Source organism: Staurois parvus, unplaced genomic scaffold, assembly GCF_062004578.1.
Source record: "Staurois parvus isolate SC_StPar_1 unplaced genomic scaffold, SC_StPar_1.0 ptg000538l, whole genome shotgun sequence".
Lineage (NCBI taxonomy): Eukaryota > Metazoa > Chordata > Amphibia > Anura > Ranidae > Staurois > Staurois parvus.
In genome coordinates this window covers 6637949-6782127 of record NW_028318334.1, presented here as the reverse complement: position 1 = coordinate 6782127, position 144179 = coordinate 6637949, and the positions used below count along the sequence as shown (strand labels likewise).

Below are 144179 nucleotides of genomic sequence, written 5' to 3'. Positions count from 1 at the left end.
GATGAGTTCCAGTGCGTTGCGGTTTGTTTTTGCTGCGTTTTCCCGTGTTCCAGTGCAGTTCTCTGCAGGAAAAATGCAGCATGGTCTACTACCGGAATGCACTGGAACTGCAAGCACTGGTGTGAACGGGCTGGTTCACAGTACATGCATTCCAGTTTGTTTTTTTCTGCATCCAAAATGCACAGAAAGTAGGTTACATGGTTGTCAATGGCATGGTTTACACCAGTGCGTGCAGTTCCAGTGCGTTCCAGTTCCAGAAAAAAAAAATAAAACATGCTGCATTTTTCCTGCACAGAACTGTACTGGAATGTAGTAAAATGCTACAAAAATACACAGGATTGCACTGGAACACATCAAAAATGGAGATGAAAAAAAGCATCTGGAAAACATAAAAAAACTCCTAAACAATGCTACCGGAACGCATCAAAAACACATAAAAAATGCGCGTGCAGAAATGCATCCTTACTGCGTTTGAACCAGCCCTAAGGCTGTAGAAACAACAGTGATGATGTGCAAAGTATAATCATTTTTAGGGATGGGCTGCATGCTCGAGTCGAACATATGTTTCGACTCGAACATGGGTCGTTCGAATGTTCGCCCGCCACGCCCTACAGTGCACTGCGCCCTAACAGTGCATTGTGATTGGTTAAAGCAGTGCACCTGACCCAGGTGTAATGCTTTGGCCAATCACAGCATAGGATGATGTCACAAGGGGGCATGGTGAACCTCGCCCTCTTGTGACATCATGGCAGTATATAAGAACTGTCATTGTAGGCGCAGCGAGCGGAGCAGGGTTTTTTTTTTTTTTTCTTTTTTCGGGTGGCGGCAGCAGGCATCATGATTGACATTGGATCTACTTTGGGGACATTTTTAACATTTTTATTTGTAGTAAAGGAGACTGTCTCCTGTCATTTTTTACTGCACTTTTTTTTTGGTGAATGAGTACTGGTACCATGTACCCCATACTCGTTCACATTGGGGGGGGTTGGGATTTGGGGCTTCCACATTCAGATAAGTCCCCTGCCCGCAGTCCCCCACAAACACAGGCTAGGGGTTGCAGAGAAGAGACCCTTGTCCCCATCAACATGGGGACAAGGTGCTTTGGGGGGGAGCCCCCTGCTTTAAAGCACCCCCCATATTTAGGGCATGTAGCCTGGTATAGTTGAGGAGGGGGGCACTCGCTCATACCCTCCTCTCCTGACCTGCCGTGCTGCATGCTTGGATAAGGGTCTTGTATGAAATTTGGGGGGACCCCCACGTCGTTTATTTTAAACATTTTTTAATTGTCAGGCAATGCTGACAATTCTTTTTACATTCAGCTGAAACAATAATGAATATTTCAATACTAAAATACCGCATGCCTTAATAATATACAGTGAGGAACAGAAGTATTTGAACACCCTGCGATTTTGCAAGTTCTCCCACTTAGAAATCATGGAGGGGTCTGAAATTCACATTGTAGGTGCATTCCCACTCTGAGAGACAGAATTTAAAAAAAAATTCAGGAAATCACATTGTATGATTTTTAAAGAATTTATTTGTCTTGCACTGCTGAACATAAGTATTTGAACACCTAAGAAACAGCAAGAATTCCGGCTCTCACTGGCCTGTTACTGTGCCTTTAAAAAGTCCACCTCTACTCTGCTCATTAATCTAACTTAGTAGCACCTGTCCAAGCTCTTTAAAGACACCTGTCCACCCCACAGTCAGTCAGATGCCAACTACTACCATGGGCAAGACCAAAGAGCTGCCAAAAGACACCAGAGACAAAATTGTGGACCTCCACAAGGCTGGAAAGGGCTACGGGGCAATTGCCAAGCAGCTTGGTGAAAATAGATCAACTGCTGGAGCAATTGTTAGAAAATGGAAGAGGCTAAAGAAGACTGTCAGTCTCCCTCGGACTGGGGCTCCATGCAAGATCTCACCTCGTGGGGTATCACTGATGATAAGAAAGGTGAGGAATCAGCCCAGAACTACAAGGGAGGAGCTGGTCAATGACATGAAGAGAGCTGGGACCACAGTTTCAAAGGTCACTGTCGGTAGAACACTACGCCGTCATGGTTTCAAATCATGCATTGTACGGAAGGTTCCCCTGCTCAAGTCATCACATGTCTAGGCCCGTCTGAAGTTTGCCAATAACCATCTGGATGATCTAGAGAAGGCATGGGAGAAAGTCATGTGGTCAGATGAGACCAAAGTAGAACTTTTTGGTCTAAACTTCACTCGTTGTGTTTGGAGGAAAAAGAAGGATGAGTTGTATCCCAAGAACACCATCCCTACTGTGAAGCATGGGGGTGGTAACATCATGCTTTGGGGGTGCTTTTCTGCAAAGGGGACAGGACAACTGCACTGTATTAAGGAGAGGATGAATGGGGCCATTTATTGTGAGATTTTGAGCAACAACCTCCTTCCCTCAGTCACAGCATTGAAGATGGGTCATGGCTGGGTCTTCCAACATGACAACGACCCGAAGCACACAGCCAGGATAACCAAGGAGTGGCTCCGTAAGAAGCATATCAAGGTTCTGGAGTGGCCTAGCCAGTCTCCAGGCATAAATCCAATAGAACATCTTTGGAGGGAGCTGAAACTCCGTGTTGCTCAGCGAGAGCCCCGAAACCTGACAGATCTAGAGGAGATCTGTGTGGAGGAGTGGGCCAAAATCCCTGTTGCAGTGTGTGCAAACCTGGTCAAGAACTACAGGAAACGTTTGACCTCTGTAATTGCAAACAAATATTAACACTGATTTTCTCAGGTTTTCAAATACTTATGTTCAGCAGTGCAAGACAAATTTATTCTTTAAAAATCATACAATGTGATTTCCTGAATTTTTCTTTTAAATTCTGTCTCTCAGAGTGGGAATGCACCTACAATGTGAATTTCAGACCCCTCCATGATTTCTAAGTGGGAGAACTTGCAAAATCGCAGGTTGTTCAAATACTTCTGTTCCTCACTGTAACTCATGCGATATTTTAGTAACTGAGCGGTATCTTACCACATACTTAGATGCAGTAAGATACTGCTCATTTGTTTGGTTCGTGTTCAAAGTTCGCTGACGAACATTCTGTAGGTTTGGATGTTTGACCGCAAACCAAACAGAGGGGTGTTCAGACCATCACTAATCATTTCTAACCAGTCTTCATTTTACTGTATATATATCTGTTAGCGACCCATTCTGTAGCACTAGAATTGCCATCTGACCAGGTATTTTCTGTCCTAGTTGGTAAAGCTAGTAACGATGGAATGGACATATAAGGTGTGACAATTTAATTCCTGGAATGCCAGCGACGTAGCACTATGGCAGTGAGTCAAACCGCCATTCGCACTCATGCGTATTCAGACATGTTCTGAATGCACTTGCCTGGATCGCAGACCAGTTGACTAAGTCTTTACAGAGTAGTAGAAGAAATAACACGTGCGTTTGTTGCGCTGTGAAACTTTAGCTCTGTCACAAAGGTTTATGGAGAACATTCCATGAAGAAATCAACTGTTTTTGAATAGCATAGGCGGAATAAAGAGGGGCAGGAAGATGTCCATGATGGCAAGCAGTGGGCAGCCAAATACACAAAATACAGATGCAAATAAGAACAGAGAAACTGGAGGAAAAAATTAAACTCTGGCCTGACAAGGGGATTCTCCACCACGACAATGCTCCTGCACATTATGTTTGAGAGTTCCTGGCCGAGAAATCCATTTCAAAACTGGACCAACCACCATATTCCCCTGACTTAGCACTTTGGGCTGTTTCCTTAAAAGGACATAAATTTGATGACATTCCAGACATCCAGCGCATCACTGCAAAGATACTGCACAGTGTTCCAGAAAACAACTTCCAGAAATGTTTCTGACAGTGGCACATTCATCTAGAGAAGTGTGTTGCTTCACAAGAGGACTACTTTGAATGTGACAACAGCTACTATTCTAGGTAACAGTCCATTCCAGGAAATAAATTGTCACACCTTGTATGTAGGAATGTTTGAACAAAAATTCAAGGATTTGAGGAATGTCATTCAAAAGTACCCCAAAATGTCTTTGCTTTTAATATTCAGTTTTGTCCAATACACTTTTCTGATACAGTGATTAAGCACAGAAATGGTGATGGGGTCTCCTAAAGTGGACCTTCACCCAATACCCAATTCTCAGTATATTCAATGACTGAATAATGTTGTTTGAAGTACATCAAAATCTCTTTTTCTTTTAACATTGAATTTAGTGTAAATGGACAAATGAAAATGACATTCTCTGTTACAAATTCATTCAAGAAAAATATTCTTCTGTTTGACCCCACCAATGAGCTGGTGTATGGCCAGCTTAAAAATGGGAATTCTTGCCAATGTTTTTAATAACAAATCATAAGGTTGGAATAATTTTCCAGAAAAAGCATCAATTTTAAATTATATCTACAGCCAAAACTTTCTTTTTTTCAGTTTTGGATGCCAGGTTCTTTTGCTTGTCTTGCTTGTTACGTCCTTTCTGGAACTCCAAAGTGAGTTGTCTGCAGTACAGATGTCCCCGTTGAAAGATTTCCCTTCACTGCATTTTCTGGTGCCAACTGTATGGCTAGGTTCACACTAGCCAGTGCTCTGAACAGCCATCCAAGGTGAATAGCTTTTCAGAGTGCAGCTAAGCAGCCACTGTCAGGTGTTCAGGAGGCAATCCTATTTTTTTTTTTTTTTGTAGCTTGCTGTTGTGGCACAGGCTGCCAGCCAGCCAGGTGGTGCTGCCTGTCAACTTGACATGTCATGTTAAATTTGTCATGGTTACAGCATGTGAACAGCCTCCTCCAGCTGTTGTTCACCCTTTAAGTGTGTGGCCAGGGGGTGTTAAAACTTCTGCTCATCCCCCTGTTTTTGCCACCCAACGACACTTCCGCTGCCTATGCCAAAGAGGCCTAACTGTTTGGATTTCCTCCCAGCTTTTGACACAGTGACAACCTTTTCCTTAGTCACCAAGACTAAGGAAAAGATAAATCTTCCTTGTGGTAACAAAGACAGCTATTAAAAGCTTGGGGCAGTGGACTGAACGGTGCTGGGACCTAGCTGGATTTTGCTTGGTACCTATAACTGGTAAAGTCATAATAATTTATTGCTGTTATCCCAATGGGGCATCTGGATGATGTGCAGTCTGCTGCCATACACCGAGGGATCGCTGCGGATAACCTTGGGCAATCAAAATAACGATTGGATCAAAAATTTGGAGCACCGCACTTCACGCTTGCTACACTCACCAGCTCGTGAAGAAGATGGAACCTCTAAGTATACAATTATCCTGATCCCATCTCAAGCTCAAGGCCTGCAACAGCTATTTTCTTCAGCCCTGATGAAGAGGGTGGAGTAAAGCCCCCGAAACATGCTGACTATTGAGTTCACTAAAAGTTTTGGAAAATTTTCCATTCAGATTTTAACATGGTGCCGCGCTCCAAATTTTTGATCCAAAGGAATAAAAAGCTGACAGAGGTTTTCACCAGATTCAAAAACATTTAAAATAAATTAGATATACAATAACAAGTTCCCGCCTGGCCTAAAGCCAGATGGCGGCCGGGCGAGAAGCTCATCCCTCCGGTTTGCCTGCCCGCAGAGCCGCGCAGCTGGGCGATCTGTCACCAGCCGTGTACCTCGGACAGGGCCGATCACAGCAGGTCACATGACAGTTGTATACAATGGATGGCTTCCTTTCATGCCATCCATTGTATACTAGTGTGTCTAGCTGTGAATAGTCACAGTGGTCACATGCACAAGCTGGGCCAATCACAGCCCAGCTGTGTCATGTGATTAGCTGTGGCCAAATCACAGCTAAGCACAAAAAAAAAACCTGAATGAATTGATTTCATTCAGGTAAATGCTTGCTTATAGCAAAGAACTTCGTGTAAAAAAAAAAAAAAACTGATCACTTCCCAAAGTAGTACAATGTTACTATGGCAAAATTATACTACTTTGGTCATAGTGAAATATAAAAAAAAAATCTTAAAAAAGAGAAAAATTGTAATAAAAAATAATATAAAAATTAAAAACAAATTATCAATTTTTTTTTTCCGTACTGTCACCAGTCAGTGTCCCTGATCACCGCCATGCCAGTTATATGATGACGCTGTACTGCACTGGTGACAGTATTTAAAAAAAAAAAATAGTGAAAATCTTTTTTTTATTTCTTCATTTCGAAAAATTATGACAAAAAAATTACAACTTCAAAAAACTCACCATGCCTCTTATGAAATACATTGGACTGTCTACTTTGCAAAAAGGGGTCATTTGGGGGATATCTGTACTGTTCTGACATTCTTGGACCTCAAGAAATTAGATTGGCTGTCAGTACTTCAGGATTGATCAATATTCAGATCTATACCATAGTTTGTGAACTCTATAACTTTCCTACACACTAAATAATACATCCTAATTTGGGTTATTTTCACCAAAGACATGTAGCAGAATACATTTTGGCCTAAATTTATGAAGAACAATTATTTATTTGCAAAATTTTGTAACAGAAACAAAGAAAAACTTTTTTTTTTTTTCAAAATTTTTGGTCTTTTTTTGTTAATTTAGCAAAAATTAAAAACCCCATTAAATAATTAAATACCACCAAAAGAAAGCTCTAGTTGTGTGAAGAAAATGATAAAATCTTATTTTGGGTACAATGTTGTATGACCGCGCAATTGTCATTCAAAGTGTGAGAGCGCTGAAACCTGAAAATTGGCCTGGGCAGGAAGGGGGTAAAAGTGCCCTGTATGGAAGCGGTTAAATCAGATTACATTAATCAGATGCGGGTTTTCCAGCATGCCCACTCAGCAGAAGCTGGTTGTGAAAGACAGGTCTTGGACAGACAACTGTACACACAGGCCGAAGGTTGGCCAGTTCCTGCTCAACTGACCGATTTCGGCCAATGTGTAAAAGGCTTAATTCTCTTATTTCTCATTCTTGAAAGTCCTTGCAAAACAACGGAATAGCCCTGTCTAACAATTTACATTAAAACAGAGGGTTTTGTTTGCACATATTTGCAAATATGTGTATAAGCCGCAGGGCCCACGTCAAAGGACCTCTGTATGTACTGCAGTCCTAACTCGATCATTTTCAGAGCCTTCGTAGTAGGAGCACAAATAATAATGGATAGGTTGAGAGCAAGTGTGCTTGGAGGGAGCCCATCCCTCCTTAACCCTTTGACAACGATGTCAACACAAATATGCGTCCTCACAGAACTGGGCTTTTTTCCGTGGGGCCGCATATTTGCATACTTGTCTTTCTGCTGAGAGCGCGTCGCACAGCGCACTCCGAGTACAAAGACCGCTGAGAGCCCCGGGTCTTGTTCTAATGATCAGATTTCGAGTCACATGATCGCTGTGATCACAGTGATCAGTCACTGTACAGCCCCCCTTGTTTTTTTCTCTCTCTATGAATGGAGAAGAGAGATACATTGTATCTCTCTAACTCCTGGCATAGAGGGAAAAAAAGTATGTTAAAATAAATAAATAAATAAATATTACAAAATAAAATTAAAAATAAAGAAAAAATACCTAGACAAGGTTTGATTTAGTTCAGTGCCAGGGTGAGCGTTTGGGTCAAAGGTCAGGATTTTTTTTTTAAAATTGGTATTAGTGTCAGTTAGTGTCAGTGTGTTTTAGGTAAACAAAATGCGCACTATTGTTTCTGGGCTGTACTACGGGTACAAACAACAAATGACATACACATATATGGTACCGCTGCAATCCGTCAAGAGCTGGAATTATTTTGGGTTGTTCTTTGGTGGTAGGTTATGGTAGTAACAAGAAACACACAGCTACATTAAAAAAAAATATTTTTTTATCACTATTCTGTGCCAGTTTTCCTTTGATAATAAAAAAAAAAACAGGAGATATCCATTATCATTACCACCAAATGAAAGCCCAATTTTTCCTGAAAAAAACACGGTATAATTCACCTGGAAGTACAAAGTAGTTGTGATGATATGTACGGTTTTACTAACACATGTCAATGTTGCAAAATTGTGCTTAGGCATTAATATTTGTTTTACCCTTAGGCGTGAAGGGGTTAAAGGCACAGGGACACACATGATGCGCAGCAATAGCACAATGGCATTGAAGACATCCAGTGCGTCCCCGCAACAATTCAACCAACTGTATAAAAAATGGCAACCACCCCAACCTACAACTAGCCTTTACAGCAAGGTGCACATCAAGGGGAAAGGCACATCGCAAACAAATAAAAGATTTCCCAGCACACTTTCCAACCAGCCTATAGGTTGAATTGGGTGCATGGACGCACTGGATGCCTTTGCTGCCATTGTGCTATTGCTGGGCATCATGTGAGTCCCTGTGCTTTTAAACAGGGGTGAACTCCCACTAGGAACACCTCTCCTTTGTTATATGTGTTCCTACTATGCAGGCTCTGAAAATGATAGAGTAAAGACCACAGTATATACAGAGGTTGCTAGACATGGGCACTGGGGCTTACGCATATATTTGCAAATGTGTGCAAAGAAAACCCTCTTGTTTTTAATGCAAACCGTTGGACAAGACAATTTGGTTGTTTTGCAGGCTGGCTGGTAAGTGTGCTGGGAAATCTTTTGTTTGTTTGCAATGTGCGTTGCCCTTCCATGTGCACCTTGCTGTAAAGGCTAGTTATAGGTTGGGGTGGTTGCCATTTTTCTGTATAGAGCTCAGAAAACACCTATAAAGGCTTAAAAGCAAACATGTATTTTCTTTCATTAGGTTATACTGTATCTGTTATTAGGAGTCTACAGGATACATGGACTGCCACTGATTTTAAGGACTGAGCTATCTAGGTATTTGAGAATAATATTAAAATTAGGGTAAAGAAACGACACTGAGATATCGGTAGGTTAAACCTGATATGTAGGAGTCTTCAATGGACTTCTAAATGCTGGAAAAGTGAGCTATGGTGTTTACATGTTCCCTGTTCTTGAAAAAGCCAGCGCCATGTAAATTTCTACTGTGATAGTGCCTGTTGTGCAATCCAGCATAGAACATGTCAGCCCATTCATTTCAGTATAGTCATGGCCTGCTTGTGAGCTTATGTATGCTGAGGAAGGTAAAGTGTTTCCCCTAGCATGCCGAGTTCAGTTCCTTAACATCATCTTAAAGATGCAGAGAATGATCCAAGCCATAGACATGAATATAGAGAATGCCGTAATGTTTGTTACCAAAGGAAACATCACATATGCAAGTTGCAAACTTCAATCTATTAATTAATAAAGTTATACGACAGTGGCATTATAGTTTCTCTTTAATAAAACTGGGGAATGTTAAGCTACTAGGTAAATTTAGTTTTTTGGCTCCATTATAATGAATAGAGCAGTGATTGATAGTGGTGCGCTGAAATGAAAATCCTGGTGCCCAAACCAAAGATGAAAATTTAAAATGCACTTGGCCGAAACCAAAACCAAAATGCGCAGTTTTTAAAAATGAATATATATTTTTTGGAAAAAAATGCACTTTTATTAAAATACAACAATATATACACCAATTTTTTTGTAAAATATGAAAGAGGATGTTATGGCGAGTAGATAGATACCCAACATGTCACACTTTACAATTGTGCACACTCGTGGAATGGCATGAAACTGCGGTACTTAAAAATCTCCATGGGTGATGCTTTAAAAATTTCTACAGGTTAGCAGTGTAACGTTACACAGGAGGTCTAGTGTGAGAATTATTGCTCTTGCAATAGGTAATCATGGTGATACCTCACTTGTGTGGTTTGAACACCATTTACATATATGTGCATGGCTTTCGTATGCGTTCACCACTATATGCGAGCATGGGGGGACAGGGGCACTTTAAATATTTTTTAAAAAAAGTATTTAATTTTTTGGGGGATTTTTTTTTGCACTGTTCCTTTATAAAAAATTGTATTCACTTTTATTCTTATTACAAGAAATGCATGCATCACTTGTGATAGAAATAATTAGTGACAGGTCCTCTTTATGGAGAGATATGGGGTCAATAAGACCCCATATCTCTCCTCTGCAATGTAAATCATTAGATGAAAAAAAAGCATTGATCAAGTGCTTTATAAAAAAAAAAGAAAAAAAAGGGGCCGGAACGGGAAGTGACATTGCTCCGGTCCTCCAAGGGCATAGAGATCTGTGGCGGCCATCTTTCCTTCACTCATCTCTATGCCCAGCGCCGGGATTGATGGTTTCTCAGGTAAGGCTGAATTGCTGAGTGGCAGGTGGGCGGCGGCGAGGGGCGGGGTTTTTTTGGCACCTGTATTGGTGCTTTTTTTCATTTCAGCCTAAGGCCAAAAGGGGTGTATTTGGCCGTAATGTTTCGGCCACCGAAATTTCGGTGCATCCCTAGTGATTGATTGTATTGGTCTGCAGGGTTTCTTGAACTGAGGGTTTGATTACTCCCACATGGCTCTGAAAGAAATTTTCAGGGAGATTCAAATGATCAGTTGAATATTTATCACGCCCCTGCCAATCCCTTCGAGGTAGAGTCCAGAAGGTGGCTGGGGAGGTGATAAATGTGCAGGAGGCCTGAACAGAGTGTTCTTTCCCCTGCGGAGAGTTCTAGATTCCTTTGGGATAGCTGCCACTGGAGAAAGCTCCACTAAAGACAACAAGCTGCAGTCTAGGCTTCAGCAGCTGCTGGGCTGAGTGCCTGGAGCAGATTGTCTGAAGAATACATTTTGCTAGAGGGTACTGCAGTGAGGGTGCTTGTTATCTCTCTCACTAAGGATCTACCGGCGGATGTTGGGTGGCACACAGCTCCTAGGACACTGTGAGTAAAAACCATGCTGGGGACTGTTAGTTGTGCAAGTGCCAGAACGAAACTAAGAGCCAGAGGTTGCTATATATACTGGGAATGGGTCCTCGAAGTACTGGCTATTCCTCGTTAAAGGTGGCTATAATGAAGCTTGCCCTCCTTTATTGCTTTTTATTTGCTTAGAGTATCATGTAACCCTAAATCCCTCTCCTGTTAAAGCTCTTCAGCAAAAAATACTAAAAAGCTAAAAAGACATCCTCTAGACTGAGTCTGAATTGTTGTGTATGGGACTGAACATATCTAACTGGCAGCCTCTGTTCTACTTTGGGAGAACCTGTCTATTTCCAGTGGCTCCTCAGGGGTAAGCGCTAAAATAGTTACTGAAATATCAAGAATCCAAACCCTTTACTTGACGTTGAGTGCCCTGTGAAAAGTCCTACTACAGTTATACACCTGCATCGCCTGTCTTTTATTCAGTTCAGCTTCAGCGATGTACCTGTATGTTGCTGGAGTTTGAGCCATTATACCGAGATGATGCTGGCAGCTGTAGGCATCATCCCGCTACCATTTTATAGAGCCAAAAGTTAGGTCTCTTGTAAAAGTAATGGGAGATGCTAACTAGCTGCTCAATTGCTATTACAAGCAGAGGGAGGGGACACTTTTGATCACATTGAACCTGGTGCAGAAGAGGGATTTGAGGTCTTTTTGATGCCAGATTTATTCGTAAAGAGTACCTGTCAGATGCAAGGGATGTTTACATTTCTTGTGGCAGCAATAAAAGTGATCAAAATTTTTTTTAAAGCGACAGTGTAAAAAAAAAAAAAAAAAAATGTAAGTGCCCTGGTCCCCCATGCTTGCTCTCAAAGGTGAATGTGTCGGTCATGAGAGGCAGCACTGATGGGCACTAAGAGCCTTCATTGATGAGGCGGCACTGGTGGATATTGATGAGGAGGCACTGATTAGGCTGCACTGATATGCAGCTCTGATGGGCACTGATAGGCGGCAATGATGGGTACTAATAGGCAGCACTGAAGGGTGCTGACTGGCGGCACTTACGGGCACAGATTGGCAGCACTGATGGGCAGCACTGTTGGGCACTTTTGGGGCTGAACTGATAATTAAGGCACTGGTAATTAGTGCCCTGATTATCAGTGCAGATGTCTCCTTTGACAGTTGCCAGTTATTGGCAGTACTTTCCTCACACTGTGACAGCGTAAGGAAAGTACTGCCAATAAACGGCAACTGTATTTACATGGTGATCAGCTGTGATTGGCCTTTTACCATGTCATGTGATCAGCTTTGTCCAAAGGACACAGCGATCACAGACAGCACCCGATGCGCTGGGGGCACGCGGGGGGCGTGTTCTGGGAGGATGTCATATGGCTATAGCATGGTCAAGAAGTGGTTAACCACTTGCCTGCCGGGCACTTTCACCCCCTTCCTGCCCAGGCCAATTTTCAGCTTTTAGTGCTGTCGCATTTTGAATGACAATTGCGCGGTCAAAACAGTACACAAACAAAATTTGTATAATTTTTTTGAGACAGATCTTTCTTTTGGTGGTATTTAATCACCACTGAGGGTTTTATTTTTTGCTAAACAAAGTAAGAACAGAATTTAAAAAAAAAATGTTAGTTTCTGTTATAAAATGTTGTAAATTAGTAATTTTTCTGTGTGCTAATGAAGCTGCACTGATGGGCGGCACTGATAGACAGCACTGATGGGCACTGACAGGTATCATTGATGGGCACTGAAAGGCGACACTGACGGGCACTGATATGTGACACTGACTGGCACTGATAGGCAGCACTGACTGGCACTGATAGGTGGCACTGATGGGTACTGATAGACTGCACTGATAAGGAGGCACTGATAGGTAGCACTGATGGGCACTGACAGGCATCATTGATGGGCATTGATATGTGGCACTGATAGGCAGCACTGACTGGCACTGATAAGTGGCACTGATAGGCGGCAGTGATGGGCATTGATAGGTGGCAGTGATGGACACTGTTAGGCAGCACTAGCTGGCACTGATAGCTGGTGGGTACTGATAGACTACAATGATGAGGAGGCACTGATAGGCATTGACTGGCACTGATATGTGGCATTGATGGACACTGATATTTGGTACTTAAAATATTAAGTGCAATCCGCCCGTGCTTGTGTGCAAAGGTGAATGCACGCGTCAGTCACGCATGCACACAAACAGTGATCGTCCCACACATGTGAGGTATCGCCATGAACATCAGATCATGGGCACCAGACCTGCTCTGTAAATCTAAAGTAGTAACCTGTAAAGGCTCTTAAAGTGTCAACTATGGATAGTAAAATTTACGTTATTTGTTGCCATTGCACGGGTGTGCGCAATTTTAAAGCGTGACATGTTTAGCATATATTTCCTTTCATCGTTTATATTTTACAAATGAAAAATTGGGTTATGTATTGTGTTTTGCATTAAAATTCTAAAAGTGTATTTTTTTCCCAAACAATTGCTTTTAAAAAAACGCTGCGCAAATACCATGTGACATAAAAAAAATTGCACAACCCACCAATGTATTCTCTGGGGCCTCTGCTTTAAAAAATATATATAATGTTTGGGGTTCTAAGAAAGTTTCTAGCAAAAAATACTGATTGTTACATGAAAACAAAAAGTGCCAGAAAAGGCCTGAATTTATAGAGCAAAATTACAACTGCTGGCCTTTTAGAAACAGCTATAAAATACAGTGCTAGAGATTGTATCAAAATAATGTATCATTTAGAAGTTAGAAAAGTTAGGTTTTTGTATCATAAACACATCAGCCTCTAGGCAGAGACCATAGTTCTGTTTTTCTGAACAGGTCTGTCTACATTCTCCAAAAACAAGAAGAATGAAGGCCCATTGAGTCTTTGACAAAGTGAGCCCTGACTGATGGCATCATGGCTCTTTAGGTGCTTTCTATGGAAAAATGCAAATATGACTGCTTGATCCAAACACAGGCGGGACTGGCTGTTACAATATGGAGTCATAGGAGTTTGGCCAGAACTCCACTTAAGGTGGCACATACTGATGCCGTCCATGCTGTAGAATTCATTATGCCTATCATCAATAACAATCCTGTGGTGTTCTACCCCCTCTGACACTTTTAGGAGTAGTAGGTGCTATACTCATACCTAGAAACATTTGGAAGTGGCTGAGTCTGAGATTTGGATGGGGTCCAATCTTGTTGCAGTTTGTCAACATTATCAACAGATTTTTTTATATATATATATATATATATATATATATATATATATATATATACAGTTGCAAGAAAAAGTATGTGAACCCCTTGGGATTACGTGGAGTTTTGCATGAATTGGCCATAAAATGTGCTCTGAACGTCATCTAAGTCACAACAATAGAAGAACACAGTCTGCTGAACATAATACTACACAAACATTAGATGTTGCCATGGTTTAATTGCACATAACATGCAAACATTCACAGTGCAGGGAGGAAAAAGTATGTGAGGCCCTAGCTTAATGACTTCTCCCAGAGCTAATTGGAGCCAGGAGTGAGCCAACCTTGACTCCAATCAGTGTGATGATATTGGATATGTTGCTGACAGCTGTTCTGCCCTTAAAAAACACACACCTGTTTTGGGTTTACTGGTTTCAAGAAGCACTGTCTGATGTGAACCATGCCTCGCAGAAAAGAGCTCTCAGAAGACCTACGATCAAGAATTGTTGACTTGCATTAAGCTGGAAAGGGTTACAAAAGTATCTCCAAAAGCCTTGATGTTCATGTGTCCACGGTAAGACAGACTGTCTACAAATGGAGAAAGTTTAACACTGTTGCTACTCTCCCTAGGCGTGGTCGTCCTGTAAAAATGACTGCAAGAGCACAGCGCAGAATGCTGCATGAGGTAAAGAAGAATCCCAGAGTGTCAGCTAAAGACCTACAGAAATCTCTGGCACATGCTAACATTTTTGTTGATACATCTACAATACGGAAAACATTAAACAAGAATGGAGTACATGGGAGGACACCAAGGAGGAAGCCATTGCTGTCCAAAAAGAATATTGCAGCACGTTTGAAGTTTGCAAAAAACCACCTGGATGTTCCACAGCACTACTGGCAAAATATACTGTGGACAGATGAAACCAAGACTGAGTTGTTTGGGAAGAACACACAACACTATGTGTGGAGAAAAAAAGGCACAGAACACCAACATCAAAACCTCATCCCCACTGTAAAACATGGCGGAGGGAGCATCATGGTTTGGGGCTGCTTTGCTGCCTCAGGGCCTGGACAGATTGTTGTCATTGATGGGAAAATGAATTCCAGAGTTTATCAAGACATTTTGCAGGAAAACGTACGACCATCTGTCCGCCAACTGAAGCTCTGCAGAGGATGGGTGATGCAACAGGACAATGACCCAAAGCATACAAGTAATTCAACAAAACAATGGCTGCAACAGCACAGAATACGCCTTCTGGAGTGGCCCAGTCAGAGTCCTGACCTCAACCCGATTGAAATGCTGTGGCATGACCTTAAGAGAGCGATTCACACCAGACATCCCAAGAATATTGCTACACTGAAACAGTTTTGTGAAGAGGAGTGGTCCAAAAATTACTCCAGATCGTTGTGCAGGTCTGATCTGCAACTACAGGAAATGTTTGGTTGAGGTTATTTCTGCCAAAGGAGGGTCAACCAGTTATTAAGTCTAAAGGTTCACATACTTTTTCCTCCCTGCACTGTGAATGTTTACATGTTATGTGCAATTAAACCATGGCAACGTCTAATGTTTGTGTAGTATTAGGTTCAGCAGACTGTGTTCTTCTATTGTTGTGACTTAGATGACGTTCAGAGCACATTTTATGCCCAATTCATGCAAAACTCCACGTAATCCCAAGGGGTTCACATACTTTTTCTTGCAACTGTATATATATAGTGTGTGTGTGTGTGTGTGTGTGTATATACACACACACACACACACACACACACACACACAGTTAGGCCCATATATATTTGGACACAGGTGCAATTTTAGATTTTTTTAGGTATTTCCCAAAACATATTCAAGCTATAGTTATATAATGGATATGGTCTGAAAGTGCACACTCTCAGGTATAATTTGAGGGTATGTACATCCAAATTGGAGGAAGGGTTTAGGAATTACAGCTCTTAAGAGTAACCATCCCCCCAGTAATTGGACAGTTGAATATAATCATAAATAAAATGTTCATTTTTAATATTTTGTAGAGAATTCTTTACTGGCAATAACTGCCTGAAGTCTGGAACCCATGGACATTACCAAAGACTGGGTTTCTTCCTTTCTGATGCTTTGCCAGGCTTTGACTACAGCTGCCTTCAGTTGTTCTTTGTTTGTGGGTCTTTCTGCCTTTAGTTTTACCTTCAGCAAGTGAAATGCATGCTCTATTGGGTTGAAATCAGGTGATTGACTCGGCCATTGCAGAATATTCCACTTCTTTTCCTTCAAAAGCTCCTGGGTTGCTTTTGCAATGTGATTTGGATCATTGTCCATCTGTACTGTGAAGCGCCGTCCAACCAACTTTGCTGTATTTGGCTGAATCTGGGCTGACAGTATATCTCTAAACACTGCAGAGTTCATCCGGCTGCTTCTGTCTTCTGTCACATCATCAATAAACACCAATGACCCAGTGTCACTGGAAGCCATGCATGCCCATGCCATCACACTGCCTCCACCATGTTTTACAGATGACGTTGTGTGCTTTGGATCATGAGCTGTTCCAAGCCTTCTCCACACTTTTTTCTTCCCCTCATTCTGGTACAAATTAATCTTAGTTTCATCCATCCAAAGAATGCTTTTCCAGGACTGGTCTGGCTTTTTTACATGTCCAATCCAATCTGGCTTTTCTATTCTTTAGCCGTATGAATGGTTTGTGCCTTGTGGTGAACCCTCTGTATTTTCACTCGTGAAGTCTTCTCTTGATTGTAGACTTTGACAATGATACGCCCTCCTCCTGGAGAGTGTCCTTCACTTGTTTGGATGTTGTGGGTTTTTCTTTACCGTAGGGGATCCTGCAATCATCCACCACTGTTGTCTTCCGTGGACGTCCATGCCTTTTTATGTTGCTGAGCTCACCAGTGCTTTCTTCTTTCCTCAGAATGTACCAAACTGTTGATTTGGCCACTCCTAATGTTGCTGCTATCTCTTTGATGGATTTGTTTAGTTTTTGAAGCCTTACAATGGCCTGTTTCACTTGCATGCACAGCTCCTTTGAACGCATGATGTAGGTTCACAGTAATAGATTCCAAATGCAAATACCACACTTAGAATCAACTCCAGACCTTTTACCTGCTTAACTGATGAAGAAATAACAAAGGAGTAGCCCACACCTGGCCATTAAACAGCTTTTGATTCAATTGTCCAATTACTTTTGGTCCCTTGAAAAAGGCTACTCTTCAGAGCTGTAATTCCTAAACCCTTCCTCCAATGTGGATGTACATACCCTCACATTAAACCTGAGAGTGTGCACTTCCAGCCTATATCCATTATATAACTATAGCTTGAATACGTTTTGGTAAATACCTGAAAAAATCTAAAATTGTGCCTGTGTCCAAATATATATGGACCTTAACTTATATTTATGTATTACACTCAGCGGTCACTTTATTAGGTACACCTGGCTAGTACTGGGTTGGACCCCCTTTTGCCTTCAGAACTGCCTTAATTCTTTGTGGCATGGATTCAACAAGGAGTTGGAAACATTACTCAGGGATTGTAGTCCATATTGACATGAGTTACTGTTCCCTTTCTATCATCTCGAACTAGTCTGCCCATTCTCCTCTGACATCAACAAGGCATTTTCATCCACACAACTGCCACTCACTGAATATTTTCTTTTTTTGGACCATTCTCTGTAAACCCTAGAGATGTTTGTGTGTGAAAATCCCAGTAGATCAGCAGATTTTGAAATACACAGACCATCCCGTCTGGCACCAACAACCATGCCACGTTCAAACTCACTTAAATCCCCTTTCTTCCCCATTCTGATGCTCGGTTTGAACTTCAGCAAGTCATCTTCAGCACATCTAGATACCTAAATGTATTGAGTTGCTGCCATGTGATTGGCTGATTAGCAATTTATGTTACCAAGCAATTGAACAGGTGGACCTAATAAAGCGGTTGGTGAGTATTTATATATATATATATATATATATATATATATATATATACCGATACTCACACACACAATAAGCACAACAAAGCACCGAATATGTATTTTGTAACCACTTGCCCTCGTGAGGATTTACCCCCCTTTCTGACCAGGCCATGTTTTGCGTTACGGCGCTGCATTTGGTGCCGCAGGTAGGGCGCACGCGCCCCCTATCTGGGAATGCAAAATCACATATATACATAATCTCATATATACGTGATTTTGCGCATTCGTGCTGCCCTGTAGCAGTATTTCTGCTATAGGGCAGTCGGGAAGAGGTTAAAGTGGAACAACTTGATAAACAATAATGTTCTTTCCACATTAATAATTATGCTACCAAAATTAGTGTGTGCTGTAAATTGCCTCCAGCATTGTTTCTGTTGCTCCTTGCTGGAGGCTGCCATTTTGCTGAAGTCCAGAGCCCCAAGCAGCAGTAAATCTTTAGACAGTGTATTGCTGGATTTTAAATATTATAGGCACTTATTTTTAATATTTTGCATAGCTTTACCTGAAAACGGAGTGATTTAGCAGGACTTTTTTAGTTTTCTGACTAAAGTTCCATTTTGATGATGCATAGACAACACTGTTTGAAACTACAGTGACATGTGACCTATCCGTGCATCATCAAAATGGTAATTGGCATCAAACTTAAAAAATATTTTGCAGCCTATCAAGCAGTATGTAGTACTATAGCAGCATCTATTAACAGTGTATTTTTAGGTCCCATATGCAAAAGTCCTAGAACTGGCCACAGGAATTTTCACTCGTGTATATCACCAGGTGACAAATAAATGGCCCAGCGTTTGATTCACATTAGAGTAACATAAAAATCTAAATGTCATGCCTTTTGAAATCAACATAAAGATAATCATTTCCTATGTGAGGTTTTAGCAATTAAAAGCCAAACTTGGGTTTAGAATTACTTCACTTTCTTTGAAAGGGACCCTGACAAATTCCCATAAAATCCAGCTGAAAGTCACTGCAATAGATTTGCTCTTACACTTACCTCTCTATGGCCTGTCTCTCCTACCTTCCTTCCATTCCACACGTCAATGGAATGTTTTTCGAAATGTTTTTAGCAGATGTATGGAAATTTAATTGCCCAGTGAAGTAAAATGTGTGACCATACAGAGATGAATGAAGCCATTGATGAAAGAGTAACACAAGATTTAGCTTTGCCGCAAGAGGATAAGGAGTCCATTAAGAAGACAGCAAAAAAAAAATGTAACCTGAAACTTAAAAAACAGAGCCTCAGGTATTTGATATAAAAAAGCTGCCAAATATGCTCACTGGTTACTAAGAATACTTTGTAGAGTCTTCCAGAAGTGATTTTGGACTGCTTGTATGTTGGTGACATCATATCTATGCACCTATAGTACCGAACACTGCTAATGCAATGTTAATATAATATGAAGATAAGAGCTACTCTTATGCAGGCCATAAATGGGTCGAAAATCGGCCGATTTGTCGGCCGAAAATAAAATTGGCCGATTTTCGGATCGTTAGTGGGCGATTTGGTCGGCCGTTTTTCGGCAATTTGGCCGTTTTTGTTTTTCGGTAAAGTTGGAAAAAAATCGGCCGATTTTGCCGATCGGCCGATTTTCGCGGCAATTAGTGGGCAAATTGGCCGATTTTTTACCGATAAAAAATCTGCGCATGAGCAGTGACCTGCAAGAGGAAGACAAAAAGAAGAAAAAGAAGAAGAGGAAGAGGATGAAGAAGAGGATGAAGAAGAAGAAGAGGAAGAAGAGGATGAAGAAGAAGAAGAGGATGAGGATGAAGAAGAAGAAGAGGATGAGGATGAAGAAGAGGATGAAGAAGAAGAAGATGAGGATGAAGAAGAAGAGGATGATGATGAAGAAGAAGAGGATGAGGATTATGAAGAAGAAGAGGATGAGGAAGAAGAAGAGGATGAGGATGAAGAAGAGGAAGAAGAGGATGAGGATGAAGAAGAAGAAGAGGATGAGGATGATGAAGAAGATGAAGAAGAAGAAGAGGATGAGGATGAAGAAGAAGATGAAGAAGAAGAGGATGAGGATGAAGAAGAAGAAGAAGAGGATGAGGATGATGAAGAAGAAGAGGATGAGGATGAAGAAGAAGAAGAAGAAGTAGGATGAAAATAAGAAGAATTCCAGTCCAGCAAAAAGTATCTCTGCAGAGAGCTCCGCTATTTCTGATAGTTCTCTGACAGTTCTTTGACATTTACAGCGGTTGAAACATTGTATCTATTTGTTTCCGAATAAAAACATCTGTATCCTAAATGGAAACAAATAGATACAATGTTTCAACCGCTGTAAATGTGAAGGAACTGTCAGAGAACTGTCAGAAATAGCGGAGCTCTCTGCAGGGACACTTTTTGCCAGCTGTAGAAGGGATGAAAATCGGCCGATTTTTTTTACCATTGATGGTAACGTCGGCCGCTTGAACGACCGAATTTTCGTTTTTTAAAAGAAAAATCTGCCGTTTTTTCTCCCCATCTATGGCCTGCATTACAATCCATATCATCTAAGGAAAGAAAAAAGTTAACATATGACATGGCAAGATTTGAATTTGTAAGGAGAAGAAATACATAACAATATCAGGTTGTGGTTACTTGTTATAATTTATGTAAACAAGATATTGGCCAAATTGTTCTCTCTGCTGCTCCCAGGACATCTTGCTCCGTAGCTCCCTTGTTACCACCTCCCATGCTCACCTCTTGGACTTCTCCAGAACCTCTCCCATTCTCTGGAACTACCCCAGTATGTCTGGTCAGCTCCTACCCTGTCTGCCTTTAGGCCAGTGTTTCTCAACCTTTTTTTAGTCAAGGCACCCTTTAAAATAATGGACAGTCCCGAGGCACCCTTTAAAATTATGGACAGTCTTTAGGCACCCCATTCTAAAATGTGAAAAACTATTCTAATAGTTTTATACAACGCAGCAACATCCACACACGTAGGACACCCAACATCAGAGGTGATTTATTCTTCTAAAGCAAATACACTTTTACACACTGGTACTGACAAGTATTTCAGTGTTTCTCTTCTCCCTCAGTTTTTCTCCATCACTGAGCTAATGTGATCCCAGGACTGATGGAGAGGGGCGGAGGAGGGTCAAACTAGGATGCTGTGCACGCCACCGACTTCCTCCTTATCAACTGATGAAGTCATTGGTTATCAGGACGCCAGCGGCTAGAAAGTCGTAATGGTGCACAATGAAAACTAAAAGGCAGGCTTGTTCCACCCATTGGCTTGTATACAAGTTTTGGGCATTTTTTAGAAATTTTGCCAAGGCACCCCTGAAGAAACCTCAAGGCACCCTGGTTGAGAAAGGCTGCTTTAGGCGACCCTTTAAAACTAATTTATTCAGCGAATCCTACCCCACCTCCACCTAAAAACTGTACTTGAGTCACCTCCATCAGATCCCCTGCAGCTATTACCTTTTGTACCACCTCCCTCTCTCCTTAGATTGTAAGCTCCATGAGCAGGGCACTCCTATTCTTTCTGTATTGTAACTATACTGTCTCCCTTTATATTGTAAAATGCTGCTCAAATGTTTGGCGCAATATAACACCCCGGTCACATCAAACCCGACTTTGAAATTGTGCAACTTACAGTGAAGTCGTACGATTTCAAAGTTGGGTGAGATGCTGATTTTAGGTGCGATTTGCAAAACATCTGACACAGATGTCTATGCAAATTGCATTAAAAATAGTGCATGTTCCACTTTAGAAATCGGTGCGGCTCCGACCAAGTCAGAACTGCACAGATATGACCGCTCTAATTGCAGACAGTAGGGTGCGACTTGATGAGCAATTTGCAAGTTACATGGCATGCAAATCACATGCCAAATTGCATCCAATGTGACCAAACACAAAATTGTGTATGACAATAATAGTAATAAACAATACTAAATGCGCAGAAGGCTGCCATAATACACAGAACAAGCTATCTAGATTCATATGGCTGTACACATGTAAGTTGGTTTGAAAATGATTGATAGACTAAAAGTGTTACTAAACCCAGGACCCTGCATTCACTATATCTGGTCTCCCAGGACCCTGCATTCACTATATTTGGTCTCCCACAGTACACACTACATGGAAATGCAATTATTTTAGTAAATATAAACTGCTAAATACCTTTTCTCATCAGCAGTTACAGCAGTCTTGTGACTTCTATCAGTGTCCAGCAGAGCTCTGGTTACAGCTTGTAGGAGGAGTTTTCTTTCTGTTCTAGGAGGATGAAAAACCCCTGACCTGTCTGGACAGTGCTTATTGGCCCTGTGCTGATCACATGCACTCTCCCAAGAAAAAAAAAACCTCTCTAGCAATACACTCTAAACTGAGCATGTGCAGAATGGCTACGGGTTCAGTCTGTCTTATCAGGAGATAAGACGTTGACATTTGAACAAGAGGAGGAGCAGAGAAGTCAGGATCAAACGGCCTTTTTACACAATGCAGAGGATTAACCCCTTAGGTTCCACAGTGAGTATAACAAGCATGCTTTACTGCATATACCCACATTGCTGGGACCCACATTATGGCTGTGTGGAATGGTTGCTTTACCAATTCCTGAGAATTAATGAACCTGTTACTGAGCATTCTTGAACCTGTTACTGAGAGTTACTGGACCTGTTACTGAGAATTACTGAACTTATTACTTAGAACTACTTGACCTGTTACTGAGTATTAGTGAACCTGTTACTAAGAGTTACTGAACCTATTACTGAGAATTACTGAATCTGTTACTAAGAATTACTGAACCTGTTACTGAGAATTACTGAACCTGTTACTGAGAATTACTGAATCTGTTACTGAGAATTACTGAACCTGTTACTGAGAATTACTGAATCTGTTATTGAGAATTACTGAACCTGTTACTGTGAATTACTGAACTTGTTACTGAGAAGTACTGGACCTGTTACTGAGCATTACTGAACTGAACCTGTTACTGAGAATTACTGTACCTGTTACTGAGTATTACTGAACCTGTTACTGAGAATTACTGAACCTGTTACTGAGGGTTACTAAACCTGTTACTAAGAATTACTGAACTGAACCTGTTACTGAAAATTACTGAACCTGTTACTGAGTATTACTGAACCTGTTACTGAGAATTACTGAACCTGTAACTAAGAGTTACTGAACCTGTTACTGAGAATTTCTGAACCTGTTACTGAGAACTACTGGACCTGTTACTGAGTATTACTGAACCTATTACTATTTCTGAACCGATTACTGAGAATTACTGGACCTTTACTGAGAATTACTAGACCTGTTACTGGGAATCACTGGACCTGTTACTGGAAATCACTGAACCTGTTACTGAGAAGTACTGGACCTGTTACTGAGTATTACTGAACTTGTTACTGAGTATTATTAAACCTGTTACTGAGAGTTACTGAACCTATTATTGAGACTTACTGAACTTATTACTGAGTGCTGCTTAGCTTGTTACCACAAGTTTGGGTACAGTGTTGACTGACCACACAATTGTCATTCCCTACACATTGTGCAGCCACATTGATTTTTGGTGCTTTGGTATGTCTTTGTGGATGTGGTTAACAGGGTGCATGGTCAGTAGAGTGTTCCTGGATTTCATTTATTAAATCTGGTAACCTTAGTCTATAGTCTGTTATGATGGAGAAAGATTTTTTTTTTTGTACTCACTGTAAAATTCTTTTCTTCAATGTTCCTGCTCCTGTCCATCTTGAGTGTTGTTTTCTTTTTGTTTGTTGCCATGTTTGAGCAGTTTTGAAATTTCTATTCCTTTTTGTACTGCTTTACTCTTACTGAGGCTCTAGAGCAAATGAGTCATAGAGCTACAGCGTCCAGATCTCCTGTAGGTAGCAGTATACCTGCTCATACTCTATCTACGGTGTCCCTCAACCACACAAAGGAGTGTAGCAAATCAGAAAGGAAACATAGAAACTTAGAAAAGTCTCGGCAGAAAAAAGACTGAGCGTTCCATCAACTCTGCCTGGTTTTTTTTTTAATACAGGTTTTGTATTTTTTTTGTTTGGTTTGGCCAAAATACAAGGCAGTGAATAGTCTCTGCGGATGAAATGCTTGTGTTCATACCAGGAGAGAAAGGATTTCTAGGTACGCTAGTAGATTTTGTTCAAAGTGGCTTTTCTGGCCTTGAGTATTGTGGGAATGGCAGAGTCAGATATACCCTTGTCCTTCAAGAGCTGTGTTTCTATAGCCAATGATGTTAAAGCCAGTGACAGAGAAGCAGAATAGTATAGGGGGCCTTGGGACAGTAGGTCTGGCCTGTTTGAGAGAGGCCAGGGGTCATTGATGGAGAGCTTTGCTTTCCTTGGTAGCCAGGTTCCCTGAACTGAGAGAGAGTGAACAACTCTCTGAGACTGATATTTGTTGTTATTACTTTTTATGAATTCAGGAGGAAATACTTTCCCATTTCCATTGCTGGATTGGTATTCCACCAAGCTAAGAGAGTTCCTTGCTTGGCTGGAGAGAAACATATGGAAGTCAAAGAGTATTTATTCTATGCAAACAGGATGGGGAAACTGAACAAAAGGAACAGCTTTGAATGAGGCACACATGAGACCTAAGACTTTCATGAAGAATCACACAGAGGTGCCTTTTTTATCCTGAGATCTGAGCAAGAGACCTTCGAGAGAGAAGCTTGTTTGGCAGATGGAAAAGCTTTGCCTGGGCAGTGTTTATGATGAGGCCTAAATATTCCAGTTGCAAGGAAAGCTGGAGGGTAAACTCCCGACCATTACCTGACCAAAAGTATAAAGAATATGAATAGTTCCTTGGCAATCAGTTGTGAGGGCGATCAGTCCTTCAGAAGAGAGTCATCTGGGTCTCCAATAACCTGGATGCCCTGCGTTCTTAAGAGAGCAAGAAGAGATGCAAGCACCTTTGTGAATATTGTAGGTGTGGAGGATTGGCAGAACAGCAGTGCAATAAATTGGAAGTATTTGTCTCCTCTCGCAAAGCTCAGAATCTGCTGAAGAGGTGGGTAAATGGGAATATGGAGGTAGACATCTTGAATGTCTACTGGTGCCAGGTATTCCCCTTGTTTCAGAATGACAATAACTGGCCTTGCAGATTCCATGTGAAACTTGTGAATGTAAATTTACTTGTTCATGTCCAGCATAGTATTAATACCTCCATTGTACTTTGGTAAGGTTTGAACAGAATCTTTGAACCTGTTCTCCAGAGGGACAAGAACAACTGCTCCCTGGAATCAGGGCAGTGTGTAAATCTGACTGTCGTTGAGCAGATTTCTATTGCCTTGAGAGAACAGAATGATGATGGAATAGAATTTGAAACTCTATTTTGTACCCCTTTGAAGCTACTGGTTGTCTGGGATATCTGTGACCCAGAGGAATGCAAACTGTAACAGGTGTCCCCCACTCCTAGAAGGGTGCCCCTTCATTGTGATGGAAGCTTTGCATTAGACTTGGTGAGCTTCGTGTTCCAAGCCTTGTGGCAAAATGCGGCAAAAGGCGAGTTTGAATCTTGGCTTTGAAGATAAATCCTGATAAGAGCAGTGGGGCACACATAATTTTGAGTAGGTAAAGGCCCGGGGGGGGGGGGGTGAGCCTTGCACTGTGACACCGTGTTTCCCCAAAAATAAGACACTGTCTTATATTTTTTTTTGGCTCAAAAAAACACACTAGGTCTTATTTTCGGGGTAGGTCTTATTTTTTAAATGTCCAGGTGTGGACAGGGGGTGCGGAGGTGAGCTGCAGGCAGTTGTGGATAAGGGTTACTGTGGAGAGGGCCGGTTTATGACAGTTGTGAGCTGCAGTCAGGTGTTTCAGGGGTGACTTGACATGTGAGTTTCAGACAGGGTGCAGATATGAGCCACAGACAGGGTGAAGGGGTGAGTTGCAGATGGGGAATGCAGAGGTGAGCTGTGGCCAGGGGGTGCAGAGCTGAGCTGTGGCTGGGGGGTGCAAAGGTGGGTTGCAACTCAGTTCACCTTTGCACCCCCCCAGCCGCAGCTCACCTATGCACCCTGTCTGCAACTCACCTGGCTCAATTTACCTCTGAAACACCTGATTGCAGCTCACCTTTGCACATCCATCCCCTCCCCCTCCACTGCCCTCATATGGTTAGCTAGTTTTGCAAAACACAGCTGTCAGCAGCCAGCCCCTCTCTATGTCCCATTTCAGGTCCTATCTTCCCACACAGTGCACCAAGCGCACTCACTCACTGCTCCGCCTCTTCCTCACTGGCCGGTGATCACCCCTGGGGCATTGGCTTCCATGCATTAGGCTGCAGGAGGAGATGCCCCGCCCCTAAACACACTGCATACTGCACCCCCAGATATCTGTTCCTTCCCTGTCCCACAGTGAGTACAGAGGTAGGGAGGTTCTGTGGGAGCGGATGGTGCTGTCACTTCAGCCGCACTTCTGTGTTTATAAGAGACAGTAGATATGGGTGTGCGCAAGGCAAGTGGCGGAATGGCGTTCCGCCATGTACGGCTGAAAAAAAGCCCTGATCACAACTAGGTCTTATTTTCGGGGTAGGTCTTATACTTTAGCAATACCCAAAAATAGCACTAGGTCATATTTTCGGGGTAGGTTTTATTTTAGGGGAAACAAGGTAGAAGGATCTTTTCTCCCTTTTAAAAGTCATATCTGTGAGGTGCCTTTTACAAGCAGCTTCAGCTGACCAGACTTAGAGCGATACGATTCTGCACATATGGATAGAAGAGAGTCATTCTGAAACTATGTGTCATGACTTGTTCTAGGGCAGTGGTCAATAAATGGAACGGCCCGAGCAGCTCTCTCTTCTGGACCTCCAGCCCGCCAGATTGGAATGACAGGTCCGACGCTCAGCAGGGTGGTCGTCACAGCAACTGATGACATCACGTGTGCGCCCTTCCCCTTGCAGCTCACTGTCTGTCCAGCTCCCGCTCCCTACCTGTACACAAGCACACAGCTGATTCTTCAGCAAGGATCCCGGCAAGCTCCTGTCTTCCCTCAAGGTAGGGTGTGGTCTTATGGGGCAGTCTTATAGGCACATTTATATTAAGGAGCTCTCTGATGGGCACATTTTATGTTAAAGGGTAATGCTCATGGGCACATTTAATGTTAAGGTGCACTCTGATGGACACAACATAGAATGTGCCCATCAGAGTGCTGCTTAGCATAAAATGTACCCATCAGAGTGCCCCTTAACATAAAATGTACCCATCAGAGTGTCCCTTAATATAAATGTGCCCATCAGCATGCCCCTTATTGTATGTTAAGGGGCATTCTGACAGGCCCATTTTATGTTGAGGGGCACTCTGACAGGCATCTTTTATGTTAAGGAGGCACTCTGATGGGCACTTGTTATGTTAAGGGGGCACAAATTAGCACATACTGTGGAAATGGGCACTCTGACAGGTACATTTGATGGAAAGGGGCAGTCTGATGGGGAATATGATGTAAAGGGGTACTTTGAGTGTAAGGGGGCACTCTGATGGGAATACCTGATGTAAGGTGGCACTGTAATGGTGATACCTGATGTAAAGGGGCAATCTGATGGGGACAACTGCTGTAAAGGAGCACTCTGATGGGTACACTTGATGTGATGGTAATACATGATGGCGACACCTAATGTAAGGGGGCACACTGATGGGCACACCCTATTCGAACCTTGGCCAGAAGAAAATTTTAGTGACAGAACCTCCTTGAATTTTAATTCAATACCTCTGTTCTAGGGCATCAACAGATAAAAGAAAGGCAAGAGGTGGTGTTTGTATGTGTTCCACCAGAGTTTGTTCCTTAAAGACAGGATCCTGTTGAGTGTTTATTGCCTTGTTCAAATAGCTGTGGTTTTAAAACCTTTTCAGGAGAAACCCAATTGTCATAAATTGCCAATTCTATTTTTTCTTGCATGGGAAATGTCTTTTATGACTTTTCAGGACTCTTATTACACATAGCAAGCCTGGCGAGACGATGGAGAATCAAGTACAGGGTCCATCACCTACAGGACACTAGCAAAAATATGAGGTCTTTCAGGGCTGAGTAGGGTTATAGGGGGTGCCCAAGGAGGCACCAATCACCTGAAAATTGCAGCCTATAACTCAGAGTCTATTACATGCAAACAGACAAGATATTGTAACTGTATCTTTAAGAAGCTAGCTCTGAAATCAAGCTTTTTCTTGTAAATTGACCCTCTGGTGCACAAATGTGTCTGTTGGAAATCACTTCTCACAAAGTAACTTAAGATATAATAAAGGGAACATTTGAGTATTGGCTTTGAATGTAACATTTAAATATCTTTGTGCTAGGGCCTATTCATAGTTCGTGCCCTCTGGCTAGACTCTTTTCACCTTTTAACCAATGTGGTTATGAGTCTCATTTCCCATAAGATACTGTATAAGGTAATTAAAATGTAGTATTCAGCAGTAGTGCTATCCAAGTGAATTTCTGGAGGGCACTTATGAAATGTACCATGTTATAATTAGGGTTTTGAGGTCTAACTGTATTGTGGAAGCAGCCTAGTTCTTAGTTCACATTATCTCCTGCAGTATCCTTTGGGTTCTATGGTGCATGTGCTTGGTATTGCACATACATACGTGGCACCTCACGTGACCTAAAGAAATGTAACTTATGAAGGTTATAGGTGATGGAATGACTATATATGCTAATAGTTCACATTTGTATCATTATGTCAATTTAACAATGTATATTGTCTGAGGAAGCAGAGTGAGGTCTGAGAAACGTGTAAAATTGTACCAACATCCTTCTAACAGCCATTGGTGCAAAATTTTGCAAATAGCAGAACGCTCAACCTATTGAAGTAGGTGGGACAAAGCACACATATGGAGAGAACGTATAATGGCTGGCTATACGCGCATTTCGGATTTCTGGACATTTTATATGTTTTATGAAATATAGTTTTAGAGGAAATTGTTCATGAATATTTTTATTATATACATCCATAGTATGTAACCCTGATATCCTAAAAGTCCTGGTATTTTGTCTTGTATTTATTACAGGAATTTTTAAAGCACTGACAACTTATGCAGTGTTTTACAAACTGTACATTCACATCAGTCCCTACCCCCAAGGAACTTACAATCTAAGATCCCTATTTCACATGCACTAGGGCTAATTTGGATAGGTGCCAACTGAAAATGGGAGTAAAGGAAAAAATCCACAGAAGAAGTACAGGGAAAACATGGAAACTACATGACGACAGAATTTTTAACTGAGAGCCCAGTGCTGTAAGGTAGAAGTGCTGACCACTAAGCCACTGTGATGCCAGTGCTACCCTCTACTCAAAGGTGAACCTAACATGGAGGTCAGATGCGGACCTTCAATTGCCTTTACCTGGCCTTTGGGGCACTATTTCTTCAACTGACACCAACAATGTGGACATTTATGCATTCCACTGACACCACCTATGTGGTAATTTCCCCCCCATGGCACCAACGGTGGGACACAGTTTCCCTCAAAGATGAGGCACTATCCCTTCCACTGACACCAATGAAGGGGCAAAATTTCTCTCACTGACATCAATGATGTGGCACAGTTTTCCTACCAATATCAACCATGCAACATGTTTTCCTCTCATTGAGACCAATCATAGGACACTATTCCTCCCACTAACACCAACAGTGGGGTACAATTACTCTCATTGACACCAATGATAGGGCGCTATTCCTACTAATAACACCATCGATGGGGCAGTGTTCCTCCCACTGACACCAATCATAGAGCACTATTCTTCTCTGTAACAACAATGGTGGTGCACTATTCCTCTCACTGACACCAAGAATTGAATACTATTCCTCACACTGACACCAAGAATGGAATACTATTCCCCCTATTGACACCAGCATTGGGACATGACTCTTTCCACTGAAAATAAGGATGGGTCACTTCTCTTCCCACTGACGGGGCAATATTGCTCCTCAGACAGAAATGATGGGGCACTATTGCTCGCTATGAACACAGGAGCTAGGTCATATTTTACTCCCAATGACCACCTAGATTGAGGCATTTACTACTATCACTAGCCAAAATCTGGCCCTGCTAAAGACTGATGGACAGTGACCTTGCTCTTTGCTTAAAAAGTTAAAGTACCTCTGCTCTACTCTATCCACATCACACTTTAGCTACCAGTGTCAACAATCTCTCCCTCTGTTCCCTTCTTCCTCAATCAGTGAAGAGTGAGGAAATCTATGAGGATGCTTTCCTTTATACTATAGACAAAGGGACACTTTTCAAATCCTATTGAGTTCACGTGGTTCCTAGAAGCCTTTTTTAAACCTAAACCATGCAAAAGAAAAAAAAAATTAAACTTTAAACATTTGAATTCAACTTCACCCAAGTTGGGCATCAACTTTTAATTTCTTTATACCTTGGTTTGCACTATAAGGCAGGAATTGCATTTATCTATTGTCACTTGGTAGGAAACATCAAAGCTACAAAGTTATGTTAAGCTATTTTCTGCAAGTTTATCAACAGAAATAATTATCTGGTAAGGCAAAACTGGGTACCAAAGGTGACAGAATGCAAAAAAATGCCTTATTAATTCAGATCAAGTGTCCGTCTGTCCATCCTCCTCTCCTGTAGTATGTTTGGAGAGGGAAAGGGAATCTACCTTTTTGGGACCACCTCTAGCTCACAATATCCTCTCCCCTTATTGTATGTCCTACATGAGAGCAGAAAAACATACTCAGAAGTGGTGGGAACTTTTATACTTGCAAGTGTAGTCAGATGAAGAAAAACTCAATAGTTCTGGCGAGGTGGCTCCCACAATAGCTAGGCTTCCCTCGATGGACACCCAACAGGGGTAATGAATAAGCGCCATCTTTAGCGTGAAACGCATTTACCTGCCAGTCCCCCACTGTATTTCCACTGTTTGTATTGGTTTTATCCTGGTTCAATAAAGTGGATCGTTTGGAGTGCAGCCGATCGGATATCCTTTGTTCTCATCTATGCAACACACCAGCTGGGCTAGTACCTACAGGAGTTGTGCTCGGAGATTGGGAGTCTCTCTACCTTGAGCAGTTGTGTTGCTCTCGAAAAGCATTTGATGTTTTTGTATTCCTTTTTTATACCATCAATAAAATTATCTTGGACCTCTTCATCCAGTTTTAGTCTGATGCTCCTTTCTGCATTTCTATGGTTTGAGCTACACAGATGGCAGACCATCAGGCATTCTGATGTTTCTTATATAATTTATTAATACATTTTGATATTGAGAAATGATTTGACACCCTCAAGCTGTTATGAACTTACTACATTTTAGCCTGGTCCCTATTTAAGACCTTTGAGATATTTGTTATACTTTATTGATGGTTTTCTATGCCATTGTTTAGTTTACCACAAAAATTGTTTAGTTGGTCACGAAAATTCTAAAAGTGCCTTCACTTTAAGTTTCCTCTCACTAATGTCTCTTTTGATTGATTATAATGTTGATGATTTGATTCTCCTTTCATTGCCTTGTACCCTAAGAGGGTGATGCGTCAGTGGCTGTTTTCTTCAGAGGTTAAATGCTCTGGTCTTCCATAAGAGATTCCCCAGCAGCTTTATAATTTGTGTGTAGTCTGTGCATTTATAGCTGTCCACTTATAGCCTGAACTATGCTTAAAGGATCTTGCTTGGCTAATGCACTTACATATAATCTAATTGTGTATGTTCAGCAATTGCTCAATTTATAAATGATTCTCAGAATAGTTGTGCATTCACCAGGAAATTCTTTTAACTCTTTTTATCAGCACAACACAATGGCCTGTTATTGGTTTTAACTTAAATAGCATGTGTTGGAAAAATGTTTTTTTATTAATATTAGATAAAGATGTATGTTTTGCCAAAAAGAAAGGGTTTGCCTTGATACACTTAGTTTCCAGTTCTTGAGGAGGGAATTCCCCACTTTAACAGAGCATGTGCCCCTATTTGAAGGTTAACCCTAATTTTTTGTTCTGGTGTGAATTTTGGAATTTTCATCATATTTTGTCTAGGTAACAATAGTTACTGAGAAAAATGGAGGATATTAAAGCCCCCCAGTGTGGACACAGGCAGCAATAAAATTGGACAGGGGTTTTAATTAGAGATGTGCACAACAGAAAATTTTATTTTGTTTCAGATACATCCGCTGAGTTAATCATTCCATTTCATCATATTTATTATGTTAGAATGATTCGTTTTCAGAATTTGTTATGTAAATTCAAATGTATTTTGTATATTTGGATTAGTTTTGTATATTCAGATTTTTTTTAGTAAATTTAGATTCATTAAGTATATTTGTTTTTCTAAATCGATTCGTATTTTCTTGATGGCCTTAAAGAAAATCTGTCATTACAATTTTTAAGTTGTTTTTTTACTCCACTATGAAACTAAGTACATAAAGCATTTGGACTCGTTTAAATCCATTCCTTAGTTCTAAGCAGTGTGGTCAGTCCGGTCTGCCTCCTTCCCTCATCCAACAGCGCTGATAGGAAGGAGAGATATTTGCAAGTGAAGGCACTGATTTCTGGCAGCAGGAGGAGGCGCTCTGGAGACCAGTGCTGCCATTCGCAAAAACAGATTATCCTGCCTTTGGCACTGTGACTGGAGTCGTGTTCTAAGCAAGTACTGCCTTTTCACTTGTTGACTGCATTGGTCTAACAACACATACATTTGCAGATCTTCTTGCAGAGGAGGGGTTGTCCCTCCTCCAACTCAATCAGTGAGCTGAATATATTTATGGCAACAACCTCCTGGGGGCACAAAATGTTGAATTTAATTTGGCGATTTACTTTTGTTTTTAAAATTATTGGGCCAAGTGCCCTCTTGCCCTCCCCACCCCATACAGTATATGAAGCTCAATACATATATAAAACACACTCTAGATCTCAGATTAGGGGGGACCTCCTCCACTTTCCCAACTTATGCCAGCTCAGGTGGCAATTCCACCCTGCCTACTAAGTCAGCAGAATGTGGTGTACTGTGCATGTGCAGCCATTTTTCCTTAGACCCTGATGGAGAAGCTGTCTATTTGTAGGCTCACAAGCAGAGAGTTGCTCCATTACAGCCTATGGGGAAAAGCTCACACAGGTAACTGTAGCTTGCAAGCTCAGATGAAAACATAGAACAGCCATGTATGTCATCATAGGCTGCCATTGTGGAGGAGGTTGCCTACTTTACCAAGATCAATAGCGAGCTTTGATTGGGGACAGCAGTTTTTTTTACCACAAGACTTCAAGACAGCTTTGTTATAGTCTAAATCAGTGGTCTCCAAACTTTCTCAGCAAAGATTTAGTTTACTGTCCTATGAACTTTGGGTGGATCAGACTTTGATCAGTGGGATCAATCAATGCGCAATCATTAGTTTTAATGGGAGGAATACAGTAGTGCCCCTTGATGGTATCAGTGCAAGCAATAGTGCCCCATTGATGGTGTTAGTGAGAGGAATGGTGCCCCATCATTGGTATCAGTTGGAGGAGTGGTGCCCCAAGGGCCAGATATAGGGAAGCAAAGAGCCACATCCTACCTCCAAGCCACAGTTTTGAGACCAATGGTTTAAATGCTTGCTTTAATGGATGCTCTTCAGACAATGTTTACAAGCTTAAAGTATATGTAAGCCCATTTATTAAATCTCGTAAACACTTTACCCAGAGAGAGAGATATAATTTTACTCCTGTACAAATCATTAGTAATACCTCATCTGGAATATGCAGTTCAGTTTTTGGCACCAATTCACAAAAAGAACATTGGGGAACTGGAGAAAGTACAGAGAAGGGCAACGAAACTGATAAGAGGCATGGAGGAGATCAGCTATGAGGAAAGATTAGAGGAACTGAATTTATTGAGAAGAGGAGATTAAGGGGGGGATATGATCAACATGTATAAATAGATCAGTGGTTCATATAGTGAACTCGGTGTAGAGCTCTTCACCCTGAGGTCATCACAGAGGACAAGGGGGCACTCTTTACGTCTGGAGGAAAAGAAATTTAATCTCCAAACACGGAAAGGTTTCTTCACAGTGAGAGCTGTGAAAATGTGGAATAGACTCCCTCAAGAGTTGGTTCTGGCCAGCTCAGTGGATTGCTTTAAAAAAAGCCTGGATTCCTTCCTAGATGAACAGAATATAACTGGATACTAACATTTATAGGTAAAGTTGATCCAGGGAATATCTGATTGCCTTTCAGGGGGTCAGGAAGGAATTTTTTTCCTGCAGGAGCAAATTGGATCATGCTTTGCTGTGTTTTTTTGCCTTCCTCTGGATCAACTGTGGGTATAGGATTATAACTTTTTTTTTTTTCTTTTTAATGGTTGAACTGGACGGACTTTTGTCTTTTCTCAGCCAGACTAACTATGTAAGGTGATTACTAAAATGTACAGTACATTGGCCAAGTGTTTTAGAATAAAAAAAAAAATCATCTCTCCCTCTCCAGTACTCACGTTCTCCTTGTCTCTGTCCACCATTATCGGTCCTCTTCCAGGTTGAATGATGCCCAGCCTCGTTAAACTCGTTTCTGTGAGCTTAGGTCATCATGGACACATTGGGGTTGATTATTATTTATTAAAACTGGAGAGTGCAAAATCTGGTGCAGCTCTGCATAGAAACCAATCAGCTTCCAGGTTTTATTGTCAAAGCTTAATTGAACAAGCTGAAGATAGAAGTTGATGGCTGCCAGGTACACCTGCACCAGATTTTGTACTCTTCAGTTTTAGGAAATCAACCCCATTATGTCATTACGACAGGACTCACCGGAGAATCCTGAAGAGAATAGCACTCATGTCACTAGATAAGTGCCATTGTCTGATCCCTCACCCCCAGAGTAGTGAAGAAGAGGGCCCAATCTTTCAATTGACTGGACAGAAGGTAGATTGAAAAAAATATATAAATAAAAATGCAGTGGGGGGAAGCGGGTTTACAAGGGGAATAGGGCCTACAAGACTGAGTGTTACCAAACTGGAGTAGGACTTTAATAGCTATTAAAGAAGATATGAAGGCTTCATGTACAACCCAAGCCTGGGGGCCAAAGGTGATTCACAAGGATTGATGTGAAGGCTAACAAGGGTAAAAACCACACAGTAACTTCATTTTAGCACAACCATTATCCTAGAAATATGTTAGACCAGGTTCTTTTCATTTTAATTTTGTGCACATTAACGAGTGCCAACTTTTTCAGGCTTTCAGCAAAATCACATTATACAAATGCCAGTTGTGTAATGAGTATACGAGGTGGGGTTAGGCACGTACCAGAATTTTTAGCTTCAGGTGATTTCACTTTAACAAATAGTTTAAGGAAAGCATGTTTAAGGTTAGCACATTTCTTCTCAGATATGATTTCTAATACAGCAGCGTAGGAAAACTGTGTTAAAAGAAGACTTCTACCCAAAGCTACTCTTCTTTTTGGGGTGGTGGTAATGGAGTTAGCACTTGATTAGATGCAATGTATAGGTGTTTTATACATTTTTTGTATCAGTTTTTGCACTCTGCATGAAGGTGTTAATCGCTTCCGCACCGCCCCATAGCAGAAATAGAGGGTGGCATGGGTGCGCAAAATCACACATATATATATATATATATATATATATACATGATTTTGCAGTTTCGGGTTGCAGTGTGCTTACAGTTTTTTCTTAGTTTCTGTTATAAAATTTTGTAAATAAAAGATTTTTCTCCTTCAGTGATGTGCACTAATGAGGCTGCAGTGATGGGCACTGATAGGACGCACTGATGAGGAGGCACTGGTAGATGGCACTGAAGGTCATTGACAGGCATCACTGATGGGCACTGAAAGGCAGCACTCATATAGGGCACTGATAGGAGGCACTGACTGGCACTGATAGGCGGCACTGACTGGCATTGTTAGGTGGCACTGACTGGCATTGTTAGGCGGCACTGATAGGCAGCACTGGTGGGCACTGATAGGTGGCACTGACTGGCTCTGATAGGTGGTACTGATTGGCAGCACTGATAGGAAGCACTGACTGGCATTGATAGGTGGCACTGACTGGCACTGATAGGTGGCACTGAAAGGCAGCTCAGAAAGGCACTGATATGTGCCATTGATGTGCTCTGGTAGGCACTGATATGTGGCATTGATGTGGCACTGATGGGCACTGGCAGGTGGCCTTGATGGGCACTGACAGGTGGCACTGATGGGGCTACACTGATCATTAGTGCCCTGATGATCAGTGTACATGTCCCTCTGAGTAATGCTGGCTCTCCTCTGCTCATGAGCTGTCAGTGTGACAGCTCGTGAAGAGAGAAATGCCGATAACCGGCATTTTCTTATTTACATGCGATCAGCTGTGATTGGACACAGCTGATCAAATGTCAACCAACGTCTTCAGATCTTTCCATTGATCAGTGATCTGCTGTGTCCCAGGGACACAGCGCACCACTGATCGCCGCACTGCGCACCCCCAGACGCGCTCACGTGCGGTTAGAGTGGGAGGACGTCATATGACGTCCTCCCAGAACGAGAGAACCGCCTTGTGCCCGCCATTTCCTTATGTGGCGGGCGGGAGGCGATTAAAGGCTAGGTTCAAGCTTCGCTATGTACCAGTGTACCATTAATATACCCCTTTTGCAGAAAAAAAAAGTTTTCTATACTATCCTACGCACAATCTCCCAAAAACTCTCTAATAATCCTCAAAGAAAAGTCAACCTTTCACCCTTGAAAGTACAAACATCAAAAACTTTTTCTCCAATACCTTATAACCCAATACCCTAATGTTCTTACTGAAATTAATGTCCAAAACAAAGTCCCAAATGTCCAAAAAGTTAATCTTTCCAATGTTGAGTGAAATATCCAATTAGATTCACCGCTCCAGATCCAGGATACCTCAAAAATATAAAACTGAATATAGTGCGTTATCCTTAATCAATCAGTGGTATGTGATTTCATGCAAAAACCACTAGTGAGGGAAACAAAAAAAAAACTATATGATGAATAGACACAGCACTCTGTGAACCTCTAATTCAATCCGTGAATTTCAAAACTTCAGAAAATATAAAAATAAGTGAATTTCAAATTGGATTAAATAGAAGTGAACAATCCGTGGCTCCCCACACTCGTGGGGTTAAATTCACAGCAAACTAAACAACATGTGATAATGTGCTACATTCAATGATGCCACACAATAGTGGGATTCAATGCAATTACCCTCTCTCAGCATACATCAGCATAAACCAGCACTTCAGGGTATTAGCAGCTTCCACCATGCAGGTACGCCCAATTCAATCTCCCCCGCTCCTCGTAAGAGCAGAGAATGCAATCATCAGTGGAGTGTAAAGGGTAATATAACAACTTTAATAAAATCTTACATTTAAATACAGGAAAAACTGTCCATCCTTCCCAGCAATTCTTAGAGCCGAATTCCAATATCAAAGATGGCCGCGCCGCTCCTTCCGGTTTTGCATCTGACGTCACGTTACTGACGCGTTTCGTCACTTCCGACTTCTTTTCGAGGGATTACTGTTTCGACATTTGGGAGCGATTTACTTTTTGGACATGTGGTACTTTGTTTTGGACATTAATTTCAGTAAGAACATTAGGGTATTGGGTTATAAGGTATTGGTGAAAAGGTTTTTGATATCCTACGCACAGCCTCCAGATTGTAGTATGATAAACTTCTCTATTACTTCCTGGGCAGACCTTAGGTCTTAAACTGTTAAGACACAGGAAGGAGTTCATCATCTGGTCTCATTAGCACACACCCTGCACCTGCCCTCCCCCTTCCAGGAGATTGCTCCTACCCCCCACCTCTGTGCACACATCCAATCAAGGAACAACATTCTCACTGAATACACAGCCTTAGATCTACCATCAACTATGTAGCGCAAGAGCCTGTCTGATTGGATACAGAGTAATTGATAGATGATGTCTCCTACTATGATATAGTTTTGGTAAATATAAAGGAGATCACACAGAGATTGTACATTCACATCAGTATAGTGTATATATACACCTCAAAATGAACTAGTTGCACACCAAACACAGAAACAAACACATTTTGCGACATGAAAAAAAACGCAGTAAAAGAGTGCAAATTGCAACACGTCAAAATGTCCCAGGAGCTACTTTGCCACATGTAGGACAGCACATTGAAATCAATGGGAGAAAACAAGACAAGAAACGTGGGTTCCCACTTTGCTTTGCATTCAAAAAAAAGTTCTGGAGCATCTTTGGGGTGATTGTTGCACGTAGAGCAGCTCATTCAATTGATCAGGCTGCCCTATGCGTGATGAGTGAAAACACTCTAAAACGCCCCAGAAAAATGCATGTGGGAATGTGAGTTCCTACTACATGGAGATGTGAATGGGGCCTGATAGGCGAGTGTCTCTGTCCATGCTGTCCTCCTATGTACCTTATAAAGCTGGTTATACACTATGCAATCTGATTGTACAATCTGTACAATTTTCTTTAGATTTACCAGAATTATGGAATAGGAGGACCCACCAGCAGCTGTCCACACAGCCAGTAATTTCCTGCATCCAGAAGTGATCAGGTAACTGCTCACTATGCGGACAGCTGCGAAAACCTGTGGCTGCTGGCGACTTGCCATTATAGCGATCGGAAAATTCCTGATGCTGCAGTTCGCACTGGCCTAAATCCCCAGTGTGAATGTAGCCTTAGTCTGTCCTGACTTATGCAGTTGCATGTGCATATTTCATATACATCTAGTTAGCTCTGTAAACAGGCCTTTTCCGGTAAAGCAGGTAAGAGAGATCTAGAAAACATGTATAAAAGAGCCTAGAGCTCCAACTCCTGGCTGAAATTGAAATTACAGACAATCATATGCAACAAATCGCCAGCAATGTAAGTTGACAAAAAATACATTTTAAAAAAATTCACTTTAGATGTGCACATCACAAATGAAATGGAGAAAAAATAATATATCGAAACGCTAAGAGCCTGATTAATCCCTTTGCACTGGCGCCTCCTAGCCCTTTAACCACATGCCGCCCAGCCACCGCATATAAACGGTGGCAGGGCGGCGCTCGTAGGCAAAAGCACGTTTTAAAACGGCTGCCTTCAAAACAGGTAGGGGTCCCGCGGGTGTCAGCAGCGGGTCTCCGCCGCCGGGTCACGGCCGGTTTTTACCGGCCGTTTTCCCGCGATGAGCGGTAATCACTGACACAGAGCAGGGCTGCATTGTTTGCACACAGCCTGCTCTGTGACAGTTCGCCGACAAGCTGCAGAGGGAGAGAAGAGTTTCTCTCCCTCGATCAGCTCCCCCCTCCCTCCCCCCCCCCCCCCCCCCCCGTCCAGTACACACCCCCTCCCCCTAGTAAAACACTCCCCTTACACAGCAAATTCTAAAAATGTTAACCCCTTCCTCCCCAGTGACATTAGTACAGTTTCAGTGGTTTTTTTTCACTGATCACTGTATTGGTGTCACTGGGGATGTCAGTGACCCCAAGTCAGTTCCCTCCCCCCAGTGTCAAAATGTCCGCCGCAGTCCCGCCGTAAGTCGCTGGTCGCCGCCATATGTCGCTGATTGCCGCTATATGTCGCTGATCGGCGCCATTATTAGTATAAATAAAAATTAAAAATCCCAGTATCTTTCCCGCCATTTGTAAACGCTATAACTTTCACGTTAACCAATTAATTTACACGTATTGGGTTTTTTTTTAGCAAAGACATGTCGCAGAATGCATTGTGGCAGAAATTTATGACTAAATTTGATTTTTGCATTTTTTTTTACTGGACATGTTTTATAGCAAAAGTCCAAAATATTGTTTTTTTTTCCTCAAAATTGTCAGCCTTTTTTTTTATAGCACAAAAAATAAAAACCGCACAGGCGATCAAATACCACCGAAAGAAAGCTCAATTTGTGGGAAAAAAAGGATGTAAATTTCATTTATGTACCGTATTGCATGACCGCGCAATTGTCCGTTAAACTAGCGCAGTGCTGTATAGCAGAAAAATGGCGTAAATTGCAGTATTTATACCATAGATTGTAGACGCTATAACTTCCACACAAAGCAATCAATATACACTTATTGGGATTTTTTTTACCAAAAAAATGGAGCAGAATACATTTTGGCCAAAATTTATAACCAACTTTGAGTTTACTATATATTTTTTATAGCAGAAAGTAAAAAATATTGTTTTTCTTCAAAATTTTTGGCCTTTTTTTGTTTATAGCGTGAAAAATAAAAAGCGCACAGGTGATCAAATTACACCGAAAGAAAGCTCTATTTGTGTGAAAAAAAGGACGTAAATTTCGTTTGGGTGCAGCATTGCATGACCGCGCAATTATCAGTTGAATTAGTGCAGCGCCGAGTAGCAAAAAGAGGCCTGGTCATTAAGGGGGGTAAATCCTCAGGAGCTCAAGTGGTTAACCTCCCTGGTGGTATTCCCGAGTGTAGTAAAGTTTCAGCACCACAAGCGGTAACCCCCGTGCTACACTCAGGAATACCTTGCAGCACTGCTCTGGGATCCCTTCTTCACTTACCTTGTCCTGCGCTCCCGCGATGTCCCTCCTGCAGTGTCCCTAGCAATGCCCTGCGGACGATGCCGGCATCTGTCTTCTGGGTTCCGTTCCCTGCGATGTCAGGACGTACGGGGGACGGAACTGGCGGGAAATTTTAAAATTTTAAAAGTGACATTCACTAAATTCACTAAAATAACATAGTAAAACATTCCTGTATCAAACCATTTCACATACATTTTGTCCCGAGTGCTTTGTCCTGTGCCCTGCCTGCATTTTTACCGTTCTTTCTGCCTGGAAACTGAGAAATGTCCATGGCATCCAAAAAGCGTCCCTTTATGTCAAAATCGGTTTTAGACCAGCTAGAGAACAGCGATAGTAAATCAGAACCACTTGCAGAATTGAGTGATAATGATTCGTGGGGAAATTCGTCATCAGACACTGAAAACGATTTTGCGACTTTGCTCAGTGATGTGCGAACTTGGCGCTATATTTCAAATTTCAGTGTTTTTGGTTTGATTATATTATTGAATTAAATTTATTATTATTTTCATGATTATTTATTAAATTATAATTTATGATTTCATGTTTCAAATTTTAACATACCCGGGATGTTTACCAGACTCTTGTTCGGACAGATTTCAGTTATTCCTAAAAATTACAGGCCTACAATAAAAAAAAAAAACAAAACACATTTTTCCATGCAAAAAAAATGTACCGCTTTGAGCACAGAAATATGGACATAATCAGACCGCTAGGGAGGTTAAGAGTTTCAGAAGGCGGGAGGCGAGGTGGGGTTTTAGGGTCACGTGACTGCCATGATTCGCTGTCACGGCGGTCACATGATCGGAAAAGGTCCCAATCATTGCAAGGGGAAATCGGGACCTTTCTGTGAGTCATGGACACGTGCTGGGAGCACACAGGGCACACGCTCTCAGCACATATGTATTTTCTAATTGTACGCAAATATGTGGCTGCTCAGCGTCAAGACCCAGATGCCGAGAAGCAGCATATTTGTGTGTGCACAGTGTCTAGTAGAACTTCAGCTAAGTGTTGGAGGTGCTGCACTCATCTGGAGGTGTTGCTGCAAGCAATTTGAATTTGAGCATAGGCATCAATACTTTTTTATTGCACAATGCAGAGCAGTGACCAGACTTGAGTCTGATATTCTCCCCAAACTGTATCTGTCAGCCTCATATTAGCACTATATCCACTGAAGTATACTAGAAACTAGTAAGTATTTGGCATTTTACATAGTAGAGTAGGGAGTGGCCAGAGAAGGATTACTTTGCTGGCCAGGAGTTGGCCAGCTTGGACATGTATTGCAATATATGCAAACCAAATATCCCTGTTTTATTCAAAAGCTAGACTGAAATATGAAAGGGTGTATAGCAGTCTGCAAGGGGTTAATTCTTCACTGAGACGCTGTACTCATCTGCTGCTGCCAGAAAGCGATGAGCTCATCTGCCACCAGTCAATCTGCATACTTATTCCAGTCCTGTATAATATTAATAGTAGTAATATTAATATATTCAGCCAAATCTAAGAAAATTATTGTCACATATTAAAAAAAAAAAATAGTATACCTATCCTAGTGTGTTAGCATTGTGAATTGAGTCTTTTTTCTATTATAACAATTACACAGCTGCAGTTGAAGCAAACCTATCACTATGTATAACTAGCAGAACTATTCTTGCACTTAGGCTGCTTTCACACTGATCTGCCTTTCTTCCGCTTTCGCATTTAAAAAAAGCGGAAGGAAAATTTGTGACCATGTATTTCTATGGAACTCTTCACACTGATCTGTCAGGTGTGTTTTTTTAAAATCCTGCATGTTGCATCTTTGGTGCAGGTTTGGTGTGGTAAAAAAAAAAACGCATCAATAACGCTACTCCCCCTTGAAATCAATGGAAAATGTGGCAAAACCTCATCAAAAATGCACCTGCGGTGTGTTTTATTATTTATTTCAAGTACTTATATAGCGCCATCAATTTACCCAGCACTTTAAATACATATATTGTACATTCACATTATTTATTCCAGGTACTTATATAGTGCCGTCAATTTACGCAGCACTCTACATATATATATTGTACATTCCCATCAGTCCCTAACCCTCAAGGGGCGTACAATCTAAGGTCCCTAACTCACATTCATACATACACATACTAGGGCCAATTTAGACAGGATCCAATTAACCTACCAGCATGTCTTTGGAGTATGGAAGGAAACCGGAGTACCCGGAGGAAACCCATGCAGGCACAGGGAGAACATGCAAACTCCAGGCAGGAGGTGCCGTGGTTAGGATTCGAACCAACGACCCTAGTACTGCCAGGCAGAAGTGCTAACCATTTAGCCACTATAATAAAAACCTTTTTGTGATAAACCAAAAATAAATAAAAATAAAATAACCATAAAGTGTCCAATTCCAATAAAGTCTCAAATGTGTCCAAATAAAGTCCAAACTTCCAAACTTTCATCCAATAAGAAGGATTGGCTCCTATTCATCCAGCAAAAACCTCAAAAATAAAAAATATATATACTCTAGTGCATTACCTTTTATATATGAAAAACAATTTGTGCAAATCACAAACCACTCCAAAAAAATGTGCAAAAAAAAAAATATATATATATATATTTTTATTTTTTTTTGCACATTTTTTTGGAGTGGTTTGTACAATGATTACTGCTGCCAGCTATAGCCAGTTGCAGTGATCATAAAGAAAAAATCTGGCAGGCTGGTTGTACTGAAATCAATCAACAGATCGACATCAGTACATCCAGCCTTGCCCATTGAAGATTGAAATTTGATCGGTTTCCGCTAAACCAGTCAAACTTCAATCCATCTGTGGCTGGCTTTACTTCACAACACCATGACCTTTGTTTTTGGAAGTGTTTATGTACCAAAAAAAACCACATCAACCTTGGTCTTCTATAGGTAATTTGTGGTTAGGCTGTCAGGAATTTGAAAACTACTGGGTCTTCCATTAACTAAAGCCAATGTTCATATTTTGTTTGCCTTAAAGAGGTTCTAAATGCCTACAGTTTTTTACCCTAAACTGTTCCCACCGGCCAATACAGAATGACGGCTGAGCGTGACTCTCGTCGATCTGGGTGGTTGTCATATGACATCTTTCCCAGATCACACCTTGCACATGCCTGTGGGGCCATGTTGTGGCGAGATCTGTCACCAGCTATGTACTTCGGACACAGCCCATGACAGATCTGTGTACCGTTGTCAGTACCATGTGATCTGCTGTGACCAATCACAGCAGGTCACATGACAATTGTAAACAATGGATGGCTTCCTTTCATATTATCCATTGTATACAATTGTGTCACTAGCTGTGATTGGTCACAGTGATCACATATACAGACTGGGACAATCACAGCCCATCTGTGTCATGTGATTAGTCATGGCCAATCACAGCTAATGACAACAAAAAAACTTGAATTAATCAATTTCATTCAGTTAAATGCTTGCTTATAGCAAAGAAATGATTTGCTATAAGCAATCATAATGTGTAAAATAAATTAAAAATAGTGATCACTTTCTCAAACTAGTACAGTGTTACTATATATTATACTGTTATTGTAACAGTGCATTATGGAAAAAAATAAGGGAAAAAAAGAATTAAAAAATTAATACATTTTTATTATTATTATTTTTTTGTACTGTCACCAGTCAGTGTCCCTAAGCACTGGTGACAGTATGTAAAAAAGAAAAAAAATTGTGAACATTTTTGTTTTAATTTCTTAATTTTCCAAAAAATTGACAAAAAAATTACAGCTTCAAAAAACTCGCCAAGCCTCACAATGTCTACTTTGCAAAAAGGGTTAAATTGGGGGATATCTGTACTATCCTGACATTTTTGGGCTTCAAATTAGATTGGCCGTCAGTACTTCAGGATTGATCAATTTTCAGATATATCCCATAGTTTGTGAACTCTGTAACTTTCCTACAGACTAAAGAATAAATACTGATTTTTTTCACCAAAGAAATGTTATAAATTTATGAAGAACATTTATTTGCATAATTTTATAACAGAAACAAAGAAAAACATGTTTTTTTTTTTTTTTAATTTTCAGAAATGTAGCAGAATACATCTTGGCCTAAATTTATGAAGAACAATTGTTTATTTGCAAATTTTTATTACAGAAACAAAGAAAAACTTGTTCTGTCTTTTTTCGTTAATTTAGCAAAACATAAAAATCCAAGTGGTGGCTAACCATTAGCCGCCCGGCCAATGGCCGTTTGGCGGCTTCAGAAGTGTCTCTCCACTTCGGGTGCACGCCATTTGGCGTGCTCCCGCACATGCGCCGTTTGCGCTAATGCAGAGCGGCGCAGCAGTGCGATCTGTCACCGGCCGTGCACCTCGGACGCGGCCGATGACAGATCCGAGTACCGGCTCCCGTTGCTGGTACCATGTGACCTGCAGTGACCAATCACAGCATGTCACATGACAGTTGTATACAATGGATGGCTTCATTCATGATGCCATCCATTGTATACTAGTGCCTAGCTGTGAATGGTCACAGCTAATCACATGCACATGTCATGTGATTAGCTGTGACCAAATCACAGCTAAGCACAAAAAAAAAAAAAGCTGAATGAATCGATTTCATTCAGGTAAATGCTTGCTTATAGCAAAGTAATTCTTTGCTATAAGCAAATTGTGTAAAAAAAAAAAATACTGATCACTTCCCCAAAGTAGTACAATGTTACTATGGTAACATTGTACTACTTTGGTCATAGTAAAATCTTAAAAAAAAATCTTAAAAAAAATAAAAAAAATGTAATAAAAAATTAAATATAAAATAATAAAAAAATATATATATTTTTTTTTTTTCATACTGTCACCAGTCAGTGTCCCTGTTCACCGCCATGCCAGTTATATGATGACGCTGTACTGCACTGGTGACAGTATGTAAAAAAAAAAAAAAGTGAAAATAATTTTTTTCATTTTTTCATTTTCCGAAAAATTATGACAAAAAAATACAACTTCAAAAAACTCGCCATGCCTCTTATAAAGTACGTCGGACTGTCTACTCTGCAAAAAGGGGTCATTTGGGGATATCTGTACTATTCTGACATTCTTGGACCTCAAGAAATTAGATTGGCTGTCAGTACTTCAGGATTGATCAATATTCAGATCTATACCATAGTTTGTGAACTCTGTAACTTTCCTACAAACTAAAAAATACATCCTAATTTGGGTTATTTTCACCAAAGACATGTAGCAGAATACATCTCGGCCTAAATTTATGAAGAACAATTATTTATTTGTAAACTTTTATAACAGAAACAAAGAAAAATATGGTTTTTTTTCAAAATTTTTGGTTTTTTTTGTTAATTTAGAAAAAAATAAAAACCCCAGCGGTGATTAAATACCACCAAAAGAAAGCTCTAGTTGTGTGAAGAAAATGATAAAATTTTAGTTTGGGTACAGTGTTGTATGACTGCGCAATTGTCATTCAAAGTGTGAGAGCGCTGAAACCTGAAAAATGGCCTGGGCAGGAAGGTGTAAAATTGCACGGTATTGAAACGGTTAAATACCACCAAAAGAAAGCTCTAGTTATATGAACAAGATTATAAAAATTGAGTTTGAGCATAGCGTTGCATGATCGCGCAATTGTCATTCAAAGTGTGAGAGCAATGAAAGCTGAAAATTGGCCTCGGCAGGAAGGGGGTAAAAGTGCCTTCAATTGAAGTGGTTAATGCATTCTCTGAATTAATGTAAAAAACTTTTATAGGGAGCATCTCCCCCAGACCCCCTAAATACTTACCTGAGATCAATTTCAATCCAGCCCTATGCCCAAGAGCAGCAGCTCTCTCCCTCCTCACAGTGCAGATTGATAGCATCAGGAGCCATTGGCTCTTGCTGCAATCAATCAAATCCTGTGACAGATGACAGGGCCAAGCCTTGCTGTCTGTGTCGATAGATGCAGGGGTTAGGATTGAGGCCACTCCTCGCTAAAGAAGAGGAGCCAGGAGCACCCACAGAGGACCCCAGAAGAAGAGGATAGGGGCTGCTTTGTGCAAAACTGTTACACAGATCAGGTAGGTATAACATGTTTATTATTTAAAAAAAAATGGTTTAGAATCACTTTAATGGGTTTGCAGTGCAGAGTTAGGCAAGTATTTGTATGGATATATAGTGCTGGATTTTGGGTGTGGTTTTTGGTTGTGTAGGTGTGTGAATATATGATTATGTAGTGCTAAACTGTGTATGCTTGAATATGCAGTGCAAGGTTGTGCGTGTACATGGATGTGTAGTACTTGATTCTGTGTGTGTGTACTACTGTATATAGAGACGGATTCCAAGGCCTTTTTTCCCCACCTAGAACCCACAGCCAGGCAACAGGAATTTTCAACACACTCCAGATCTCTCCAGAAAGCAGTTATTTTGAGAACGATGAACTTGGATAGGGATTGGGGCACAAGGGATACCCAAAACTTGAAGAGTTGTATATTCCAAACAGCAAGTGATAACCTGCTAATGTGTCTGGCTACTCTAATCCAAACTGTAGAACTGAGCTGCAAAAGTGGGAGCGATAATGCAGCAATAGTAAAGCAACAAAGTTCAAAAAACAAAGGTACATTGAAGAGACAGCACATGGCTGTATTGCACAGCACCTGGCTGCTCTAGGCTCAAAGTAGAGATACAGTAGGGTGCTCCTGGCTGACTTGCTCTGCACTTAAGCTATCCCATACGCTCCAGACATGTGAGGTATTGCACTTCACTGTCCTCTCTTGTCTTTGGGAGCATGGCTGAATTGTACTTACTCAGTCACTCCTGAAGGCCTCCCAAGATCCAGAATAGCTGCTGTCCTGTCCCCTCTGCTGAACAGGCTGTGCTGGCTTCACTTGGAGTCCACAGCTAAGCCTAGTTTTGTCTAAGACCGGGTGATGTCCTGATGCTTCTTCTCCTTCTCTCTCTTCTGTTCCTCTTTTCTATCTGCCCCAGGGGCAGAGCCCCCAGCATAGGGGTCCCTTCCAGATGACTGGATTGTTATCCTTCTGAGTATTTATGGGTTGTTTCCCCACCTTCTGTGCCTTGCCTCCCCAGGGAGGCATATATATTCATAAATATTCAGGCTGCAGCCTATGCCCCAACCCCCACCAAGTTTTATCCAGAGAGCTCAAGAAGACATGGGGAGGTAACGGAGCCACAGTCTTTGAAGGACTGCCCAGTCTCCTAAACAAAATTAATCTATACTCATCTGCCAACAGGGGAGCCATATTAAATTTACCTACAATAGCAACAGTTAGGGTGCTACATATACAGTGTGTGTACATATATATATATATATACACACACACACATACTATATTGCCAAAAGTATTGAACTTTAAAGGCATCCCAGTCTTAGTCCGTAGGGTTCAATATTGAGTTGGCCCACCCTTTGCAACTATAACAGCTCCAACTCTTCTGGGAAGGCTGCTCATAAGATTTAGGAGTGTGTCTATGGGAATGTCTGACCATTCTTCCAGAAGCACATTTACCATTCTTCCAGAAGTACATTTGTGAGTTCAGGCACTAATGTCATATGAGAAGGCCTGGCTCGCAGTCTCCACTCTAATTCATCCCAGAAGAATTCTGTTGGGTTGAGGTCAGGAGCAGGAAACTTGCTCATCCATGTCTTTATGGACCTGGCTTTGTGCACTGGTGCGCAGTCATGTTGGAACAGGAGGGGGCCATCCCCAAACTCTTCCCAAAAAGTTGGGAGCATGAAATTGTCCAAAATGTCTTGGTATGCTGATGCCCTCAGAGTTCCCTTCACTGGAACTAAGGGGCCAAGCCCAACCCATGAAAAACATCCCCACACCATAATCCCCCCCTCCTCCAAACTTTACACTTGGCACAATGCAGTCAGGCAAGTAGTGTTCTTCAGGCAACTGGCAAACCCAGACACGTCCTTTAGATTGCCAGACAGAGAAGTGTGATTCGTCACTCCAGAGAACACGTCTCCACTGCTCTAGAATCCAGTGGTGGCGTGCATTACACCACTGCATCCGACGCTTTGCATTGCACTTGGTGATGTAAGGCTTGGATGCAGCTGCTCGGCCATGGAAACCCATTCCATGAAGCTCTCTACACACTGTTGTGCTAATCTGAAGGCCACACGAAGTTTGGAGGTCTTTAGCTATTGACTCTGCAGACAGTTGTCGACTTCTGCACACTGTGCACTTCAGCATGCGCTGACCCCGCTCTGTCATTTTACATGATCTACTACTTCGTGGCTGAGTTGCTGTTCTCAGTTGCTTCCACTTTGTTATAATACCACTAACAGTTCACCGTGGAATATTTAGTGGCAAGGACATGTCATGGATGGATTTATTGCACAGGTGGCAACCTATCACGGTACTATGCTTGAATTCACTGAGCTCCTGAGAGCGACCCATTCTTTCACAAATGTTTGTAGAAGCAGTCTGCATGCCTAGGTGCTTGATTTCATACACCTGTGGCCATGGAGTTGATTGGAGCACCTGAATCCAATGATTTTGAGGGGAGTCGCAATACTTTTGGTATATATATATATATATATATATATATATATATATATACACAGTTGTGTTCGAAATAATAGCAGTCAGACATCACTAACCTGATATAGTTAGTGTAGTAGAGTAATAGAAATCCAACAGTCATGACATGCATGCTGCTGATTCTATGTAATTGAATGACTAATTGAAAGGGGCATGTTCAAAATAATAGCAGTGTGCAGTTCTATTAGTGAGGTCATTCATTCTTTGAAAAACAGGTGGCAATTATTGCCCTTATTTAAGGAAGGAAGGCAGCAAATGTTGTACATGCTGGTTACAGTGCATTTCTCTCTGAAATTCTGAGGAAAATGGGTCGTTCCAGACATTGTTCAGAAGAACAGCGTACCTTGATTTAAAAGTTGATTGGAGAGGGGAAAACATATAAAGAAGTGCAGAAAATGATAGGCTGCTCAGCTAAAATGATCCCAAATGCTTTAAAATGGCAACCAAAACCTGAAAGACGTGGAAAAAAGCGAAAAACTACCATTCGAATGGATAGAAGAATAGCCAAAATGGCAAGGACTCAGCCAACAATCAGCTCCAGGAAGATCAAAGAAGGTCTAAAGTTACCTGTGAGTACTGTTACAATTAGAAGACGCCTATGTGAAGCCAAGCTATCTGCAAGAAGCCCCCGCAAAGTCCCACTGTTGAAAAAAAGACAAGTGCTGAAGAGGTTACAATTTGCCAAAGAGCACATTGACTGGCCTAAAGAGAAATGGCGCAACATTTTGTGGATTGATGAAAGTAAGATTGTTCTTTTTGGGTCTAGTGGCTGGAGACAGTTTGTCAGACGACCCCCAAACACTGAATTCAAGCCACAGTACACTGTGAAGACAGTGAAGCATGGTTGCGCAAGCATCATGATATGGGGATGTTTCTCATACTACGGTGTTGGACCTATTTATCGCATACCAGGGATCATGGATCAGTTTGAATACATCAGAATACTTGAAGAGGTCATGCTGCCTTATGCTGAAGAGGAAATGCCCTTGAAATGGGTGTTCCAACAAGACAACGACCCCAAACACACCAGTAAACGTGCAACATCTTGGTTCCAGACCAACAAGATTGACGTTATGGAGTGGCCAGCCCAATCCCCGGATCTTAATCCAATAGAAAACTTGTGGGGTGACATCAAAAATGCAGTTTCTGAGGCAAAACCAAGAAATAGAGAAGAACTGTGGAATGTAGTCCAATCATCCTGGGCTGGAATACCTGTTCACAGGTGCCAGAAGTTGGTTGACTCCATGCAACACAGATGTACAGCAGTTCTCAGAAACAGTGCTTATACAACTAAATATTCATTAAGTGATTCAAAGGAAAGCAAAATCTTCAAACTTTTTTCAGTTTATATAGTGAATGTTTGAGTTTGTAAAGAAGAATACAAACACTGCTATTTTTTTGAACAGTCTAATATTCACTTTTCTTCAATTTTTTTAGAGGAACAACACAAATTTGATCTATTTTTCTTCATGTTTTGATTTGGAATAGAATGTGTAGTGTTCCCAATGCATTTGTGCGTATGGAAATTAAAGCTATTAGATGCCTGATGAAGGGGTCCTGCGAGACTCCGAAACGTTGCCTTGCTGTAACTATGTGATAGTTCATTAAAACCTTTGGACCCATATTGGTGATCCTCTGTGTGCTAGTGACATTTTCCCTTGCTGATTCTGTTCGGTTCCAGCCGACGGTCGCTGCAGCACCCACTTATACACAAAACAATTTTTAACACAGGAATGTGTGCGTTTGGATTGTACACTTGCATTTTTGTCTGAACATGGACATGTAGGGCTGGATTTTTATGTGTGTGTAATACATGATAATGGAGGATTGTGTATGTAATGATATTGCATGTGTGTGTGACAATGTAGTACAGGAGTGTGTATATATGAATTCTGTATGCTTATGTATAGCAGCTGCAGACATCAACTCTACTTCTATGGCAGGTTTTGGAAGTAGGGAGGGACATGTTTATTTTTAAATACACAAAACCACAATCGTACCTCCCGACTTTGGAACGTAATGAAAATGGACATCTTGGGGATGGAGAAGACATGTGGCATGCTCCACACACTGTGTTGACAATGGGCAGGCTAAATTGCACTGAATATTGGGTGTGGTTAAAATGGTTCTAGTCTGAGTCTACATATATAAACTGTACAATGTCCTTTTCCATACAATTTACTCCATAATTATTGTGCTAGGAGTTTGACTATAAGTCTAACTTGCATAAACCTAAAGGATAAAAACAGTATACACAGTGAACTAACTTTGGGGTCTATGTATAAAAATGTACTTTGTGAATGTATCAGCATTTGCAGGAAAGTCACAAATAATCGCTGTAATATTTGTAATAGGTGTGGAATTATTATTATTATTATTATAATACAGGATTTTTATAGCTCCAACAGTTTGTGCAGCGCTTTACAATATAACGGGAGACAATACAATTACAATACAATAAAATACAAGAGAATTAAGAATGTCAGTTTCTATTTATTGTCTTTCACAGAGTGAATGTAACATTCCCTAACGTGCCAAATGATATGCTAAAAGCATTGAAATGGAAGAGGAAATAATACAAACTGTACAAAGTGCTCTCTGGGGATTGGCTACAGGTTCATCCATTTTTCGGGAGGTTCAGTGAACAGACGAACTAATGCACGTTCAGCTGAGCAACCCTCCAGCTGCAGTGTGAAAGTAAACCTTACCACTACCACTGCTAATGCAGGCCATACATGGGTCAAATTCCAAACAAATTTTCTTTAGAAAATTGGAATTTGTGTGCGTTTTGTAATCTGATGGTGCCATTAACCTTGAAATTCAACCAACCAAGCCTTCAATTTCACATCATGTTGCTACAGAAAATAATTTTTGTGGCCAAGAATTTTCTTTTATTTCCAGCTCACAGCTCAGACTTATTTCTTTTTCATTTATGTTTCTCGCACGATTCTCCCATCATTGATTTGAAATTTGTTAATTTTTCAAAACATTTCCAACATGCCCGATCACTCAAATTCGATAGTTACACAAAAATTGACCATTTCTGTTGCCACTAATGTTGCGAAATTCGAATAAAAATTCTTAGAAAAAGAAAATTTTTTCAGAATTCGACCCATGTATGGCCAGCTTAAGGCTACTTTCACACTGCTCCCAGGAGCGGACTAACCATTTGGAAACTCGGGCACTGTATGGGGCCCCATGAGATGCCCCTGGTACCTTTTTCATAGGCTTTTTTGAGTTTGGAAAAGGACACGGGCCCCATGATCCCCTATTGCCCGGGGGCCCCATGAGTTGTCAGTCCGCCCCTGCCTGCTCCCCTGCAAAACGCGGTAAAAATGCAGATGTGTTTTCTGCCACGTTTTACTGCTGTCAGCTAGGCATTCCTGGCTGGAAGGTGAATGTAAATAAAGGGGCAAGGATATTGTACAAAAAAATTGTGTGCCCCTCTCCCCCCCGCCAAAATTTAAGACCAGATCCATCTGGATTGGTATGGGATTTAAAGTGGTAGTAAACTCATTAAAAATTATTTTAAAAAGTTTCCTGCTGCAAAGAATATCATAATGTCCTAGTATGCATTGCATACTAGCACATTATGAAAGATTTATACATAGGTGAACATAAATGATCCAGTGGCACTGTGACCAACATGTGTTTCATTCACTAGATGGTCACAGTGCCACTGGATCATTTATGTTCACTTACGTATGTGTAGTTACTTTATTTAAGGTGGCAGCAGTGGTCATTATTTATTAATTAAATTATTTATACGTTTTTTTGAGCATGCATTCAGCGCAAGGATTTTTTTGGTTGTATTATGAAAGAATTACCTTAGAACAATGCCCTCCAGCAATGCTGGAGAATGCTTCCATCTTGTGGGCTGTGGCTGCTTGAATGGCCAAGCTGCCTATGATAGGCATGCGTGGGAGTTTCGGCCACGGCACACAGTTCTGAAGGAATAGCACAGGTGTGTATTGTCACCAGCTACTGCTCCGTATTCATTTTACCTACAGGTAAGCTTTATTATAAGTTTATCTGTAGGTAAAAATATACAAAGTGCCTTTACTAGCACTTTAAGGGGGAATCCCATTCAAGAAACAAGAAAAAAGTCCCTTATCTAAGCATACAGCCTTGCTGGCCAGGAAAGGGAGTAAGGTGAGGGTGCCCCCTCCCTAAGGCTCCGTTCACACCTATACAGTTTGCTTTTTGTACGTGTTGCAGTGTTTTTTGCAGTTCTTTTTGTTTTTCTATATGTGATTTTCCCGCGATTTGCGGTTTGTTCAGTTTTTTTTTTTAACCACATCCACGCTGCCCTATAGCAGATATACTGATTATATACAGTTGCAAGAAAAAGTATGTGAACCCCTTGGGATTACGTGGAGTTTTGCATGAATTGGGCATAAAATGTGCTCTGAACATCATCTAAGTCATAACAATAGAAGAACACAGTCTGCTGAACATAATACTACACAAACATTAGATGTTGCCATGGTTTAATTGCACATAACATGTAAACATTCACAGTGCAGGGAGGAAAAAGTATGTGAACCTTTGGACTTAATAACTGCTTGACCCTCCTTTGGCAGCAATAACCTCAAGCAAACATTTCCTGTAGTTGCAGATCAGACCTGCACAAGGATCTGGAGTCATTTTGGACCACTCCTCTTCACAAAACTGTTTCAGTGTAGCAATATTCTTGGGATGTCTGGTGTGAATCGCTCTCTTAAGGTCATGCCACAGCATTTCAATCAAGTTGAGGTCAGGACTCTGACTGGGCCACTCCAGAAGGCGTATTCTGTTGCAGCCATTGTTTTGTTGAATTACTTGTATGCTTTGGGTCATTGTCCTGTTGCATCACCCATCTTCTGCGGAGCTTCAGTTGGCAGACAGATGGTCGTACGTTTTCCTGCAAAATGTCTTGATAAACTCTGGAATTCATTTTCCCATCAATGACAACAATCCGTCCAGGCCCTGAGGCAGCAAAGCAGCCCCAAACCATGATGCACCCTCCGCCATGTTTCACAGTGGGGATGAGGTTTTGATGTTGGTGTGCTGTGCCTTTTTTTCTCCACACATAGTGTTGTGTGTTCTTCCCAAACAACTCAATCTTGGTTTCATCTGTCCACAGTATATTTTGCCAGTAGTGCTGTGGAACATCCAGGCGCTCTTCTGCAAACTTCAAACGTGCTGCAATATTCTTTTTGGACAGCAATGGCTTCCTCCGTGGTGTCCTCCCATGTACTCCATTCTTGGTTAATGTTTTCCTTATTGTAGATGTGTCAACAAAAATGTTAGCATGTGCCAGAGATTTCTGTAGGTCTTTAGCTGACACTCTGGGATTCTTCTTTACCTCATGCAGCATTCTGCGCTGTGCTCTTGCAGTCATTTTTACAGGACGACCACGCCTAGGGAGAGTAGCAACAGTGCTAAACTTTCTCCATTTGTAGACAGTCTGTCTTACCGTGGACACATGAACATCAAGGCTTTTGGAGATACTTTTGTAACCCTTTCCAGCTTCATGCAAGTCAACAATTCTTGATCGTAGGTCTTCTGAGAGCTCTTTTCTGCGAGGCATGGTTCACATCAGACAGTGCTTCTTGAAACCATAAACCCAAAACAGGTGTGTGTTTTTTAAGGGCAAAACAGCTGTCAGCAACACATCCAATATCATCACACTGATTGGAGTCAAGGTTGGCTCACTCCTGGCTCCAATTAGCTCTGGGAGAAGTCATTAAGCTAGGGCCTCACATACTTTTTCCTCCCTGCACTGTGAATGTTTACATGTTATGTGCAATTAAACCATGGCAACATCTAATGTTTGTGTAGTATTATGTTCAGCAGACTTTATTGTTGTGACTTAGATGACTTAGATGACGTTCAGAGCACATTTTATGCCCAATTCATGCAAAACTCCACGGAATCCCAAGGGGTTCACATACTTTTTCTTGCAACTGTATATATATATGTATATACGTGATTTTGTATTACCGGGTAGGGGGCGTAGCCATTCGCGGCGCGGCTCTCAAACAACGGGTCCCGCTCGGTGATTACCAAGGATCTCCGACAGGGAGGAGGGCTGCTTTGTTTACTAACAGTCCTCCTCCCCGTTGGCTCGGGCACACTGCTCTGGATGACTGTGCACAGCACAGCCATGCAAAGCAGTGGGATTACAGTGAAGCACCAACACACCGCCCCCTAGTAAAACATTCCCTGCACACAGTTAACCCTTCGATTGCCCCTCATGCTAACCCCTTCTTGCCCAGTGCACTTAGTACAGTGTCAGTGCTTTTTTTTAGCACTGATCACTGTATTGGTGTTACTGGGGATGTCAGTGACACCAAGTCAGTTCCCCCCAGTGTCAGAATGCCTGCCACAGTCCCACTATAAGTTGCTGATTGCCGCCATTCTAGTAGAAAAGAAAAATCCCAGTATCTATATTGCCATTTGTAAACGCTTATAACTTTCACATAAACTAATTCATTTACACGTATTGGGATTTTTTTTCAGCAAAGCCATGTAGCAGAATACATTTTGGCCTAAATTTATGATGAAATTTTATTTTTTCATTTTTTTTACTGGACATGTTTAATAGCAAAAAGTAAAAAATATTGTTTTTTTCTCAAAATTGTCAGTTTTTTTTTCTTTTTATAGTGCTAAAAATAAAAACGCACAGGCGATCAATTACCACTGAAAGAAAGCTCAATTTGTGGGAAAAAAAGGACGTACATTTGGGTGCAGCGTTGCATGACCGTGCAGTTGTCAGTTAAAGTAACGCAGTGTTGTATTGCAAAAAAAAGGCCTGGTCAGGAAGGGGGTGAATTCTCTGGAGGGCAAGTGGTTAAAGTGCAATTTTTTTTTTTTTGCTGAGCAGAATAAAAATACAAAACGCGGCAACATACATTTCAGCAGATTCTCCATTAACTCTATTGTAGCAAAAACACTGCTTTTTGCTTTTAAAAAAGTCCCTGACCCTTTCCAAAAACACAACAGCTCAAAAAAAAAAAAGCATAGGTGTGAATGTGTTCCAGGTTAAATGGACTGTAGTGTGTTTCTGCAAAAAGCACTAAAAAACGCATTGGTGTGAACAGAGCCTAACTGAACATACCAGGCCACATGCCCTCAACATGGCAGATCCCCCTGGCAAAGCACCTTGTCCCCATGTTAGTGAAGACAAGGGGGACGCTAACCCACAACCCTGGCCCAGTGGTTGTGGGGTCCATGGACAGGAGGCGTATCAAAATCTGGAAGCCCCCTTTAAAAAATAAGTAGGTCTCCAGAAACTACTGTCTGCAGTTTGAAACTACAAGTCTGCCTGCCGCAGTGGCAGATGGTACTTTTAGTTTATTCATGCACAGGAACCTGTGAATGGATAAATGTTCTGTTTTTAAATGGCAGCAAGCTGGGACCAAGTCGAAACCGCACCGATATGGCCGCTGTAATTGTGGACAGTAGGATGCGACTTGGCATGCAAGTCCCATGGCATGCAAATCACATGCTAAGTTGCACCCGATGTGACCGGGGTGTAAATACACCTTTTAAACATGTTCCAAAGGTGAACGTAGCCTTTAGGTCTGGTTCATACCTATGCTTTTTTAGTGCATTTTGCAGAAACGCACTACATGGTTTCCTATGGGACATAGTTACATAGTTAGTCTGGCTGAAAAAAGACAAAAGTCCATCTAGTTCAACCATTAAAAAAAAGTTCAAATCCTATAGGCACATCTATGCATTGTTCAGCCGCTGAGTTTTCGGAAAGGGTCAAGGACTTTGTAAAAATACAACAGGGTGCATTTTTGGTTGAATAGACTTCATCGGACAGGCAGCAGAAACACATGTAGTGCATTTTTTATGCATTTTGGGGTTCTTTTGGACAATAGGAAAGTATTGACTTTAATGCAGCTTTTCTGCGACTTTTATTTGAATTTGGATGGGTGTGACTTTCACTAGACTTTTATTTATTTTATTTTTTTACTAATAATAATGTGACAGTTCTGTTCATGTGGTGCCACTTTGATGCGACTTTACACTCTCTGGCACTCAAGTAGCATAAAAATAGAATCAAAGTTGCATTCCAGTCACACCATTCCAAAGTGCATCAAGGTCACATCCAAGTCGCACTCATCCAAAGTTGCATCAGAGTTGCACCCATCCAGAGTCACATCAAACTCGCATCGAGTCAATACTTTCCTTTTGGAAAAAAAAAAATTCAAAAACACATGTTCAAAAACGCAAAGCACACGGAAAAGCACTCCAGAAAAGCACAATACACAGAGGTGTGAACCTAGCCTTAAACAGCATGTTGCATTTCGCAGCTGTTACTGCTGCTGAATGCAACCAATGTAAGTCTATGGGGTCATGTTGCAACCATCCCGCAACTGTGTGCAACGCATGTGATTGTGGTAGTGCAGCATTTACATAATGCCTCCTCCCCAACTGTCAACTGCCCTTTGTAGAGTGATGGACCAAGGAGGATGGGCACAGAGGGCACTGCATGTGTGAATGAGCTCTTTAGGGCCCATTCACAACAGGTGTGTTGGACAGTTATTCCAGTTCTGTTCCAAGACAAGGCAAAACGTGGCTGCTTCACAACAGTGCGTTGTGTTTGTGTGTGCTGAAATAAGTATGACCGGCGGTACTTTCTTCCTGCGCAGCGTGAGGCAATCACCCACCTCACACTATGTGGCGGCCAACAAAGTCACTGTGCAACCTTTCTGTCCCCTTCACATTACCCCCACATACAGTAGCATGCTCAGCCCCTTAACATTACCCCCCCCCCGTAGTCCTTTCTGCCCCTTCACATTACCCCCCACATACAGTAGCATGCTCTGCCCCTTTACATCCCCCCCCCGTAGTCCTTTCTGTCCCCTTCACATTACCCCCCACATACAGTAGCATGCTCTGCCCCTTTACATTACCCCCCCTGTAGTCCTTTATGTCCCCTTCACATTGCCCCCCACACATACAGTAGCATGCTCTGCCCCTTTACATTACCCCCTCCTGTAGTCCTTTCTGTCCCGTTCACGTCATCCTCATATACAGTAGCGTGCTCTGCCCCTTTACATTACCCCCCCTTGTAGTCCTTACTGTCCCGTTCACGTCATCCTCATATACAGTAGCGTGCTCTGCCCCTTTACATTACCCCCCCTTGTAGTCCTTACTGTCCCCTTCACATTACCCCCCACACATACAGTAGCATGCTCTGCCCCTTTTCTTTACCCCATCGTAGTCCTTTCCATCCCCTTCACATAACCCCCCACATACAGTAGCATGCTCTGCCCCTTTAGATTAACCCCCCCCCCACAGTCCTTTCCATCCCCTTCACATTACCCCCCACACATACAGTAGCATGCTCTGCCCCTTTACATTACCCCCCCCATAGTCCTTTCTGTCCCCTTCACATTACCCCCCCCACACACACACACACACACAAAGTAGCATACTCTGCCCCTTTACATTACCCCCCGCAGTCCTTTCTGTCCCCTTCACATCACCCCCCACATACGGTAGCATGCTCTGCCCCTTTACATTACCCCCCCCGTAGACCTTTCTGCCCCCTTTACATTACCCCCATACATACAGTAGCATGCTCTGCCCCTTTACATTACCCCCCTGTAGTCCTTTCTGTCCCCTTCACATCACCCCCCCCACATACAGTAGCATGCTCTGCCCCTTTTTCATTACCCCCCGTAGTCCTTTCTGCCCCTTCACATCACCCCCTATTCCCCCCCACATGGGAATCAATAGTTCATTGATTCTTCCTGCCATTCAGTAACTACCTGCCCGTACAGGAGGTATGGGTAAACAGCTATGCTGAGAGTCTGCAGGAGCCTGAGATTGCACCCAGGATCTGCTGATTGCGGGTGCAATGCTCTTAAGGGTTCTTAGAGAAAAAATAATAAGTGCACATTTTACCTGCAAAAGAACAATTTTTTTCTTTTAAAGGTGGACTTATTTAATGTCTGGTAGTTTTCACTGCTCCGTTGAAAGGTGGACTTATTTAATCTCTGGTAGTTTTCACTGCTCCGTTGAAGAAAAGCAGTGAAAAAAACACAAATGTGTTTTCTGGTTACATGACTACAAAGGGCAGAGATCAGCAGTTGTAGGGCAGTGTACAGGGGGTCAGCAGGGCAGAGGATGGGCGGTCAGCAGGGTGGAGGACAGGGATCAGTATGGTAGACTATTGCCGGAGTCAGCAGTTTGTAGGCCAGTGTACAGGGGGACAGCAGGGCAGAGAACGGTCGGTCAGTAGAGCGGAGGACAGGGTCAGTATGGTAATCTATTGCAGGAGTCAGCAGTTTGTAGGCCATAGTACAGGGGGTCAGCAGGGAGGAGCATGGTTAGCCAGAAGGGGAGTGGGTGGGGTCAGTATGGCATTGTACAGGGGGTCAGCAGGACAGAGAACGGTCAGTAAGCAGGGGAGTGTACAGGGGTCAGTATGGCAGTGTACAGGGGGTCAGCAGGGCAGAGAACAGTCAGTCAGCAGGGGAGTGTACAGGGGTCAGTATGGCAGTCTACAGGAGTCAGCAGGGCAGAGAACGGTCAGTAAGCAGGGGAGTGTACAGGGGTCAGTATGGCAGTGTACAGGGGTCAGCAGGGCAGAGAACGGTCAGTCAGCAGGGGAGTGTACAGGGGTCAGTATGGCAGTGTACAGGGGTCAGCAGGACAGAGAACGGTCAGTAAGCAGGGGAGTGTACAGGGGTCAGTATGGCAGTGTACAGGAGCAGCAGGGTAGAGAACGGTCAGTCAGCAGGGGAGTGTACAGGGGTCAGTATGGCAGTGTACAGGGGTCAGCAGGGCAGAGAATGGTCAATAAGCAGGGGAGTGTACAGGGGTCAGTATGGCGGTGTACAGGGGCAGCAGGGTAGAGAACGGTCAGTCAGCAGGGGAGTGTACAGGGGTCATTATGGCAGTGTACAGGAGTCAGCAGGGCAGAGAACGGTCAGTCAGCAGGGGAGTGTACAGGGGTCAGTATGGCAGTGTACAGGGGTCAGCAGGGCAGAGAACGGTCAGTAAGCAGGGGAGTGTACAGGGGTCATTATGGCAGTGTACAGGGGTCATTATGGCAGTGTACAGGGGTCAGCAGGACACAGGACATATAGTATGTCTTTAAAGGTGAACTTATGTAAAAGTTGACAATATTATCAATACTCGTAACGAGTAATCTGACTTTACAAATAAAAAGTCAAAGCAGGATGACAAAATGTGAGCAAGACTGGGATCAAGAAAGACATGGGGCACCCTGGGAAAGAACAGAGAAATATGTTCTGTGGCTGGCCAGTGGGAGGGTTTTAAAGAATCTGTGTCTGCTGTGTACAATGCACACCTATACCACACTCCTCGTACCCACAAAATAATAAATACTGTGCCAAAACCGACAGTCTCAGAGACACAAACCTCAGGACAAAGGAACATTTTTTTAATTAAATGTTTCCATTTCATATATTTTTATGCACACAAAAAGGATATTTTTGCCCTAGGTTGCCATACATGGATCAAAATTCATCTGTTTCAGTAGAGACTGGTTGAATTCCGATCCATGTGTGGGCAGGCGGGTTGTACTGAAGTTGATGTACTGATCAACTTCTGTACAATCAGCCTCTAGGAAAATTTCTGTATGATCGGCACTGCCGACTATAGCGGACAGCACTGATCAGTGTATTCTGGCGGCATTGAAGTCTCTTCACTTTCAGAACACATTACCTCAGCAGGAGTGATTCCCCCATCCACGTCGAATTTGTGGATGAGAAAATCAAGTAATTCTTTTTTGTTCGATCCACTGACAAACAAAAAAAAAAATGACTAATGTATAGGCTAATGTATAGGCTGCTTTACTGAGCCTTTCCTTAAGGACTGCCCACAGTACATTTACTGCTACAGGGCGACCCCTGTGCACAGGATCACACATATATACGTGATTCTGCATTTCCGGGTAGGGGGCACGCATGAGCCACGTGCACGCCCTACCCGCGCCGCCGATCAATAACCGGGTCCCAGCCGCTGATTACCTGCCAATGCCCAGTGCTTACCGGCGATCACAGACAGGGAGGAGGGCTGCAATGTTTACCAACAGCCCTCCTCCCTGTCAGTTTGGGCACACTGCTCTGGATGGCTGAGCAGAGCCATCCGGAAGCTACGAGCATTTCATCACTTCAGTTTCACAGGATATAAACAGGGCCATTTGTAAATAGGGAAAGCATCTGATAACACTGGTGAGATTAGATAATGTAAGGGCAGAGGAGATATCCAGAGTCTGATAGACCCCTGAGTTCTCAAAAAAGAATATATGACAATGCCCATTGAAGTTATAGGGGATACTTGCATTTCCTGTGATAGCATTAAAAGTGATTCAAAAAATAAAATGAATGGGACAGTGTAAATATAATTTAAAAAGTCAAATAACTTAAAGGAAAACCCCCCCCCCCCCCCACGCACGCACTTGCGTGTGCAAGCGTTGACCCTGTGCCAGTATGGAAACAGCGGTTGCACCATACATGTGAGGTATCGCCATCAACGTCAGATCAAGGGCAGTAATTCTAGCACTAGACCTCCTCTGTAAGTCTAAAATGGTAGCTTGTCAAGGCTTTTAAAGCATTGCCTATGGATATTAAAAATGTATGCAGTTTGTCGCCATTGCACAGGGCATGCGCAGTTGTAAAGCATGTCATGTTTGGTATCTATTTACTCGGCATACTATCATCTTTTATATTTTACCAAATAATTGGCCAATATATTGTGTTTTTGTGCATTAAAAGTAAAAAGAGTGTTTTTTTTTTTTAAATTTGCGTTTGGAAAACTGCTGCACGAGTACTATGTGACATAGAAAATTGCACCACCCACCATTTTATTAACTAGGGTGTCTGCGTTAAAAACATATACAGTCAAGTCCATAAATATTGGGACAACGACACAATTCTAACATTTTTGGCTCTATACACCACCACAATTGATTTGAAATGAAACAAACAAGATGTGCTCTAACTGCAGATTGTCAGCTTTATTTGAGGGTATTTACATCCAAATCAGGTGAACGGTGTAGGAATTACAACAGTTTGCATATGTGCCTCCCACTTGTTAAGGGACCAAAAGTAATGGGACAATTGGCTTCTCAGCTGTTCCATGGCCAGGTGTGTGTTATTCCCTCATTATCCCAATTACAATGAGCAGATAAAAGGTCCAGAGTTCATTTCAAGTGTGCTATTTGCATTTGGAATCTGTTGCTGTCAACTCTCAAGATGAGATCCAAAGAGCTGTCACTGTCAGTGAAGCAAGCCATCATTAGGCTGAAAAAAACAAAACAAACCCATCAGAGAGATAGAAAGAACATTAGGCGTGGCCAAAACAACAGTTTGGAACATTCTTAAAAAGAAGGAACGCACAGGTGAGCTCAGCAACATCAAAAGACCCGGAAGACCACGGAAAGCAACTGTGGTGGATGACCGAAGAATTCTTTCCCTGGTGAAGAAAACACCCTTCACAACAGTTGGCCAGATCAAGGACACTCTCCAGGAGGTAGGTGTATGTGTGTCAAAGTCAACAATCAAGAGAAGACTTCACCAGAGTGAATACAGATGTAAACCATTGGTGAGCCTCAAAAACAGGAAGGCCAGATTAGAGTTTGCCAAACGACATCTAAAAAAGCCTTCACAGTTCTGGAACAACATCCTATGGAGACCAAGATCAGCTTGTACCAGAGTGATGGGAAGAGAAGAGCATGGAGAAGGAAAGGAACTGCTCATGATCCTAAGCATACCACCTCATCAGTGAAGCATGGTGGTGGTAGTGTCATGGCGTGGGCATGTATGGCTGCCAATGGAACTGGTTCTCTTGTATTTATTTATTTATTGATGTGACTGCTGACAAAAGCAGCCGGATGAATTCTGAAGTGTTTCGGGCAATATTATCTGCTCATATTCAGCCAAATGCTTCAGAACTCATTGGACGCCGCTTCACAGTGCAGATGGACAATGACCCAAAGCATACTGCAAAAGCAACCAAAGAGTTTTTTAAGGGAAAGAAGTGGAATGTTATGCAATGGCCAAGTCCATCACCTGACCTGAATCCGATTGAGCATGCATTTCACTTGCTGAAGACAAAACTGAAGGGGAAATGCCCCAAGAACAAGCAGGAACTGAAGACAGTTGCAGTAGAGGCCTGGCAGAGCATCACCAGGGATGAAACCCAGCGTCTGGTGATGTCTATGCGTTCCAGACTTCAGGCTGTAATTGATTGAAAAGGATTTGCAACTAAGTATTAAAAAGTGAAAGTTTGAGTTATGATTATTATTCTGTCCCATTACTTTTGGTCCCTTAACAAGTGGGAGGCACATATTCAAACTGTTGTAATTCCTACGCCGTTCACCTGATTTGGATGTAAATACCCTCAAATTAAAGCTGACAGTCTGCAGTTAAAGCACATCTTGTTTGTTTCATTTCATATCCATTGTGGTGGTGTATAGAGGCAAAAATGTTAGAATTGTGTCAATGTCCCAATATTTATGGACCTGACTGTATAATGTTTGGGGGTTCAAAGTAATTTCCTAGGAAGAAATACAGATTTTTTTTTCATGTGAACAAGAAAAGGCTTGGTTTTTACGTGGTTAGAAGAGTGAGTGATGTGTGGCTTCTAATGCTGGGCATAAAATGCCCCCACCCCCCAAAATGACTCCTTTTTGGAAAGTAGACACCCCAAACTATTTGCTGAGAGGCATGTTGAGTCAATAGAGGAATTTATTTTTTACCACAAGTTTTTGGAAAATGACAAAAAAAAAGTTTGTTTTTTTTACACAAAATTGTGCCATGGGTATATGTGGAAGTACTCCCCAAAATACATTCAGCTACTTCTCCCTAGTATGGGGGTATCACACGTGAGAGACTTTTTGGCAGTCTAGCCAAGTACAGGACCCCAAAATCCAATAAGCACCTTCAGGCTTTTAAAGGGCTTTATTTCCTCAGGACACTTCCAGACTACCTATCACAGTTTCGGAGGCCCTGAAATGCCAGAATAGCACCAACCCCCCCATGACTCCTTTTTGGAAAGTAGACAACCCAAGAAATTTGATAGTTTTTGAAAAATGAACAAAGAAAACAAAAACATATTTTTTCTGATAGCTTAGGGTGTCTACTTTCCGAAAAGGGGTCATTTGGGAGTGTTTGTACTGTCCTGGTATTTTAACCTCAAGAAATGTGATGGGCAGTCAGAAAGGAAAATCTGTGTAAATTCCAGTATCTATACCATAGTTTGTAGATGCTATAACTTTCACACAAAGCAATCAATATACACTTATTGGGATTTTTTTTACCAAAAACATGTAGCAGAATACATTTTGGCCTAAATTTATGACACAATGTGATTTTTTTGGGTATTTTTTATGACAGAAATGAGAAAAAGTGTTTTTTTCCCAATATATTTTGTTTATAGTGCCAAAAATAAAAAGCTCTCAGGTGATCAAATACCACCGAAAGAAAGCTCTATTTGTGTGAAACAAAAGAACGTAAATTACATTTATGTACCGTATTCCATGACCGCGCAATTGTCAGTTAAACTAGCGCAGCGCTGTATAGCAAAAACATTGCATAAATTCCAGTATCTATACCATAGTTTGTAGACGCTATAACTTTCACACAAAGCAATCAATATACACTTATTGGGATTTTTCTTTACCAAAGACATGTAGCAGAGTACATTTGGCCTAAAGTTATGACTAACTTTGAGTTTACTATTTTTTTTATTATAGCCAAAAGTAAAAAATATTGTTTTTTCTTTTCAGTCTTTTTTTGTTTATAGTGCGAAAAATAAAAAGCACACAGGTATCAAATAATACTGAAAGAAAGCTCTATTTGTGTGAAAAAAGGACATGAATTTCATTTGAGTGCAGCATTGCATGACCGCGCAATTTCCAGTTGAAATAGTGCAGCGCCGAATAGCAAAAAGAGGCCTGGTCACTAAGGGGGGGGGTAAATCCTCAGGATGGCAAGAGGTTAAAGAAGAACTTCATTAAACCAGTGCAGAATACAGGGGTCAGGAGTAAGTAAAAAACAAAACAACATATGGAGTGTAGCAGTCAGGATGAGCATGGATGAACTTGGTGGCAGTGCACTAGTGTGGGGTTCTAGGGGTTAAAGCAGGTGGTGAGGAGGCGATACAGCATCTCCTCACTGCCAGCCAACTGCTCTCTGAAGATTGATCTGAATTCAGATCGCTCTTCAGAGACCAAAGCTCATGTGAACAAGGCCATAAAGCAGGGACCCTCAAACTATGGCCCGTGGGCTGTATACGGCCCAGCAAAGTTATGAACCCAACCTGCTGGGCCAGTCGAAATGAGAGAAAAAAAAACGGTGCCGGCAAATAGCTAGGCTGCTCACTGGGTCCTCGGCCGTGAGGACCCAGGGAGCTGCAGCCTGGTGAAGAATCACCCCGTGGTTTCAGGCTGATTTCTCTGCAGTCAGAGGAGCAACGGGAGAGGAGGAGGAGAGCACACCAGGCACCAGATATAGTGCGTTACAGAGTACAGTGCATTACAGTGTACAGTGCATTTTGATGTCCAGTGTGTTACAGTTTACAGTGCATTGCGGTGTACAGTGTATAGTGTATTGCAGTGTCCAGTGCGTTATAGTGTACAATGCATTTTGATGCCCAGTGTGTTACAGTGTACAGTGCATTGCAGTGTCCAGTGCGTTATAGTGTACAGTGCATTTTGTTGTCCAGTGTGTTACAGTGTACTGTGCATTACAGTGTCCAGTGCATCACAATGTACAGTGCATTGTGGTGCACTGTGCGTTAGTGTACAGTGCATTGTGATTTCCAGTGCGTTTCAGTGTACAGTGCATTTTGTTGTCCAGTGTTACAATGTACAGTGCATTGCTGTGTCCAGTGCGTTACAGTCTACAGTACATTGCGGTGTCCAGTGCATTACAGTGTACAGTGCATTTTGATGTCCAGTGCGTCACAGTGTACAGTGCATTGCGGTGTCCAGTGCATTATAGAGTACAGTGCATTGCGGTGTCCAGTGCATTACAGTGTACAGTGCTTTGCAGTATCCAGTGCATTACAGTGTACAGTGCATTTTTTTGCCCAGTGCGTTACAGAGTACAGTGCATTTTTTTCCCAGTGCGATACAGAGTACAGTCATTGTGATGTCCAGTGCGTTACAGAGTACAGTGCATTGCGGTGTCCAGTGTGTTACAGTGTACAGTGCTTTTTGTTGTCCAGTGCATTTTGCAAACAGAAAATGTTCTCCTTCACTGATGTGCGTTAATAAGCTGCACTGATGAGGTGGCACTGGTGGGCATTGATGAGGAGGCACTGATGATGCTGCATTGATAGCTGGCACTGATGGGCACTGACTGGTGACACTAAATAGCAGCAATGACTGATGGCACTGAATGATGGCACTGACTGGAACAGAATGGCAGCACTGCTGGGCAGTACTGTTGGGAACTGCTGGGCAGCACTGTTAGGCAGTGATGGGCAGCACTGTTGTGCACAGATTAGCAGTACTGTTGGGAACTGCTGGACAACACTGTTGAGCACTCATGGTCAGCACCGTTGGGCACAGATTAGCAGTACTGTTGGGAACTGTTGAGCAGCACTGTTGGCCACAGATTGGCAGCACTGTTGGGCACAGATTAGCAGTACTATTGGGAACTGCTAGGTAGCACTGTTGGGCACTGATGGGCAGCACTGTTGAGAGCTGCTGGACAGCACTGTTGAGCACTGATGGTCAGCACTTTTAGGCAGTGATGGGCAGCACTGTTGGGCACAGATTAGCAGTACTGTTGGGAACTGCTAGGCAGCACTGTTGAGCACTGATGGGCAGCACTGTTGGGAACTGCTGGACAGCACTATTGAGCACTGATGGTCAGCACCGTTGGGCACAGATTAGCAGTACTGTTGGGAACTGCTGAGCAGCACTGTTGGCCACAGGTTGGCAGCACTGTTGGGAACTGCTGGTCAGCACTGTTGGGCACAGATTGGCAGAACTGCTGGGCAGTACTGTTGGGTACTGATGGGCAGGACTGCTGGGCACTGATAGTCAGTGCCCTGATTATCAGTGCAGATGTCTACAGTTGCCGGTTACTGACAGTACTTTCCTCACGCTGTGACAACACGAGGAAAGTATTGCTGATAACGAGCAAGTGTATTTAGATAGTGGTCAGCTGTGATTGGACACAGCTGATCACATGGTAAAAGGCTGCTGTGATTGGCTTTTTACCATGTCATGTGATCAGCTGTGTCCAAAGGACACCGTGATCACAGACAGGACCGGGTGCACGCCGCTGGGGGCGCGTTCTGGGAGGACATCATGTGACGCCATCCCAGAACTGGCACCCACCCTGTACCCGTCATTCAGCTATAACATGGTAGTGAAGTGGTTAAAGTGAAATATTGTTCAGGCATATTTTGTTCTGTTTTTACACATGAAAACCTGGAGTGTGAAGGGGCCCTCAGAGGCCTGGACTGTGAGCGTTGTCACTGTAGAACAGGAAGTGTGTGAGTACAGAACACTGAGGGGCTCATCACTGATCCTGGAGAGTGCAAAATCTGGCGCAGCTGTGCATGGGAGCCAATCAGCTTCCAGGTTTTATTGTCAAAGCTTCCTAGAACAAGCTGAAACTAGAAGTTGATTGGCTGCCAGGCACAGTGCACCAGATTTGCAGTCTCCAAGTTTAGTAAATCCCTCCCCATGTTGTTGGTTGATTTAGTAGAAGCGGGGGAGGGGTGTGATGTAAATAAAGTGCCCCTGTCCTGGTAATGCGGGGGGTGGGGGTCCCGTCCCCTCAGTATGGGGTGTATGGTGTACTTTGCTCGTCATACACAGCCCCGGCCATGTCTGAAGTTGTGCTCAGAGCCGTGTCTGTGTCCTCCCCCTTCCTCCCTCCTCCTCCATGAATGAAGTCCGCTCTGTTCTCTCCTCCGATTTATGAATGGGTGCCAGACTTCTCAATGAAACCTTGTCCAGCCCCGCCCCTGATTGGCCGCCGTGCCCTCCCCTCCTCCTTCCGCTGGCGGGGCGTGGCCCGAGCTCTCTTATTGGCTGGCCCGGCTGAGTCTGGCTTTCATTCACAAAAAACTCAATGAAACAAAAGGGAGAGAAGGGGGAAATGTGAGAGCATGAGAGAGGAAAGCCTCCAATCACAGCCAGAAAAACAAGTCCGTCCGAAGCAGCGCCGGGGGCTCCCCTCCTCCTCCTCTCCTCCCCGGGATATCGCTCCGCTCTCACAGCGCGCACACCCGACAAGGTGAGGGGGCTCCGCCGCTCCGGTACCGGGAGAGAGGGAGGGGGGCACTCACCCACCCAACTACCAGCACGCCGTGCAACTTCCCCACACCGGGGAGCCATATGTCTCCGGAGAGGCTCCTCTCTGCTGCATTCTAAAGTCACAACTTTACCAAACTTGCAGCAACTCCTCTCCTCACCTGGGAATCCTGTGTGCTGGGGGCTCCTTCCAGTCCCGGGACACCCAGCCCCCCTCCTCTCCCCTCCCCCCCCCTGCATTTTTCTCAATGGGCCTCATTATGTATGCATGTTTGTGCTCTCCATTCACCCCCCCCCCTTTCCTGTCCTTGCAGACCAGTCCTCCATGACAACACACACTTAACAAATGGACCATAGGATGAGAGGATACCTGGATCAGCAAGTGCCCTACACCCTGACAAACGTGAGTCCACCTCCCTCCCTCCTCATTGCACCTTCCTGCCTCTCCACACTCCTCACACATCACTCTTCTTCCTGTTCTGGGGACATTTATCCTTTATTTCCAGCAGAATCCTCAGAGGCATGGAGACGTAGAGCGATACTACATGGGGGGCAAGAGGAAATTCATGGATGCCGATCTACCGCCCCAGGAATCCGAAGGTAACACACTATTACCCTCTACCCTACATCAGAGAGCCCCCCAGACTTTTTTTTTTACCCCCGATCATATTTGATTACATTTTATTTATATATTAATGTTCTTACAAGGGAGTTACACACAGCGAGCCTATCTTATATTTTTGTATAATCCTTGTATTTTATTTCCGGTGTTTTTGTTTGGGAAGACACATGGTTGGTCATATATGGTTGCTGATGCTGTCCACCCTCCTAGACTTTGTGTATATAGTAATAAATAAAAATATATTTATTTTATTTAAATTTATAGTATGTGTGTGTATTATAGCGTGAAGGAGATAGATAGAATTACAATTTTTTAGTTTGTTTGGGAATACACATGGTTGCATATGGTTACTACTTTGTGTTTTATATAATACATTTTTTATTTTTTTTAGTTTCATTTTACTATATACATTATAGTATCATACGTATGTCTTCATCTTCACTTTTTTTTTTTTTTTTAAATACATATCTTCTCATAACACGTTATAATATTATATATATATATATATATATATATATATATATATATATAAATTCCTAGCTTTGGTGGTTCTCAGAGGACAATAGGCTTCCATAACAGGGGAGGGAAGAAAAGTATGTGTGTGTATATATATGTGTGTGTGTGTGTGTGTGTGTGTGTATGTGTATATATATGTATATATGTGTATGTATATGTCTATATGTATGTGTGTATATATATGTATGTGTGTGTGTGTATATGTGTATATATATATATATATATATATATATATATATATATATATATATATATATATATATATAATTTCTAGTACACACATCTATCTCACACTCTTTAATATAATCTCTCACGTACGTGTGTGTATATATATATATATATATATATATATATATATATATATATATATATATATATATATATATGTGTGTGTGTGTGTGTGTGTGTGTGTGTGTATATGTATGTATATATATGTATATATATATATATATATATATAGTGTGTACGTGAGAGATTATATTAGAGTGTGTGAGAGATGGAGATATATATATATATATATATATATATATATTAAAGTGTGGATATCATTTTTTTCCTTCTATAGAATCCTATTGTCCTTTTGAGAACCACAACTAGGGATGTACCTGTAAACTTGTCTGGACACAATGCATCATCTCTGTTCAAAAATAAAAATGCCATTCCTGGCATCCATGCAGCTAGAATTGGCGACTGTAAATGGATATAGGTGTTTACTTACATTAAATCATTCTTCAAAATGCCATGCCCTTCATGTTTGAAGGGGTTGCTGCTTTGCATTGTGAGATGGTCCATTTTAATATAATTGTTTGTTTTTAATTTATTAAAGCAAGCCTAGAAAGGGACGTATAGGCATAGTACAAGTCAGTTGTAATGATACACGCCGAGGACTGCACTGTGGTTTCTGTAAAGGATCCTGAGTGGGGTGCATTGATTTTAGTTCCCATTTTGGATTTCACAGCTACATCTGCACAGTGTATGTACTTCTGTTCAGGGGATATGGAGTGCCTATAGATTTATTTTAAAAGCAATATTTTGTTTGCCCATATTACTATATGTGGTCAGAGCTGGTTACAGGATGGTGCCCACATCTGTAGTAGTTCATAGTGCGATTTTGTTTGCCTATACTGTTCTACATGATCTGTGCTGGTTGCTGTTTGTGTAGTAGTTCCAATATACAAATGCAACCGACAAGATGCATTGATAAAATAAATCTGTAGTCTGAGTAATGAGCTATATAGATTGATAGTCTTCTCTTATTTCAGATCTCTTCCAGGATTTAAGCCAGTTCCAGGAAGCCTGGTTAACAGAAGGTAAGCTTTAACCCCCAATTATTTCTCCCCCCCACTTCCCCACTACCACCCCAAGCACACTATGGTCGGCACATCTGTATTTATTTCTCCTCTCTCTCTATTTATTTTAGCCCTTTCCACAGATGAGCAGTATTTTTCTTTTCTGCCAACATTTTGCGACTTGTTTAACTTGGGGATTATGAATAAAACAATTGTGCTGTGTATTTGCTTATGAAAAAGATCTGGCTCTTGGCCCACTCCCTCCCCCCCACTTTTTTTAAAAAGTCGTGTGTTTTTTTTCTTTTTTTTTTGTCTTCCTTCTTGCATCAATGTCTAGTAGCTATGTACTAGTTATGCAAGTCTTGTGTATATATTACTATGTCTTCTATCTTAGAGCAGTGTGGTTTTTTTTTGAATGCAGTTTTTATGTTGTATCTTGAAAAATGTTTTTTTTTTTTTTTTTCTTTCCCCTAACATTAGTTTGAAAGGGAAGTCAATTCCTTGGAGCCTAATTAGCTGGAAGCAAATGGCATGTTAGATGTAGTTTTGTGCAGTCTGTAAGGTTATTTTCTTGCTGGCTTGAGAGGAATTATCATTTATTCATATAGCACTAACTCATCCTGCAACACTGCAAAAATTGCAGTACTTGGTAATGGCTGGAAGTCCTGTTTTTAAAGCTCCATAAAGGTTAAGAAGTGCTGGGGGCTGTGTTCTGATGGCTCCTGTTTTCTTGAATTTGAAGCCATTTGATGCTTTTTTTTTTTCTGTTTATGCGGGGATTGATGGTAAACTATTATCAAAAGCCTGGGAGTGGTCTCATTAACATAGTAGATTTTTCATGACTCCAATGTGCATCACAAGATTTGTGTAAGACTATTTCCAATGCTTCATGTTGATACATGATCCTTCTTTTTTTTTTTTTCGAGCTTGTCGATAGTACATATCTGACTATAATCGCACACCATAACATATGGTATACATTAACACAGGAAATGGCCAAAAAGGGTTCCATGCCCATTGAAAATGTTCTTCATTGCTGTTGGAAGATGGGCTGGGTGTTAGGTTGTTCTTTGTGTTATTGGTCACCTTCTGTGTTTCAAGTTTTTTTTGTGGTTTTTTTTTTTTTCTTCCCCCAAGATGTTGTTAATCTTGTGTAAATTGGCTGAATGCTTGCTTTTCCTATTGCACCATGACTGGTGAATAGTTCTAAAGTGTTCTCTTGGTCAGTGTTTTTTGTGTGGTGTGGTTTTTTTTTTTTTTTTTTATGGATTTATTTAATTGATTTTCTATGAAAGGTAATTGTTTTTGAACAGCGTCATTACTTTGAAGATTAAGAAATGTGAGATATTAAGGCAACACGGTGTACTCTGGTATTCAGCAAGCCCTTGATCAGTTTGTAATGTTTGGCTGTGGACCTGTTTGCATGTTTGACTTATGCATATTTGAAATATTTTGACTCCATTTTGACTTAGAAGTGCTACTATTGAATGATTTCTTCAGAGAGATTTAGTTTATTGTGCTCTTCTGATTGGTGTCATGCAACGTACACTATATACAGAAATAGACATCTGAGTGAGGTCAGGTGGATGTGTAGTAAAATGTAGAAGCTGCTTACCTTACAAGGAAAATGCAAGATTTTTTTCAAATCTGTAATTGCAAAATTATTTGTGTATATAATCCCAAAATCTATATTTCCGTGTATTTGGACATCGTGCTTCTCTATATACAGATTTCTTACCTAAGCTAATGGAATTATGATGATGCCTTGCAACTAGCAGCAGTACTGACATGCTGCTATGACTGCTTTCATTTAGCTCAGGGGTCTCCAAGCTATGGCCTTCAACTAGGGTCAATTGTGCATCTTCAATGTACACTGCTTAAGGACTAGGGTCAGCAGAGGCTGTCTATGGCCTTTGCTTTTGATGTAAGGGGGGGACTGTGATGATTATCTTGTTGTAAGGAGGGACTTGGATATAAGAGGGAGACTCTGATGTAAGGGGAAACCTTGATGGGGACTCTGTTGTAAGTGAGGTACCTTTTTTAATGGCTATTTTGAGTTAAAGGGGGACACTCTGATGTAAGGGGGAACTCTGGGGATTCTGATGTAAACGAGGATGGTGATATAAGGGGGGACTCAGGGGAACCTTGATGGGGGACTCTGATGTAAGGGGGAACCTTGATGGGGACTGAGTATCTTGATGTAAAGGGGAAAGCTTGATGGGGGGCTCTAATGTAAGGAGGTCCTGAAATGTAGGGGGATTCAGATGTAAGGGGGAACTCTGGGGATCTTGATGTAAGGGGGAGGCTTGATGGGGACTCTGATGTAAGGGGGGAGGGCTTTAATGGGTATCCTGATGGCTTTGTGTGTGCTGATTTTTCCATGCACACAATGTTTATATGCCGTTCTAGAGTTTGAGCACCTAGCCTTAAGTCCTCATGTGCACTGGACATTTTGATAATGCTGGTAACGTTAGCTGTGTAAAGTCATGTTAAAAGCGTGAGTTTTTCTGCTTTGGTGGAACTTTGATGGGGATCCTGTTGTAAGAGGGAACTCTGATAAGGATCCTGAAACAAGGTGGGGGGGGGGGGCTATGATGGAGATTTTTACCTCCTGAATTTCTGTAAAATGTGGCCCTCATGCTGATAAGTTTGGAGACCCCTGATTGGGAGTCCTATCAGGTTTGTACATGTCTTTTGCAGATAGCCCAGCTACCAACTGAAGGAATGTGCAAGGCAAACTTGACATTGTTGTTGCTTTCATTTTGCCCAGCCTCCGCTGACAAGCTCCCCCACTCACATTTGGATATCGATTTTGTTAATATTTGTTCTGCAAAGCAGTATTTCTTTTCTCCCCTAGGTGAGGACATTTGCATCACACTGCCCTCCCCCCCACTCCCCATTCCGGATTCTGTTCATGTGCAGATGTATTGCAGGGCTTTGGTTCCCAACTGAGCCCTGCAGCACATCTGCGCATGCGTGGGTTTTATTGGACGACTTTCTCTGCACATGTGAAAAAAGACTGTTAAAATCTTTCCAAAACATTTGCTGTGTTTGTGCTTCCGCGGGAAATCTCCTTCCTTCGCTCAAAGGGCTCTGCCAGGACCCGAAGGCTAGGAAGAGCCCTTTGACACACCCTGCACACGTGTCGTCATAATGATGATGGCGGAGCAGGAGGGGGTGGAGCCAAATGAAAGGGGACATGAGTTCCTTTTTTAGGAGAACAGTGGATCATGATGCCAAACATATTGAAAAATAGATTCTGGGATTACATAGTTTTTTAAGCAATCCAAATATACTGTGGAGAATAATTTTGCAACAGCTGGCTTCACACATGCAAGAGAGATATGAGGGGTGCCTGTTTTCAAACTGCAGTTAGGCCAAGAGGGTGGGTCTCTATTTCCATGCATTTGCAGCACATAAAAACACATGATACATGCTCTCCAGTTGACTTCCACAATACACACTGATGGATGGACAAAAACATACCGAAAATATTTTCCATAATGCAAAACCTATATGTGAAACAGATGCTTTGAAAACAATAGGAAGCCAAATAAGTTTTGATGTGTGAACAGGACCTTAAAGTTAACAAATGCCAAATAAAAATCCTTTTTCCAAGCACACCCTCTCCTGACTACCAGTCCTCTTTCACAAAGCAGGCACAGGCAGCATATTATTCTGGATCTCTAGTTTAGGAGGTCATTTGTTAAGCATGTCTTCAGCTCTTCCATCTGCTGGAACTTAAAGGATTATATTTTAGATTTGTAAACATTTATTTCATTGGCAATTAGAATAACACTTCCTTTTGATCAAAGCTATTAGTTTAATTGCTAATTTAAGTATAACTAAAGTCAAAACATTTTTTTACTTTTGGGTATTGGAGAGAGATTAGGACATCTGTCAGGGTTTTATTGCTATCTGTGGCCCCATTAGTGAGATTCACCCTCCATACTGATGACCATTGTTATCGAATGGGTGGGGTTGGGGCACACGGTTATGGGTTGTCACAGAGGGGAAATCTTCCAATGTGTACGCTAGTTTTGGTGACCCTGGTGATGGGGGATTCCCTAACTTTGAAGGGAGGGGGTATTTTCTCTTGCTTCCTGTTTTGGCTTGGGACAGGAAGTGAAGGGAAATTTCCCCAGTGGAACCCATTCAGCAAGCTGGGAATCCCCTCAGCAAGCCAAGAGACCAGTTGTGCAGGTCTGTGTCCATAGACGCACATATCGCTATTAAGCCATGCACCACCACCCCCTCCAGCAATCGTTCCTTACAGGAGTTTTGAGTGACAACAATGGGAGCCAATGGCTCTCATTTGCTGCCAGTGTCTCCTATGAGACCAGGGAGAGCAGATCTGCAATTAGGGCTGTGCTGGATTGGTGAAAGGAGCCAGGTAAGTGTTTAGGTATGAGGGCTGTTTTCTCTATATACTATGTGTAGCAAGTAGCTGTACATTCTGTTAAGCGCTGCAGTATAACACAGGCTGTGAAATGTAATTCTTACATTGCGCTTATCAGCCTTATTAGGCTTCTTTATTTTCCCTCTAATCTATGGCTGATTGAATGGGCACAAGACTGCTATCAGCTCTGCACAGATTAAAGTCCAAACACGCATGTATAGAAAGAAAACACAAGAAGAATATACTGAGTGGAGTAGAAAAGCTATGGAGAGGGATTGGTTGAATAGTGTGTATGGTGCAGGGGTCAGCCAGGCACAGTGGACGGTGCAGGGGTCAGCTTGGCCTAATGGGCACAAACGTAGTTTTGAAGAGATTGGGTTGAGAGGACAAGTTTTAGAGGCAGGAGGGTTGGAGATTTAGTTCTTAAGCTTATAGTTGAACAAAGTCACAGCTGTTAGTGATATGTAGCTTATGACACCTGGGGTGGATGGTCAACACACCTCCTGAAAACTATCATTAAATTAAAGGCATGCTATAAATAGGCAGAAAAGAACCGACCGATGAAGAAAAATTTATCTGAAAGTTGCATGTAAAATTATATTGTTACCAGGGGGTTCAAACGGGATGTGAGTTGGTGACATAATGCCTCTTCACTAGCTCTCAAACAGTCTCTGAAGAATGATCCAAGCAGATAGCTCTTCAGAGGGCTAACACAAATGCGGACTAGCCCATTTTGCACTTTTGACTAGCTACCACTGAAATAAATGCCCTAACTGGCAGATTTACTCCCACCTCCTGTTCTGGTGAGTACTGGAAAACTTGTGTGTCCCTCCACTTTCCGTCTCTGTGGCAATGAACAGAACAAAGTAGTGGTGCACTGAAATGAAAATTCTGGTGCCGAAAACAAAAATTCAGGATGCACTTGGCCGGAAACGAAAATGGACAGTTTTTTTAAAATTTACATATTTTTCAAACGCAATCTTCTTCTTTTTTTTTTTTTTTTTTTTTTTTTTTTGGGAAAGAAATAACATTTTAATGATTAAAAAAAAATGTGTGTGTGTGTATCGCCCCATTTTTTTTTATTTTTTTGGTAACCTATGAAAGATGATGTTACACCGAGTAAATAGATACCCAACATGTCATGCGTTAAAATTGAGCACACTTGTGGAATGGCGGCAAACTACGGTACTTAATCTCCGTGAGTGATACTTAAAATCTCTACAAGTTACCAGTGTGAAATTAGAGGTCTAGTGCTAGAATTATTGCTCTTGCTCTGACGTTCGTGGTGATATCTCATGTGTGGCTTGAACACCTTTACATATGTGGGTGTAGCCTACGTATGCATTCACCACTACACGTGAGCACGGGGGGGGGGGGGGGGGGGCACTTTAAACTGTTGCTAAACTACAAGTCCTATCATGCCTCTGCCTTTGGGAGTCATGCTTGTACCTGTCAGTCTTGCAGTGCCTCATGGGACTTGTAGTTTGGCAACAGCTGGAGGGCTGCCAGTTTGACACCCGTGATCTAGTGCTTTAAGAAATAAATAAATGGCTTTGTTAACAAGGCACCGGAAGCGACATCACTCTGATCCTCCAAGGGCATAGAGATGAGTGGAGGTCATCTTTCCTTCACTTATCTCTATGCCCAGTGTGTGGATTGTTCAATGGTTGTTCAGGAAAGGCTGAGAACCACCAGGCGGTGAGGGGTGACCAGGGACAGGGTTATTTTCAGCACCTGTATCTGTGCCTATTTTCATATTGGCCAAAGGCAGATGAGGGGGGTTTCGGCTGAAACGTTTCAGCCACCGAAATTTCAGTGCATCCCTAGAACAGAGGGTGATCTACCCAAGTAAGATGGCAATAAAACCTTGAAGTTTTAACCCTTCCCTACCCTAGTTACAGTGGAATTCCAGTCAAATTGTAACCAAGCCTAAATCTACTCCCACCCCCATTCGAAGAGTGTTCGATCTACCCTGAAAAAGGTGTCTATACTTGGCTATTTTGAAGCCTCTCTGGTCCGGTCACATTATTGGGTACCAGCGCCGGCTTCAGTGAAGAGGAGAGTTCGCTGACATGTGGCGACATCACCTATAGGCTTTACTATAAGGCATCTGTTGTCTGCTGTCCCTCCTCCACACTGAAGCTGGCACAGGGACCCAGTCATGTGACCGGACTGGAGCAACCTTCAAATTAGGTAAGTATATGCATCTTTTCTTTTACAGCAGGGTTCTCTAAACTTTTCTAAGCAAAGGACCAGTTTACTGTCCTTCAGACTTTAGAGGGGCCGGATTGTGGCCATTTGAAGTGGTAAATGCTCCAACATCAGTGAGCATAAATAATGTCCCATCTTTGCTGTTGGTTAGAAGAATTGTGCCCCAACCTTGGTGTCATTGGGTGGGAAGAATTTTGCCTCGATGTCACTGGGAGGAACTATGACCAATCACTGGTTTCATTGGGAGGAACTGTGCCCCTTTTTGTTGGTGTTAATGACTGGAACTAATGGTGTCAGAGGATGATACATTGCCCAAAGGGCCAGATAAAAGCAAGCAAAGGGCAGAAGTTTGGAGCCCACTGTTATACATGATAGATGGAATAGTCTTTGAATGAAGGAGGGAGAAGATTTGGGTTTAGTTAGCATTGGACTGGAATTCCACTTTATACTTAAAACTTTAAAAGTTCTGGTTATACATACATTGTTATTAGAAGGGGAGTTTATAAAAGAGCTAGCAAAGGTCATCACTTTTACCCCTCTTGTACATTACCCTTCTGTGTGCCTTGAATGACAAATTCCCCACTGTACTGACAACCTAACAAGTAGATATCTAGATTTCCTTTTTATATCTTACCTATCCTCTGTAAATTGGATGGAACCATTTTTCTGGATTTAAGACTTGTAGTCTATCTGCTTTTTGTATTTAATTCAACAGCCTATCTAAACTACATTTTTAAATCTAATATTTACACATCTTTAGGTTTCCTAGTTGTATTTTATTTTCTAAACCTTTTTGAGGATAAAGGCAATCTGGCGACATACTGACCGGTAGATATCATTATCCAAATGAACATACTAATTAAGTTATCTTTTTATGGTTGCATCTTCATCGGTAACGTACCACCTACAGTTTGTAATCATTTCTTCAACATTAGTGAGGAGGAAACCTTTGCTGTTCTGTGACATCTAGTACTGCTACAAATTTTGAAACCTTTGTTATATAAACGTTTGACAGCAGATCAACCGTTAGAAGTGAACATGTAGTTTGGTCAAGATTAATTTAGTTAATATGGATGAATACTCTGTATCACTAGAGGACTGTTGGAATTTATTGCAGTTAGGTGCCAGATTTCTATATTTTGTCTACCTTCAGAGTTTACTGAATCACTAAAAATGCATCCATGTTGCAAAAAATATATTTCCAACATTGTTCAGAAATACTTTTTTCTTTCTGTATCATCCTAAAAACACATGGCTCAGCCTTAATCAGTGTGAAAATTATTGCAGTGGTGTGTTGGGGTTTCCAGCATATTGCATTTTTTTGAAGAAACCCATTCAGTAGACTTGATTGGAAAAATGGTGGTGTGCACACTGTGCAAATTGACTGTACAGGAGACAATGGGTTTTCTCATGTGGGTGCATTCTGCTTGCAGGGAAACTTGCATGACAATGCAGACCTAAGAATTGCCTAGAGGTTTCAAAGTTAAGGGTTTATCCATTCCAGTTGTATTTTAGTACATGCCCAATAGGCTTTTAAAAATGTTTTATGGTTATGTTACTTGCTACAGTGTGCTTGGAAGTCTGTCATTTCAAGAACAGTAATATTAAATTGTGGTTCAATCGTGTGGTTTTTTTTGGTGTTTTTCTTTTTGGGACAAAGTAAACATAACACAATTTGCCCATTTCCAATGCATCAATTATATTACTGTTATTATGTGAGTAGTGTTTGGTGGACTGGGTGTTGCCTGGTGCATAGTTGTGGGATTTGATTTTATGGGATTTCCCTTAACTACCAACACCTAATATCTAAAAGGAATGCAATATGGCATACATTACATGAGCATTAAATGAATTCTGTATTAAGGGGATTTTGAGACTGATGCCACAGGAGTCAGCCAGTCAGATACAGAAACCAAGGGAAAAAACTATTTAAAAATCATATCAGCCAGAACCTTGTAGCTGCACATTTGCTGTAATGATCTAATTTGTCCTTTTTTACTGCATTAACTACTTTTTCCTGAGTCCCGTAATGCGCTGCTTTCCAAATACTCCAAAAGAGACCACTAAGAGGTTAAGTAGACTAATGAACATGGGAATTGCAGTTTAACAATTGGATCAGAGAAATGAAGGTGTCTATACTGTTGCTTGGCTATTGTACAGTCAGACATTGGACTGTCATTTCTAATGCAGGTGAGCATACAAGTCTCTGCACTACTTGCAATGATGGATATGTTAAGAACTGGGATTGCCACTTTAAGCCCCTAAACATTGAAATGTGAGCGTTCTGTGTCTTCCTTCAAGGACCCTTCTCTTTTACCACTTGTAACTGGAACCATGCTTTTTAATATCGGAATAGCAAAGTCAGTCAGAACCCCGGTATCCATTTGGTTTGATATCACGGGTAGGTCTATTATATCTGTTGCTTCTGACATCACACTATGGTTTAGATTTATGGTCGTACAATTTAACACTTGGTTTTCATTGTAGAATAGACAGAACTGTAGACTTGGTTGTATCATGTTTTGGGTGCTGATATTTTATTTTTTGCTTGTGGCCATACTCCTGACTTACATTTATGGGAATTCCTAATATTTGCTGCATTCTGCAGTATTTCATTGTTTTCTCTTTCATGGTAGAGGAGGTAAGCAAGTCATCTGCGCAAATGTAATTCTTGTCCCTGAGAATAATTGATCTATCTGGCTGTGGATAAAATCTTAGCTTAATGTTCTCATAGGTTTTATTTTAACTATATGGACAGTTTTGAGGCCATAAATTGTATAGTATCCACATTTATTTTTTTCTTGCATGTGCACTTTCTCTTTCAAACCATACTTTTTTGCTGTACAAATATGTTGTATCTCTGATAGAATAAAAAAATTATTTAAAATTATTATGATGTGCATTAACTTTTTTTTAACATCATGCAAAGTGCTGTGATTGCTACGTTTAGTGTAGGTTCTTTCAACCTTGGGACACTTTCATAAAACCAACTTTTTTAGGATTTTTCATGAAATGTATCTAGTGGTTTGCTCATTAAAGTTTCTATCTATAGAATGTATAATGAAGTAATTGTCTTGCTCTGATTTTGTCCTTTTTTTTTTTTTTTTTTTTATGATTTGTTCATTGCTTATGCTGGGCTTTTGTTACCATTGGATACTTTATATATTTGATTTATGAAAGACTTTCCTTGACATGAATGAAGCAGTTTTAGATTTATTTGGATATTGGTAATAGAAAAATATTGATCCATCTTTACAGGAATTTGGTGTGAAATGCAGTAATTCAAAAGGCATGCCGGATTTATGCGACTTGTTTCTTCGAAATCTAAACATGTATAACAAGTCTGCAAAATGATCAGTCTAGTAAATAGTATTAATTTTGTCCATTTTGTGTTTTTAATGCAATGTTTAAATTCTGCTTTTCCCCATCTTGTGAATTCAGAGACAGATAATGCTATGTCATGGAAATAGACTGTAACTGCAGTCAATGAATGATATGGTGTCCAGTTTACCAGCATTTACAGTCATAACACAGCAGGATATTTGAAACTAATATGCTTTCTCTGCCCTTCATTGAATAATTTTAAATTATGTTTTTAGAAATGGAGAGTTAAACTTTAGCTTTGGTTTAGAAGACCTCAACAGATTGAAACCAGGACTGGTGCAGGTTGCTAGTTACACATTTGTCTTTCAGTAATTAAAAGACTCTGTTGTAAACTGTCTTGATAAGTATTATATTATCTACAATGGTTTTGAGCATTTGGTGTCTAATTGGAGCCTTTTGATGTTCCAGTTCAGAAAATCTTCATCTCAGAAGTGTTTGTAGAGATATGGGAAGTGGCAAAGTTTGAGATTGTACTGTTGATTTAAGAGCGCTCTTATCTGCCTGGAAATCTGCATTACCCTTGCTGACATAGAAGGCACGTGATATGTTATGAAATTGCTGGGATACCAATTTATAACAAATAACACATATGTAGCAGCTGAGCAGGGATCAAGGTGAACTGTACAAGAGCGTGTTACTGCTTGGTTGTGTCTGAAAGATTTTTTTTGCGTTTTCACTAACTAGTGGAACTTCGTGATCTCTTCAAGTTGCCCTGAAAGAACTTAATTATTGTGTTTTATATGCCTTTTCCAAAGTTAGTTTTAAGGGATAGAAAACCAGCACCAAAGTAAAAGCAATTGTGAAGGAACTGTAGAATTCCCAAGAAAGGAACCTATGGGTCCCAAAGGAGTTCTTCATTATCAAATAAAAAGTATTCCGTCTTTCTGCAAAACATGTATTTGAAGTACAAAGGCAGCCATTGATGTTGCGATTTTATTTCCTGCAACCACCAATCACTAGATTAACTGTTTTTTTAAGTTTTTTTTTTTTCCCCATCAACACAGTCCATGTTGATGATGGGGGAATCCCTCCTGCAGAGCTGCTGTTTTCCAGGTGGGGAGATACGGAGGAGAGCCATTCCTGCCAGGTGAACACTGTGATTGTTGCTAGCAGTTATAGCCGCTGGCAATAATAGCCTGAAAGACCTGAGGGGTTGGTTGTATCAGTCATACAACAATCGAATTGGGTATAATCAGCCTGCCCATAGATGGTTCAAATCTCAGCCGATCCCTGCTGAACCGGCCAAGATGCGAACCATCTATTGTCTGCTTTAAGGGCTTGTTCATACCAAGTCCATTGAGCTGAGTTTTTCAGCACACCACCAACAATTGTTTTCTATATGCCGTGTTCATGCCATAAATGTTTGTGGGTATGCTGAAAAACATAGCTCAACTGACCTTCAAACTTTTTTTTTTTTTTTTTTAATTGCAATCTGTTGTCTGTTTCTATACTCCCCCCCCCCCCCCCCCCTTTTTTTTGTTGGTTGTACATTTTTTTTAAAAAAAACACTTTGGCCCATTGATGCAACAGTTGTACATTAGAGAATCTCATTGATGCAACATTTGTACATTAGAGAATCTCAGACAATTTGGGGACTTACCAGTCCAAATTACCCATAGAACTGAGAAGGCAGTTTTTTTTTTTTTCCTACAAGCCCAATTCTGCCTCTACCAGATCAGGCGGTCTACATGTTGACACTACTGTTCATTGCAAATAATCTTGTGTTTCACGAAGGCTTTGGTAAAGTGAATTATCATGTTGGGGAGGGGGGGATGTGTATATCAGAACCCCTCTTTTTATTGCTGCCTGTGTCTCCACTGGGGAGAGGATTTCTCGCTCCCTCAGTATCTTTGAGACCATTATCACTGGGACTGAAAGTGAGGGAAAAAGAAAAATTGTGAAGGGAAATCTGCCTAATTGAACACAGATGGAAATGGATTAGGGGTTTTAACTATTTTGTACTATATCCAAAATGGTGAAATGTTTTTGGTTTTAGGATATGCTTTAAACAAAAAAAAATACTTGCCAGTGTTCCTCTTTAAAATGTATCAACTGATGTCCTTTGAACTTCTGTCTCGAAGCCTTTTGGTTGGGCCTTCAGCCTGAACAAGGGCTTGAGCAAACTAGAGCTCTAATGGAGGTCTTAACAGGAAGAACTAGGTGATGAAGGTACAATAGCAGGCTTACCCTTTAGGCCTAGAAGTGGTGTTGCCTTTGATGTGCTAATAAATGTGCTTACTCAGCCTTACTTCCTTAATGGCACCACTGCTATCATCATTGAAGCTAATCGTGAATTTGATATGGCTAGTAGTGAAAGTAGACAAAAGTAACTTGTCTGTTGATCCGTGTAATACTTTTAAGATACCTGTATGCAGACTTTGTTAAAATGCAGACCAATGCCGGCCATAGACTTTTCAAAAATCGGCCGATTTTTCGTCCGAAAGATTAATCAGCCAATTTTCGCACTGTTAGTGGGTTAATTGGTCGTCCAATTTTTGGGTTTTTTGCACTTTTGGATTATCGGTCATGTTGGAAACTTTGTGGAAAACGACTGATTTTTCGCGGAAATGATGGCCAAATCGTGCGATTGTTTTAACGAAAAAAAATATGCGCATGAGCCGTGACCTGGAAGGAACAGACGGTTTGGCTGTTATATGGGGTGAACTTTGACTTGGGCGGCCAATTTTTGGAATTGTTGGTGGTAACGTCGGTTTAACAAACCACCGATTTTTTTTTTTTTTTGTTTATCGTTCAAAAAAACGTGCGGTTTTCGACCCGTCTATGGCCTGCACATGTTATCTAGGTAATGGTAGTGTAGCTCTACTACCTTCTTACTTTTTTTTTTTTTTTTTTTTTTTTTTTTTTTTGCTATAAACCATGCACAGTATAACACAGTGGGGCTTCTGGGATAGCAATCTAGATCATACTGAATACTACTGCTAAGATGGTATCAAAATGCTGAGTACAACAATACAAAATGTTTTCCTATATTATTCTTATGATTGTAAATAATCATTTTGATACCATTTTAACAGTTGTATTGACTGTATTGGTCCAACTGTGTTCTAATTTGCATGGTTTATGTAATCAGTAAGGACGTTTGTGACTATATGATGGGGGACTCCATACAACTTTCCATAAAGTAATCATTTTGGAGGTACAATTAACTTGGTAGATTGTTTCCAGGCACAATCCATTCACCTGAGGATTTTGTATTCCTATTAAATACTTGCACAGATAATCTAAACACACATTTTATTGTTGTAGTGCAGGCAGAGGACACTTGCATATTTATTTTTAGAGGTTGGGGCAGTTACCCACCATGTCTCTTCTTTCACTCAGGGGTATCTGGGGCAATCTGCTGGTGCCCATAGATCTGGGCATCAGGCAAAATCCAAAATTAAACGGCCAACCTACCTTTTTGTATCTCCGTGTATAAGTACGAAGAGCTGTACTTGTCTACTTTGGGCATGTCAGATTACTCCTTGGCAAGCCTTAGAATGTAAAATGGATTAGGATCCAGCTGTTCTCCATTTTGTTAATAAAAAAAATTTTGCTCATGTAATGTTTCAGCTCGGTGCCGTAGAAAAGGTTTTATCTGAAATAATCCATTTTATCTGAAATAAAAATGTTAAAAGTTGCAACTGTTATTTAAAAAAAAAAAAAAAAAAAAAAATTAGGTGTGGACCTCTATACCTTATGTAGCCCCTAAAAGATTTCCAGTTGGGTTGCCCTATCGCAGAAGTCTAGTATGCCTGCTGTGAATAATGATGGTGTTTGAAAATCAAGCAGTTTATGGATGGATTTTGGAGCTGTGTTCAGGGAATTCCTTGATAAGGTATTTGTGTTACCCAGAATGGAGTACAGAAATTTTTGCTATATATATTTTTTCTTATTTTTTTGGAAAACAGATCTAAAATAGAAATGGCTACATGTTTGTGGTTACTTGTTGGCAGCAGCCATAGCTCTGTATTCTAAGTTCTGCCTCCTTTTTTATGTAATTATACTTTGGCACAGGCAGTCTAGGATCCTCAGATTGCATCATCCTGCCTCCAAAACAGGGAACGTTTTCAAACGCAAAGCACTCTCTCCTGTTTCAGAAAATGCTGAAAAGGCTTTTCTAGAAATCTGCATACGGGACAGTCCCTTCCTCTCTCCACTTTCTGGTTAAAGCATTCTGGTATTTAAAAAAAACTTTTGGGGCTGCCATTGTCAATTTCTCGTTGAAAACCCTACTTTCACAGCTATCCTTCCAGTCCAGTGACTGCAGGACTTCTTGACTAAACCTTGGTAGCCCACCTATATGTATAAAAAAAATAAAAACCCAGACCTAGATCAGCAGCTTTTCGACAGGAATAGGCGGAGGCAAACGTAGAGATGTTTGGTTTTTTTATAAACCTCACAATAGTCTGCGGTACTTGTTTTTTGTTTTTTTTTTGTGTTTTTTTTTTTTTAATCAGTTTATAGCTTTATTGTATTGCAATGTATTTATTTTGCAGTCACCCTTTTCTGCATATTTATGGGACATGTTTAAGGAATCCATATGTTTTACACTTGTAGATATTTAGGGTATGTCATTTACCTGTGTAGACAAATACCTGGCATGCAGATATAAAATGTACAAAGTTTAAAAAACATGGTTTGATATTTGTAATTTTATATATTTAAAAAAATGTGTAATTTTTTTTGCTTGCATTGTAGTTTTCATTATTACTAGAGCAAACTTTTGCCTGCCTTCCTTCCTTTCTTCTGAAAAATATTTTATTCCTTTTTGTAGTCACTGAACATACTCCTTCCCCTGCACTGCCATACACTTCTGACCCCTGCACTTTGTATGTTGCATACACCTGACCCCTCTACTCATTACATTACATACTCTTGACCTCTGCATCCTGTACACTGGGCTGTACATTACTTTTATTTCTGTCCACCACACTGTATGTGGCAGGTAGCATGTGTGGGGACACAGACATCAATAAAGCCTGACAGGGGGTCTTGCCCCTCACCACTATCCTAATTCAGTTTGTCAAAATTCATTGGGTTGATATTAAAAATACTTTCTGTGCATTGCAGTTATGACTAGAGTGATTTTTTTTTTTTTCCTTCACTTAAGGTAATTTATTGTCAAACTGTATAGCGGCTGAAGTGTTTTTTTTCCCAGAGTCCTTTTTGTAGGCACACGGCTTAAAGTCCTGTATGTTTAGTGCCACCCTAGCTGGGCGGCAGCCCTGTTTCCACAGTTATGGTTCCAGCATACACTGAAAGCACTGCAGGTGCTCCTATTTTTAATACACTTTCTGAGGACCTTACCAGACGTTTATTCTTCAGTTTCCTATTTGGAAACATTGCAGTAATGGAAGTTTTTTGGGCAGGATTGCCTTGTTTATACTGCTTTACTTGTTAAAAATGCATATCCAACATCAGCAGTTATAAGAAACAGGACATATTAAGCTGTAGTTAATAGAAGGGTTTCTGGCTTTTACTTTTGGAAAAATAAAGAATGTTAAGTAACGTTCTGCTCCCTCCTGACTCAATGTGCACACGATCTATGATTCTTCCCTTGTGCCTTTTATGAGCTCTCTGACAGTCTGAAGTTGGATTATCTTGGCTAACCCCTCCATTGTGGTGTTAGGAGTCTGCTGGTTAATTTAGTGAATGTGAGGCTAGCAGCTAGTCTAGTATATAGTAATAGAATATGCAGAAGGTTGGTCTTTGTCTAGTGGTGTACCGCTGTTCAATGTAGAGTTTTATCCACAGAAGATGGTTGTCCAGGGACACGGGACACTTGCCCCACATATCTTGCCTGATGTGCTGCTATGGCTGCCCAACATTGCTTCTGGGTAGTCCCAGGTCTGTAAGGCAAGGAGGGTGACCCTAAACGGGGTGTGTCAGAGCCAGACAAGCCGTTCCTCTTCAGTACCACCATCTTATTCTGATTTGATAGATCCGAACACAGTGCAGGTTTACTGATGTTTACACACTGTATTCATTGGGCCCATAAAAAAAACCAAAAAAAAACTTCATATCCTTAACAAAAAATAGTAATACTAATTTTGCAGTACTCATAAGTGTGTGTTTTCAATAGGATTAGTAAGGGTGATTACAAATATGGTGGCATTGCTTTAGTTATAGTGCTGGGAAATCTACATTTCTCAAAAGCATTAGAATGGTCTGCTTGGCTTTTTTTTATTTTATTTTATGGATATGAACACAGTGTAGGTTTAATCTGTGTGCATTGAGTCCATAAAAAACATAACTATTCAGATCTGTATAAATTAAAATAAACTCTTTAAAAGGTTGTGGAGAGCAGTGTTTTTGGGGTGCGGTGTTTTTGGGGTTTTTCTGCATATGCCCTTATTTCATAATACCTTCACATTGCTGTTACGTTGACCTCCCAAACACTGAAGCTTGATTGCATTTTAAAACGGTGCTAAAGCAGGTGCAGCAGCCCATTCAAATGAGTGGGTTGCCATGCCTGCACACCTGCGGCACACAGAGACCCATGCATGTGAACTGAGGCTAAATGAGCTGGTTGGTTAGCAATTACTACTGTTGCTGGGAAATGTTTAATTTTAACCACTTGCCCTCCTGAGGATTTACACCCCCCCCCCCCCTTCTTGACCAGGCCATTTTTTAGTTTTTTTGCATTACGGCACTGCATTACTTTAACTGACAACTGCAGTCATGCAACGCTGCACCCAAATGAAATTTATGTTTTGTTTTTTTTTTTCTTCACCCCCCCCGCCCTCTTCTCTAGTAATGGCGTAGATCAGCGACTTATTGCGGGACTACAGCAGGCATTCTGACAGTGGGGGGAATGGACTTGGTGTCGGTGACATCTCTGGTGACACCAATACACTGATCAGTGCTAATAAAAAGCACTGACACTGTACTAATGGCACTGGGCAGGAACATTTTGGCTAACATGACGTTTGGCTCAGTATGATTTTAAACTTGCTGGAAAATCCTGTGCAGACTAACAATTTTGTGAAATGGTTTTTAGTGCAGACAGGTCATCATTTAGTACTCAGGACAATTACATGCTAAGGCTCCATGCACACTAGCGTGGGTTTTTTTTTTTTCTTAAGCTCCCATATGCTATTGTCAAAATTGGGGGGGGGGATATATATATTTGTGTTCAAAATAATAGCAGTCAGACATCACTAACCTGATCAATCACTGTTTTTGGTAGAAATGATATTTCTACATGGCAAATAATTTACTAGCAGGTTTAGTAGAGTAATAGCAATCCAACAGTCATGACATGAATGCTGCGGATTCTGTGTAATTGAATCACTAATTGAAAGGGGCATGTTCAAAATAATAGCAGTGTGCAGTGTGGAGTTCTATTAGTGAGGTCATTCATTCTTTGAAAAACGGGTATCAATTATTGCCCTTATTTAAGGAAGGAAGGCAGCAAATGTTGTACATGCTGGTTACAGTGCATTTCTCTCTGAAATTCTGAGGAAAATGGGTTGTTTCAGACATTGTTCAGAAGAACAGCGTACCTTGATTAAAAAGTTGATTGGAGAGGGGAAAACATATAAAGAAGTGCAGAAAATAATAGGCTGCTCAGCTAAAATGATCGCAAATGCTTTAAAATGGCAACCAAAACCTGAAAGACGTGGAAGAAAGCGAAAAACTACCATTCCAATGGATAGAATAGCCAAAATGGCAAGGACTCGGTCAACAATCAGCTCCAGGAAGATGAAAGAAGGTGTAAAGTTACCTGTGAGTACTGTTACAATTAGAAGACGCCTATGTGAAGCCAAGCTATCTGCAAGAAGCCCCCGCAAAGTCCCACTGTTGGAAAAAAGACATGTGCTGAAGAGGTTACAATTTGCCAAAGAGCACATTGACTGGCCTAAAGAGAAATGGCGCAACATTTTGTGGACTGATGAAAGTAAGATTGTTCTTTTTGGGTCTAGTGGCTGGAGACAGTTTGTCAGACGACCCCCAAACACTGAATTCAAGCCACAGTACACTGTGAAGACAGTGAAGCATGGTTGCGCAAGCATCATGATATGGGGATGTTTCTCCTACTACGGTGTTGGGCCTATTTATCGCATACCAGGGATCATGGATCAGTTTGAATACATCAGAATACTTGAAGAGGTTATGCTGAAGAGGAAATGCCCTTGAAATGGGTGTTCCAACAAGACAATGACCCCAAACACACCAGTAAACGTGCAACATCTTGGTTCCAGACCAACAAGATTGACGTTATAGGTGTAAAAATGGAAAAGCGAGCGCTACACAAATATGTCTATATGAGCTGCTAGAACACCAAAAAAAGGTAACCAACCAACCTTTCAGTAAACAATGGAAAAAAGAGAGGGATCGGTGCAGTGCTAGAATTTATGAAAACATAAAATAAGTACTCGATATATATGTCCTAAGCGTATAAGCAAAGGCAGAAAGAGAAAAAAATAAAATAAAAATGCAATATGCTATTAAGTTAATAATGGCAAAGCACACAATAGTCCAATTCCCATGTAAATTGCTGTAAGGGATGTGTTGCGGTTCAGAGGTAGAGGTCCTTAAAACAAATAGATTGCGCACGCACCAGAAGTGCGTATAAAATACGCATGTAGAGAGATATATAAATCTTCAAAAACATCTCGGTCAATAGGGTTCTGGTCAGGTTGCACTCTACATCATCCTCCGTCTCACCGTAATCATCAATTACCAGGGTTCAGTATGGGCGTCAGAATTCCCCTTGGTCCAACCAGGCACTGTGGAAGGTGGTGCTCTCAAAGAGAGCCCAATAAGGGACGCCACATAGTGTAATGTTGTATGAACAGGTTTATTCTCAAAATAAGGTAGAATAAAGGATGCTACTGACCATAAATAAGTTGGCCACATGTAGTGGCTAGATGTCCATGTGCTGTAGCCCCCCTGACGCGTTTCGTGCGATGCACGTTCTCAAAGGGTGCAGGGCTTCACGTTGAGGTTATGGAGTGGCCAGCCCAATCCCTGGATCTTAATCCAATAGAAAACTTGTGGGGTGACATCAAAAATGCAGTTTGAGGCAAAACCAAGAAATTGAGAACTGTGGAATGTAGTCCAATCATCCTGGGCTGGAATACCTGTTCACAGGTGCCAGAAGTTGGTTGACTCCATGTAACACAGATGTACAGCAGTTCTCAGAAACAGTGCTTATACAACTAAATATTAAGTGATTCAAAGGAAAGCAAAATCTTCAAACATTTTTCAGTTTATATAGTGAATGTTTTGAGTTTGTAAAGAAGAATACAAACACTACTATTTTTTTGAACAGTCTAATCCCTTTTCTTCAATTTGTTTTAGAGGAACAACACAAATTTGATATATTTTTCTTCATGTTTTGATTTGGAATAGAATGTGTAGTGTTCCCAATGCATTTGTGTGTATGGAAATAAAAGCTGTTAGGATTTTGAGCTTTATTCACTTTTTTCAACACACTGCTATTATTTTGAACACAACTGTATTTGTGTGTTTTGTGTATATATTATACTTTTTTTTTTTTTTTTTTTTTTCCCTCTTCTCCTAGAAGCTAACCTGTATGTTCATATACACTACTTTTAGGCTATTGGCGTTTTTTGAGCTTTAGTGTCTAAGAGCAGAAAACAAGTTTGTTTTTGGAGCACTGTAGCATTATTTTTTTTTTTTTTTTCCCCTCTACATTTACTGTAAAATGCTAACACAAATACTACTGCTCCTAAAAGCTTGTGAATGCTATTACTAGCGCTTCCCAGCATTTTTTTTTTTTTTACCTTTAAAAAAAAAAAAAAAAGTCTAGTATGCATGGAAACTTAAAGATATGATACTGTTGCAAGTGGAAACAATCAGGAGGAACTATCAATTACAACATAGTCATTTTCAATACTTGTTGAATATTTGTTGACTCTGCACAAATTGACTATTCTATATGGATAGGCATCTACAACAGACACGCAGTTGTGAAACTGAGAGGATTCATTTGAGTGTTAACATACAAAGACTTTCCTTTCTAGCTCAGATAGTTTGAGAATCTAGATGCATCATGTTTCTCAATGGCCATTCTTGCTCTTTTATATAACAAAATAAAAAACTGGAAGTTCCACAAGTGTGGGTTGAATAGCCTGGGGGGTGTTGCAGGTTGTATGGGTCTGTTTTGTAAGCATTGAAATCTGTGTTGGTGCACAATGCTTGGATCAGGTCAGGGCACAATGGAAAAGTATCCAAATTTCCATGTGAGTAGATAAAGGAAAGGTAATTTCCTACATACAAATGGAAAATCAGGGTTAGGAAGTGGGAATCCCTGGAATAATTGGGGGGGGGAGGGGGTCACTCTGCTACCAAACAATAAAGAGGTGGGTTTTTTTTTTCTTTTTTCTTCCTGAAGATTTGTGGAGGGCGAACTTTTCAATACATTTTGTGTTTCACATTTAGACTCTCTAGCCCTTCTGTTTAAATGTTGAAATCTGGCAAATGATTGTATTTTGCTGTGAGTTCCATTTTAGGAATAATAATTTACTTTTCCTAGGTGTGAGAATATACCCGCTACCGATTCAAACGTCTGTGTAGTGGATATATGGACTTCCAGTATGCTCATACTGGGGAAGGTAGTGGGTTCATTCTATAGGGAGTGGCGCCAGCAGCATTTTACTTACCTTCTACTCGTGTCTTGTTAACCCATTCTGCAGCCCAGATAAATACCCAGTGCTGGTAATTTGGAACATGTGACCTTCCCACAATAGATCACCTTGTGACTAAGCAGACCGCCACCAGGCTCAGTCCCTGTAAGGTAGGAGTAGAGGTGACCAGCATAGCCGTTTGTAAATCTCACCATTCAAGGTGTAATCTGAATGTACAATGCTTTAGAGGTGGCAACAACTATGTAGAGTAGAGGCCTCCAGGAAAACCATCCACCCCCTGCACATGTAGTCCATTGACACTTGTTCTAGTTCTCCAACTGAAAGTCCATACCTTGGTATGGACAAGGAGCTACATGATTTTGCATGTGCAGTGATGTGTTTTACACGCATATCCATGCATTTGTGGTGCATTTCTCCTAAGCTTGCATCTCCTTTCAGTTGCCAGCATCTCCTTTCTTCTCTGGGCTCTTATATGTCCAGCACTGCATTGTGGTGCATTTGCAGTGTGGAAATATGCAGCTTGCTGTACTTTTTTGCAATAATGTAAACTGTAACCTGTGCCAAAAAAAATAAAAAAAATAAATGCACATTTGTTCATGCAAATATACGGTAGCCCTCCAACTGTTGCCAAACTAAAAGTCCCATGAGGCATTGCAAGATTGACACTTACGAGCATGACTCTCAAAGGCAGAGGCCTGATGGGACTTGTAGTTTCGCAACAGCTGGAGGGCCGCCAGTTTGACACCCCTGTTATAGATCTGTCGTCTTCTATCACGTGTCGGGCCCCAGAAGACTACAGGGAGGGAGGGTAGGATGAGGACAACCTACGCTTCCAGTCACCTAGACCAGTAGTCTCCAAACTGTGGCTCGGGGGCCAGATGCAGCCCTTTACTTGCTTTTATCCGGCCCTTGGGTCATTATTCCCCCCCCACTGTCAGCAACAGTGGGGCATAGTTTCTGACACTGACCCCAACAATGGCGCACTAGTTCCCTCAATGACGCCAGCGGTGTGACACTATTCTTCTCAATCCCACCAACGGTGGGACACTATTCCTACCTATGATGGGGCACTATTCCTCCCACTTATACCAACGATGGGGCACTATTTCCTCCCAACAATGGGGCACTATTCATCCCCCTAATACCAATGATGGGGCACTACTCATCCCCTTAATACCAATCATGGGGCATTGTTTACTCCCACTGACGCAAGTACACACTTTTCTCCCACTTGCTACAGTCCAGCCCCCCTGGAGTTTGAATGGGGCACTTTGTTTAGAAAGTTTGGAGACCCCTAGCTTAGACTATCGCAGCAGAAGTGGGAGTGGGTACCTACTTCCCGAAGGTGCCAATTTCTCATGGGGTGCAGTACTTAAAGTGGAATTTCCCCTTTTGTGTGGAGCTCCGCTTTAAGTAGATTCTTAAATTACAAGGGCATTATACAAAGATTTTGCAGTCAATGCTACTGTGTATGGGCAACTTTAGATTTTCACTTTGTTGGCTTTCCTGCTACTTTAGGCCTTTGAGTTTCAGCTTCCTGAACAAGAACAGGGAAGACTGCCTTCCCTGCTGCCTCTGGGTCTGTATTAAAGAAAACACTCCAGTCCAATGTGAAAGTTAGTGTCAAGGGGGTTCTCTTCTGAGCAGTGCCATTGATTGGAGCAGTTTGTAAGGTGGGCATGTCAGACCACCGAAAAGCCAGGCCACTGTGTGTGAGAGCAGAAATCTGACTATATTACGTGCTGCCAGTGAGGGGTATTTTTTTTTACACCTTTTTGTTGCAAAACTTTGCAATTAAAAAAAAAAAATAGAAGCATATTTATATAGTATATGTAACCTGAATGCATTACAATGATAAATACATTTCCTGCAATCCATAGTGTCAGACACATGAGAGATTTGGCCCCTGTCCCTGCAACATATGGTGCAATCTGCGACAGATTCCTGTAACTGTGCATAAGGCTTTTTTTAATCTGTTGCAGAATTGCTTCAGACAGATATAGATCTAATAAATATATATAGATAGATATAAAAAAAATGTTTTATCACCAATGCAACGGTATATTTAAGGTGGTTGTAAAGGTCAGACATGAAATATGAACAAAGCATATCCCCTCTATAGTGTGAGCTTGTCTCCAGAGCATTAAGGGGTTGATTTACTAAAAATGAAGCAGCAAGTCATAGAAACCAATCCGCTTCTAACATCAGTTTGTTCAATGAAGCTTTGACAATAAAACCTGGAAGCTGATTGGTTTCTGTGCAGAGTGGCACCAGATTTTGCACTCTCCACTTTTTTAGTAAATCAACCCCCAATGTGTCATTTTGTTTGCTGTTTCGTTCCTCTGCTATCAGCACAAGTTTTCCTGACACCAAGAACAAAATGGTGACCGTATTGACAGCCTCAACTTCCTTTGTGAGTTGTGTGGAGAGGGGAGGGGGGTGTCCCTTCCATCCAATCGGCTCTCAGAGCTCTCCTTTCCGAGCTCTGTAGCATGCAATTTCAGTTCTCCGCCCCCTGTTTTCTCAAACAAGCTTTATAAATTCTGGACTTTGAATGGATGTAGAGGAAAGGGGACTGCAGATAAACAGCTACAACTTATGTATGAGGATTTTGCATCTGTCTATCACCTGAGACCAGTCACTTCACTGGGTATATGTAAGGGTTTACAACCACTTTAATTTGTCGCAGCCAACACGCTAGCATATGAAAGTGTCTCACACATTTGAACTACCTTGTTGTACGGCTTTCATAAATTGTGGCGCAAGACTTTCATAATGCCACATAAGTGTTGCAAATGCTTTATTAAGTTGCCTCTAGGGAGGTTAATTAGGCTTTACTAGGGTAGCCGTAATTCATGACAACCGATATGATCTGACCTCACACAGACCATTTGTGTTCTTTCAGCTTCCCCGAGAGAGTTGGGAAATGAGCTAGTTCATGTTCATATACTGTGGAAGCTGTGCACTATTAAATCTTTCACTTTTTTTACTTTTAAATGTCGAATATCTGAGTATTTTGTGATTAGCATGCCTTAGATTGTTGCGCTAACCTTGGCCCAGCACATCTGAAGCCTTCTGCTCACTTAGCATGGATCCTTTACTTCCTATATCACCTTTCAGCACTTTGTGCCAACATGCCAGTGCTTATAAATAGTTTGTGCTATCTGAGGATGGAATATTGGAATGCACCGGAAGTAACACTGCCAGTTCAGTGCTGGGTCCTCTACTAATGTTACTCAGCCACCAGCAGACAATAATACTTCCTTCCCAAATGTCAGAGTGCAATCCTTAACCTATTAACTGGGGTGCTAATTTTAGATGGCCTGTTTTTGTGTCCCTTCGCTTCTTCTTTTTCCGATTTAGGTAGTATTGAGGCAGTGCAGGTCTGCATAGCATATGAATGGGGATGATTGATGATTAACATAAGAGTAGCACAGGTGTGTGCCTTTTCTTCCCTCCCTGATCCCAAGGAGAGTGACCATCCCACTGTAAATAGAACAAGTGCATAGGATGACCTCTATGAAAGAACATCTGCAGGCCTAAGGCGGTGACATCTCTGGCGTTTGTGAAGGCATGTGTTCTTTTGCACCTTGCAAGAACAAAAAAAATTGGACATAAGTAGCTTTTGGTTTTTCTTTTTTTTTTTCTTTTCTTTTTTTTCAAAGTAACTGAAACATGGTTGTATATAGAATGGTGCAAGTGCAACACAAGGAGTACAGTTGGGTATGTCCATTTGGGATGTTAAAGTATAAAACATATGTGAACTGCCATTGGCAGGGATGAGAAGTCACCGTTTACTGCATGGCATTGCTAGAGTTGCCACCTCATTCCTTTTTTAAACCCAAACACATAAATTACACAGGTTCTGGGGCTGATTTAATGCAGATAAGGCACCAAGTGAGTTTAATTACCACCTTAAGCACTTCCCGTCCAGCCCATGTATATAAACTGCTGGACGGTGGCAGTGCAGGGGCAGGTTATTGTTTATAAACAGCGCCCGCCATTTTGGACTGTGTGCGCTCCCTGGGAGCACGCGGCACCGCAGTCTGGTGCCCGCTGTATCCGGAGGACACAGCGGAACACCGATCGCTGTACAGGACTTCTGTGTGAGGTCCTGAACCTCTTATCACTGATTGGCCAATCAGTGATCACATGAATAGGAGTAAGCAAGATGTCACTTCTGACATCATTGCTTACTACGTGTGAAATCTGTGAATGATCAGAGGTCATATGGTACAAGGCTATTCACAACAGCCTTGTACCATGTGACAAGCTGTGACCAATAACAGCTCACACAGTAGGAGGAGAAATGATTGCTTTTACAGCCTTTATGGGTGTAAAAGCAATCAGTGTAAAAAAACAAAAAAAAAATCTTTAGCACGTAGTAGTACAGCATCATTATGGTGACACTGTACTGCTAGGGTAACATGTTAAAGAAAAAAAATCATTAAGAATATTAAAAAAAAATGTGAAAAATGTTTTAAATTATTTTTGGTTATAAACTATTTTTTTTTCCTTTTTTTACTAAGAAAATAACTGAATACATTTTGACCAAGATATAGGAAGAAAGATTATTAATTTGTAAAATTTTATTTTATAAGAAAAACACTTTTTTTTTTCAAAGATTTTGGACTTTTTCATTTATATAGCAAAAAAAATTTTAAATCCCAGTGGAGAATAAATACTACCAAATATAAAGTTTTATCTGTCTCCAAAAAAAGCTAAAAAATTCATATGGGTACAGTGTTGCATGACCGTGCAATTGTCATTCAAAGCTTCTATTAAATATAAATTTTTACTCTGTATCCTAAAGGCTTTTTTTTTTTTTTTATTTTATTGTTATTTTGGACATGTGACCAGCAGTAAAGAACTTGAAGTTCCTCCTGTTATGGTTTCCTTGAAGACAGGCTGGGAAAGGGCTGGGTCATGTCACTACTATATATCTACTAGAGAAAAATATGTTGTGGTGTGACTGTTTTTTATTAAAAAAAAAAAATTACCATGCCATCAATCACACAAAGAAATAGAATGGACAATGTATATTAAACAGTGTGTGTTTTAGTATCACTATAAGAACACGTGTGTTTATAACTACTATTTTCATTAGTGTGTACTAAAAGCATTCTTGATCGTTGCATTTTAATGGGTATCAGGGCTCTGTGTACACCTATGCACACGTTGCATTATAGCGGTATTCAGCACAAAACCATAAAGGTAATATTGTGTAGCTGCATGATTTTTGGCTTTTTCCTGTTTTCACCTAGTGATCTGGCCAGTAACACACCTTCGGTATTAGTGACACAACTCTGGAGGAATGAGCACATGATGTACAGTGAACAGCAGCATTGCCAGTCTGGGGGGAGGGGAGCGTTAAGTGTATTTGCAGGTTTAAATGCACTAAGAACTTGAAGCCAAACTCCAGCTTGTACTTTATAATCCATTACAGCAACAGTATTTTTTTTTTTTTTTTTTTTTTTTTTTTTTTTTTTACTTCTTGCATAAAGGCTTTTCTTAGATAAGCTGGCCATTTGTAAGCAGTGTCAAATGGTTTTTCTCAACACTCTAACTGCTAAATCTGGAAGAGAGCTTGTTCTTTTGAAAAACATATTTGGGCCCCATGCACGCGGGGGCATTTGTAAACCGTTTTTCTTTTGGAAGGAAAAAGCAACTTCAAAAATATGCCTAAGGCTATGTTTACACCTATGCAGATTGCATTTGAGCTGTTTCTGCAGTGCGTCTTGCAGTTTTTTTTTTTTTGTTTTTTTTCTTTTTTTTGTTTTTTTGCTATAGAACCAAAAACACAACTTTTTGCGTTTTTTTTTTTTTTTTTTTTTTTTTTTTTTTTTTTTTTTAAAAAAAAAAAAAGTCTGACCCTTTCCAGAAAAAGCACTGGGTGAAAATGTGGAGATGTGAACATGTCCCATAGGAAATCATGTTAGATGGACTGTACTGCGTTTCTGCAAAATGCTGCGGAAATGCTTGGGTGTGAACCTAGGGTAAGCCATGTTTTTGCTAACGTGTTTAGGCACGTCAAGCACTTGGCCTTTCATTTCATTGGCCAGGATATAAATTTATTCTGGCTATTGACTTTTTTGTGTCTATGGATTCACACAGCTGGTTCGGAATTGAGCCTGCATGAGTACCTCCATAGGGGGCATTTGGAGAAGTGGGGGACCCCAAAAGAAAAGGTAAGGGACTACTCTGTGCAATACCATTGCACAGAGCAGGTTAGTATAACATGTTTTACTTTATTAGAATAATCTTTACAATCACGTTAACATGCTTTTAAGAGGAACAGCCAACTATAGTAACAAATTGCTATATGCAGGTATACAGATGCTGTGTTTTCATATAGACATCACTCTATGGATGTGTAATATGAGGACAAACCTGCACAACAGAATTCTGTCCAGTCGCAGTAGGGATTCACATATCCAGTAGGGATTAAAATGTTGTATAGCTGTAGGTCGATCTAAAGGAGATTGTACAATCAAATTGTATAGTGTATGTAAACGCAATCACTAAAATTACATAAGTGTTGTAATTTCATTAAAGCAATGCCTGGTGATCCTGCCATAAAGATCCTTTCAGAGCATTTCCTGTAAAGGGTGACCTCACTGTCTCTTAATTCTGCTTGTCACACACAAGCTCACCAGCTTGTGTTCTCTATGTAGATTGTTCCATTGGTCCACTGTTGCCAGCAGGAAACCTTTCCTGACCTATGACCTGAGGCCATTGTTGGAGTGCATGCATATAGACAGAAGGTGGCTGCAGAACAAAGAATTGAATAAATATGAAACAAGTATTCTACACAGGGTGGATCTGATTTAAATCACTAGTGAAAAGGCATGATTTAAATCATTTTAAAGAGCAACTGTCATCTCTGTCCCGCAGCGGCTCCTCCTCTGATCCGCTGTTGACTCACCGACAGTCCCATTCACTTTAATGGGACGGCTGGTGATGCTGCAGTGACACAAGGTGAGGGGTGTGGCGGCAGCAGGTGAGTGGATGCCTGTGAACAGGCGCTGCCATGATGGATCTAAAATGACAGGTGCTCTTTAAATGTAAGGAATCTGACTCATTTTTGCTGGTAGTTAGGATCTTTTAATATTTGCAAACCAAATGAAGGTTTCCTTTTTAGAATAATAAGCTGTCAGGTTAGTAAAAGCGATATCAGACCCAATTTTCGGTTAGTAGGTTAATCACACATAGCTGGAGAACGACTCAAATTCTTTTATTTCATGTTTTTTCTCATGTTTACTGTGAAATTGTGTGTGTGCATCAATGCAGTGCATGTTATCTCAGCTTGCAGAGCTTGGAATCATTGAATGAGTTTACCAAAAATGTCAATATTGCAGAATATACAGCCTCCTGCTACATAACTAAGCTCCATTTCATGCTGAATAAACTCAATTATTAATCTATCTTAAATAGAAAACTGTCTTTTAGATAGATAGATTTTTTTTTTTTTTTTTTTTTATTTCAAAAGCATTTTATAAATTTGATAATTTTTTTTTTTAAATGTATTTATTTATTTTTAATTATCAGTTTGTATCCACCCTGATTCTACAGAGAAAATACATGGCAATGGATGCAGTGCTTCAGCATATGAAATATCATCCAGTTAGGGTTCCATCTGTTGTAATGATTACCAGGTTTTTATAACTGGCTCATATCTCCTATGGAATAGAATACATTGGTAACTGTAACAAAAAATGTGTACGCTAAAGCAGAACTAAACCCTCCTCTCCTTTTACAGCCAAGGAAGCTGCCGTCTAGGCCTTCAGTACATCAGTTACAGTACACCACTGACACCAGCCATTTGATGGCTTGACAGCTCAGATGAGAGCACAAGCAACTGTGGCAGTTCTCATTCACACACGCCTTGACTTTAACTGTGAAAACAAATGAGTAGATGCGTTTAATCCACTTGAATAAATAGTGCCGTGGAGGTGCATTGCTGGCCGTGTATAACGGTGTTCATTCATGGCCGTGCCTGCAGCTGGCGTGCTGTCATTTTTCCTCAATGATCACCTGAGTGTTGTGCAATCCATTCACATACACGCTGTGCTGCACTCTGTGACCCGGACTACAGATCTGGGATCGTGTTTTACTGCTGGAAAAATAAGGAAGACGGGGCGGATCAGCTTTCAGTGTTTTTGGCTGCAGGTTTCTGCTGGCTTTAGTAGACCAATCCGGAGCGGCACCCAGAATAAGTCAATAAAAAAAGCGCTTGGTCTTCCTGCAGTGAACATTCGGCTGCGGCTTGTATTTTTAGAGCAATTCTGTGCTAAACATCAACTGTCTCGTGACTCAATGCTGTGTTTTTAGGTTTTTGGTTTTTTTTTTCTGTTTTTGTTTTTGGTGGAAGTGGTTCATAAATATTTAAACATGTGTGGAACTTTATTAGAAACATAACAGACCAAACTTTTCTATTTTATAGAAAAATCAGTCCCCCCCCACATGTGATGCCAAGACAATAAGCTTTTGTTTACACTTGCAGCTGTGGGTGGTAAAAACAAGTGGTTGAGCCATGTTTTTGCCACCTCCCCCCTAAGTTGCAAAGGCTGCTGTACAGAGGTATACACATGGCACAGCTGCAATGCTTTGCAAAAATGATCTCACCTGTTATGTTCAGACAGTACCACTTGCTGAATGTGACTCTGACTGGGGAAGGAGGTAAAAACCAAATGGTCAGTCCGCCCCTGCCTCCACCCCCTGACCATCTACCTAACAGTGGACATGTGCCACTCCGGTGAGTACACCTTGCTGCAGCTGTGCTGAGCGTCAGATGGTGCTGCCTGTCCAACTCTCCCATGTAAGTGACACGGACTACAAACAAGAGACAAACGCTTGGCTTACAGTTTCAGCAAAAAAAAATTCTCAGTCAGTGGCTTAGAAAGAAATGAAGCCATTAGATTAGTATGACAGCCAGGGAACCAACATTCACACACAGGACCACAACACTGGCCTCCATAATTCTCCTGTGATGGGCACACTTTAAGGGTTGCCATTGTCATACATGCAGGTAAATGATGTTGTCACCATTTGTGTGACAAAAACAGGAAGTGAGAGGAAATCCCTACAAAATCAGGGAATCCAGTGTCCCCCTTGGAAGATTTCCCCTCTGTGCCTGTTCTGTTGACAACCCAAAATGTGGGATTTTGTTTCACGTTTAATGGTAACAGTAAGCATGACAAATAGTGACTCTTCCTAACGGGGACACAGATGGTCATAACCTGACAGGTTCTAATCCACCTCCACTCTAGATGCAGTGTGCTGTCTGCATACATTCAGATGGGGGAAGGGTCTTCAAAATACAGAATGTGGTGGAAAGAGTGTTCACTTACACTGGGGTTTCCAAACCTTTGAAACAAAGGGCCAGTTTACTGCCCTAAAGACTTTAGGGGGGGCAGTGGGAATAGAAAATACCATGGCATCAGTAGGAGTAAATGGTGCCATAGACTTGGTCAGTGGTAGTGAAAAAAAATGACATCATTGGTGTTAGTGGGAGGTATAGTGCCCCATTGTTCGTGTCAGTGGGAGGTATAGTGCCCCATCATTTGGTGTCAGTGAGAGGTATAGTGCCCCATCATTTGGTGTCAGTGGGAGGAATCATGCCCCATCATTTGGTGTCAGTGAGAGGTATAGTGCCCCGTCATTGGTGTCAGTGGGAGTAATCGTGCCCCGTCATTTGGTGTCAGTGAGAGGTATAGTGCCCCGTCATTGGTGACAGTGGGAGGAATCGTGCCCCGTCATTTGGTGTCAGTGAGAGGTATAGTGCCCCGTCATTGGTGTCGGTGGGAGGTATAGTGCCCCGTCAGTGGGAGGAATCGTGCCCCGTCATTTGGTGTCAGTGGGAGGTATAGTGCCCCAAAGGCCAGATAAATACAAGCAAAAGGGCCACAAGGTCCACGGGCTGAGTTTTTAGACCACTGACATACAGGAATGATGGTGTCTGTGTGACATTTCTACCCGAACAGCATCAAAAAGGATAACCTGGATGTTTTCTAGTCTACTGATAACAGCACAGTTGAGCTCTTGTTGTGGGCATCGTGCTGTGGTGTTTATGTTGGTGTCATGCCAATTTTTTCTGGCTTTTTTTTTTTTTTCTGCTTGGGGCTCATTTACTCCATATCCATTGAGCTGCATTGGTCAATTAAAAAATGCAAAGAAAGCAGTTGTTTGTACTCTGTTCACATCATCGTGCTGTGGTACATGTCTACACAAAGAAAAAAGAACATTTGTGGAAGATTTCTGTCTATCAAAACGAGAAAAAGTTGGTTGAGGGACTTGATGCTACCAGTACAGAAAAAAAAGTGGTTCAATCTGCATGAACAGCATGCAGTTTGATGTGCGTTGTGCTGTGAATGAGCCCCTAATGATGTTGTTCATCACAAGCTATCCCATTGAACACCTATCCTCATTAATGCACTTGTATATAGTTACTCATAGGGACTCTGGGGCTACTGTACATGTATGTATTGGATGCATTAAAATGTTGAGTAAAGTGACACTAACTCATATCCTTAGTTTCCAAAAATTATCTGTACACTTCCACTACTTAATGACCCTGTAATCTATTTTTCATACAAATGTTTTTTGCTGTTGTGTTCCGTCTCCTTGAAATGCCCTCCGTGAGCTCCCAAACCTTTCCTTTTCCACCTCAATTGTTTGTTTGGAATGAACAGTGTACGTTAGTTGTGGTCATGCACACTATATATCCCATAGTTCAAAGTAAGAGAGGGTGGCTACGTTCCTACATACAGTGGGATCATTGAGAATGAATGTAGCCACCCTCTAACAGGAAGTCAGATTGCAGCAGAAAAAAAAAAGATTTTTGAGGAGACAGAGCAATAGACTTTTTTAGAGTTGTGAATACATACTTTGTATAATGTTTGCTGTGGTTGTTTTTGTTTTTTTTGTTTTTTCTTTCAATACCAGAGTTTTTAGTTGATTTATAGAAATCCTAGATGGTTGGAACAAGAATTCTTGTAACTTTTTTTTTTTTTTTTCTCCATTAGCTCAAGTTCCAGACAGTGATGAGCAGTTCCTGCAGGACCTCCAGTCAGAGAACCGTAAGTAATCCTCCATGTTTCCTGTATACATTACTGGGAAGAATTGGGATGTGGTTTGGTTGGTAGAGGCGGGTGTACACAGAACCTTCTTAGGAATGCCAGTCTTCAGGACAGAAGAATGAGCGCGTTGCAGCGGGGAATGTGCGCGGATCTCGCTGGAATGTGATGTTTGCTAGTGACATTCTTTGTTCCAGGTTTTCATATTGAGCTTTGTGTAATATGGTGGTTTCAGTGCACATACACTGCAGACATCAACCTTATTGGCCTCACTTCACACTGCATTTGAATTGCACAGGAATCGCACATCATTCTTGTGCAATTCGCAGGTGATTCTGTGCAGTGCAATTGGAGCCCATTCATTTCCATTGGGCTCAAATTGTAGCAGTGCAGGCACCGTGTGTGTGTGTGTGTGTGTGTGTGTGTGTGTGTTTATTTTGGAGCCGCACCACAACCACATCCCTTGGTTGTTTTTGTGCCATGCAATCCGGTGGAGGAAAGCTGCACTGCCATTGTGATGCATTTGGGGTGTTATTAACGTGATATTAAAGGCTTGTTTTTTTTTTTTTTTTTTGTTTTGTTTTTTTTTTCCATTTAATGAACATACTTGCCTGCTCTCTGCAGTAGTTTTGCACAGAGCAGCCCAGATCCTCCTTATCTTGGGTCCCCCCACCGGCTCTTCTGACCCCTCCCTCATGTCGGGTGCCCCCACAGGAAGCAGCTTGCTATGGGGGCACCCACTGCTCAGTTTGTCCATTCACACACGGACCTGCGGCTTGGCCCTGCCCTTCTCTTCTCATTGGCTCACTAGCTCTGAGGAAGGGGGTTCGTCTCCCAAAACGCGTCAGCTTATCCCTATCAAGGGCACAACATTGACTGTCTTTGCGGACTACATTTGCTTTTCATTTCCTTTTGGTTTGTGAGTATAAATCTATTTGTCTACACATTAAATACGTGGTATACCACGGTAATGCATGATGAGAGTGCGCCCTGGTCTGCTTTTTGGCTCACTGGCTCTGATTGATGGCCTCAGCCAATGAAGAGAGGGAGTCCCTGGGATTGCCGAGACTCCAGTGCACATCACTAGATCAAGAGGAGGTTTAGGTGAGTATTTGGGGGAGCTGCTGCACACAAAATGTTTTTTTACCTTCATGCATAGAATGCATGAAGGTTAAAAAAAAAAAAACAAAACAAAAAAAACCTTGTGCCTTTTACAACCACTTTAACTTTATATTGACACCCGCAGAGGATCACAAACACAGTGTGATTGTAATGCAGTGTGGGAAATGCACAGGGATCGCAGCATTTCCCGCACTGCATATGTGTGAACCAGAGCTTGGGGCAGGTGTCTGATTCATGTATTTTAAATGACTTCATTGTACAAGTGCAGCCCATCTGCCTTCATATGCCTTTCACTGCCTCTGTCATCTGCACTTGGCAAAGGCAGAACATGTGAATTGGCGCCTTCATCCACTGAACAGCTCCATTTAGTTTTGATGAGCACATTCCCCAATATACCCCTATTAAGGTAGATCCTTCTTTTTTTTACATTTATTTTTTTTTTATGCACATTTTTAAAAGTTAGGACCCCTTTTAGACCTTACTGTTTGTGTTGAAGAAAATTCTGCAGATCCCCCTTTTTGATGCATTGGAAAAACGAATGGTTTGCTTTTTTTTTTTTCTTTTGTGAAATTAATCCTGATTTAAAGGAGTTTAAAAAAACAAAACAAAAAAAAAACGGCCCATAGGAGGTTTGTGTGTACAGCAAATTATAGCAGACTAACCTGGCAAGCAATCCCCACCAGTACTGCGATGTCGGTGCTCTTGACTGTCAAGGGTGCATCCATTTTCTCTTGGTGTTTCCTCCCAGGCTCAAACTCCTTTTGACTTGATTGGTTGAGCTGCAATGCCATCACACACATACATGGAGTCACATCATCCTGGCGTATATGGCTAGCAAGCACAGGCTGAGAGACAAATAGGTTTTAGAATTTTATGAAAGAAGAGACCCTATGTGTGTACACACACACACGTAAAAAGTCTACACACCCCTGTTAAAAATGACAGGTTTCAGTGATGTATAAAAAGAGTGAAAGATATAAATAATTTCAGAGCTTATTCCACCTTTTAATGTGACCTATAAACTGTACAACTCAGTTGAAAGACCAACTTAAATCTTCTTTTTTTTGGGGGGGGGGGGTAGTAAACATAAACTATATTCATGTGGTTGCATAAGTGTGCGCACCCTCTTTTATAACTGGAGATGTATCTGTGTTCAGAATTAAGCAATCACATTCAAAGTCATGTTAAATAGGAGTCGGTACACACCTGCCATCAGAGTGCCTCTGATTGACCCCAAATTTCAGCTGTTCTAGTAGGTCTTTCCTGACATTTTCTTAGTCGCATCCTACAGCAAAAGCCATGGTCCACAGAGCTTCCAAAGCATCATAGGAATCTCATTGTTAAAAGGTATCAGTCAGGAGAAGGGTAGAAAAGAATTTCCAAGGCATTAGCTATACAATGGAACACATTGAAGACAGTCCTCAAGTGGAGAAAATATGGCGGAACAGTGACATTACCAAGAACTGGACGTCCCTCCAAAATTGAAAAGGTGAGAAGAAAACTAGTCTGGGAGGCTGCCAAGAGGCCTACAGCAACATTAAAGGAGCTGCAGGAATATGTGACAAGTACTGGCTGTGGTACATGTGACAACAATCTCCCGTGTTCTTCATATGTCTGGGCTATGGGGTAGAGTGGCAAGATGGAAGCCTTTTCTTACGAAGAAAAAAATCCAAGCCCGGCTAAATTTTGCAAAAACACATCTGAAGTCTCCCAAAAGCATGTGGGAAAATGTGTTCTGGTCTGATGAAACCAAGGTTGAACTTTTTGGCCAAAATTTCAAAGGATCACCAAAAGAACACCATACCAACAGTGAAGCATGGTGGTGGTAGCAGCATCATGCTTTGGGGCTGTTTTTCTTCAGCTGGAACTGGGCCCTTAGACAAGGTAGAGGGCATTATGAACAGTTCGAATTACCAGTCAATATTGGCACAAAACCGTCAGGCTTCTGCTAGAAAGCTGAACATGAAGAGGAACTTCATCTTTCAGCATGACAACGACCCAAAGCATACATGCAAATCAACAAAGGAATGGCTTCACCAGAAGAAGATGAAAGTTTTAGAATGGCCAAGACCTGAATCCGATCGGAAATGTGGGGTGATCTGAAGAGGGCTGTGCACAGGAGATGCCCTCGCAATCTGATAGATTTGGAATGTTTTTGCAAGGAAGAGTGGGCAAATATTGCCAAGTCAAGATGTGCCATGCTGATGGTCATATCCAAAAATGAGTGCTGGAATAAAATCAAAAGGTGCTTCAACAAAGTATTAGTTTAAGGGTGTGTACACTTATGCAACCATATTTATTTAAGTTTTTTATTTTTACTTCCATCTAAAAGATTTCAGTTTGTTGTTCAACTGAGTTGTACAGTTTATAGGTTACATTAAAGGTGGAAAAAGTTATGAAATTATTTCTTTGTCTACTTAGTTCTCAATGAACTGTGAGGGCGTTGGTGAGCACCTCCATAGGTCATTGATCCTTCCTGCTCTGTAACTGACTGCCCATACAATGAAAAGGCAGATGGCTATCTTGCAGGAGCCCTACATTGCAACCATGATCTGCTGATCGTGGGTGCAATGCTCTGCAGGCTGACTAGAAAAAAATAAAACCTTTTTTTTTTTTTTTTTATGGAAAGGTGAGCTTATCCTTTTTAACCCTTAATTTGTAATCCTTTCATGGATCATACTAAGTTCTCCAATAGACCTTCTGCAGTGCTTTATCACACGCCCATTAAGGGGTCTACAGTATGTATACATTTTTGTTGTGGGAATGACCTGCACAGCTTGGTATTACTATGCATGATGTCAGTGGAAGCAACCAAGCGTCTTCTGCAAGCTCTGCCTGCGTCCCTCTAAGCTGTGAGAACGAAGGGGGATGAGCATTCATGTGACTGTAGGGAATATTAATGTAAATAAGATTGTATTATTTTTTCAATGCATATGGGCTAAGCGTGTCTGATTCACATGTGGTTCATTGCGGTGCAATTTGAGCCTATTGATTTGGAATCGGGTCAAATCACGCTGCATCACACTCAAATTAGTACATGCACTATTTTTGGAAACACACTGCAACCGGATCCCATTGTACTTTTGTACCATGCCAACTAGTGTAGGCAAGCACAAACGTACGTGTGTGTCCAGCATTTGGGGTGTCATTAACTTATCATTGACACCCTCTGCAAATCACAACTGCAGTATGTTTTGAACACGGTATGAGAAACACGCATGGATAATCTTTTCCTGCACCACGTTCTACTGTGATCCTAGTGTTCATGTTGAGGATGAATTCCAGGCATCAGCATGTTTATACACTTTTACACTGACCAGATTGGACCGACGTAACTATGTGTACATACCATACCCACATGATGCCCCTGGAAGCTGGAAAATACTGATGTAGACACTGTTACTCCAAGCATCTCCACTTCTGGATCCTGTGCTGAGCAGCCGGTCTGATGTATTGTGAACATAGGAGGTTGGCTACTCGGGATGGGTGCCATTCTGAGATTTTGAATGAATGCAAAGCATTCTCTGATTTGGATGAGGTGGAGCAGCAGGGTGGTAATGTCACATTCTTCACCTCATCCAATCAGAGAATGTTTTGCATTCATTCTGAAAATGCAAAGCAATCTGTGAAGGGCACCCATATCTAGTGGCCGACCTCCAGATTTAGCAATGCATTAGATGAGCCACTCAGCCTGGGACCTGGAAGCTAGTGGAGATCACTCATATAGGGTTGTCTACTTCAGCGATATCCAGCTTCCAGGGGGATCAGCCAGGTATTTATTTATTTCAGGTACTTATATAGTGTCATCAATTTACGCAGCACTTTACATATATATTACGTTCCCATCAGTCCCTAACCCTCAAGGGGTGTACAATCTAAGGTCCCTAACTCACATTCATACATACACATGCTAGGGACAATTTAGACAGGAGCCAATTAACCAGGTATGGTATATGCATAGTTACATTGCATAGCCTTTCTCAACCCTTGAAATAACTTTCCAGTGTCTAGAAACCCCTGCTGAAAATGACTATATCTGCAACTCATGATACATTTGTAAGATGGTCAGTGGGAGGAATGGTCCTTACACTTGTGGTCACTGGGAAGAATTACCCCACTTATAGATGGATAGATGGCTAAAAAGGTCATAGGTGTCAGTGGGAACTTGTTTGAGAGGAAGAAAGTGCTCAAGGACCCCCCTTGCAACTTCTGAAAGAACCCCAGGGCTCCATGGAACCCTGGTTGAGAAATCCTGGGTGTAATTCTTTATAACATACAAATGCCTGGAATTCATCTTTAGTGTGGTGTGTAAACTGTTTACATTCATATACCGGAGTCAGATAAACAGATTCCACGTGGCTATCAGTGATGTGTAGGGGAGAACATTGCACTTTCTTCCAGTCATTATCTATATCCAAGTTAAAGGTCTGCAGCAGCACTTCCACCCGTGCAGCCAACTTTTCCAGTCTGTGGAATGAAATGCAATATTCCATTAGAGGTCATTAGTGCTCCACTCTTGTGCTTTTCCAGTTCCCGCTCGTCACGTGGTAGACTCTGCATTGACTGGATACTGGACACCAGACCCACTTTATATATTGCCACAATCCAGAGGCTAAGTGCATGCATTTCATAAAGGGGACGCTGCTTCCATTGAGAAATGTCTGCACACAGACTACCCATACACAGTCCTCTATTGCAGCAGCTTGGGAGGGGGGACGTTTGGCACCTTTTTTATTAAGTCGGCCATTAAGACATAGGCAGAGGAATGATAAAGGAGAATGCAGTTGTGTCTGTCTGCCTTTCCCTCTGTTATGGCAGCAACATGCCAAACCTTTGAAAAGATTGCATCCACAACAGATTGTGCGGAGCTGTTTCGGAAGTGTCTGGTCTGGCCTGTGGGTGTGTCACGTTCAGACTTGTCCCTGAACAATGTACAGTACAGGGCTTTGTGTGTCCTTACTTTAACCCCTGCAGGCCCGGGCCCCAGGCCGACTCACCGCACATTTCCTGTCTGCTCCCTCTACGGAGGATTCGGGGGGAATTCAGGTGCTGGCATAGGAAATGGTTCAGTGTATGTTAGCACAGCACCAGTCTGCCTTTACTGAATGTTCAATAAAAAAAAATTCGTATACGAAGCGTGCCAGATTTCATTGTTAAAGAGACCAATAAACCTCAAAAAGTCTCCATAATATTAAAGAAGTGTGAAAAGAGGAAGAGCGAGCTGTAACCCACAATTACCACTCCGCTCTGCTCTTAGAAGTCGTGTCCTGGCCGTAATACAGAATGGTGTGCTGTCATGCTGCATCTGATTGAATAGTCCTGAAATATAATAGATTACAGTAGATTATTATATTCTGTTATTACAATATATTTTACCTTATATTTTATTGCATTATAGATTTTTTTATTACAGCAGATCTTCAAATATATTTCAGCACTTTGACAAGACATATGCTGTATTTTATGTTGTTGCATGTTTTATGGGATGCTTTTACTATTTCAAGCTGGAGAGGGGCTAAAGGCTGCAACTTTAAAGCTGAATTCCAGGTATGGAAATGTTTGCAGTTACATTTACTGACTTGGGTCAATGTAAGTTTGCATGTTCCATAGCTGTGGGATCCCTGTGGAAACTAGAAATCATTGTAGTAGGTATTGCTACTCAATCTTCACTAGCTTCCAGATCCTGTGCTGAATGGTACCTTGCTGCTTTCTGAACACAGGAGGTCACTCACTTGCCACATTTTTTTTTCTCAAATGAATGCAAAGCATTCTCTGATTGGATGGTTTAGAGAGGCTGAGCAGTGATGTCACAATCTCCACCCAATCCAGTCAGAAAATAATTTTTTGCTTTCATTGAAAAACTGCAAGGCCCATGCCGAGCAAGCGACCTCCTGTGTTCACAATGCAGAAGATCAGTTGCACAGCACAGGACCCAGATGCTATTGGTGATCACTGTAGTTTTGGTGCCTGCTACAGTGATTTTCAGCTTCCACAAGAATACCACAGGTATGGCACATACTTGCTTTATTCCTAAGCTGGACCAATGTATCTATACCTGGAATTCCTTTTTAAAGTGTATCTAAACCAAAAACTTAATATACTGTGCCTTACTAGTCCTTGGGTCCTGGGTTTAGTGGCTGAATTTTCTGGCTTTGCTTTATCCTACAAATAGTAATATTCCTGTCCCTGGCTGACTACATCACTTCTTGTCCATTGCATCTACGGAGAGAGCCTTGGTTGTATGGATTACAAACATGTCAGTATCTCTCCATCTCCATTACATGTTACAGTTGGTTTACAGAAAATGGCTAGGAAAGAGTATTTTCTTTGGAGCAGCTCACAGGAAGTGACCAGGACCATGCATTTTTGGCAGGATCAATCGGTATTTGCTGAAAATGTTTTTAATTTGGTGGGGGAAAAAAAGGAAACTACTGCAGCCACCACAACTATGGTCTGATTCACACCAGCAGCTATGCTAGCACACAGCTGCTATGTGCTGGGAGGACATAGAGGTTGATTTACTAAAGGCAAATAGACTGTGCACTTTGCACAGTGCAGCTGTACTCTACAGAGCTTAATAAATGAGGAAGCTCTGCTGATTTACATCATCCAATCATGTGCAAGCAAAATTGATGTGCTTTTTTTTTTTTTTTTTTTTGTTCTCCATGCATGTGATCGAGTATTCTTTGCAAAGTGAAGCCTTCATTTACTAAACTCTGGTGCAACAGCACTTGCAGCATGCACCTGCACTTTGCAAAGTGCACATCCTATTTTGCCTTTAGTAAATCCCGTAGTGTCAAAGCATCATTCTTTTTAACAAAAAAAAAAAAGTAATATAACCGTTACAAGGGATGTTTGATTTAGTTCTATTCACAGTGGTGTTGGGATGCAGTGGTTTTCTTCATATCCCGCTGCAACACAGTGGTGTGAACTGACATCATAGAAAACAAGGCAAATTGCATTGTCTTTGCATTTTGGATTGCGCCAGGCAACACTGCCCAGTGCATCTCTATGCAAATGATGTGAATTGGCCCCAAGGACTGTGAATGAATATGTTGCATTTTTTGTTTTGTTTAGTTATCTTTTGTGTAGGATAAGTACACCCTAAACCAGCACTGTCTAATAAAACATCTCTGAAGAATAACACCCCAATAGGGAGTACAGGGTGGTTTACATGCCCCCTATTCATATGTGCACCCCCCTATATGATCTTAAAATATGTGCTGAGAAAACTATTGGCGCTAATTAAATCCTGTATTATAATAATATTAAAATGCTAACAGTAGGAATCATTCTGACACATGAATGGGAAGTGGTTGGAATGTGTCGGCAGTCAGAACTGTAATGTTTACTGGCACAGAGTCTCATTGACAAAGCTTTGCTGTTTAGAGCAGCTCTGATCTGTACACAATCTGCCGAGAAGGAAATGATGTCCCAAGAGGGACGCTTACATCGGTGTTACACCATCCCCTGACACTTGTCACGTGGCTGCACTGGGACACAGCAAACAAGCTGGGTGTACATGATGGCAGAACAGTGACAGGAGAACAGATTAAATACGTCATTGCCTCTTCTCTAATTGTTGTTACAGTGCTTCTTTGGGTCCTGCCAGTGTCCCACCCTTCTCATGGGACAATGTGATGCAAACACCTTCCTTTTACCTTGCTGATTTTACATCTGCCTTGTATATTCATTCACATTCATCTTATAGATTTTAGTCCTTTCACATAATAGTCATAATCTTCATTGCTGTAGTCATAAAAAGCTTACCCTGTGAACCATTGACATTGTTGACCTGTATGATAGACCAATTCTTAACTGTCTAGTGGGTTTTTTTTTTTTTCCCTATCTACAGTATAAAATCTTTAAGTATCAGCAGTAAATAGATTTACGTTGCATTACCTGGAAGCACCTTTAGATTTGCTCCAGGCCTATGCTTTCAGAATTGGGTGGGTCCATTAAAAGGCAGGCCAGCATGCTTAGCAGTGTTTATTTTTATTGCTAATTGCTGTAGTCTGAGGAGCAGTTTACAAACACCTGGATTAAGACCTTGAACTCCTGGTTATACATTAAATACCTGGCTTTAAACAACGTGGGTCGTGGTTGGTTAGTTATAGGTAAGTTGTGGTTTGTTTGTGTGTTTTTTTTTTTTTGTTTTTTTTTTATTGTAATATTGATGTTCATTAAGCAAACTAGTTACAGGATAATCATAGCTGTAGCTTGCTACTTGCCCAGTGGGTTATGTAAGAACAAATGGAAGAGACTGCCTTGGTATTTATTGGCAGCCTGCACCTGGCACTTTAATACCCTTTTATAAATGACAAGGTACAATGGTATCTGTAGTTCTTCAGAAGTAAGCCATAGGCCTCCCCATTAGTGTGCCATTTATGGTTCTGGTAAGACTTACTATATGCATCCAAAGGGAGAAAACCTGCTCTGTACACAGACTGCAGTGTCTGGAGTTTTTTTTATCCACATGTTTAGTTTCTTTCTTTCTGTTTCAGTTGCTTTTCACAGTCCACCAGTGAAAATAAAGAAGGAGCAGCCCAGTTCTTGTTCCGAGCCCAGTGTTTCCTGTAGCCAGAAACAACAGTTTGAATACCGTAATGGGGAGCAGTGCCTTTATGCCAGGTGAGTTAATTATGTGCGTTTTTTTTATTAGCTTTGCCTCTTTGAAACAGAAGTGGAGTACATTGCATATCTTTCATCATCGGGGGGGAAAAAAAAGTTTATTTAACATATAAAGCCCAGGTCCAGGCAAAAGTGATACACCCCTTGCTTTGTTGATGACAGAAGTGATGTAACTGCATTCTGTTCTAAGAAGTCATTTCTGCAGTATACAGTATTGAAGCTGATGTTCGTCTCTTTTGGTCCTGAACAATACATTTTTTGCTTACAAACTTAAAGCAAAGGTGAAATACAAAAGTCGTCACAAGTACAATAGATGACATCTGTAGCAAAACAAAGATCCGAGATAGATCCGTTAAAAAAAAAAAAAAAAAAAAAAAAAAAAAAAACCTGTTGAAATTATTATACAGGATTTATATAGCGCCAACAGTTTGCTCAGCGCTTTACAATAGAAATCACAATATAAATGTATAGGACATGAAGGTATCCATCATATCCTCTAATTAAAAAAAAAAAAAAAAAAAAAAAAGACGGTATGGATAACAGTACAGGTCATCACCGAACGCTTCCAGCATTTCAGTCCAAATAAGGTCAACAATTCTTAAACGCTTATAAATCACCAAGGTTATAGGATCCAAGCAAACTATTGATTTAGGAAGGCAGAGGTAAGCAATATAAAACCAAGGATCCCATTTGGGTCAAAGTGAGTTTTAGAATCATAAATTGTGTGAAATATTTCATAAGCATAAGGGCATCCATTCTAGAGACTGGGTAAAAGGCACTGTCGTAGATTTCCAATGAAATGCAATAGTTCAGTATATAGCTACGCACAAAGTATGGAGCAGTCTCTCTAGGGGGTGGGGAAGATTCGAGATGGAGAATAGCAGGCATTGTGAACGAGTCATAGTAATTTGTTTTCCCGCTAATTGAGAGCAGAGATTAAAGATCTCCAGCCAGATTGTGACAATTGTTTCACATTTCCAGAAGGTATGGAGGGAAGTGCCTGGTTAATGACAACCCCAAAAGTTGTGTGGGGAGACTTGTGTATAAATAGTGGAGAGTTTAAGGGGTGTTTAGTACCATCTAGTGAATAATTTGAGGGCTGTATCAGACAGGCAAGGATCTGGTGCATTTTCTGAGACTGGTCCAGAGAGTCCCACTCCTATTACGTAAACTGTTCAAGATCCCTCTGATCCTTAACGATAAATTAACTGGATCTCCTGTTGGACGGAACTTGACTATAATTTTATACTATACCCAGTATTACCCTATGGTTTGGTAGTGCCTAATGAGTTATTTAATGTGCAATTTACTTTCTGTTAACAGTGTTTATGACCAAACATCCAGGCAAGCTGGTATCAAGTCTCAGAACCAAGGTGCTCAAGTGTCCCCCCTCCATCACTTTTCTAGACAGGACCGAGGATTTGTCCCTCCACAGAGCTCATCACAGTCTGTTCAGTCTGGAGGATACCTTGTGGAACATAGGTAAGGTTCCTTATTAAAAATGCCTTGGTTGAGCTTGGTCTCCTTTCTCTTGTGGCAGCTGTATTTATATTGTAACTTGAAATAACATGACGGTAACCATGTCTACAATATAAAAACCTACACCTGGGTTTTCTGACCCAGAAAGTGTAAGTTACAGTGGCAGCATGGGGTTGGTGGTTTGTAAAGAACCTCATTTATTCGCCATGTCATAGCTCTCATAACCACATGGTCAGAATCCATGCTGAATTGGTGCCTGATCTAGGGGAGATCCAAGCTGCCACTTAAGAGATGTCTAATAACTAGGATAGACACACAAGTGCTTATTTGTAGTTCTAACCAACAATAGAACCTTTTTAGGACACTAACATCATGCTTGAGAACAATAACAGATTGTGGACACTGCTAAGGGTATGTTTGCCATACTTCAAGATAATATATGCAAATATAATGTAATTTTAAGTGGTACCACTGAATTAAATTTTGCCTTTTTTGTACATATTTTTTTTTTTTTTTGTATGCCTAGCTCCAGGTACCCACAGCAGATGCCAGAGATGTGCCACTCCTTTCCATCAGCACAGAACATGAGCAGGGAGTCTCCTGCTAACTACCAACGGCAAATGTCAGAGCCATGTCTCCCATACCCACAGCAGGGCTTCAAGCAAGAGTATCATGACCCTATGTATGACCAGGCAAACCATGCTGGTCCAAGCAGAGCTCATAGATATCCTTCCAGTGTTGTAATCAAACAGGAGCAGACAGACTATTCATATGATTCAGGTAAGAGACCTGCTGCTTTGATCCCTTAGCAACCCCTTATAAAAGATCTGAAGATGAAGTGTCTTCAGTACAGGGCGATTCCTAACCACTTCCAGTCCGGACGCTTTTACCCCCTTCCTGTCCAGGCCAATTTTCAGCTTTTCAGTGCTATCACACTTTAAATGACAATTGTGCGGTCATGCAACACTGTACCCATATGAATTTTTTAGCATTTTTTTGAGACTGATAAAGCTTTATTTAGGTGGTATTTATTCATCACTTGGATTTAATTTTTTTGCTATGTAAATTAAATTAAGTCCAAAAATTTTGAAAGTGTTTTTCTTATAAAATTTTGCAAATAGTATTTCATCATAAATCTTGGCCAAAATTTATTTAGTTATATTTTTAGAAAAAACATTTTTTATTTTATATATATATATATATATATATATATATATATATATATATATTTATATATTTTTTTTTTACATACTGGCACCCTAGCAGTACATGGTGACGCTGTACTACTTGTGGAGAATGATGAAGATTTATTTTTTTTTTTACACTGATTGCTTTTACACCCCTAAAGGATGTCGAAGCAACAATTTCTCCTTCTCTCCAGCTGCGTTCTTGCAGCCGTTGAGAACTACTGAGTGAGCTGTGATTGGTCACATGGTACAAGGCTGTTGTGAATGGCCTTGTACCATGTGACCTCTGTGATCATTCAGAGTTCACACGTAGTAAGAAATGATGACGGAGGTGACATCTTGCTTGCTACTCTGCATGTGATCGGGACCTCGCACAGAGGTCCCCTACGACGATCGGTGTTCCGGAGGACACAGCGGGCACCGTATCGCGGGGCTGCGTGCTCCCAGGAAGAGCAGACAAGCAGGGTGCGGGGAGGCTGTTTATAAACGGCCACCCGACCCTGCACTGCCACCGTCCAGACGGTTATATACAATGGCCGGACGGGAGGTGGTTAATTGTTGAGAGGCTGAAGGTTTTTAATGTCAACCAACATTTTAGTAACATTTACCATATCCGGTGACAGACAATTTAATAAAAAAAAAAAAATGGTATGGTTAGATGGTACACATGTGCTTGAAATAACATGATGGTAACCAGGTCTACAATGTACCATATATGGCATCCCATGTTCATGACCAACTTTTTGGATGGCCATGGAAACTTAATTTTTGTCCCTGGTGCAGTGCCTCAAGTCTACAAATGGGGTGATAAAGTGTTTTCCTGAACATCAGATGCACTTATACCATGTTGGAAATTTTGCATGAAAAACTGGCCAATTGCTGTCATCTTTTTAAAGAAAACCTAGGAAGAATGTGTTTACCTTGTGTGTGCCTGTTTACCAGGCAAGTCTCCTGAGAAACCATATCCGGTCCTGCCTCTATAGTTCACTAGCAGATGGCTTCCTACCTATTATACTTGGCAAGATATTGGGGTTGATTCAATTTTAAGCTTTGACGAAAAAACCTGGAAGCTGATATGTTTCTGTGCAGATGTGCACCAGATGTGCACCTCCACTTTTTGTATATCAACCCCATTGTCTAGTCTATGGCTAACCTTGATCTAGAGAAGGTTGGGAATTGTTTTAATTAGAATAAGTTCCACTAGCTCAAAAATAGTTTTGCTATTTCAAGGTTGACTATTCGTAGATGTCCTGAGCAGACGCCCATTATGATACACTGGCAAGAATCAGATAATTTAGGGTTAATGTTAGGTGTGATAGCAAGTGGACCATCATAGCCTCTTAGGATCATTGTAGTGGAATCATTTGTCGGACTTATTACTGCTCATGGAGTATTTCCAGCTTGTTGCTTCTGTGTAATTTGACAAATCCTTTGTTTCTCTTTAGAAGGAAGGTGGTATTTGTAAATGCCCCTCTTTAGTCCATTAGGCAAAATGCACCAACTGTAATTTTGAGGCACCTGCCTGACCAAGACTGTCCTGTTTCAATACTAGACTAGACACTTTCTGTGCTCAAAAGGAAATCATCCCAGGACGTGATGACCCTTTAGTAAATCATTCCTTTTGTAGATATTTGGTGCAGCAGAGCCACTTGCCAGCAGTGATATTACTGTTGAATACATTGAAGTACATATTTTATCTACTAAATAGCTTATTGAATAAGTATAGACTGCAAAGGATTAAGTTGGCAGTTCATTATTTGCATTACGTATATTTACATGAAGTCTGTTTATGGTGGATTTGCAAAAAGTTTAAAGGGTTAACTCACTTTTACCAAAAAACAAGCTGGGCAACTTTGACCAAAGTTGAATAATGCCTTAGGTGTAGGCCTGAAGCCTGGCCAAAAACTACCAGGCATGGCACCACCTTCCCCATCCTGTTTTGCTGCTAGGACCCTCCCAACCATTGCTCAACCCCTTCTCTAATTGAAATCTTGGGTAGATGGTGAACCACATCTGTGGTTTGGATTGGAGAGTTTGCTCCTGTGATGGGGAGTGTGTGCAGTAGCAGCTTGGGAATGCAATAGCAATGTCCTAGCAACAAGGCAGGATGGCCGGATGCCATCTTTGGGAGTTTTTCAGCCATGCTTAGGGAGGTACATCAACAATATACAACTAAAAGCAAGGGCATTATCCATCTTTAGCTAAAGCTGCAGTTTATTTTTATCTCTGCTCTTTACCTGCTTAGGCAGTTTTTGGTAAAGACTAACTAACATTTTATTGGCTAACTTGCTTTATTTAAAGCAGTCTTTCTCAACCAGGGTGCCTTGAGATTTGTTTCAAGGGTGCCCTGGCAAAATGTTTAAAAGTTGCACAAAATGTGTATACAAGCCAGCGGGTGGAAGAAGCCTGCCTTTTAGTTACACAAAGCCACACATTTTCATTGTGCGCCATTATGACCTTCTAGCCACTGGCATCCTGAAAACCAATGACATCATCGGTGGATAAGGATGTCAGTTGCCTGCACAGCATCCTTGCTGGACCCTCCCCTGCCCCTCAGAGATGGGGTCACATCAGCTGAGTGATGCAGAAAAACTGAGAAATATTGGAATACTAGTCAGTACCAGTCTGCAGAAGTGTATTTGATTTGGAAGAATAAATCCCCTCTATCGTTGGGTGTCCATGTGTGGGTGTTGCTGCTTTTTATATAAAACTATTAGAATAGTTTTTCGCATTTTAGAATAGGGATCCTTGGGACTGTCCGTAATTTTAAAGGGTGACTCGGGACTGTCCATGATTTTAAAGGGTGCCTTGACTGAAAAAAGCTTGAGAAATACTGATTTTAAAGGTTCAAGATTTTGGGATCCTTGGATCTTTGTCAAGTTTTTATACAATATTGTAGACCTGTGATCCTGCAGTGAGCCCCATATAGATGGGACCTTTTTATCTCAGTCTGACACTAGTCTCTACTCTCTCTCGTGTTATAGCTAGAGGGAGAAGCAGTATTTGGTGCTTTAAGTATGTGCGTGTCTAGGTCTGTCTTGTATCCGATCTGCTGTCTGTCTGCATTGCTTGTGAGTGAACGTCTGTTCCATGCAACTCGGTGCCGCCACATAAAATCTAATGGCTTGTTTGAGGTACCAATATGCATGAACTAAAGATGATTGAACTGAAAAAACTTTCAGGAATGGTTGGCAGTGGAATTACGCAGCTAGACTTGTCAGAAGCATGATTTGTATTAATGATGGAATTTGAACTTCCTCCGGGTTGTCTTCTCCTCTGTTTAGCCTATAGATAGATGAACATTTCGGTCTTGTATTTATGATTGCTTTCTGTGGCACACCATGCTGGGATGAGGCTGCACTCTTGAGTGTACGGTGACCTTGCAATTTCCAGCTACAAAATTTCTCTGATAGGATTGCATTATGACCTTGATTTCTAGCTCCCTCCCACCTGCCTGCCAGTCAGACGCACATACACTCTGAATGGAGTCAAAGGAATTTCACTCACAAAATGGAGGACGAGCGAAAGACAAGAAGTCCCCATAGGGCTACTCTGGTGCCGGCTTACACAGCTGGGCTGCCTTTTCATAGGCAGCTGACATCATAGCAGAAATATGGGCTGTCTTGTGGTAACACTATCTGTTACTGTATTTCTGCCCAAGGCTATTAAGGCTTTGGGAGGAAGAAAAACCTCTGTGCTAATGACGTTACAATACAGGATGGATAGTACCAAACTTCCAGTCTTAACGTTTGAGCAGGTTTTTATAAATAGACGTGTGAAAGAGATCAGCTGGATTTAAACCATCTTACCAACGTGTGGTGAAAAATTGAAAAAAACAAATCTGTTTTGTAATGTATCTAGCCGTTTTTCATGTTCTTACCTCACTACTGGGTGAAAATAGACTCCCAAGAGCTGAAGTTTATGAATGGATAGACATTGGAGGAGTTTGTTTGGCTTTCTTGCGCACTCAAAATAAGCAACCTGAGGAACTTCATTTAAACCTCCTGCTTCATATGTTTTAGGTAGAGAAATATAGCTTGTGTCCTTATGAATTTAGGACAGTAAACCACCATTTGAGAATGTTAGTGCATCTAAACCATAAGTATTTGGTTTTTTTTGTTTTTTTGTCAAGCCAAAAACCTTTTTTTGCTCTAGTTTTGGATAGAGTGGAGAAGGGCTACAACCACTTCTGGGTTTTTACTGCTGTCCAGGGATCAGTTAGAGTTTTCCCCTCATTTCCTGTCATTTCCTGTCCTACTGATAATGGTTTCACCAAACGGGAAGTGAAGAGGACAAGAACAAAATTAAAACCCCAACATGGGTTCTAGTTCTCCCCTACGTCACTGAAGAATTTTTGTGTTGCTGTTGAAGGGTTCCCCTCAGCTTCTGTTTGGTAAAGTATTGACAATAGGGTGGGGAATAAGGGTAAGTATCTCTGCAACGGAGCCTCGAGTAGCAGTAAAAACCTGACAGGGGTTTTGCCTACTGTGGAGATTTCCCTTTACTTCCTGTCCCATTGGCTTAATATGAAATGAGAGGAAGTAAGGAAAATCTTAGTTGTCACTGGAACATGTGTTCCTGTTGGGAGATCTCCTCTTCTATTCCTGCTATAGTCCAAGCCCAAAATGCTTTTCCTCACAGTTCCAGGAGCATTGGTCACCAGAACAAATGTTGCAAATTTACCTAGCAGGAAGATTTTCTTTCCCCTCATGTTCCTGTGACACCTGTAAAGTGATGTGTGTGTTTCTGGGCTTGTTCACACTGGCTGTTTTACCAACGCTTGCCAAACGCCCCTATATCGTTTGGCAAGCGTTGGTCCGGTTTTAAACGCTCCGCAAAGGCCGCATGTGCGGTTTAGCGGCGGTTGCTAGGTGTTTGCCGAGCGTTACAAACGCCTATAATGCAGTTTGAATGGTGTTACCGCTCCGCAAGCGCATCGCAACCGCACTGGAAACGCCGGCCGGGCGTTTGCGGAGTGGCACCATAGACTACAATAGGAGGCTTCAACGCCTCCTGACTCGACCAGAGGCGTCCGTTTTGCCGCAACGCGACGCAAACACTCCCGTTAGAACAGCACCATGTGCTGTAATGTGCAGAATTGGCAGAGGCGTTTGGGAAGCGGTAAAAACGATTCCCAAATGCCTCTCTGCCGCCTGCACACAACGCTAGTGTGAACGTAGCCTTTGTGTTTTTTTTTTTTTTTTGTGGGTGAATCTCCCCAAAACTTCTCACTTTTGTATTTAGATGTACTTTTTATTAAGGGTTCAGGTAACCCCTTATAATCTACCAACACTGACTAGACTACCACAGAATGAACAACATTAATGGACACAAAGTAACACCTGCCAAGTGTTTTTTCAAAAGAGTGAAGACCGCCTAACATACATGTATGCCAGCAGTTTCAAGTGGAATGATGAGGATGATGTATGCAGCTACAGGCATCATCCCAGTATTTTTTTTTTTTTTGTTAAAAGCAATCCTAGCAGAAGTTTGCCACTGGATTGCTCTTACAGGTGGTGGAGGAGCGTTCCAATTTTCCACCTCCCCCTTCCCCCCCACTGCTGTCCGATGCCTCTCTGGGCTCTCTAGTAATGTCCCCAATCATCTCTATGGTAAAGGAAAGAAGACAAGAATGTTGTCATTTCCGGTTTTGCTGGATGTTAAACAGCACAATTTTTAGATTGGGAAAGCATCCGATCACACTGATCTTGGTGTGATCAGATGCTTTTAAGAGTAGAGGGGACATCCAGGGTCTGATAGACCTCAGATCTCTCCATAAAGAGAATCGGTCACAGCTTCTTATCGCCAGAGATGTTTACATTCCTTGTGACAGCAATAAAAGTGATTAAAAAAAAACATTTGTAAGTAAAAATTGAACCTTTTTTAAAAAATGAAAGCACCCCCATCTCCCTGTGCTCGCACGCAAAAGTGACCGCATACATTGGTTCTGCACGTATACATAAACAGCGATCACACCACACATAAAGTATTTCCACGAATGTCAGAGCAAGAGCAATCATTCTAGCAGATCTCTGTGTAATGCTAAACTGGTAACCTGTAAAGATTTTATAAAGCGTCACCTACAATTACTGTAGTTTGGCTCCTTTCGCCGATCGTGCACATATTTAAAGCGTGACATGTTGGGTATCTGTTTACTTGTAACACCATCTTTTCATATTTTACGAAAAAATTGGGTATCGTGTTTGTGTGAATTAAAATTCATTAAAGTGTGTTGTGTTTTTTTTTTTTTTCAAAAATAATTGCATTTGAAAGACTGCTGCGCAAACACTGTGTGACCTAAAAATTGCAAACCGTTTTTATTCTCTAGAGCCTCTGAGTAAAAAATATGATGTTTGGGGGTTCTAAGTAAATTTTTTAGCAAAAAAATAAAATTGACATATTGTACAAAAAAAGTGTCAGAAAAGGCCTGGTTTTAAAGCGGTTATCAATGGAAAGGGAAATTGAAGGTCTTGCGGTTTTAGCACATAATCCTATTCCAACTGTTGGTTTTCTAAAGTTGGTTTGAGAATGGAATGAACTGGTTACTCTGGTTGCTATCAGTAGCATTTTGTAATAGTTTCCTGAATACCCCTAGAAGAGTTCATGTTCTTCAGCTCTTTACACCAATGTACAGATTAAATGAAGTGTGTGTGTTTCTTTTGCATTATGGTCAACATTTTGCCTTTTTAGAATCACTTTAAATTCAATTATGAATTCAACACTAAAAAAAGGCTTTTGATGGACACACACTTTACATGTTACATGCTATACCCATATTACACCATGTTTCTGTGACAATAGGCAAGGGCACCTCTTCCCCGAAGTGCTGCTATCCAATTTAAAATCGGTGAAGCTGTACGGGTCTCTGAGTTCACTGTTGTAGGTGGCTTGTAGTTCTCAATGGACTGAGTGCAGCTCTTTGCTTGCTGTTATCTGGCCCTTGGGGCAATATTTAATCCTCTATCTCCAACAATGAGACAAATTTAATCCCCCGACACCGACTGGGCACAGTTCCTCCCACCCAAGGACCCCAAACAAAGGGGCACAGTTCCTCCCACCCAAGGACCCCAAACAAAGGGGCACAGTTCCTCCCACCCAAGGACCCCAAACGAAGGGGCACAGTTCCTCCCACCCAAGGACCCCAAACGAAGGGGCACAGTTCCTCCCACCCAAGGACCCCAAACGAAGGGGCACAGTTCCTCCCACCCAAGGACCCCAAACGAAGGGGCACAGTTCCTCCCACCCAAGGACCCCAAACGAAGGGGCACAGTTCCTCCCACCCAAGGACCCCAAACGAAGGGGCACAGTTCCTCCCACCCAAGGACCCCAAACGAAGGGGCACAGTTGCTCCCACCCATTGACGCCAAACAAAGGGGCACAGTTCCGCCCTCCCACGGACAACAAGGGGGCTCAATTCCTCAGTGACACCAAAGATGGGGCATGGTTTACTCCCACTGATGTTGGGGCCTTTTCTACTTCCTATAACCACAGTCTGGGCCCCCATAAAGCCTGAAGGACCGTAAAATGCCCCTTTTTGTTTAAAAATTTTGGAGACCCCTGATCTAGGTGAACCCAGAATACAGCGCTTGTATAATAACCTATCCATACCTAATCCTTTCAGAGTTATGTCAGACTGATCAGTTCAATATTTATTTTGTTTTTGTAATTAAACTAATTTTGGCGCCTGGGTCAGCAGAATAAACTCTAAAGGTAACAGACGGAAATATCACAAGCTTTGTCAGATGTGTTTATATTAGACCAAATCAATTTAACAATGTATTCTAAACAGACAGCACATCTGCTTAATTGCTTGGTCACCGTGCGCATTTTTTAGATCGCTTCCTACACTTTTTTTCCAAGTCAACTTTAGCAGTGTTTAGTTTGTGGTTCGTTGGATTTTGAATCTGTTGTTTGGACTCTACATTGTTTAATGGAAGTTACAAACAAATTGTGTTGGTTTTTTTTTTTTTTTTATTTTTGCAGATGTCCCTGGGTGTCAGTCAATGTACAGAAACATGGAGGGCTACTCAAACATGGATGGTAAGTGTTTTATCTTAAATCGGTGTGCGAGCACAATGTTACTAAGGGAGAAAGGTGAAGGAATGTCAGCATACTCCTGGACTTTAATCTGGGACTTCTGCTTGTTCCATGTTCCTTTTGTCTGCCATGTCTTTCAGCTTTCTCTTTTTCCTTAATGTGTGTTCCTCTGCACTGGACCCTTCTAATAAAGCTCTGTACTTTACAGTTGTCATATAGTGTTACCTCCTGGCACACAAGCCTGTGTTTCCAGGATGTCTGGAATAATGCAACTAACATTTGAATTAAGTGCTGTAAAACCGGTTCACAGATGTCTTGGTTAAAAATCTTCCATGCTTTTTTCACACTTTGGGGGGGAAAGAACAAAGAGTGGTGTAAGTGCTGCGTTTGCACCAATCTTCTAAACATAAAAAAATGCAGCAGAATTTTCCCTAAACAAAAAGGACACAAGCCCCCTTGGTAATTAGTAACGATCAGTCCTTTGTTATGCCATGCCTGTTACAGACAGCACCAAGAACATTGGAGCTGCATGCTCAGAGTTTGAGGAGGGCAGGAAAGTTGTTATCCCTGCAGGCTCTGCTCGTGTAGTATGATCACTGCACGAGCAGAGAAAATGGGAGCAGTTTTGTGGCAGCTCACATCTTGTACAACAAGGTTGCATCTGGTGGGAGTCTGTGGCAGTTTTCCAAATGGGAAAATTGCCACTGATAATTGGGGGCAGACCTGCACTAGTTTGTCACTCTGAAAACTGGCGCCGGTGGCACAGGTAGCCTGAAGCAGGTCCAATCTTTGTTAATGTGGCACACGTCACTCTCTGATGGTTTCCTGCAGTAGGAGTAGGAAGCTTTTGTTAATTCCCTGGTTAGGGTCTATTTTCCTACTTTAAAGCTGAACTCCAGGAATTGGACAAAATCAACCCTTGCAGAGGGGCCCCTTAATTTTGCTTAGTCTAGGGGTGTATGTTAAGGTGTATTACATACCCTATGTATAGTGCAGGGCCTATTAAGACTACATTTTATGTGAAGGAGTCAAGCATGCAACTTAGAGAAGAATCGGTGAAGGAACCCTGCTGGAGCCAGGAGTAAGGCAAATATTACTTTCATTACTGCACCCTTAGACTAAGTGAGAATTTTGCATTCTAGAGGGTGTACTGCAAGGGTAGATTTTGTATTGTATTGCTCCCTGAGTTTAGGTTTAACTGTTAGAAGGTATTTGTTACCTCCAACTTTATTTGACGACTTGCACTTATTATTTTATTAACTATGAATGTGAGTTTGGGACCTTGGATTTTACGATCCTTAAGGGCAGGGATATTGTATATTTGCAATATATATGTAAAGTGCTGCAAAAAATTTTTAACTATTGGTAGTTCTAGTGCATCAACAATTTTTGCAGCACTTTACATATATATTGCAAATATACAATATCCCTGCCCTTAAGGATTGTAAAATCCAAGGTCCCAAACTCACATTCATAGATACACATATTGGGGACAATTTAAACAGAGCCAATTAACATACCAGCATGTCTTTGGAGTGTGGGAGGAAACCCATGCAGGCACAAAGAGAACATGCTAACTCCATGCAGGTAGTGTCATTGGGATCCAAAGCGTTGACCCCAGTACTGCCAGGTGTCAGTCCTAACAGCTATGATCCTGTGCTGCCCACTTATTAAAACCATAATGATTAAAGCTGAACTACAGGCTGAAAAAAACAAGTTCTTGAATTTTTGTTAATTTTATATTTTTAAAATGAGTTTTTAAAAGCTATTGGTGCAAGCAACTGAAATTGATTTTATATCAACCTCTTGAAATTCCATGTACAGCAAAGCTCCGACTGGGAGAGGGAGAAACAGAAACATGAGCCAACCTGTTGTACTGTAGTTCTACCAAGGATAATGCTGGTAGGAGGAAAGAGCAGTGGTAGAGATGAGCTTGTCAAGCAGCTGCTTCTGTCCAGTCGCATGCTGGGGCAAGGGCAAGAACGTATTGTATTTTACTTTTTTGTTTGCCTGGAGTTCACTTTCCAAGAGTATTGGAATTGCACCTTTTTGCAATAAAGCATGAACATTATTAAAGAAGCCTAACTCACGAGAGCTGCCAAAAATCCATTTGACTCTACTGCGTTGGATGGTGGCAAAGAGACTAGGAATCTGTTTGGCTCAAATTTTATGCCAAGTTGGAATGCCATTCCTTATCCCAGTAATGGTGACTGATTGGTAATGATTTGTAATGTTTTTCCTCACACACGTTTTATAACACAATGAGTTTGATATACTAAAATAGTTGAGAATCTTCACATAATAAATTGTGTAAATATCCACTTTAATTATTGACTTGAATATTCATACAATTTATTGGGTGAAGATGTTCAACTCCTTTAGTGCATCAGCCTAATTGTCTTACCTTCTAGTTTCAATAAGGTTTTTCCTCTCTTGCAGGCTATGGCTATGAGAAACCAATGAGACCTTTCACCGATGATGCCTGTGTTGTGCCAGAAAAGTTTGAAGGTAAGATTTTGGCTGCCTGCTTAAGGTACAAGGTTCTACATTTGGATTCCTTTGTAAAATTTTTAAGAGCCCTTTCAGATGAGTGACTGGAGGAAGGTAAAAACAGGTCGCTGAGTTGCGGTTTTACTGATCCCTGGCTGCCCACCAAAATTGTTACAATACAGCCAGACAGGACTGTACACATGCAGCGGCCACGATGCTTTTTTTTGCGGTAGTGGCATTTTGTAACTCTGGGTGCACAGTCTGTCGGCACAGTCTTGGCCCATCCCCAGTAGCTGTTTTATGTACGTACATATTTTTTTTTCTTTGTGCACATTGTATATTACACAGCTAATGTCTATCCATTCAATGTAGATAAAGATGGGGCAGTTGATTCAGACCAATGATGGGACCTGAACTTTTTACCTTTTTCAGACCTACTTTGAGTCATCCTGAAATAACAGTCTGGCACACAAGCACTTATTTATCAAGAGACAGTTTTTGTATGCTTATGTAATCATTTTAGAAAACAGTGCTGGTTAAGTATTGGCCACAATGTCTAATTTGAGCCCATGTTGGATTTGCAGCAGGTGATATCAAACAGGAAGTTGGAACCTACAGAGATGGCCCACCATACCAAAGAAGAGGATCCTTACAGTTATGGCAATTCCTGGTGGCTCTTCTGGATGATCCTTCCAACTCCCACTTCATTGCCTGGACTGGCAGAGGCATGGAATTTAAATTGATTGAGCCAGAAGAGGTGTGTTTTTAGTATCTACTTTCCTCCTAATGTACATCTTAGGCCAAAACATTTCGATGAGCATGTCTTCATACAGTAGAAAGGTATAGGATAGTACTCCTGTTGGGATCCAATTCTTTAGTATTTTTTTTTTTTTTTTTTTTTTTTTAAATTTTCATAGCGCTATTAATTTAACTTTTGCATTCAACACATGAAAAAACATGACTAGGGTATAGAATATATTTTGACCAAGCTGCCTGACCACCACTCCACTAACCACTACAGTAAATTGACCAGACATGACACCAACTGGAGTTTAATGGCCATAGCAGTCTTTTATTAACCAAATATAAACATGTCAACAGACCGTATTCAAGGGGCCCCAAGGTCCTTGTGGGCATGTACGTCAAGTACCTGCGCAAACCACCATTTTAGGCCTGCAGCCATAGAAACACAGACTGAGACAAACCAATATTGCAGGTACCACCAGCCGGTACAATGGGAGCCATACCCAAGACGATTCCATGCAAATGTACCTTTTTTGGCCCCTAATCATAATATTTCCAGGGACCTTGTGCCCGCCAGCTGTTATGACAGAATTGCACAAACCCCATGATCTACAAAAAGAAACCAAACAATAAAAAAAAAAACAACCCTAGCTCTAAGGGGGGAGGAGGAGATTGAAGCAAGGCATTGAAGTTATTGTGGGGGGGGGCGTTTTGGCATTGAAGTCAATGGGGGGGCAGAGGGCATATAGCATTAAAATTAACGGGGGGGGGAGGTGGTTGGCTTTGAAGTCAATGGGAGGGTGCGTTTTGGCATTAATCAGTGGGGGGGGGGGTGCTTTTTGGCATTAGTCAATGGGGGGTGCGTTTCAGCATTAAAGTCAATTGGGGGGGGGGGCACGGTTTGGCATTAGTCAATTGGGGGGGGGGGGGGGATTTTGCATTAAAATCAATTGGGCGGGCATTTTGCATTTATATGTCCATTGGGGGAGCAATTTTGCATTAAAATCATTGAAGTGCCCTGTGTTTGTGCCAGTGTTGCCAACCCTTGGTGAGTTTTACTGACAAAATAGGAAAAAACTGACAGAGCACATTTTTTGCTGAAAAATGACAGAACTCCTAATAAAAACGGAGATGCTTGATATTTTCAAACAATATAAACACAATATGTAAAAAATAGCGATACCCATAACAAGTATACACTTAGTCAATATGACATGACAAAATCAGCCCCAATGGGATATAGTTGAAAAACAAGTTCTGCTATACATGCTGCAGGGAGATGGTCAGAGGCCGCAGACATGCTGCAGGGAGATGGTCAGAGGCCGCAGACATGCTGCAGGGAGATGGTCAGAGGCCGCAGACATGCTGCAGGGAGATGGTCAGAGGCCGCAGACATGCTGCAGGGAGATGGTCAGAGGCCGCAGACATGCTGCAGGGAGATGGTCAGAGGCCGCAGACATGCTGCAGGGAGATGGTCAGAGGCCGCAGACATGCTGCAGGGAGATGGTCATGCTTTAAGTGTGTCCTAGGAGTGACTGGTGTGGAAAAACATTGAAAACTGCACAGCAGTTCCAATTTCTACTTTTACGAATAGTCCATTGCTCAAGCACAGGAGGACAGTAAATGGTGAAGCTCCCAGCCTGCCTAGCCTAAATCCTGCAAAGGTAACATAAAAGGAAAAGGTCAAACAAATCACGGAGAGCTCACACAGGCATCTGGCACAAATAGCTCTATAGAAACAACTGAAAGATCGTCACAAACATGTCACTCACACTCAAATGCCGGCTGCAGCGTCTTCCAGAAGTCTAATCCTCATCCGTGCCTTCACTCATCTGTCTGAGCAGTGTAAATGATAACAAAGATGAGCAGTGTGAGAAGACCAAGGGGAAGTCATTCCATGATCTGTCCCTAATCTGTTTACTGCACACAGGATGGGAGAACACACTGATGATTATTAGACTTCTGCAGGCGGCATTACATGTTCGTGATGTTGGTGGCGATCTTCAGCTGTTTCTATAGTGCTATATGGGTAGAACGCTGTGTGCTAGAAGAATGTATGACCACATTTAGATCAAACACATCAAAGAGCCTATACTCAAGTATGTTGGATCCTTTCCAACCCGCCACCATTAGGCCCCCCTCTGGCTGCAAGCATCTTCTGGTCAAATGTGGTTGGCTGGGTAAGGGGCAGGTTACAGAGGTATGCTGACTGGCTAAGTAGGTGGCGGGAGGTGGAACCTATCAGCAGTCACTCCCTCCCACACAGATGAGCAGCACTATTTGTTGGTAACACTGGTCTGTGCCTTGCCCTCCAGCAGCTGAAAGCCAGCGGGAGGGAAAGGGGGAGAAACCGTCTTTCAGCTGCTGCAAAGAGCCACATGGGGTCATTCTACAATTGGTACCAAATACCACCACTATTCCAATTTCAATTCAAATGGGATTTGTCAAGCTTTGGTATAAACCAAGATTTCTAGGATTTTCCTTTTTTATTAGATGATGATCCACCATGATTTCCAACATTTCTCTAGAGTATGACCTGTAATTATCAAATCAGGGGTTAATATCCTTGTCTGTTTTTATATCTTGGAGGTCCTATCTGAAAGTCTTTTTTGTTTCTGTTGTGGCTTAGCATATCTCTTAAAGTGGAGGTCCAGGCTAGAACTAGGCTTATAACCACTGCCACCCACCTTCTAACATTTTATATTACCTACCCTGTAGAAGGAAGATGCCTATATTGACCTATTCGCATAACGCAGTATGCAGACCAGGAAGATAATACCCAAGTCTTAAGTCCTTATCAGCAGGGCCTTTGTTTTGAAGCCAGGTCAGCAGGACATGCAGCTAAATATGATGACACGAATGACCATGTTTTCTCATGACCTCCTGACAACTTTTCTTTAGTTCCAGACTTTCTACAAATGTAGCATTTTCTATCTATCCTAATATAGTGTAGGTTTATTTTTGTGGAGGACAAAAACTGTTTGGATAGACATATTGGTAATAAACTGGACTTTATTATTTCATTAAAATAAAAAAAAATCTTTCCTTCATCTGCCTTTTGGGTTCAGATTTCTGATGTATGCATTGCGAACTATATTTACAGTATGGATAGCTGACTCACATCTTGCACTCGTCTTCACAATATATTAACTAACCTGCGCGACTCCACCTTGTCCAACTCACTTCACACACATTGGATGCATTTTTTGTTCTTTTACATATGTCACAGCTGGGTGAGCTTGTATAGCATCAAGAAGGGCAAAGTGTATTTTTTGCCTACAGGCATGTTAGCCCTTTCAAACTTAAAATCAGAGAAGGACAAAACATAGTTTCTATAAGGTTAACCTGTTAGCACCTCCTTCCTTTTGACAGTCTGTTTTGACGCTGATATATTTTTGTAGGTCGCCAGACTCTGGGGCATGCAGAAAAACCGGCCAGCAATGAATTACGACAAGTTGAGCCGGTCTCTCCGTTACTATTATGAAAAAGGAATTATGCAAAAAGTAAGTGAATTCATGTTTTATGTATATTTACCAATCCAGGATGGTTGTGCATCTAATTCATTGAAAAGGAAGCAAAATACATAAATATTCCATTATAAGCAAAAATTTCAGGCAAAGTTACAAACTCCCATTGTCCAGGCAGGAACATGCATCCGAATATACATCACTTCAATACATATAAAACATAAATTAGGAACCAATTATATAATTATGTGAAATTCAATACACATGATCATTATAATTACACAATGAATGTCAAGCTGATGGTTAGGAATATATGGAGGATGTTCTGTGAGGAATGAATACATGTATCCTCTTTTTTGTTTTTGTTTTTTTGGATATTTATAAAAATGTATTCACTGGCATGCAATAAAACCTTAATACTGCACTCAAGTCTTGAATGGTATAATGTGTGCTATTTGAGCTCTGAATTTCAAGGAAATTCATGGAAGGGGGTTGTGTTTTCTACTATGGCTTACTATTGCAATACTATTGCTAGAAATTTAATCTTTAAAGCAGAAGTAATTTTAATAGTCAAGAAAATGGAAAATTGTATCAAATACTTACTGTAATTTTCCTTTCCTAGCACCAATCCATTGCAGCATGTATGTGGTCATATGCTACCATGATGGGCAGGAAAGATTTATATCTATTGGCCTCAAAAAGAAGATAATATATTTAAAAAGTCTTTCACAAGCTAAATCTGTAGGCAACCATTATTGAAAATGCAAGCTTATTGATCATCAACACTGTTGAGTCTTTAATCTGGAGAAAGTGTACAGCAAGTGAAGTCTCAACTGATACGGGACTAAAAACACTGAACAAAAGAATCTGTATGGCAACCCAGAATTTTTAGAATAAGGTGTCAGTAATGGCAGCCTACAGTTCCTAGCAAGATTCTTTTAAAGCCTGCCCAGTAAGGCAGTGCCCAGAGCAGTTGTAATTGGCGAGTTCAATAAGCCATGGCAATCAATCAGATTTCACTTTTTAATAGTGACACCTGAATACTTGTGGTTTTTTGTGTTTTTTTTTTTGTTTTTTTTGTCTTGACTTACAAATTGCCCATGTCTAGCCAGTGACAACTGTAGATTTTGGCAGGCTTTTATAGTGATACTAAACGCACAATGTTTAATTTCCATTTTCCTTTCTATTTCTATATGTGGTTGATGGCACTATAATTTTAATTTTAGGGGGGAAAAAAAACTATTTTTTTTCCCCCTAATCTTTCACTGCTGTCACATGACCCAGCTCTTTCCCAGCCTGTCTGCAGGGAAACTGTGGCAGAAGGAGCTTTGGAATACGGAGTAAAATAATATCAATAAACTGTTTGGCAATATAGTGTATATTTGTATGAGGATTGTAAACGTATTGGGATGCCTGCCTTTACACACACACAAACTTTGATGTCATCCCAGTCTTATTCTGTAGGGTTTAAAATTGAGTTGGCCCACCCTTTGCAGCTATAACTGCTTCAGCTCTTCTGCAAAGGCTGTCCACAAGGTTTAGGAGTGTGTCTATGGGAATGTTTGACCATTCTTCCAGAAGTGCATTTGTGAGGTCAGGCACTGATGTCGGATTAGAAGGCCTGGCTCGCAATCTCTGCTCTAATTCATCCCAAAGGTGTTATATTGGTTGAGGTCAGGACTCTGTGCAGGCCAGTGAAGTTCCTCCACCCCAAACTCGCTCATCCATGTCTTTTATTGACCTTGCTTTGTGCACTGGTACGCAGTCATGTTGAAACAGGAAGGGGCCATCCCCAAACTGTTCCCACAAAGTTGGGAGCATGAAATTGTCCAAAATGTCTTGGTATGCTGACACCTTAAGAGTTCCCTTCACTGGAACTAAGGGGCCAAGCCCAACCCCTGAAAAACAACCCCACACCATAATCCCCCCTCCACCAAATTTAGCACTTTGCACAATGCAGTCAGACAAGTACTGTTCTCCTGGCAACCGCCAAACCCAGACACATCTATTGGATTGCCAGACAGAGAAGCATGATTTGTCACTCCAGACAACACGTCTCCACTGCTCTAGAGTCCAGTGCTGGTGTGCTTTACACCACTGCATCCAACGCTTTGGGTTGCTCTTTTAAGTCTTTGATGTAGCTGTTCAGCCATGGAAACCCATTCCATGAAGCTCTCTTCGCACTGTTGTTGTGCTAATCTGAAGGCCACACAAAGTTTAGAGGTCTTTAGCTATTGACTCTGCAGACAGTTGGTGACTTCGCACTGTGCGCTTCAGCATGCGCTGACCCCACTGTCATTTTACATGGCCTACCACTTGGTGGCTGAGTTGCTGCTCAGTTGCTCAGTTTCTCAGTTGCTTCCACTTTGTTATAATACCACTAACAGTTGGCCGTGAAATATTTAGTAACAAGGATATGTCACGAATGCACATATTGCACAGGTGGCAACCTATCCACGGTACCACGCGTGAATTCACTGAGCTCCTGGGAGCAACCCATTCTTTCACAAATGTTTGTAGACGCAGTCTGCATGCCTAGGTGCTTGAGTTTATACACCTGTGGCCATGGAGGTGATTAGAACACCCGAATCCAATGATGTGGAGAGGTGTCCCAATACTTTTGGCGATATAATTTATATTTGCAATAAAATCTTTTTTAGGCAATAACATGGTGTGGGCAGATGTCTGCCAGTCGCAGGCTGTGTCATACCCTTCCAGCCTGTTTCTTAGAACAGGGAGGTGAAGCCTCGATCAATCAAGATGTAAATATCCCACCCCCATTGTGTTTAGCTGGCTGTTGGGCATGGAGGAGGAAAGGGAGTGGGCTGCCATTTTCCACTGTGTAGACACACACGTGTGACTCTAGTCACATGGGCTGCTCAGATGTGATAGGGTGAAATTGCTCAGCATGGAAACTCAATGAAAACTGAGCATGTGCAGCAGCTGTCAACACTGCTCTACAAAATGGGGGGGAAGGGGCAACTGGTTTTGACAGGTACCTGCTCCCAATCCTGGCTCAGTTCGTCACAAACTGAGCCAGAAGTTGCGCCCCCCCCTTGGAGTCTTCTGGGACACTTCAGAGGTCCTAGAACACTACAGGACCAATCTCAAGGCGTAGCTTAAATCGCTCATGCGCAGCTGTAAATCGACTATGAATCTTCAAGGTTTCACTTCGTTTCCCTCTCTTGCAATGCCAGTGCCCAGAACCCATAGGCTAGTGAAGAACTAACCCAGGTGAGGACAGAGCTGAACCACTGGACAGGCAAGTGTCCTTATATTAAAGTCAGCAGCTACAGTATATGCTGACTTTTTTTTAAATTTTTTTTGGGGGGGGGAGCCTGGAACTCCTCTTTAATGACACATTGAGTGATAAGTTCCGTATTGGATATTTAAAGATAATAACTATACAAATCTTCCCTCTACAGGTGGCCGGTGAGCGTTACGTCTACAAGTTTGTGTGTGAACCCGAAGCTCTGTTTTCTCTGGCTTTTCCTGACAATCAACGTCCTGCCTTAAAGTCTGAGTTTGACCGACAGATCAGTGAAGAAGAAACAGTCCCTTTGTCACACTTGGATGAAGGAGCCATGTATCTTCAAGACGTAGGGACCGTCCCTTCCCAAAATTACAAAGGTGGCTACAATTACTAGACTCGGCCACCATGTAATCGTGTATATATGGGTACATTTCGTTAGCATTCATATGAGTGTAGATGCTTGTTTGTTTTTATCGTTTTTCTTGCAAGAACCTGTTTAACAAATTGGACTTTAGTTGGTAGTGCAAAAGACTACCCGCTGTAGTGTTTTAAGACCCAGGTTGTATTTGGGCGTTTGTAACATGGGCTTTTCAAGAAACACTCCTTGGCTGTGGTGCATTTGAGCATCAGGTTTTAGACTTCTTGACGCAGCTAAGCTTTTGAATGGTTGATTGTTTCAGGGAATGCATGTTCTCCAGCATCAAGCATTGAAGACTAATTCTTTCCTTCAGACTTCATTTTATTTTAATTTTTAAAAAACTTTTCAGTGGCATTTTTTGTAGGAAAGGATTTTGTTGAGTTAATTTCAACAAAAAGTTCAGTGCAATAATCTTTGAATCTAACAACGCTGTTTCCTGCCTTTTTCAAATTAAATCTGTTTGAAGGACATTTGATTTTCCTAGTTTCCGGTGTTTTGTTTTTTATGACTTTGTGAGTATTTGTCTTTTGTTACCTTGTGTCTATTAGGCAGGAGCACATGGGTGATTTTTAGTTCTTTAGTCCTGCTACTAAACTTTCTAGTAATATAATTGCAAAAAGGGTGATTGCTACACAGATTAAAAGAATGAAAGGACTTGTGAATAAATGTTCTCAAGCAGTGCTGGGACAAGGTCATCCAGTGCCCAGGGTGAAGATGCCAAACTCCTCCCTCCAAAAAAAATTCTAGCATTAATCTTCACACTTAAGCCTGAAGTATATATACTCTTTGCAAGCCATGCCCCCCACCCAGTATATATCCCCCCTCGTGGCTCAAATCCTCTCCCTCCTAGCACAGTCCTCTACCCCTCAATTTTCCCCTCCCCTCAACTCCTTCCTCCTAGCACAATCCTCTGCCCTTCAAATTTCTCCTCTCCTTAACTCCCTCCTAGCACAATCCTTTACCCCTCAAATTTCTCCTCTCCTCAACTCCCTCCTCCTAGCATAATCCTCTACTCCAATTTCCCCTCTCCTCAACTCCCTCCTCCTATGACAATCCTCTGCCCCTCAAATTTCCCCTCTCCTCAACTCCCTCCTCCTATGATAATCCTCTGCCCCTCAAATTTCCTCTCTCCTCAGCTCCCTCCTCCTAGCACAATCCTCTACCCCTCAAATTTCCCCTCTCCTCAACTCCCCCCTCTTAGCACAATCCTCTACCCCTCAAATTTCCGCTCCAAGTATAAATTATCTCCCCCCTCCAAGTCCTCCCCTCCTAGCACAAATCCCTCCAATCATCCCTGCTAGCACAAATCATCCCCCCAAATCCCCCTTCTTAACAGAAATCCATTCTCCTAGTACCCCTCCAAAATCGCCCATTCTAGCACAATACCCCAAAATCCCCATGTCACCTAGGTCAGCCACCCCTACAGCTCCCAAGGTCTGGATCTTATACTTTGCACACGTTCACACAATGAAGGTCTGAATTAATCCCTAATGACCTTTTTGTAGCGTGACTGGGTTACTAAAAATCACAAGTATACCCCTGTACCAAAATAGCCTTGGCATGAATGATCTATATTTAAATTCATATTCTGGTACAAGGGCAAAATGCTGCTCACATAAATGCAGCATCAAACATTGCATAGAAACAGGTTGTAAAACTGTATACAATCATTAACGTTTCACAGTATTCAAAAAAGTTGAAGCTAAACTCAGGCAGATCTAAAAGACAAGTATGTGCTACTGTGTGCTTTCATACATCCTTAAAGCTGAACTCCCAGGAAGATAGAACACACATTTAATCTATTAAATGAAACAGAGTTGTGTTATTTAAATTTGGTCTTGGTATCCTCCTCTTGCAATCCCTGTAGTGTACGGTAGAGACTGGGAGAGTGAGAAGCATCGCAAGGAGAAAATGCGTTATGTTGCAGTACTCATGTGCTAACCAGGAACATGGTGATAGTAGGAGAGAGCAGAGTGTCCAAGACTAATCGATCTGCTGATTCTCCTTTCACTATCCAGTCACAGGCTGGGATCAGGAACAAAACTCAGAAATGTGCTTAATCAGCTTCTTCCCCAGTCAGAGTGACCATGGTTTACTGATTCTGAACTTGGAAGTACTCAGCTGAGCACTTCTGGGTTCACATATCACAGGCGAGATAAGCGAACAGGTGTACACATGATTGGACGACTTTAAAATCACTTGTACAAGAAGTCCGGCAGGCTGCAGAGAAAAGGTACACACGCTCCTTATTGGTCAGAAAATTTTTACATGCTGTTGTCAACCTAATAGTTGCATCAGAGCCACTGAACAAGTTCCAAAAAAAATAAACCCCCTCATATGGGCAGGCAGTTACTTGAGAGCAGCAAGATCAATGAACTACAAAAGTACAAACTAGCACCCTCATAGTTCACTGAGAACTACAACCTGTCAGTCGCAATGCCTGGCAGTACTTGTAGCCTATCCATTTACTGGCTGATATGACCATGTGGGCAGAGCCCTTCACAGCCACACTGTTTTCAAATTCTGACAGTGGGTGTGGGGGAGAGTATTCCCCATCTGCTGTCACAGGGAAGGGGGTATTTGGGGAGGGAAGGTGCAGCTGCTGGAACATGTTACATGTTTTACCCTAAAACAGGTGGCGCATGTAACATGTTTCAAAGGTCAACTTATCCTTTAAACGCAAAAATATTTGTATCTAAACCCAAGAGCAAAATGAAATAGATTCTAATATATTTGGACACAGGTACAATTTTAGTTTTGTTTCAGGTATTTACCAAAACATATTCAGGCTATTTATATAATGGATATGGGCTGAAAGTGCACACTCGGTTTTAATTTCGGGGCATGTACATCCAAATTGGAGGAAGGGTTTAGGAATTACAGCTCTTAAGAGTAGCCATCCCCCTTTTTTCAAGGGACCAAAAGTAATTGGACAATTGAATAAAAAGCTGTTTCATGGCCAGGTGTGGGCTACTCCATTATTTCTTCATCAGTTAAGCAGGTAAAAGGTCTGGGGTTAATTCCAAGTGTGGTATTTGCATTTGGAATTTATTGCTGTGAACCTACATGATGCATTCAAAGGAACTGTCCATGCAAGTGAAACAGGCCATTGTAAGGCTTCAAAAACAAAACAAATGCATCATAGAATAGCAGCCACATTGGGAGTGATCAAATCAAGAGTTTGGTACATTGAGGAAAGAAGAATGCACTGGTGAGCTCAGCAACATAAAAAGGTATGGACGTCCATGGAAGACAGCAGTGGTGGATGATGGCAGGATCCTCCTATATGGTAAAGAAAAACCCATTCACAACATCCAGACAAGTGAAGGACACTCTCCAGGAGGTGGGACTTATCATTGTCAAAGTCTACAATCAAGGTTAGACTTCAGGAGAGCAAATACAGAAGGTTCACCACAAGGTGCAAACCATACATAAGCCTGAAGAATAGAAAAGCCAGATTGGAAAAGACCAGTTCTGGAAAAGCATTCTTTGGATGGATGAAACTAAGATTAATCTGTACCAGAATTACGGGAAGAAAAAAGTGTGGAGAAGGCTTGGAACAGCTTATGATTCAAAGCACACAACATCATCTGTAAAATATGGTGGAGGCAGTGTGATGGCATGGACATGCATGGCTTCCACTGGCACTGGGTCATTGGTGCTTATTAATGATTTTACAGAAGCAGCCAGATAAAGTCTGCAGTGTTTAGAGATATACAGTCAGCCCAGATTCAGCCAAATGCAGCAAAGTTGATTGGATCCAAAACACACTGCAAAAGCAACCCAGAAGCTTTTGAAGGAAAAGTAGAATATTCTGCAATGGCAAGTCAATCACCTGATCTCAACCTAATTGAGCATGCACTTCACTGCTAAAGGAAAAACTAAAGGCAGAAAGACCCACAAACAAAACAACTGAAGACAGCTGCAGTTAGAGCCTGGCAAAGCATCGGAAAGGAGGAAACCCAGTCTTTGCCAGGAGTCTGGAACCCATGGACATTACCAGTCATTGCCAGTAAAGGATTCTCAAGAAAATATTAAAAATTATTATACAGTATTTATAAAGCGCCAACAGTTCGCTCAGCGCTGTACACTACAAAGGGAGACAGAACATGCGACAGTTCGAAAACAATACAATGTGATACACGAGGGGTTCGAGGGCCCTGCTCTTTCGAGCTTACAAATTAACATTTTATTAGAACGATTCATTATTTCAAAGAGTACTGAGCGACATGCTGTTCATATATGTTCATGTTTTTCTTGACCTTGCTTATTTCTGAGCTGCTGATAGACCTGTCACTGTGATGTTTATACACAATGTATTCCTGTTGGAATTGTGTAACGTTTTAAAATTTGGGTTTCAGCCCTTAATAAAAATTTATAATATTAAAAAAAGTTAACATTTCATTTATGATTATATTAATTTTGTCCAATTACATTTGAGCCCCTGAAAAATGGAGGGACTGTGTATACAAAATGGTTGCAGTTCCTAAAATGCCTAAATAAAGTTCCTAAAATGTGCTCTTGATATTTATGTTCAACCCCTTGAATTAAAGCTGAAAGTCTGCACTTTTTAATTCATTTGGATTCTTTTGTTTTAATTAATTCTGATGGCATACAGAGCCAAAAGTATGAAAATTGCGCCCGTGTCCAAATATATATGGACCCAATTGTATATGGCGGCTTACCAGTGGTAGCTGCAGTACTTTTTTATTTTTAGGTTTTGAGGTTTTTTTTTCACCTGCTGACCCTGGCCAGTAAAATGCCTCCTGTATTAGGGTAGATACCTTGTTGATGAAGCCTGTGATGGTCCTGTAGCATTGGGTGCAACTGCATGCATTTTGCAAAGGTAATGGGTTCTAATGAGATGGAAATTCGGCTGTGATAGTGATAATAATGAGAAATTGTAACTACCCTGAAATGTATTGGGGTAATAGCACTGCTGGAACAGTTAAAGGGCGGAAATGTAAAAACCTATTCCAAGAAGCCCCAACTAGAAATGGTGCTCTGTTGGACCTTTTTAATCTCAAACAATGCGGAACTTATCACTTATGTTCATATAAAAACATCTGGGTAGCAGTGACCATTGCATGCTCTCATTTAATGTTAGCTGTAAACAACAAACAATGGAAAGATGCTTACATGTAGAGTGATTTTAAACCATAAAGGTTTTTTACCTTACTCTTTATTCACACTTGTATTGCTCTGCAAACCATTTGGATGGGCTGCTGTGCTCCTGAAAACACGGGGAAAAGGTCCCTGCAGCATTTTTCTTAAATCACAGCCCACATGTAAACTGCAAATGTAGTGCGATTCCCTGGTGCAGGAAGCTGCTGCTCTAATCAGTGTGTGCGGTACCATATTAACTGTGGGAAAAGGTGCATCTCCAAAGTGGGAACCACCTGCACAAATGTGAACCTAGCCTCATTGCATTCTCTGCATCATACTGTCCTGTATCCAGTGATGTGTCTGGCTGCAGTTCTTCCCTTCCCTCTCCCTGCTCACAGGATTCTCTGAGAGCAGCAGGTATAATTGGAGGAGGTAAGTGTCTGCTCTATGCAATACCATTACAGATGTAGTTGTTTGTGGGTTTTTTTTCTGCATCAGCAACATATGGACAGTATGGTATATGGATTCCAATAGCATAATTCAAACCAGTGCCGTTTGGTTCCGGTGCATCCAAAGAACAGAGGTATACCGCTCAGGCAAACAATCCAGATCAATCCACAACAGGTGCAGGCCTCGGGCTCGCCACCACACACGATGCAGCAGGAAGAAGGGTCAGCCGCACACCGAAGGATAGATGAATATAGTGTGTATTTATTGATCTATAGGACACACAAAACACCAGGACATGAACACAGGACCTGATAACGCGTTTCACACAATCTCATGCTTAATCATAACTGTTCCAGTGCAGAAAAAAAAGAACATGTTGCATTTTGCCACATTCTAGTACAGTTCAGTGCAGAAAAAAATGCAACATGTTCTTTTTTTTTCTGCACTGAACTGTACTAGAATGTGGCAAAATGCATCAAAACTGCACCTGAATGCAGATATCACTAAGTGGCCCCCTTCACACTGGTGTGACTACTGATGGACACAGAATCACATGACAAGAGAAATCACATTATCAATGGTGTCCTGCAATTTCAGACAAATGGACTTCTATGTTACACTGACAGAGGTTGCATCAGCATTTGATAAGAATTCCTATGTGATTTTGGTGAGCTTTTTTTTGGGGTTTGTGTAACCCTCACCTCTCCTCCCTGGTCATCCATGCTGCCTAAAACCGCTTCTCCTACTAAGCACATTCATTCACACCTGAGTGTAGCTGAAATATGTATTCCCACATTTTATTTTCTTTAGCGTAACCATGTATAGGGCAGCCTATTTACATGAATGCGCTGCCCTATGTACAGCAAATGCCCTAAAGTAGTTAAAGAACCTTTTTGGCTGCGGTCCGTTTGTGGTTTTTTGGGGGGTTTTTTACAGTGTGCCTTTTTAGCACAATTGTAGTGTGTTTTGTAGTGCATGACAAATGTGTGGCAAAACACGCAATTACTAACAATGATTGGGGTGTCATTAAAGGCTGCATTCACATTGGCACATTTCTAAGCCTACAGAAAAGTCATGTTTGGAAAAGTACTGCAAAAATTAGGGATGCATCGAAATTCTGGTGGCTGAAACATTTTGGCTGAAACCCCCCCCCCCCCTTTTTGGCTGTCAGCCAAAATGGGAAAAAAAGCACCGATACAGGTGCTGAAAAAACCCCGCCCCTCGAAGCTGCCTGCCCGCCGCTTGGTAGTTCAGACTTGCCTGAGAAACCATCGATCCCGGCGTTGGACATAGAGATGAGTGAAGGAAACCTCTCTATGCCCTTGGAGGACCGGAGCGGTGTCACTTTCGGCACCGGCTTTTTTTTTTTTTTTTTTTTTTTTTTTTTAGCACTAGATCAATGCTTTTTTCTTTTCTTTTCTAATGCTTTACATTGCAGAGGAGAAATGTGGGGTCTTATTGACCCCATAGCTCTCCATAAAGAGGACCTGTCACTAATTATTCTTATCACAAGGGATGCATGCATTTCTTGTGATAAGAATAAAAGTGATTACAATTTTTTTTTAAAGGAAACCATGCAAATTAATTTTTTTTAAAATGTATTTAAAGTGCCCCCCGCCCACCCCATGCGCACGTAGTGGTGAATACATATGTAGGCCATGCGCACATATGTAAATGGGGTTCAAACCACACGTGAGGTATTGCCACAAATGTCAGAGCAAGAGCAATAATTCTCACACTAGACCTCCTCTGTAACTTTACACTGCTACCCTGTAGAAATTTTTACAGCATCACCCATGGAGATTTTTAAGTACCACAGTTTCATGCCATTCCACAAAAGTGCGCAATTTCGAAGTGTGACATGTTGGGTATCTATTTACTTGCTGTAACATCCTCTTACATATTTTACAAAACAATTGGGGCATATATTCTTTCATTTTTAAAAATTGCGCATTTCGGTTTTCGGCCAAGTGCATTTTGAATTTTCGGTTTCGGCACCAGCATTTTCATTTTGGTGCACCACTAGCAAAAAGGTATAGCCCTTGCGTTGCCTTTATGGAGAATGTGAATGCCCTAACTGTGATGTGCACATATGCATGAAAATGCACAAAAATGTGAATGGGAACGTCCATTTCTACAACAATGAGTTGTGAATGATATGTGCTAGGAAGACGGTTTTAGGCAGCAAGGTTGACCAGGCAGGAGAGGTGAGGGTTAAAGACAAAACACTGATCTATCAAACTGGTATAGGAAGATGAATTATCTAATGCAACTTCTGAGATAACATAGAAGTGATATCCCACTGGATTGTGATGCAGGAACCTTTTTTTTTTTTTTAAGTTGCACTGTGCTGAGTCCCATTGAAAATATTGTGATTTTCCATGTCATAAAGTAGGGGGAAAAAAAAGCACCTGATCGCATAAAAAATGCACCAGAATACAAAGAAAAGCATAAAAAATGCACATAAATGTACATGCAGAAACATCCAGAATGCATCTGGCCTGAATTTTTGTGGCGTGAACCGGCCCTTACATCTGTTTTCTTTGTCCATTTTTATTCAAAATAAAAAATAACTGCACACTCTGGAAAAATCGATGCATTTTGGTTCTATAGTCAGAATGTGATATGTCTGCATTGAATGTATAATGATTGGAATTGTATATTTCAATTGTTTTTTAACCATATAGTACTATAGCTGTTAGCATAACCCCTCAAAAAAAAAAAATACACATTGTATACATTCACATCCTTTTTTTAATTATTAATAACAGAAATGTGGGTCAGATCAACAGGGTATCAGATAAGGTTCGTCCCAATACCAAAAAGTAGGTACCCATTCAAAAAACAAGCACAAAGCAGGTGTACATGAATGATGCTAGCTCATTGTGACCAGATTTGTCTAGAACAGAAAAAAAGTTACCCAGGCAGCTCCCGCTCCTGCACTCTGATCAATGCTGTGCTGTGCCTCCCACACTCAGTCCAGAAATATTATGTCTCTTGTTCTCCGCTTGAAGGTAGGATTGTGAAGGGGGGGGAGGTGGCAGAGGACACAACTGTGGGTGTGCTCTGGGGGGGGGGGGGGGGATAATGTGAATGATGGGGCAGTGCTGTGGGGGGGTGGGGGGGGGTCAATAGGACAGAGCACACAACTCTGTGTGCATGTGGGGGGTGGTAAAATGTGAACAGGGGCAGTGTCGTTGGCAGGGGTGAGGTAAAGGGAGGGAAGTGCTGTTGAGAGGGGGGGGGAGTAAAATGTGAAGAGGTACAGTGCTGTGGGGAGGGGTTGTAAAGGCAGGCATTACTTGGGGGGGTGGTATATGTGTAGAGGGGCAGTGGTGTGTATGGGGGGGGGGGGTTGTGAAGAGGGCAGAGCACACTTCTCTGAGGGGGAGGGGGGTAATGTGAAAGGGGGGCAATGCTGTGTGTGGAAGGGGGAGATGTGAAGGGGGGCAGTGCTGTGTGTGGAGGTTGATGTTGGAAAGGCAGAGCATACTATGGGATGTAAAGGGGGAAGTGGACAGTACTGTGGAGGGATGGGGTGTGCGGAGGCAAAGGATAAAATTCTGTGTGTGGGGGGGGGTGATGTGGGGGGAAGTAAAATGTGAAGAGGGGCAGTGCTGTGAGTGGGGGTTATTTAAAGTGAGGGGGCAGTGCTGTGAGGGGGGGGAGGTGATGTGAAGAGGAGCAGTGCTTGGGGGAGGAGAAGTGAAGAGGGGGAGGTCTGTGTGTGTGGGGGTTTGATGTAGAGAGGGCAGAGCATACTACTGTGGGGGAAGGGGGTTCTGAGAGGGGGACATTGTTTTGGGATGTAAAGTGGGTCAGTACTGTGGGGTGGGTTTTTGATGTGAAGGGCAGTGCACACTACTGTTGGGGGGTGGGATTTGTGATGTGAGGGGGGTGGATTCCTATCCCTAGCAATAACCATATCCCTAATCCTATCCTTAATCCTGTTCCTATCCCTAACAATAACCCTAACCGTAATTCTGTCTCTAATCCTAACCCAAATCTTATCCTGTCCATATCCCCAACCCAATCTCTTACCCTAACCTTATCTTTATGGCTAACCTGTCCCTAATCCTAGCCCTATCCCTAAATCTAACCTTAACTCTATCCGTATCCTTAACCTTATCCCTAATTCTATCCATAACCCTATCTTTAACCCAATCCCTTACCTTAACCTTATCTCTATGCCTAACCTTATCCCTAACTCTATTCCTATCTCTAACTCCAACCCTATTCCTAACAATAACCCTATCCCTAACCCTAATTCTATTGAAACCCTATCCCTGACCTTAGCTGTATCCCTAACCTTATCATTATCCCTAACCCTATCGCTAGTCCTAACAATAACCTTAAGCCTATCCCTAATCTTAACTCTATCCCGAGTACTAAACCTATCCCTAACCTTCTCCCTATCCCTAACTATCTCTAACCCTACCCTTAACCCAAATCTAATCTTTAATCCCACTCCAATTTCTATTCCCATTCCTAACCCAATCCCTTACCCTAACCTTATCTCTTTTCCTATGCCCAACCCTATCCTTACCTCTAATTCTATCCCTAACCTTAACCCTAATTCTATTTCTATCCCTTTCCTAGCCCTAGCCCTATCACTAACAGGACAATCAGAAACTTGGCAGTAGAACCCCTAACTCTAACCAAAGTCACAATAAATAACAGAAATGCAAAAATGATGGTCATGCTGCAGCTAACACATGAATCTAGGCTTATAAACTTACCACGTTTATCCTGGGGCCTCTGCTTCATAGTTGCCCAGTATGGCATAACAGCCTCAAGGATCTCACACATCATATACCTGGTCAGAGACTGAAGCGATGAGATGACTTCCCTTGCAGCTGAGTGCAAAGCCCCCCTGAAGGTGGACACAGGGAGTGCTGCGCCCAAAGAAGCACGGGTTGCCTGTTGCGGAGTAACCTGATGTGCAGGGTGGATGAGGCACTCGAAAGTGGTGTCAACAGGGCAGAAGTCACTTTAGATGAGCAGGTAAAGTCTTGATCGTGCCAGGGAACCAGCAGGACAGGTGCAACTCCAGATATACAGATGAATCTTAGCAGATGAGCAGAACAGGAGGTGGAGTCAAAAACCAGGATCATGCACAGTAGGTCAGTCAGGAACAGGAGAAGAAGCCGAAGTGTGGTCAAAATCTAGACGAGGTCATACACAGGAAGCAGGCAGTAAGTGAATTCCATATAACAAGCCGGGGTCAGAGACAAGGGAGAAGCCGGTACAGGGGCAAGCCGAGTCAGCAACGGGATACTCAAAAGTATAGCAGCACAGGGAAATAGGAGGCTGACGATCATCCGGCAACTTGTGCAACAGAGTGTGGACTTTAATTAGGACACTGAGCACCAAGAACTGATACACTTTGCGTGCACCACAGTGCATTTCTGTGCACTGTGGCCATGCTAAATATTTGCAGATGTGCCCTATCTTCTGCGGTTCATCCCTTGACATCATTCCACAACTGGTTGATGAGGTTGATGAGAGTCTCATGAGGGACATCTCGAGATGTTGCCAATTGAAAAAGAAAGGTGGATGTCACTTCCTTTGATGACAACTTACCTGGGTCATAGGTTGACTTTTGGTTTATAAAATCAATAAAAAATGGTTAAATAAAAAAACTGGCAAAAA

General features: G+C 41.5%; 1 protein-coding gene across 2 annotated transcripts; it reads left to right on the top strand.

The window, feature by feature from the left end:
- The first annotated feature begins 67851 nt into the window (after positions 1-67851).
- Positions 67852-133446, top strand: ETV4 (ETS variant transcription factor 4). Of its 2 annotated transcripts, none has more exons than XM_089690649.1 (13): positions 67852-68011; positions 68343-68431; positions 68538-68628; positions 70429-70476; positions 102093-102146; positions 111770-111896; positions 113220-113378; positions 113902-114155; positions 122546-122602; positions 125039-125107; positions 125674-125846; positions 129235-129336; positions 132726-133446. In XM_089690649.1, the coding sequence occupies exons 2-13, from the start codon at positions 68375-68377 to the stop codon at positions 132945-132947; spliced, it is 1413 nt and encodes a 470-aa protein (XP_089546775.1). In that variant the 5' UTR covers positions 67852-68011; positions 68343-68374; the 3' UTR covers positions 132948-133446. The 2 variants fall into 2 exon arrangements, with proteins under 2 accessions (XP_089546775.1, XP_089546774.1); XM_089690648.1 differs by having other exon boundaries at positions 68535-68628.
- The last annotated feature ends 10733 nt before the right edge of the window (positions 133447-144179 follow it).

Coding starts and splice junctions, on each gene's coding strand:
- ETV4 (XM_089690648.1), top strand. CDS start 68,375: ATGGACCATAGGATGAGAGGATACCTGGATCAGCAAGTGCCCTACACC. Junction 125,847..129,234: donor AATTGATTGAGCCAGAAGAG/GTGTGTTTTTAG, acceptor ATATTTTTGTAG/GTCGCCAGACTCTGGGGCAT. Junction 129,337..132,725: donor AAAAAGGAATTATGCAAAAA/GTAAGTGAATTC, acceptor TTCCCTCTACAG/GTGGCCGGTGAGCGTTACGT.